At 50.0% G+C, this 138,543-nt stretch overlaps 7 protein-coding genes across 12 annotated transcripts in view; 4 read left to right on the top strand and 3 right to left on the bottom strand.

The window, feature by feature from the left end:
• The window catches only part of NGDN (neuroguidin), an 8,345-nt gene extending 2,291 nt beyond the window's left edge, over positions 1-6,054 (bottom strand). Inside the window, exons 1-6 of the mRNA XM_003808084.6 lie at positions 5,965-6,054; positions 5,591-5,650; positions 4,710-4,781; positions 575-712; positions 249-333; positions 113-165 (exon numbers count right to left, since the gene is read on the bottom strand). Coding sequence (XP_003808132.1) covers positions 113-165; positions 249-333; positions 575-712; positions 4,710-4,781; positions 5,591-5,650; positions 5,965-5,976 — 420 coding nt within the window. The 5' untranslated portion in view covers positions 5,977-6,054. The remainder of the gene's footprint in view (positions 1-112; positions 166-248; positions 334-574; positions 713-4,709; positions 4,782-5,590; positions 5,651-5,964) is intronic.
• Positions 6,055-39,944: 33,890 nt separating this feature from the next.
• Positions 39,945-62,994, top strand: LOC100978529 (myosin-7). Its single transcript, XM_003808086.6, has 40 exons — positions 39,945-40,110; positions 41,488-41,543; positions 41,996-42,204; positions 42,509-42,652; positions 42,941-43,097; positions 43,230-43,257; positions 43,870-43,978; positions 44,062-44,154; positions 44,258-44,321; positions 44,740-44,838; positions 45,076-45,179; positions 45,795-45,933; positions 46,359-46,477; positions 46,602-46,751; positions 47,036-47,206; positions 47,812-48,121; positions 48,399-48,466; positions 48,842-48,929; positions 49,625-49,742; positions 49,888-50,011; positions 50,288-50,424; positions 50,682-50,937; positions 51,557-51,799; positions 51,983-52,159; positions 53,354-53,499; positions 54,631-54,721; positions 55,454-55,843; positions 56,079-56,205; positions 56,393-56,511; positions 57,284-57,480; positions 58,004-58,187; positions 58,419-58,584; positions 58,745-58,869; positions 59,425-59,733; positions 59,905-60,108; positions 60,231-60,356; positions 60,467-60,742; positions 61,629-61,724; positions 61,838-61,972; positions 62,863-62,994. The coding sequence occupies exons 3-40, from the start codon at positions 42,004-42,006 to the stop codon at positions 62,878-62,880; spliced, it is 5,808 nt and encodes a 1,935-aa protein (XP_003808134.1). The 5' UTR covers positions 39,945-40,110; positions 41,488-41,543; positions 41,996-42,003; the 3' UTR covers positions 62,881-62,994.
• A 5,532-nt stretch (positions 62,995-68,526) lies between these two features.
• MYH6 (myosin heavy chain 6) lies at positions 68,527-94,229 on the top strand. Its single transcript, XM_034937302.4, has 37 exons — positions 68,527-68,727; positions 69,978-70,121; positions 70,369-70,525; positions 70,621-70,648; positions 70,926-71,037; positions 71,359-71,451; positions 71,969-72,032; positions 72,301-72,399; positions 72,947-73,050; positions 73,145-73,283; positions 74,777-75,045; positions 75,329-75,499; positions 76,714-77,023; positions 78,079-78,149; positions 78,435-78,522; positions 78,610-78,727; positions 78,873-78,996; positions 79,284-79,420; positions 81,373-81,628; positions 81,788-82,030; positions 82,178-82,354; positions 82,638-82,783; positions 83,043-83,133; positions 85,247-85,636; positions 85,970-86,096; positions 86,182-86,300; positions 86,636-86,832; positions 87,353-87,536; positions 87,768-87,933; positions 88,038-88,162; positions 89,068-89,376; positions 89,555-89,758; positions 90,645-90,770; positions 90,969-91,244; positions 92,370-92,465; positions 93,128-93,262; positions 93,627-94,229. The coding sequence occupies exons 1-37, from the start codon at positions 68,527-68,529 to the stop codon at positions 93,648-93,650; spliced, it is 5,820 nt and encodes a 1,939-aa protein (XP_034793193.1). The 3' UTR covers positions 93,651-94,229.
• Positions 94,230-95,916: 1,687 nt separating this feature from the next.
• Positions 95,917-98,827, bottom strand: CMTM5 (CKLF like MARVEL transmembrane domain containing 5). 2 transcript variants are annotated; one of them, XM_034937303.4, is made up of 5 exons: positions 98,316-98,799; positions 97,188-97,340; positions 96,567-96,659; positions 96,307-96,391; positions 95,917-96,216 (listed from the first exon to the last, which is right to left on the bottom strand). In XM_034937303.4, exons 1-5 carry the CDS (start codon positions 98,439-98,441, stop codon positions 96,203-96,205), a joined length of 471 nt encoding a protein of 156 aa, XP_034793194.2. In that variant the 5' UTR covers positions 98,442-98,799; the 3' UTR covers positions 95,917-96,202. The 2 variants fall into 2 exon arrangements, with proteins under 2 accessions (XP_034793194.2, XP_034793195.2); XM_034937304.4 differs by lacking the exon at positions 96,567-96,659 and having other exon boundaries at positions 98,316-98,827.
• Positions 98,828-99,296: 469 nt separating this feature from the next.
• IL25 (interleukin 25) lies at positions 99,297-102,452 on the bottom strand. Of its 2 annotated transcripts, XM_057299774.1 has the most exons (3): positions 102,286-102,452; positions 101,865-102,085; positions 99,297-100,067 (listed from the first exon to the last, which is right to left on the bottom strand). In XM_057299774.1, the coding sequence occupies exons 1-3, from the start codon at positions 102,292-102,294 to the stop codon at positions 99,812-99,814; spliced, it is 486 nt and encodes a 161-aa protein (XP_057155757.1). In that variant the 5' UTR covers positions 102,295-102,452; the 3' UTR covers positions 99,297-99,811. The 2 variants fall into 2 exon arrangements, with proteins under 2 accessions (XP_057155757.1, XP_008958427.1); XM_008960179.3 differs by having other exon boundaries at positions 101,865-102,452.
• A 6,371-nt stretch (positions 102,453-108,823) lies between these two features.
• EFS (embryonal Fyn-associated substrate) lies at positions 108,824-118,855 on the top strand. 3 transcript variants are annotated; one of them, XM_034937299.3, is made up of 7 exons: positions 108,824-110,267; positions 114,437-114,712; positions 114,986-115,126; positions 115,228-115,950; positions 116,301-116,390; positions 117,601-117,871; positions 118,324-118,855. In XM_034937299.3, the coding sequence occupies exons 1-7, from the start codon at positions 110,250-110,252 to the stop codon at positions 118,326-118,328; spliced, it is 1,524 nt and encodes a 507-aa protein (XP_034793190.1). In that variant the 5' UTR covers positions 108,824-110,249; the 3' UTR covers positions 118,329-118,855. The 3 variants fall into 3 exon arrangements, with proteins under 3 accessions (XP_034793190.1, XP_034793191.1, XP_003808138.2); XM_003808090.5 differs by having other exon boundaries at positions 108,825-110,267; positions 117,601-118,855; XM_034937300.3 differs by lacking the exon at positions 114,437-114,712 and having other exon boundaries at positions 117,601-118,855.
• A 3,477-nt stretch (positions 118,856-122,332) lies between these two features.
• Positions 122,333-128,914, top strand: SLC22A17 (solute carrier family 22 member 17). Of its 2 annotated transcripts, none has more exons than XM_034937301.3 (10): positions 122,333-122,603; positions 122,801-123,301; positions 123,394-123,497; positions 125,819-125,973; positions 126,574-126,739; positions 126,939-127,084; positions 127,249-127,354; positions 127,501-127,772; positions 128,020-128,131; positions 128,296-128,914. In XM_034937301.3, exons 2-10 carry the CDS (start codon positions 123,035-123,037, stop codon positions 128,582-128,584), a joined length of 1,617 nt encoding a protein of 538 aa, XP_034793192.1. In that variant the 5' UTR covers positions 122,333-122,603; positions 122,801-123,034; the 3' UTR covers positions 128,585-128,914. The 2 variants fall into 2 exon arrangements, with proteins under 2 accessions (XP_034793192.1, XP_054953322.1); XM_055097347.2 differs by having other exon boundaries at positions 122,335-122,603; positions 127,501-127,718.
• The last annotated feature ends 9,629 nt before the right edge of the window (positions 128,915-138,543 follow it).

Genomic DNA, 138,543 nt, shown 5'->3' with positions numbered 1-138,543 from the left:
CAAGTTGGAAAATCAAGTCCTAAGAGAATCCCAGGGGATCCAGGATCACCAAGAGGCTCATCTAGGTATAGATGCCTCAGAAAAAAATCAGGAGAATAATACAACCCCTTACCTTGCTCATCATATTGCTGGGATGAGGCTTAAAACGAAGTGGGTCATTCTCACCTGAAATAAATAACCCAATGAATTTTACAAAATTTGGAACTTTCTGATGGTCCCCACAACTTCATGATGGTCTCCTCACTTACTAAGGCTGCCTGTCACTGCAGTCTTGATCAGCTTGTCAATTTGATACTTCAGCTTTTGGTCCAAGGGACGAAGCTTTTCCAAAACCTACAACATGGTAGTTAATCAGGATTATATTTCCTTCCCAAAATGAAGCACACACCAGAGTCCCAATATTAAGGTGCCACATAAGGCACCTAAAATATGTACAAAGTAGAGCAAATGAATGGAAAAATACCTTTTCTCATTTGGTTTCCTTAAACATGAGAAGACTCACTTAAATGAGAGCTACTGTGTGATACCCTTGGAGCTCAAAATTTAGAAACCTAAAACTCCAAATGCTTCATACCGTGCGAATCTCCACCAGTCTCAAAACTGCATCATGTCCCTGAAGAGATCCTCCTGAGGCTTTGTCCAGAATGAGGTGAGTCAAATCCATAAGGTACATGAGCAGCAGCTGGTCTTTCACTTCCAAGAAGCTGAGACCCTGAGTTGAACAAAACAGAAAGAAAAACAGATTTGGTTTTAGCCAAAGAACCAGATGAAAGCCTAGGGTAAACAGGATGTTTTTACAAGTTCGAGATTTTCCCAATCAGTTCATATTAGGTATCTGGAATAGTCTCAAGAAGTAGCTATGCCTAAGATGGCCAATGAGAAAGTTATGCTAATACAAGAGAAACAACGCTCAGAGAATTAATAGAAGACAATGAGAAGAGGAAAATCAATAAACTACCCTCCCAAAAAAGACTATAACAGGGTTTCTCAATCTCAGAGCTATTGACATTTGAAGCCAGAACATTTTTTGTTGAGGGCTGTCCTGGGCATTGTAGGTTTCCAGCAACATCCTTGGCCTCTTCCCATGGATGGCCCCTCCAAGCTCTAACAATCAAAAATGTCTCCACAGACTGCCAAGTTTTAAATTAATTTTATCAAAGTAATTACCAATTTCCCCCCATACAATGGAATTATATGATACAGGTAAAAACAATGATTTATATATAATGACATCGAATTAAATCCATGTCACCACAAGTTGTAGAAAGTGTAATATGACTTCAATTGTGAAAGTGTGTGTGGGGGGGGCGGATATGATGAATACATTTTATACACATAGAAAAATGTCTACAAGACAACACACAAGTAACTGCTACCCCTAGGGTGAGATGAGGAAAAGGAAGAAATGGTGTACTTTAGACTGTGAAAAAGTGTTGCATATATTATTCTTATAATTTTAAAAATCTCAAAAATATTACCACAGTGGTTATCTCAGAGTGGTGATTATACTGATTTTTCATTTTTTTCTTTGGGCTTTTATGTATCTTCCAAACTTCACAGCCCTGAGAAAACCTAGTTCAGAGAGGTTAAATACTTTGGCCAAGATAACACAGTAATACAAGTAGAGCTAAGATTCAAACTCAATCTGACTCCAACACCTCATCCCTGGATGTCTTTAAGCCAACATGCTAAGCTCTTGAGATCAACACTACTGTGGTATAGAAGGAGAGCAAAGGATTTAGAGTCCACGAACTGAGTTTAAGTTCTGAATTAGGTGTTTGGTAGTCAAATATTGAGTAAGTCACTTAACCTTGTGACCTCAGTCTTTTTTTTTTTTTTTTTTTTGAGATGGAGTCTCACTCTGTCGCCCAGGCTGGAGTGCAGTGGCACTGTCTCGGCTCATTGCAACCTCCACCTCCTGGGTTCAAGTGATTCTTCTGCCTCAGCATCCCAAGTAGCTGGGACTACAGGTGCCTCCCACCACGCCCGGCTAATTTTTTGTATTTTCAATAGAGACGGGGTTTCGCCATGTTGGCCAGGCTGGTCTCGAACTCCTGACCTCGTGATCCACCTGCCTCAGCCTCCCAAAGCGCTGGGATTACAGCCGTGACCCACTGCGCCAGGCCAACCTCAGTCTTATCAGTAAAATACGTACAATATTTCCTCCCTGCCACAAAGAATAATTATGAGGCTCAAATAAGATAATGTGAAAGAACTTTGTAACCTATAAAGCACCTAGTAAAAGTCTTTGGTCAAAAAGATAAGTTAATATGTATTTGTTCAATAAATAAACAAATATACAGTGATCTAAGAAGGCTGCTGGCAACTCATCCATCTCCAAAAGGCACTGAAATGGTTCAAGGCATGGTACCCAAGGCCTGGTGTGGTGGCTCACACCTGTAATCCCAGCACTTTGGGATGCCGAGGTGGGTGGATCACCTGAGGTCAGGAGTTTGAGACCAGCCTGGCTAATATGGTAAAACCACGTCTTTACTAAAAATACAAAATTAGCCAGGAGTGGTGGCGGGCGCCTGTAATCCCAGCTACTCGGAAGGCTGAGGCAGGAGAATCACTTGAACCCAGTAGGCAGAGGCCGCAGTGAGCCAGGATCATGCCACTGCACTCCAGCCGGGGCGACAGAGGGAGACTCCATCTCAACGAAACAAAACAAAACAAAAAAGCATGGTACCCAGGACAAAAACAGGTAAGAATTTGAGAAGCAGGCTCTTCCGATGTGCTTGGGCATTGTCAAATTCAAACTGAGCTACAAGCATATGAGAGAAAAACAAAGATTTAAATTTTTTTTAAATAAAAATGGACAATAAGAACATAAGTGAATGATAAAGACAAGAAGGGAATATATTTTGAATGCTGTTTTTAGTTATCTTTCTGTAAGCACAAATCTGCTGTAACTCCTGTGCTTAAAACTCCTTCAGTGACTCTTATTACAATGATTTTCATACTTGTATTTACCCATAGAATATTTGGCTTAAATATCTTAGGACAAAAGCTCAATATATAAAAACAGATAATACCAGAGTTTTCCAGTTAAGTAGGGATGAGAGGTCCAGAGTTGTTCTTCCACATTGCCCCCAACCAATAATCCCTGAGAAGGTTCTACCAGACCTTAATTTGAAAACTACAATATTTTAATTGTTGTTGTTTTGTTTTTTTCAGATGGAGTCTTGCTCTGCTGCCCAGGCTGCAGCACAGTGGCATGATCACGGCTCACTGCAACCTCTGCCTCCTGAGTTCAAACAATTCTCCTGCCTCAGCCTCCCGAGTAACTGGGATTACAGACAGGCACACGCCACCATGCCCGGCTAATTTTTGTATTTTTAGTAAAGATGGGGTTTTGCCATGTTGGCCAGGCTGGTCTCAAACTCCTGAGCTCAGGTGATCCATCCGCCACAATCTCCCAAAGTGCTGGAATTATAGGTGTGAGCCACCTTTTCTTCTTAGCCTGGCCTTTTTTTTTTTTTTTTTTTTTTTTTTTAGACAGTCTCACTCTGTTGCCCAGGCTGCAGTGCGATGGTGCAACCGTGGCTCATGGCAGCCTCGACCTCCTGGGCTCGACTGATCCATTCACCTCAGCCTCCTGAGTAGCTGGGACTACAGACACACACCACTGCACCCAGCTAATTTTTTTTTATAGAGACAGGTCTCACCACATTGCCCAGGCTGGTCTCAAACCCATGGGCTCAAGCAATCCTCCCACTCTGGCCTCCCAAAGTGTTGGGATTACAGGCACATATTTCAATTTTAAGATGCACATCGTTTTCATATTTTAACATCTCTGAAATCAGGATGCATGTTTCAGTCACTGGCATCTTGGTATTATGTCATAAGCAATTTTTTTTTTTTTTTTTGAGACAGGGTCTTGCTCTGTCACCCAGGCTGAATGCAGTGGCACAATCACAGCTTACTGCAGCCTCAACCTCCCAGGCTTAAGCAATCCTCTGGCCTCAGCCTCCCGAGTGGCTGGGACTACAGGCACATGCCATCATGCCCGGCTAATTTTTAACTTTTGTAGAGACAGGGTCTCACTATGTTACCCAGGTTGGTCCCGAACTCCTGAGCTCAAGCGATCCTCCAGCCTCAGCCTCCTGAAGTGCTGGAATTACAGGCATGAGCCACCATGCCCGGCCTGTCATTTTTTCTTAATATATACAATAAGTGATATGTCCCAATTAATAAGTGTCTTAGATTAGATGAAATCTGAAAGTAACTCCTCAGTTGGCCTACAGTAATCTTCAGAGTGACTACTTTTCCAGTCTTATTTCCTACCCCCACCACACATAACACAGAAAGTACATCCTATCACAAAAATGACTTACTCCTTTCCCTTATCACCATTACTTTCAGGCCTTTGTGCCTTTGCACATGTTCCTTCTTTCTGTCCCTCCCATTTATTCCTCAAAATCCTATCACCTCCTCTGGGAAGCCTGTCCTGAATCCCTCTGCTATTCTGGCAGTTAATTAATCACTCTCTTTGGCTGGAGACTCATAACTCTGTAATGTGACTGCTACTATTAATACTTACATCTATTGCTTTGCTTCTTCTTCCCTCTAGACTTCTGCACAGAAACTGGATCATATTTATGTTTGAAGCTCGAGCACTTAGGATATATAAGACACAATAAACATACAATGAAAGAACTACTGAGAACATTAAGTCAGGGGATGCTTACTGTTTGAGTACATCTTACCTTTTCTGTAGGATAGGCACCAGCTTGAACTTTTTGTGTCAGTGATTTCACTTGTGCAGTTACAGCCATCACCTGAAATTAGCCCAAATAAAACAAGTGACTAGACTATATCAAATCATGTCTGCAAACTGTGAAGAGCAAAAGCTAAACAATGCCACCTAAAAATTATCTGAAACACTGTCTAAAGTATAGTACTATCTTCTCACTTCTGGGAAAGCATCGGAGAGATGGTTCTTCAAAAAGTTAAAAAAAAAAAAAAAAAACTTTCCACTTCTTAAAGAAGAGACCATCTTTTACTGAACCACAAGGAGGAGAAAAGGACTGAGAGAGTAGTGACTGAAGGACTGTAATTTTGTTTGTACTAGTTGAACTTACAATGCATAGAACTACACAACTCCCCGACTTATGACTTAATTTCCACTTTACGAGGGTGTAAAAGGAATATGCATTCGGTAGAAACCGTCCTTTTCTCGTGATGCTGGGCAGCGGCATCAAGCCTAAATTTCGACTTATGAGGTTTTCGAATTACAATGGGTTTATCAAGCCATAACCTCCATCGTTAAGTCGAGAAGCATCCGTATATAAGTGTATATTACCTGGGCACCCAAAGGGCAAGTCATGTTACCATTCCAAGCACTGGTTTCCTTAGCTATATGAGTAAAGGAAAACTATTCAGATAATTTCTTTTTGGAGTTTCTTGTATTCCCTTGGGTGCAGAATCAATTACTTAGAATTCTGGCGTGAAAAGGTTTTGATTACATCATTTTACTCTTAAGATTTTTGGAAGCATTCACGTATCTCAATCACCAAAGTTTTGAGGTGAAGCACACAAACTCAAAGCCAATCCGTGACTAATTTATTCCAGAGGCGACACTACTCACTTGCTCCTGGAGATTTTTCAGAAGTGTCACGGCACTTGGCAGGTCTGACTCCAGCACCCCCTACAGAAGGGAGAGGAGGCGTAAAGAAAAGTCATTCTTTCCTCAGGATTATAAGAAAGCGGAAAGTCTAGGGTGGGAAACTGCCCTCTCTCTGTCAGACACCCAGACTCGGGGCCTTCACACTCGGGTTCACAGACTCGCCTTAAAGCCAGCCCCTTGGGTTACTGGACAGGAACGGTAACTCTAGGGAGGCTGCCTTCCTGAAGCAACTTTCATCACCACCCTTCCCTGGTACCAACAGTTTGCCTCCAGCCGCTGAAGGCAAAGGAAAACTCCACAATAGCTACGCGAGGGAGAAACCACACCAAACTCACCAGCGCCGCCATCTTCGCAAAGCCCACCCCTTCCGGTTTCGTACTTCCTGAGCGCTAAGGGCTTCTTGATAGATTTGATAGACAACTGCCGCTTGCAAATCTAAGCCAATACGAATAAGGGCTCTCTCACTTCCGCCCCCAACAGGATAAACGAGAGGAGGAGTCTGATCTGGCCAATGGAATAAAGGAACTGGCTAAATTCGTCAGACTCAGAAAGAGACGTCAGGACGAAAAAAAAAAGCACTTGGCAAGGAGCGTGTGATTGGTAGACTGAGTAAAATGATTGACGGCAAGCCAATAAGAGACAGGCAAATAATTGATTGACAGTTGGAAGGACCAATAGAAAAAAGGAATTAGCAGAGCGAACTTAGCGCGTATTGGCTCCCGTCTGCCGCAGCACCCAGAGTCTTTTTTCACGGCACTTTTCTTGTAGTGCCTGAACCGGCCGCTAGGTGATGGGCCTCGGCTTTGCTTTGCGGTGTCGACATTGCAGAGCCGCCATTGCTGGCTGCTCATCCAACAGCCACCGCGCCAAATGCCTCACAGACCCGGTGGCCCTGGAATCGATTCTGTAACAGTACTCCTTGTGTGACCGTGGACAAGTCACTCGGTCTCTGAGCCTTCTTCATCTGTAAATAAGAGAGCGAGGCTAGAGAAGCCCAGAGCCAGAGTTTAGAAACCGAGTGCGAGGACACCTGCCCTCTTGGTGTGCACTGTGGAGCGCTGAGAAACGGCTCCAATAACGCCCCGACACTCTTCGCTCCTACCAGTTTGGGGACATGAAAAGAATACGTTTTACAAGTTGGGGAACCGTTCATATTTACATGACTGACCGCGGTCACACAGGTCTTCAGCAGAACTTGGTTCAAACTCTGGCAGTGCATGTTTCAGTATAACCTGCCTCATCATTACCCAGTGCTTTCAGATGTGTTCTCTCACTCTGGTTTTTCACAAGCTGGTGAAGTAGGTTGGACGGATACTCATTGTTCCCATCCCATGCCTTAGGAAATAAAGCACCGAAAGGGTGAATGATAGTGTATAATTTTTTGTTCACAACTCGTCCAACAGAGCTGGGTCTAGAGATCAGATCTTACCGACTTGAAGCTGTCTTTTGGAATTAAGAATAACACCTGTATCTGGGCAGGTGGGGTAAGGAAATCCTGGTATCTAGATCTTGCTGGATTCAAGAAGGCAGGAGGGTGTTCAGTCCCCACTCCTCTAACATTTATTTGCTGCTTCAGGCCCACCGTGGAAGCTCAGGACGCTGTTGCAGCATACTTAGTCAATTATCCAGTAGCTTTTGTAATGTTTTGTTAAGATTTGTATTATGAAAAGTTTCTATTTCTACATAAATTTTCGGACCTGTCTAATTAGATCAGCAATAAACTTTTCCTTTTCGGGGAATTTGAAATTTAGTTTGTTCATATGCTTTATGATAGCAATGAGAAAACAAATTGCACTGCCATATTTTGGGTTTTTTTGAGACCGAGTCTCGCTCTGTCGCCCAAGCTGGAGTGCAGTGGCGTGATCTCGGCTCACTGCAACCTCCGCCTCCCGGGTTCAAGCGATTCTCCTGTCTCGCCCTCCCGAGTAGCTGGGACTACAGGCACTTGCCACCACACCCGGCTGATTTTTTTTTTTTTTTTTTTTTTTTTAGTAGAGACAGGGTTTCACCATGTTAGCTAGGATGGTCTCGATCTCCTGACCTCGTGATCTGCCCGCCTCAGCCTCCCAAAGTGCTGGGATTACAGGCGTAAGCCACCGCGCCCCGCCTTTTTTTTTTTTTTTTTTTTTTTTTTTTTGAGCGGAGTCTCATACTGTTGCCCAAGCTGGAGTGCAATGCCGCGATCTTGGCTCACTGCAACTTCCGCCTCCCTGTTCAAGCGATTCTCCTGCCTCAGCCTCCTGAGTAGCTGGGATTACAGGCACCCGCCACCATGTCCAGCTCATTTTTTGTATTTTTAGTAGAGACGGGGTTTCTACTAAACCATGGTTGGCCAGGCTGGTCTCAAATTCCTGACCTCACTATCCACCTGCCTCAGCCTCCCAAAGTGCTGGGATTACAGGCATGAGCCACTGCTCCTGGCCTTGATTATTAAAATAATTGTCCACCAGGAACGGTGACTTGAGCCTGTAGTCCCAGCTACTCTGGAGGCTGAGGCAGGAGAATCACTTGAGCCCATGTCAAGGCAGCAGTGAGCCATGATCGTGCCACTGCACTCCAGCCTGGGTGACGGAGCAAGACCCTATCTCTAAAAAAAAGGTGAAAGAGGGAGACCCCATCTCTAAAAAAATAAAATACTTGTCAACTATAGGGGCAGAAAAGTGTGATACCTTTCCTCACCCATCATAGGGGTCATAGAAGACACTCCTATAACAAAAGACAAGTTAACAAGAAAAAAGTTTGATGAATTTATTTAAAGTTTTACATGACACAGGAGCCTTCAGAAATGAAGATTCCATTTTTATGGTTAGGTTTGATGAAGAATGGACAGCGTGTAGAAATGTGATAGGACAAAAAGAGTATGATCTGACAGAACTAGACTGAGGGGGGAATCCCAGCAAGGCCTGTCTGTTCAGATTTTTCTTAGCCTCTCTAGATAGCAATCCTTTAGGGTATAGGGAATGCGAAAGGAAAATAACTTGGGACCCCAGTTCACTATGCCAAAAGAAAAAAATTAAGCTCAACGGAGTCATGCAAGCAACTGCCTTTGCTTTTGTTCCTAAGTGGATAGCTACAGATAAAATGTTAAATATCTCTGCAAGTATTTACTGTGTGTTCACCTTATCTTGTGTGCCGATTTACTGAGCCTGAGACAAATACCAACTGACTATTCCCCTACCTGCTCCTTTTGTCTTGCAACATGTGAATTAGTGTACCCTCAATCTTTCTCCTCCAGCCTACTTTTCCCCTTTTAATAGTGAAGCCCTGAAAGTCATCTTTGGAGAAAGGCACAAGCCTCACTCCCAGACACGTCCTTAATCTTGGCAAAATAAACTGCTAAATTGATTGAGACCTGTTTCAGATACTTTCTGGTTTACAGGGAGGACCCCTCCAAAATGAGGATTTATGACTGACAATCAAATGAGGAAGTCAGAGAATATTTTTTATGGCTAGCTCCTAGCAGAAAAGTGAGAGAAATTTAGAGTAAAATTTTTAGGTTTTATGGCTGGTTTGGGGGACAGAGCTTCCAGTTTTTTTGTTGTTTTGTTTTTGTTTTTGTTTTTGTTTTGAGACGGAGTCTCACTCTGTCACCCAGGGTGGAGTGCAGTGGCGCGATCTCAGCTCGCTATAACTTCTGCCTCCTGGGTTCAAGCGATTCTTCTGCCTCAGCCTCCTGAGTAGCTGGGATTACAGGCATATGCCACCATGCCCAGCTAATTTTTGTATTTTTAGTAGAGATAGGGTTTCACCGTATTGGCCAGGTTGGTCTCGAACTCCTGACCTCATGATCCACCCACCTCGGCCTCCCAAAGTGCTGGGATTACAGGCATAAGCCACCACACCCAGCCCTGGGGTTCCAGTTTTTACAACCTGCATTAGGGAAGACGGATTCTAATTCTTTTTTTTCTTTTCTTTTTTTTTTTTTTTTTTTTTTTGAGACGGTGTCTTGCTCTGTTGCCAGGCTGGAGTCAGTGGCGTGATTTCAGCTCACTGCAACCTCCACCTCCTGGATTCAAGCAATTCTCCTGCCTCGGCCTCCTGAGTAGCTGGGATTACAGGCATGCGCCACCACGCCTGGCTAATTTTTTTTTGTATTTTTGGTAGAGTCGGGGTTTCACCACATTGGCCAGGCTGGTCTCGAACTCCTGACCTTGTGATCCACCAGCCTTGGCCTCCCAAAGTACTGGGATTACAGGCATGAGCCACCGCGCCCGGCCTTTGTTTTTTGTTTTTTAGACAGATTCTCGCTCTGTTGCTGAGGCTGGAGTGACTGGAGTGCAATGGCACGATCTCTGCCCACTGCAGCCTCTGCCACGATGCCCAGCTAATTCTTGTATTTTTAGTAGAGATGGTGTTTCATCACATTGGCCAGGCTGGTCTCAAACTCCTGGCCTCAAGTGATCTGCCCACCTCAGCCTTCCAAAGTGCTGGGGTTACAGGTGTGAGCCACCACTCCCAGCCAGAATTCTAGTTTCTATGGCTTGCCTTGCAGCAGAAGGAAGGGCAGCAGACAAGAGGGCAGGAGAAGGTCAGAGAAATACTTTGCTTCTGAGGCTGCTTCTAAGGCCTTCCAGTCTCCTTTAGTTCAAAGTGCTTAGCATGCCAAAGTGCCATACTGTGGAGTATCGTTTTCTGAGCCCTGACACAGTCATTCCTTTTGTTACAAGAGAATCTTGGAGCTAACAGTACAATAAATCTTTGTAAAGCTCTTCTACCACTCAACCAACAAGCATTGGCAAAGAATACAAGATCATTAAATTTATTGTCTTCTATTTCTTTCAACAGTTTCATAAACTGGCAATCGTCCATAATATTTCAAGTATATACTGAGAAAAATTTTTAACAGCTATACTGAGATTTAATATACATATCATACAATTCACTATTTAAAGGATACAGTTCAGTGGGGTTGGGCATGGTGGCTTGCACCTGTAATCCCAGCACTTTGGGAGGCTGAGGCAGGAGGATCACTTGAAGCCTGGAGTTTGAGACCAGCCTGGGGAGCATAGTGAAACCCATCTCTACAAAAAAAAAAAAAAAAAAATTGTTTTGATTTAAAAAATCATAGAATTCAGTGGCTTTTAGTATATTCACAGAGTTGTGCAAATATAACCATAATAATTTTAGAACATTTTTACAATGTTCCAAAAAAAACCCAGTATCCATTAGTAGTCACTTCCCCTTTTTTTCCCAACCCTCTAACCCTCAGCTCTAGACAACCACTAATCAACTTTGTATCCCTGTAGCTTTGTCTATTCTGAACATATCCTTAATGTGGAATTATGCAATGTGTAGTCTTTTGTGACTGGCTGCTTTCACTTAGCATAATGTTGTCAAGGTTTATCCATATTGTAGTGTATACCACTACTTTATTCCTTTTTACTGCTGACTAATATTTCATGGTATAGATATACTTCATTTTATTTATCCATTCATCAGTTGATGGGCATTTGGGTTGTTTCCACGTTCTGGCTAAGTAGTGCTGCTATAAACATTTGTAGCCAAATTCCTATGGGAACATATGTTTTCGATTCTTTTGGGTTTACATCTAGGAGTAGAGTTGCTGGGTCATACAGTAACTCTATGTTTAACCATTTGAGGAACTGCCAGACTGTTTTCCAAAGGGCTGCTCTATTTTACATTTCCACCAGCAATAAAACAGTTCCAATTTTTCCACATCCTTGCCAACATCTGCTATAATCTATAGTCTTAATTATAGTTACTCTAGTGAGTTACTCCAGTGTCTTATTGAGGTTTTGATTTGCATGTCCCTAATGTCTTACGATGTTGGACATCTTTTCATGTGCTCATGGGCCACGTGAGTATCTTTGAAGAACTGTCGGCTGGGCATGGTGGCTCACGCCTGTAATCCCGGCACTTTGGGAGGCCGAGGAGAGCGGATCACGAGGTCAGGAGTTCAAGACCAGCCCTCGTTTCTGCTAAAAATACAAAAATTAGCTGGGTGTGGTGGTACATGCCTGTAGTCCCAGCTCTCGGGAGGCTGAGGCAGAAGAATTGCTTGAACCCAACCCAGGAGGCGGAGATGGCAGTGAGCCGAGATTGCGCCACTGCACTCCAGCCTGGGTGACAGAGCAAGACTCCGTCTCAAAAAAAAAAAAAAAAAAAAAAGAACTGTCTGTTCAGATCATTTTTAAATTGAGTTGTCTTTTTATTATTGGTCGTAAGAGTTCTTTCCATATTCTAGACACAAGCCCCTTATTAGATACATGATTTGCAAATATTTTCTCCCACTTTGTTTTGTCTTTTCACTTGCTTAATGGTATTATTTGGAGGACAAAATTGTTTAAGTTTGGTTTGTTTTGTTTTGCTTTTTGAAATGGAGTCTCGCTCTGTCACTCAGGCTGGAGTACAGTGGCACGATCTTGGCTCACTGCAACCTCCACCTCCCGGATTCAAGCGATTCTCCTGCCTCAGCTTCCCGAGTAACTGGGATTGCAGGCATGCACCACCATGCCTGGCTAATTTTTTGTACTTTTAGTAGAGACGGGGTTTCACCATGTTGGCCAGGCTGGTCTTGAACTCCTGACCTCAAGCAATCCACCTGCCTCAGCCTCCCAAAGTGCTGTGATTACAGGTGTGAGCCACGATGCTTGGCCTTTTTTTATTTTTTTCTCCTCTTTTTTTTTTTTTTTTTTTTTTGAGACAGTGTCTCGTGCTGTCACCTGGGCTGGAGTGCACCAGCATGATTTCAGCTCACCACATCCTTGACCTCCCTGCCTCAAGTGATCCTGCAGCCTCAGCCCCCCATAGCTGGGACTACAGGTATGTACCACCATGCCCGACTAATTTTTGTGGGGTTCTTTTTTTTCACAGAGACAGATTTTTGCCATGTTGCCCAGGCTAGTCTCAAACTCTTGGTTCAAGGAATCCTGCCTCGGCCTCCCAAAGTGCTGGGATTACAGGTGTTAGCCACCATGCCTGGCCAAGATTTTAATTTTTATGAAGTCCAATTTACCTTTTTCTGGGGGGTGGGGGCAGAGTGTTGCTTGTGCTTTAGGTATCATATCTAAGAAATTGTTGCTTAGGCAACAAGTTCATGAAGATTGACACTTACGTTTCCTCCTAAGAGTTCAAAAATTGACTCAAAATGGATCAAAGACCTAATGTAAGATCCACTTTACTTTTACACTGTTGGTGGGACTGTAAACTAGTTCAACCATTGTGGAAGTCAGTGTGGTGATTCCTCAGGGATCTAGAACTAGAAATACCATTTGACCCAGCCATCCCATTACTGGGTATATACCCAAAGGACTATAAATCATGCTGCTATAAAGACACATGCACACGTATGTTTATTGCGGCACTATTCACAATAGCAAAGACTTGGAACCAACCCAAATGTCCAACAATGATAGACTGGATTAAGAAAATGTGGCACATATACACCATGGAATACTATGCAGCCATAAAAAATGATGAGTTCATGTCCTTTGTAGGGACATGGATGAAACTGGAAATCATCATTCTCAGTAAACTATCGCAAGGACAAAAAACCAAACACCGCGTGTTCTCACTCATAGATGGGAATTGAACAATGAGAACACATGGACACAGGAAGGGGAACATCACATTCTGGGGACTGTTGTGGGGTGGGGGGAGGGAGGAGGGATAGCATTAGGAGATATACCTAATGCTAAATGATGAGTTAATGGGTGCAGCACACCAGCATGGCGCATGTATACATATGTAACTAACCTGCACATTGTGCACATGTACCCTAAAACTTAAGGTATAATAATAAAAAAAAAAGTCAATTTTTGTGTGTGGTGTGAAGTAGGGGTCTGCCCTCATTCCTTTGCATGTGAATATTCAGTTGTTCCAGCAACATTTTTTGAGAAGACTATTCTTTCCTTGTTGATCATTTCCTCAAGGGTCTTGGGACCCTTGTTAAAAATCTACTGGGCATAAATGGCTGGGTGCAGTGGCTCACACCTATAATCCCAGCATTCTGAGAGGCCAAAGCGGGCAGATCACTTGAGGTCAGGATTTCAAGACCAGCCTGAGCAACATGATGAAACCCTGTCTCTACCAAAAAAATAAAATACAAAAATTAGCCATGTGTGGTGGCACACACCTGTAGTCTAAGCTATTCAGGAGGCTGAGGCAGGAGAATAGCTTGAATCCAGGAAGTGGAGATTGCAATGAGCCAAGATTGTGCCACTGAACTTCAGAGTAGGCAACAGAGTGAGACCCTGTCTCAAAAAAAAAAAAATCAATTGGCTATAAATGTACATGTGTATTTCTGGACTCTCAATTCTATTCCATTAATCTGTATGTCTGTCTTGATGCCAGTACCACACTATCTTGATTACTGTATATTTGTAATAAGTTTTGAAATTAGGAAATGTAAGTCCTCCAATTTTGTTATTAGTTTTTTTAATAGAGAGAGAGCTTTGCCATTTTGACCAGGCTGGTCTTGAACTCCTGGCCTCAAGCGATCCACCCACCTCAGCCTCCCAAAGTGCTGGGATTACAGGCGTGAACCACAATACCCAGTCTAACAATTTTGTTATTTTTCAATATTATTTGGCTATTCTTGGTCCCTTGCATTTCCATATGAATTTTACGATCAGCTTGTCAATTTTTGTCCAAAAAGGACAACTGGCATTTTGATAGGGATTGCAGTGAATCTGTAGATCCACTTGGAGAATACTTCCATGTTAATTACATTAAGCCTTCAGATCTATGAACATGAGACATCTTTCCACTTGTTTAGGTCTTCTTTAATTTCTTTCAACAATATTTTGTAGGTTTTAGGGTATAAGTTTTGCATTTCTTCTGCTAAATTTATTGCTATGTTTTCAAAATTATTTTTCATGTCATATTATGTTCCTATGACTGCTTTTACAAATCACCATAAACTTGGTAGCTTAAAACAACAGGAATTTATTATGTCATCATCCAGGAGGCTAAAGGTTCAAAATCAGTTGAATTTGTCTGAAATCAAGGTGTCAACGGGGCCACACTCCCTCTGGAGGCTCTAGAGGAGAACTTGTTCTTTGACCCTTTCAAGCTGATGGCTGACAGCATTCCTTGACTTGTGGCCATGTCACTCCAGTCTCTGCCTCCTTGGTCACATTGCCTACTCTTCTGTGTTGTCAAATCTCCTCTGCCTCTGTTTTATAAGGACACTTGTGATTGGATTTAGGGCCCACTTGGATAATCCAGAATAATCTCTCTAAGGTAAACTCCTTGATTTTATCACATTTGTAAAGACCCTTTGTTCTTATAAGGTAACATTTCCAGGTTCTAGAGATTAGGACTTGGTATTTTGGGATGGCCATTATTCAGCTATTGCAGATCCTATTGTAAATGGAACTGTGTTTTAATTTTATTTTTTGATTGTTCATCGCCAGTATGTAGAAATCCAATTGATTTTTGTATATTAATCTTGGGCCCTGCAACTCTGCTGAAATCATTTATGGGTTTTTGTTTTGTTCTGTTTTGTTTTGTTTTGAGACAAAGTCTCACTCTGTCACCGAGGCTGGAGTGCAGTGGCACTGTGTCGGCTCACTGCAACCTCCGTCTCCTGGGTTCAAGCAATTCTCCTGCCTCAGCCTCCCGAGTAGCTGGAATTACAGGCGTCCACCACCACGCCCGGCTAGTTTTTATATTTTTAGTAGAGACAGGGTTTCACCATGTTGGTCAGGCTGATCTTGAACTCCTGACCTCAGGTGATCCGCCCGCCTTGGCCTCCCAAAGTGCTGGGATTCTAGGCATGAGCCACCGCGCCTGGCCTAGCTGAACTCATTTATTATTCTAATTGTGTTTTAGTGGATTCCTTAGAATTTTCTATATATAAAATCATGTCATCTGCAAATAGAATTTTACTTCCTCCTTTCCATTCTGGATGCCTTTGATCTCATTGCCTTGCCTAATTGCCCTGACTCCAATACAATATTGAATAGAAGTGGCAACAGTGGACATCCTAGGCTTCCTACTTCTGATCTTATGGGGAAAACATTAAGTCTTTCGCTATTAAGTATTATGTTAACTGTGGAGTTTCAATAAATGCCCTTTATCAGGCTGAGGAAGTTTCCTTCTATTCCTAGTTTGTTAAGTGTTTTTATCCTGAAAAGGTGTTGTATTTTGCCAAATGCTTTTTCTATGTCTATTGAGATGATCATGTGATTTTTGTTCTTGATTCTCTTGCTACTGTGTGTTACATTAATTGACTTTCAAATGTTAAGCTAGCCTTACATTCCTGGTGTAAATCCTAGTTGGTCATGGTACATAATCCTTTTTATGTGCTGATGGATGCAATTTGCTTATATTTTGTTAAGAACCTTTACATCTATATTCATAAGAAATATTGCTCTGTATTTTTCTTTTCTTGTGATATCTTCGTCTAGTTTTGATGTCAGGGTAATATTGGCCTCATAAACATGAGTTGGGAAGTGCTGAGAAATTTTTAACAACCATATCCATGAATTTTTCATACAGTCTGTTTCAGAAAGTTGAACACAAATATTTTAAATATGTATCATGTGGTATGATAAAACAATAATGGAAACACCAGTCTCTTGTTTTAAAATTCCAATACATTTGAACTTTTAACCTAACATGGCTGGAGCGCCATCCATTTTGATATAAACCAAACTTTTTATATCTAGCAAAATTATTCTATGCCATGAGTTTAATTTGGGGGGGAGCCACATATTTCTTTGTAAATTTAGAAGTCTTTTGAGACCAATAAAACAGAACAAAACAAAAAGCCAAAAGTATTAATTGGGCAGTATCTCATACTGCATAATTCATCTAAAGCTAAAGAAAAGTACTTGCAATTTTTGAAATTTTGAATCATTTGAATTTTTTTTTTTTTGAAACAGAGTCTTACTCTGTCACCCAGGCTGGAGTGCAGTGGTATGATCTTGGCTCACTGCAACCTCTGCCTCCGGGTTTAATCAATTCTCATGCCTCAGCCTCCCGAGTAGCTGGGATTACAGGCATACACCACAACTCCTGGCTAATTTTTTTTATTTTTAGTAGAGACAGGGTTTCGTCATGTTGGCCAGGCTGGTCTTGAACTCCTGACCTCATCTGATCAGCCCGCCTTGGCCTCCCAAAGTGCTGGGATTACAGGCGTGAGCCACCACTTCCGGCCTGAATCATTTGAATTTTGACTTTGTTAGAGGTGTCTTGAATTCTATAGCAACTGTTTTGTCTTCAATTGGAGAGCCTTCATTTAAAAAAATTTTTCTAGACTTTTCCCTATAATTTTCTGACAAAATTTTCATAACTGAAACAGCAGATTCTTTTACATCTCCATCTAAAAATGGTTTTCTTTTTTGTGTAAGAATCTAAGCCATTTTATTGCTCAATAAAGTTACAAGCTCATATTCTGTTAATTTTTTTTAAATTTTTGGACATTTAATTTTGATTTCAGGGGACTAATTTTACCAATTCATTTTGATTATTGAACAGAAATTAAAAAATCAAGTTCACTACATATTTATTGAAAGTTTCTCTTAATATTTTGTCCATTTTATTATCTTAAAATTTTTTTACGCAAGGAACAACTATTTTTTCCCCATTTTGCTTTGCTGCTGCAAATTGCTATTGCCATCCATGGTGACATTTATAATCACTCACATTTAAAGTGATTATTGATATATTTGAATTATATATTTACCATGTGTATAATTGTTTTGTATTCACTACACTTTTTTGTTTTTTAAAAATTATTCCCTCTTTTTCTGCCTTCTCTGGTTTTAATTGAGCATTTTATGGGATTCCATTTTCTCTCCACTCAGCATATCTAAAGGAAAACTGTTTCTCTACTCACAAGACTTCTGATACCAAATATGTAGGGTTTTCACACACAGCAATTTAGCTAAGCGTGCTAAAATTTAATCCATTCTGATACTAACTACCTGGAGTTAGCACAAATCCCACAGGTTAAAGACTTAGTCCCACAAGACTGCCTCACCTCCACATCAGATGCCAGTTACAAGTAATGGATCCCCAGGTTACCCACACTTCTCTCTCACTGGACTACAAATTAAGGATTCCCATGACCCCCTCCTCAGACTCAGTAATTTGTTTTAATGGCTCACAGAACGCAGGGAATCTCTTTACTTATCTTTACCAGTTTATTATGAAGGCTATCATAAAGGATACAGATGAATCACTGAAAAGGCACATAGAGCAAAGTCCAGATAGGTCCTGCACACAGGAGCTTCTGTCCCCATGGAGTTGAGGTGCACCCTCCTCCCAGCATATGGATGTGTTCTCCAACCTGGAAACCTTCTCAACCTCATCATTTGAGGTTTTTATGGAGGTTCCATTACATAGGCATGATTGATTAAGTCATTAGCCATTGTGATTAACTCAATCTCTAGCCTCTCTCCCTTCTCTGGAAGTTGGGCAGAGGGGGTGGGTGCTGAAAGTTCCAACCTGTTTTAATCCATTCTGCCACTGCAACAAAACCATCACAGACTGGGTAATTTATAAATAATAGAAATTTATTGGCCTGGCGCAGTGGCTCATGCCTGTAATCCCAGTACTGTGGGAGGCTGAGGCGGGCAGATCACCTGAGGCCAGGAGTTTGAGACCAGCCTGACCAACATGGAGAAACCCCGTCTCTACTAAAAATACAAAATTAGCTGGGCGTGGTGGTGCGTGCTGGTAATCCCAGCTACTCAGGAGGCTGAGGCAGGAGAATCGCTTGAACCCGGGAGGCAGAGGTTGCAGGAAGCCGAGATCGCACCATTGCACTCCAGCCTGGGCAACAAGAGCGAAACTCCGTCCCAAAAAATAAAAGAAAAAATTTATTTCTCACTGTTTTGGTAGCTAGGAAGTCCAGGATGAAGGCACTGGCTGACTTGGTGTTTGGCAAGGGCTTGCTTTCTGCTTCCAAGAAGGTGCTTTGTGGCTGTGGCTCCATCCTCTGGAGGGGACATATGTTGTGTCCTCACTTGGCAAAAGAGCAGAAGGGCGAAAGGGATGAATGTTCTCCCTCAGGCTGTTTTATAAGGGTACTAATCTCATCCACAAGGAGGAGCTCTCATGGCCTGGTCACTCCCAAGGTCCCCAACTCTTAATAATGTCATCTTGTGGGAGCTATAGTCCAACACATGAATTTTGCAGGGACACATACATTCAAACCATAGCCCTCTAATCACATAGTTTGTCCCTCTGCCAGTCAGCCCCCATCCTCCAAGGGTCACTTCATCAACATAAGACCAGGTATGGTTGTAACGTGCTTACTATTAATAACAATAACTACCACCTCTATCACCCTGGATATTCCAAGGATCCGAGCTATTCTGTGTGAGGAACTGGGGACAAAAATAAAATATTAATTTATTGTATTACACTAGGAGCTCTGTATCAGAAACCAGGGATAAAGACCAAATACATATTTCTTATCATATCACTATATCACGTACACTTCTGGGTTTGTTTGTTGAGATGGAGTTTCACTCTTGTCTCCCAGGCTGAAGTGCAATGGCACGATCTCAACTCACTGCAACATCTGCCTCCCAGGTTCAAGCGATTCTCCTGCCTCAGCCTCCCAAGTAGCTGGGATTACTGGCGTGCGCCACTATGCCCAGCTAATTTTTGTATTTTTAGTAGAGACGGGGTTTTCCCACATTGCCCAGGCTGGTGTCGAACTCCTGACCTCTGGTGATCCACCCACCTTGGCCTCCCAAGTGCTGGGATTACAGGCGTAAGCCAACATGCACAGCCCCAGTTACACTTCTTACAAAAATTTTTTAGTGGTTGCCTTAGGATTTGCAATATACATTTACAACTAATCGAAATCCACTTTCAAATAATATTCTGTCTCACGGTTAATGCAGGTACCTTATAATATAACAGAGTATTCCTAATTCCTCCCTCCCTTCTCTACTAACATCGCTATAATTCATCGAACCACTTGTTCATGTGCTCTAATCATCCAATCCATTGCTGCTATTATTACTTTGAACAAACAGTTATCTATTAGATCTGATAGGATTAAGAAAAAGATTTATTTTATCTTCATCTTTTGCCTTCTCTGATGTTCTTCTTTCTTTATGTAGATGCAAGTTTCTGATTTATGTAATTGTCTTTTAGCATTTCTTGAGAGGCAGGTCTGCTGGTGACAGATTCACTCACTTTTGTTTGTTTGAGAACTTTTTTTTTTTTTTAAATTGGAGTAGCCTCCATTCTCCAAAATAGAAAGGGTCCCCTGAGGAAGTCTTTATTTTCTCTTCACTTTTGAGAGATAATTTCATTGTATACACAATTTTAGTTTGGTGGATTTTTTTTTCAACACTTTAAATATTTCACTTTACTCTCTTTTTGCATGCAGATTTCTGACAAGAAATTACATTTTCATTCTTATCCGTTCCTCTATAGGTAATTTTTTTCTCTTCTTTGAGATTTTCTCTTTGTCTTTGGTTTTTGCAATTTGAATATGATATGCCCAGGTGTAGGGTTTTTTTGGTATTTATCCTGCTTTGATATTTTTTTCTAATCTTCCTGCATTTATGGTTTGGTTTCTGTCATTAATTTAAAAAAATTCTCAGCTTTTTTTTTTTTTTTTTTTTTTTAGATGAAGTCTCGCTCTGTCACCAGACTGGAGTGCAGTGGCGTGATCTCGCTCACTGCAACCTCTGCCTCCCAGGTTCAAGCGATTCTCCTGCCTCAGCCTCCTGAGTAGCTGGGACTATAAGCACCCACCACCACACCCGGCTAATTTTTGTATTTTTAGTAGAGACAAGGTTTCACCATGTTGGTCAGGCTGGTCTTGAACTCCTGACCTTGTGATCCGCTCGCCTCGGACTCCCAAAGTGCTGGGATTACAGGAGTGAGCCACTGCACCCAGCCTGCCATTATTACTTCAAATATTTATTCTGCCCATTTCCTTCTCCTTCTGGTATTTCCATTACACATAATTACATATTTTGTAATTGTCCCACAGTTCTCGAATATTGTTACTTTTCTTTTTGCATTTCAGTTTGGGAAGTTTCTATTGACATATCTTCAAGCTCTTTGAATATTTCCTCAGCCATGTCCAGTCTACTAATCCATCAAGGCATTCTTCTTTTTGGTCAGTGTTTTTGACTCTAACATTTCCTTTTGATTCTTTCCTAGAGTTCTCATCTCTCTGCTTTACATTACCCATCTGTTCTTGAATATTATCCACTTTTTTTCATTAGAGTCCTTAGCATATTAATCATAGTTAATTTAAATTTCCACTCCAATAATGTCTTAATCATGTTTCTTAATTTTCTGTATTTTATGAGGTTTTGACATCTTAGGGGCCTGCTAATCCTGGAAAGACTGCCTCTTCCAGAGCTAACTAATTTCTAGAGGCAGTAAACAACTTGCCCATGAGCATCCAGAAAACCAACCAATCCAAAGCTTATATCCCTAACCACCTCCTTTATCTAACTCTTGCACACCAAGCCAGTATTTCCCCTGCCCTAATTAATCCCAGGGCCAGAGACCAGACAACTAGAGATCACTGCTGTAACACAGAGCCTGCTAAAATTGTCCAGACTGGTCAAAGTTAAGCTATTTACCTTGCCCTGCCTTCCTTTTCTGTGGAAAACACAATAAAGGCTTGTGTCCATGCTTTTCTCCCTCTGTCTACCTCCTGACTGAACCGGATGCTTCTCCATCTGGCCCTGTGTGGCATGAGTTGTCCCCTCCTCTTAAGAACTGTAATAAACTCTTCTTTCAAGGCAGTTGTCTCCATGTTTGTCATTTTACCATACTTGATTAAAACAAAATCTTCAGTACATTTTAAAACAGATAATACCAAAATCTCTGCCACATCTGAGTCTAGTTCTGATGCTGGCTATGTCTCTTTGGATTGTGTTTTTTCTTGTCTTTTAGCATGCCTTGTAATTTTTTGCTGAAAGCAGACATGGTAATAGGAATTGAGGTAGACTTTGTGTGAAGTTTTATTTTTATTTTTATCTGACCAGGAGTTAGACTGTGTTTAGTTTGCTGCAGCAGTAGGTGTCAAAGATTTTAATTTCTTCTAAAGTCCTTGTGTTTGCCTCCTCTGTTGTCTTTGAGTTTCCCTAGAAATTCCTTCGTAAACAGAATCTAAGCCTTGCAGCCCTGTCAGCTATAATCCACTTTTACTATTCAGGAGTCCTGTTGATGTGGTAGCAAGATACGGGGTAGGAGAGCATTCTATAGTCCTATGATTGGAGCTCAGTATTTTAGTGGGCCTGTGACTCTAGACTGTAACCTTCATAATTGCTTCTTAGGGTATTTTTTTGTTTTGTTTTGTTTTGTACCTCATATGTGAGATAAGAAGTCCAGAATGAATTGTTTCTTAGGGTATTTTTCTGTTTTGTTTTGTTTTTTACCTCATATGTGAGACAGGAAGTCCAGAATGAGATGGAGCTAGAAAATTTCCCTTTCCCCAAGTAAAAGAAGACATCGGCGAAGGCTTTCCCCCTGCTGGATAGGCCTTAGTTGTGGAGAAAGCTCTGGTTTTATTTCTAAATGGTCACTTTACCCTCGCCCTGCCAAACATAAGGATATTTCTCTCCATTCTTCATCATGAGAACCTGGTGGGAGGTAAAACTCATGAAACTCATGTGGGTTCTCCCCTTAGACTGGGCTCCCAGGAGTTTTTAACTCTCAAGCGAATTCACGCTCAGCCTCTGGCAATTCATCGAAGTTACCATTTAGGTGTTCCTGTCAGTTACTGGTTCCAGCACCTCCTGCTTCAGGTAAGCTGGCTTGTATTCTCTGTATTCACCCGTCTCTCCAGTTTTCAGGGTGATAGTTTGTCCTGTAGCCAAAATTCTCTGATAGAACTAAGAAAAGTTGTAGGTTTTCAGTTCAGCTTTCTTCTTGCTTTGAGAATGAGAGTGACCGACTTATAATCTCTTTACATGTTGGAGTGTTCACAATCAGAAGTGTTCCCACTAGATTCTATGTTAGTAACATGCCTTCGTTTTAAACTAAAACATTTTGTACATACTTATTTTTCAACTATAAAAATGTTATATTTATTAAATTAAAATAATAAGTATTTCAATTTAATTACCAATTATGACTCTACATAGGTATCACTATAACCATGCTATCTATATCAAATATTCAAATAAACACATTATAATGTTAAATTAGGGTGAGAAAAACGCACTGGAGCAAATCAATCTATTGACAACAACTAGTTTGGTGATGTTTGTGTATACACTAGAAACAACACATATTCTTGATATGTTACTATAATACGACAATATCTTATGTTGATCGTTAAAGTAAAACAATCCTACCAAAACAACAAAGCTGTGTTTTACGGAAAGTATTTTACACTGCTTTAGTTTTTTAAGAGCTTTATTGTGGTATAATTTACATAGCATAAAATTCACCCCTTTATACAATTCAATTATTTTTAAGGAAAATTTACATTTGTGCAAGCATCACCACAATCCAATTTAGAGCATTCCCAATGCTCCAAAGGGATCCCTTACACCCATTTGCAGTCCATTGCCATTTCCACCACCAGCTTCAGGCAGCCACTGCCTTCTGTCTTCATAGATTTTCCTTTTCTGGACGTTTCATATAAATGGAATCATAAAATATGTGGCCTTTTCATCTGGATTCTTTCATTTAGCATGTTTTTGAGGTTAATCCATGTTACATTAATAACATGTATCAGTACTCATTCCTTTTTATTGCTGAATAATATTCCATTGTATGGATATACCACATTTTGTTTATCTATTCACCTAATGATAAACATTGGGATTATTTCCACTTTTTAGATATTATGAATAATATCCAAGCGTTTATGAATAAACGCTTGTTTGAACTTGTTTATATAAGTCTTTGTGTGGATATATACTTTCTTCTCATTGAGTAAATACCCAAAAGTGGATGGCTGAGTTATTCGGTACATGTATGTCAGTTAAGCTTTTAAGAAAAGTTCAAACTGTTTTCCAAAGTAGCTGTTGCATTTTACATTCTCACCAGCAATGTTGGAGAGTTTTGGTTTCTCCACATCCTAGCCACAATTTATTATTGCCTTTCTTTTTTATTATAGTCACACTAATGGGTATGAAGTGGTATCTCATTGAGGTTTTAATTAGAATTTCTATAATGATTGATGATGTTGAGCATATTTCGTGTGCTTATTATACATTTGCATATCTTTGTTGAGATATCTATAAATCTTTTCTTTCTTTAACCTTGCTAATTAGCTGACTTTAAGTCTATAAACCTTTTGACTATTTTAAAGTTTTCTTGTGTTATTATTGAGTTGTAATTGTTCTTTATCTATTCTTAACACAAGTCCTTTATTAGAAATATGATTTGCAAGTATTTTCTTCCAGTCTGTGGCTTAGATTTTAATTTTCTTTTTAAAATTTTAATCTTCTTAGTGACATCTTTTGAAGCACAAAATCTTTCAACTTTGATGAAGTCCTACTTACAATTTTGTCTTTTGTGGATTATGCTTTTGGTATTGTATGTAAAAACTTGTTTCCTAACCAAAGACTTTTCCTATGTTTTCTTCCAAAAATTGTAAGTTTTAGATCTTACATGTAAATCTCTGAACTGTTTTACGTTATTTTTGTGTATAGTGTGGGGTGTGGTCTAAATGTATCTTTTTGCATGTGTGTATCCAGCACCATTTCCTCAAATAATTGTTTTGGAATCTTTGTTGAAAATAAATTGATCTCCCTTCATTTTAAATTTTAACTAAATGAAAAATTCAGTGTCTCAGTTGCACTAGACACATTTCAAGTACCCAACAGCCATGTTTGGCTAGTGACTACCACACTCAGTAGTGTAGCCCTAGGGGACACAAAGATGAAAATATTACAGTTCTCAACCCCAAGGACCTCATATTCTGGTGACATCAACTTAAGGAAACTGAAGCGATGTAAGAATAAGCAATATGCTAACAATGAAAAGCAACAGCAGGAAAAAAAGCCACAATGATTGTAAATTAATGCTTTCAAAGAGTGGTTATATGTAAACATATTCATAATTTTTGACTAAGGAATTCGTCTCCTAGAATTTGTTCTATTGAAATCATTCAAAATAAAAAGAAGCCATGTGTACTTATGTTTAGAGATACTTTATTTACAAGTTCAAAAAAACTACAAACAGGGAGTCAGTGGGAAAGAGGAGTAACTACTAATAGGTATGGTATTTCTTTTGGGGGTGATGAAAATGTTCTAAAATTTGATAGTGGTGATGCTTGCACAACTCTGAATATACTAAAAACTACTGAATCGTATATTGTAAAATGGTAAATTTTATGGCACATGAATTATATCTCAATAACAATGTTATTTAAAACTATAAACAATCTAAATATCAAACAAGTAAATGTTAATATTTTTACTCAGAAATAGCAAATGAATAGCTCCGTAGCTCCATTTATTGGGCATTTACTACATGCCAGGCACTATTCTGAGCACTTTACATGCATTAATTCAGTGGTTCTCAAGGTGTGGTCCTCAATCCAGTAGCATCTGGTATGCAAATTCAGGCATCCCAGGCTGGAGTGCAGTGATGCAATCTCGGCTTACTGCAGTCTCCACCTCCCAGGCCCAAGTGATTCTCCTGCTTCAGGCTCCCAAGTAGCTGGGATTATAGGCATGCACCACCACACCAGCCAATTTTTTTTGTATTTTTCATACAGATGGGGTTTCACCATGTTGGTCAGGCTGGTCTCAAACTCCTGACCTCAAATGATCTGCCTGCCTCAGCCTCCCAAAGTCCTGGGATTACAAGCGTGAGCCACTGCACCCAGCCAAGCAAATGTGTCCTAACAAAGCTTCTGTGTGATTCTGCAGCATGAACAAGTTTGAGAATCTCTGTATGTATTATGCCATTCTTGCATTGCTATGAAGAAGTACCTGAGACTGGGTAATTTACGAAGAAAAGAGATTTAATTGCCTCACAGTTCTGCAAGCTTTACAGTATCTGCTCAGCTTCAGGGAAGGCCTCAAGGAACTTTTACTCATGGCAGAAGGCAAAGCAGGAGAAGGCATGTCATATGGCAAGAGCGGGAGCAAGACAGGGAGAGAGTGCCACACGCTTTTAAACAACCAGATCTTGAGAGAACACACACACTATGGTGAGGACAGCACCAAGGGGATGGAGCTAAACCATTCATGAGAAATCTACTCCCAGGACCTAAACACCTCCCACCAGTCCCCACCTCCAACACTGAGGATTACATTTCAACATGAGATTTGGGGGGACACATATTTAAACTATATCACTGTATTAAGTTATCTGACAGCAAACCCATAGGTTAGCAATATTATTATCCCCATTTATGAAATATAAGATTGTAAGAATATGAAGTGCTAATTGGTGTTTTATGAGATTATGTACATATATATCTACACACAGCAGCCATACAAAAAATATATATTATACACATATACACACCCCTTGGAAAGAACTGAACAAAGGAGAATAACGTGATTGGGTAGGAGATCTTGGGTGTCATTTTTATAGTTGTAAAGTTTCAACAAAGTTTGTTTTGTGTGTTTCAGGGGTAGCTGTGTTGGACTGGCAAGTGCTTTCAAAGCAGAGCCACTGAGCTGTGCCTAGAAAAGCAGCCAGAAAAAGTCCCGACAAGGTCAGGGACTGAGAAAGCCCAACCTGGGGTGAGGGTGCTGTCCATAGACCAGGCAGACCTGGGGGAGACTGTGAAGGGATAAGGTGGGGCAGTTGGGCCAGCTTATGGAGGGCCTTTAAATGCCAGCCAGAGGAGTCCAGGCTTCATCTTAAAGACAACAGGGAGCCCTGGAAGTTTCTATGAATGACAGATATGTAAGAGGTAGTGCTTTAGAAAATCAAGTCTGCTCACCATCTGGTGAAATGAACCTCTGGAAGACTAGTTAAGGTGCTGTTGCAATTATCCAGACGTGAAAAAGGGGCTTGCCTAGTGTTTTTCGAGAGAATGGAAAAGAAAGGAGGAGGCGGGACATTTCAAAGGTGGAATCTACCGAATAATATAAATGTAACTGAGTACCTTTCTCCTGGATCCCTTCCCCTTTCTCTTCTCTAGTTCCCAGTTTCTCTAGGTAGATTTCTTCATTCTTTACCTGTGACCACAAGTCTAGAATCTCTCACGCAAATGAATCAGAAACTAAACGTTGCTTTCCCCAAGAATGACTGGTTATGCCACCTATTCTATAAAATCAGATAGTATCATGATCTCTCTTAAAACACATTAATAGCTGCTCAATGCCTATAGATTAAAGTCCAAACTTCCTTAACTTGGTTCAGAAGGTCCTTCATGACCAGCTGAACCTGCCTTCTAGGCTCTTCTCTTGTCATATTCCCCTGATTACTCCCATACTTTAGCCATTCTGAATCAATTTCAGTTCCTCTTAGGGCTTTGGACACGCTGGCTTCTCTGCTCAGCTCCTTCTTGACATATTCTGATATAATTTGTATCTGTGTCCCCACCCAAATCTCATATTGAAATGTAATCCCCAATGTTGGAGGTGGGGCCTGGTGAGAGGTGACTGGATCATGGGAGCAGATTTCTTATGAATGGTTTAGCTGCATCCCCCTTGGTACTGTCCTCACGGTAGTGAGTGAGTTCTGGTGCCATCTGGTCATTTGAAAGTGTGCAGCGCCTCCCCTTCTCTCTCTTGCTCCTGCTTTCACCATGTGACGTGCCTGCTCCCTCTTCACCTTCCACCATGATTGGAAGCTTCCTGAGGCCTCCCCAGAAGCAGATGCCACTATGCTTCCTGTACAGCCTACAGAACGGTGAGCCAATTGAACCTCTTTTCTTTATAAATTACCCAGTCTCTGGGATTTCTTTATAGCAATGTGAGAACGGACTAATACATATTCCAATTTATCCTTTAAGTCTCACCTAAAGTGGTGTTTCTTCCAGACAGCCTTCCCTGATCGCCAGTCCAAATCACGTGGCCTTGCTTCATGCTCCCATGGCATCCGGACTTTGCCCTTCATAGCACCTGGTACTTCCTGCATTATAGTACCTGTTCTGTTATATTGTAACCACCTCTGTGCTTGTCTGTCCTGCTACAGTGTTAAAGTAATTGAAATGGACACTGGGCCTGAGGAATCCCGGAGCAGGAAAAGCCAGTTAGGCCTCTTAAGTGATCTTAACCTTGCTTGATTTGTGAACATAAGTGAAACTTAACTTGGGCTATTTCTTGTAAATGCCTATGTTAAAGAAAAACAGAACTTAAGCTCAATGAATCAGAAGCAACCAACAAACTTATAATTGTGTGACTAGGGACTTTCTAACAGGACAGACCAAATAAGACAGCTGTATACCTGTAACCAATCAAATGTTTTATTTGCCTTACTTCCATGTTCCTCCTGGAAAAGCCTCCCACTTGTGTACCCTTAGTGGAGCCCCCCAGCCACTTCTGGTTTGGAGCTGCCTGATTCACGAATTGCTGTTTGCTCAAGTAAACTCTTTTAAATCTTATGTGCCTCAGTTAATCTTTTTAACAACATTATTCTGTGAGCTCCCAAAGTCAAGACTATGCCTGCCACAAAGCTGGTGCTAATCAATGTTGGTGGAATGAATTCCTGGGGTGTGGTAAGCTGTGTTCCTGTTAACTGCAGCAGAACAGTAGGCCTGGAAGGACCTGGGATCTGGAGTTAGACAGGACCCAGTGAGATGGGGCAGATCCTGGAGAACATTCTCATTGCAGAGGCTGGGAGGATGTGGACTAGCCTGGCAGCAGATAAAAGGAGGTAGTCTATTGAAGCAATCAGAATCCGGAAGATGTTCTAATAAGAGGGCACTGGAACAGGTTTGGAAAGCCAAGCAGGCCATAGATAGTAATAGATACATTCACTGTTAGTGAATTCACTGTTTCTTAGAACCTGTGCCTGTAACTTCATATACATAATCCTCAAGATAAGTATATGGAGTAGGTATTGCCATCCACATTTTACAGATAAGACTGAGGTTTAGAGCTGGGATTCAGAGCAAGATCTTCTTGGTTCCAGAGCCTGTGCTCTTTCCTCTGCATTAGTGCTTCTTAAACTTTAATGTGCACAAAATCACCTTGGGTTCTTGTTAACATGCTAATGTCTCAATAGATCTAGGCTGGGGCCTGAGGTTCTGCAATTCTAACAAACTCCCACTGATGCTGATGCTACCAGTCTATGGATTATATTTTGGGTCATAAGACTGCACATGATACTGCATGTTTTTTCTCAGAGAGGGTAAATAACTCACCCAGGTCACATAGCTGGTTCGTGGTAGAGCCAGGATTTTTTAACCTAAGTCTGATTCCAAAATCCATGTTCTTAGTTATCAAAATATGCTGTCTCCTTCTATGAGCAGGAAACAGTGCCCCTGGCTTCTTGGCTGGGGCTTAAGGGAAAAATCTAATCCCTGAGAAGTAGACGGGGCCAGGAAAACTAAGAGGGTTACCAAGACAAGGCCTCTGGCAGAGGGAACCAGGGCTCAGTTACCGGCCTGCAGCACAGGGTGGGGCCCAAGTCTTAGGAACAAGATAGAAGCTGAATTTCTAGAACTAGGGGACAGCAGCAAGAGTGACGATGCTGAGACTCCAAGTGTAGGCCAGAGCCCATGCAGGTCCTCCTCCTGGGTTCTCACATGCATCCAGGGACAGGGGCGGGACTGACCCTTCAGGTATAATGAGGCATGGGAGAGGGGAAGTAGGACACAAGGGCTGGGAGCCAGGCCACTCCTCATATTCTCTTCCCCAGGATTCTTGGCACTGCCCAGAGAGGTGAGGCCTTCTTGAGGCTCACCTTTGGGGCTGTAGACCCCACTCCCTGCACTTCCCTTTCTCACCCTCCATTCTCTTGATTTCAAGCCTTCCTCCCACCTTTGGTCCTCCATATGCATGCTCCCTGTTTGCAAGAGAGGATGGTTCCATATCTCAGGCCCTTATCCTACTGACAGAGCTGTCAGGAGCCATAATAATTACCTTCTATTTTTCTTTCCTTTTTTCCATCCCAGCTTTTCCCTTTGATTGGGCAGGGCACACAGTGGGTCTCTGAAAAGGCAGAAACTGGGGAATTAGTATTGGCTTCGTGTGGGGCCTGCAGTGGGGAGGAGGGGGAGCAGCACAGAGCCGAATGAGAGTAGAGAGTTGGGCGTTTCAGATGCTTCTGGTCTCATACTTTCACATCAGGAATCCAGCCATCCATGCTACACCAGCTGTCAGCTCAAGGGCTGCATCAGTCATCAACTATATTAGGATCTTGCTCAAAACTTTTGATTGACTTTTGGCTAAAGGCCACTTTAGAGCTTCCACACAAAGGACAGGTACAAATGTGACATTCAGGATGAGTTCCAGAGTTCAAAACAGAAAAACGACCAGATAAAATGACCACCTTTTTCTGAGCATGAAAAATGTGGCATTTCAGAACCAGCCTTGCAAAAGTAATTACTAGGCATCATTATGCCAATGCTGCCATTGTGAAAAAAAAAAGTCTTTTTCACAAGCAGAGACAGGTGACTCTGCCATGAGGATAATCTCCCATGACCCGAGAGTCTACCATGCACCTACTGTCACTTCTGACCCCAGACATATGTTGTCCAAGTGACCTCTCCTGAGAGGAGAATGTCCAGGGACAAAGAAGGGCTGAAGTTAAAAGGGGTTGGCATCCTCTTTCTTATCCTTCCTTGGCCTCTTTCATTCATTTCTCAAAATTCACTTTGATTCACTTTTGAGTGCTGATTACCATATAGCCTCTGAAGACTCTGGTAACTGTCCACATGTATCACTTGAAGAGGGATCCTGGAATCATTAATGACTTGAGAAACTTCCAAAAACTACATACATTTTTTTTAAGTCAGCGTTCCCTGGTTGAATATACATGTTTCGTTTTTTTATATCCCAGTTGAAAAAAATTCCCATGTGGCCGGGCATAATGGCTCATCCCAATAATTCCAGCACTTTGGGAGGCCGAGGCAGGAGGATTGTTTGAGTCCAGGAGTTCAAAATCGGCCTGGGCAACATAGAAAGACTCTGTCTCTATTTTTTTTTTAAATCCACGGGTGTGGTGGCTCATGCCTGTAATGCCAGCACTTTGGGAGGCCGAGGCAGGTGGACCACCTGAGCTCAGGAATTCGAGACCAGCCTGGGCAACATGGTGAAACCCCATCTCTACTAAAAAAGTAGTTGGGTGTGGTGGTGCGCACCTGTAATCCCAGCTACTGGGGAGGCTGAGACACAAGAATTGCTTGAACCTTGGAGGCAGAAGTTGCAGTGAGCAGAGATCACACCACTGCATTCCAGGCTGAGTGACAGAGTGAGACTCTGTCAAAAAAAAAAAAATCCCAACTTGTATTTTATGCATATACATAAAAGGTTCCAAATGGACAAGCACAGGATACACTCTGACTACTAACCTTTGGGGATGAGATTGTGAACAGCGGAAGGGACTTCACTTGTTTTGCCTTATAGAAGATTTATTGTTTGAATTTTTAAAGTAATGAGCATTACTTTTATAATTTGGGAGAAAGGAAAGAAAGGAAGGAAAGAAGGAGAGAGGAAGAAAAAAGCAAGTTGAGAGAGAGAAGGAACAGAAAGAAAAAGACAGAGAGAAAGCAAGCTACCTCCACCCTCCTCCACCCTCTCCCTGAATATGATCCAGAGAATCTCATCTATGTCCCTCATCCTGCAAGAGCAATTGGAGCCCTCATAGGAACACAGAACAGCAGCTGCTCACTTTCTTTGGTACATTATTCATCATGTATTTATTTTATTTCGATTTGTCAGAGTCAAAAGAGCTCAAAATAAAAATATGTATGATAACTTTTGGCCATTTTAAGTATCAAAATAATAGACAGTATTTAGGGATACTAGAGGCAAGAGGGAGGCTAAGGGGAAAATGTAAAAGGAACACGCTGGACAAGAAACAGCAGTTTTAAGTAAATAGCGACAAATACCAGTGTGCTTAAAAACCCAGGAGTCTGCTATTAAGCTTTTAACAACCTTGCCCCTAGAGGCTGGGCCAGAAAAGTAGACATAAAAGCCACTGTCTCCTTGATTCCCTTCTTTCCTCCGGAATGCCCACAGCATTGGCCAGCAGCTGTGGACGTGGTTCCTCGAGATCCATCCTCTCGAGACCCACCTCCAAGCTCACCTTCCCCAGAAACCCTCCCGTCTCTGCTCTGCCCTTTCATGACAGCTCTTTTGCATCCCCATGGCTATGTGTTTGACTTTCCAGTTATTTTGCACGTGTTAACCATGTTATTTTGTACTTGTGATCATGTTGCTTGTGTATTTATTCTATTGATCTGAAAACTCTTTGAGCACAAAGACCTCTGGTGCACCCCTTCACCCCTCTCTATGTCTAGCTGCTGCCTCGTCCACGGAGGGTGTCCGGTGACCTTCCATCCCCTTCCCACTACCTCTCTATCCTCTTGTCCAATGACATTTGCCTAGAAGCCCGGACACCGTGGTTAGCAGATGACCATGCAGGCACGTCTGTCTAATTCCAGCCAAGGGCATGGGGGAAAGGACAGAGCCCAGGGACCTGTGGCCTATTCTCTGAGAGGACGCTGGGCTAATAATAGGAGGGGAGATTAGGGAGGGATTTGACTGCATTGTTATCTCACAGGAATGGCGTTTGAGAGCCTTGCTTCCAAGCTCTTCCAAGAGTCATGCCACCCCCCTCCACCCCTGAATCTCTGTGGAAGCGCCCACTGCCTTTCCCGCTTCGTTCTCTTCTCTCCTTCCATCTGCTCTTCTCTGTCAACCCGTCCATCCTGCTCCCCCTCCCCTGGACCATTCCTCATCCCTTTGCTTTCCACATTCTGGCCTCCGTGTGCACCTATTCTCTCTGCTTCTCCTCCATGTCCCACAAGTCCTTCCCATGTGTCCATCCCTGCTGTGGCCTCTTCTGGCTGCTGTCCCTCAACCCCTACCTTCCCAGAACCCTCCCTGTCTTCACTTTCAGGCATCAAATTTGTTTTCCAGGCTTGTGGCCTTTGTCTTCTCTCCCTTAACCCCTTGGGGCCACTCCGTGTCTGCCCCTCCACTGTCCCTGGGCCTTGAGCCTTCTCCCAAAGCTGAGCTGGACAAGCACAGGTAACAGAGGCTGAGGTGGGCTGACAGCCTCCACTTCCCCAGCAACTAGCAATGAGCCCTGCCAACACCAGGCATTCGAACACCTCTGAGAACAAGACCCAGGACAGGCAGGCTACAGACACCTCCCAACACACAGCCAAGCTATTCTTAGGAACCCAGAATCACAAAAGGGCCGTTCGCCTTGTTTCACACCACCCCCATGGAGCTGCTCTTGGCAGCCAAGGCTGTAATCTCAGAGACAAGGGGCCCAGGCACGGGGAGACCAGGCTGGAGCCTGTGCCCCCTGCCCTGGCTTCTCAGAGCCACAAGGCTCTGCCCTTGGGCAAGGTCATCTCCTCCACCATGCACAGATACACAGCTCTGCACCTTTTCTGCAGTCTTAGCCTAGTCACTCCACTGTCTTTGTTCCCACAGCCGGACCTCAGCTCCCCCAGCCCCGCTACTATGCAATATCTCTGTATATCTCCTCCTCTGCCCCTCTCCCAGCCTCTCCATGGACCCCTTTCCTGACTTTTCCTCACTCCCAGCAAACCAACTACTGTCCCATCTTGCTTCCTTCCCACTCTTCCTGCTTAGAATGGTTCAGCTGTTTTAATCTAGTAAACTCCCAGATCTTTGATAAAGGCCCTTCTTTCCTTGCTACGGGTAGGGAAGCTAAACCTCTGCACTGGTCCCTTCAGATATCCAGGAGCCTGACCAGCTCTCAGCCTCCAATCTGATTCACGGACCCAAGAGGCAGTCTGGCACTGGGACTGCTAGCTGCCCTGGAAAAGTTTCCCTTGAGAAAAGCACCAGCCAGCTCCCCAGGCCCCTCTGTTCCAAATCTGACTTTGTGACTCTCAGACCCAGGGAGGTCACTTACCACCTTCTCCCATGGCCAGAAGAACCTGCATAATGTGTGTATCTGTTGCCTACTTACTCAGTTTCTAACTCTTGTGGAGAACTTTGGGGCATGTATAGCAAAGGACTGGAATTAAGGTTCTGCACTAAAGTGGAATTAAGGTTCTGCTGGGCTTGCACACCCAGCAAGTGCTGCTGCAGTCTCAAATGCCTGCTACAGCACAGAACATCCCAGAAGGGTCAGCATTCCACCATTCTCCTGGAGCACCAGCAAAAGCCCTGCCCTAAGAGACTAGGAAGCTCTCTTGGGGCTGAGTTGTAGGTTGGGCCCAGTAAAGGCACCTGTACCTTCACACCAGGGACATTGTCTTTCTAGGTAAAGTAAAAATACTGAAGCAAAAACAAGCAGAAGACATTGAATTACTGAGCACTACGTATGTTTCCAGATCATTCGCTAGGGCTACTCCCTGCCCTCCAGCCCTACTTTAATCTTTATATGATGGAACTCAGGAGGCTGAGACCCTTCTCCAACCAGTGAGTGGGCCCAATGATGACAGCCAGGGCTGCATCGAGCTCTGCCTTGAGCTCCCTACGTGCATATCTGAAGATGAGGAGGGAGCCAGCTGAGCCTCATGTTTGCAAGCCCACTTTCTGGTGATGGGCACCCAAACTCTCTAGGCATTCTCAAAGCACCCCCCAGCCTTCGAAAAAGGGAGATGAGAATAAGAAAACAACCAGAAAGTGCAAAAGAAAATGGTGAACAAAACAAGGGCATCTTTTATTACCCCCTCTTCACATATTCTGGAATGCCCTACCTTAAAAACAAAACAAACCGTGCTACTTGGCCCTCTTCCCTTGAGTTGTTGTCTAATCTCATTCATTTCACTGCCAAACTCCTCAAATGCATGGTGTACACCCACTGCCTCCACTTCCTGTCCACTCATCTTTTTCCTCATTAACTCCCTGTGGCCTGGCTTTGCCTGTGACACTACACTAGCTGCTTGCTCCAAGATAATCCAAGTTCTTTTCTCTGTCTTCCTGATACACAGGCTTTCTTTGGCATCTGACACTGCTGGCCACCTGCTCTTCTTGAAATGCTTCTTTTGGCTTCTAGGAAACTGCCCATTTCTCACTCTCCTTGGCTGTCTTTGAATCTCCTTCTCTTCTCTGCGGGCTTCTCTTCCTTCTCCCATCGCTGTACTGTGGGTATCTCCCAGGCCTTTCCTCTTCTCTCCAACCTCATGGCTTCTTTCACATCCCCTGAGGTAGTCAGCCCTCTTTTTCCAGTTCTGCCCACTGGTCTCATAGCTCCAGCTTCCTTCAGGAAAGCAAAACATCTTCCATTGGTTGCCCCACTCTTACCTCCATTTCCCCCAAACGGAACACTGTCCTTCCTCCTACGTGTCCCTTTTGCCATTATTCCCATCCTTGCCAACATCGTGCAGTCATGCCTCTCCCTTCCTCATTTCTTGCATCCAGGCTGTCAGCAAGGCATTTTATTCCTTCTTTAGAAAGGCCTTCCAGCCTTGCCTTTCCACTTCATGCTGCTGGTCTCGCTTTCCTGCCAACGTCGATGGCTACTGTATCCTCCTCTCGGGTCTCCCTGCCTCCAGCCTCTCTTCCGCAAAGCACCCAATAATACCCCTGCTAGGCCCATCAAACTCTGGTTTCAAGACATCACAATGACTGCCATGGTTTAGACCTTTAGTCATTCCTCATTGCTTCCAGGTATTATCCATTTTGCTGTCCTGGGAAACAGGGCAGAATCCATAGAAAGCCCTTTGAGCAAGACAGACCTGGGTCTGAATCCCAGTGCCACGTTTGCTACTTACCTTGAGCAAACATCTTAGCCTCTCTGAACCCCATTGCTCCTCCATAAAACACAATTTAAGTGACACACAATTATGAACATGTGTGAGATCATGGTGTATAAAACACTGTGCACCTGGCACAGGTGGTCACTCAATATGTATATAGCCCTTTCCCCTCTCCGACAATGGGGCCCTACCTTTCTTTCCTTCCACCTATGTCTCCAGATCCCCCATACGCATAGCCTCATCAGGCATGTGTCCTCCGAGTCCTTATGAACTCACCACACCATTCCCCTTCCATGCCTTTTGTCACTCTGTGATTCTCATTGCCCGGAACATATCCTGATACTCAGTGCTTCTTAAAGCCCTCCCCTCACCAACCTCCAATGTCATGTCCCCATCTTGAAAGCTTATTTTATTTTATTTTATTTTGGCACAGAGTCTCACTCTGTCCAGACTGGAGTGCAGTGGTGCGATCTCAGCTCACTTCAACCTCCAATTCCCAGATTCAAGTGATTCTCATGCTTCAGCGATTCTCATGCCTCCTGAGTAGCTGGGACTACAGGAGTGCACCACTGTGCCCGGCTAATTTTTGTATTTTTTGTAGAGACGGGGTTTCACTATGTTGGTCAGGCTAGTCTCGAACTCCTGACCTCAAGTGATCTGCCTGCCTCAGCCTCTCAAAGTGCTGTGATTACAGGTGTGAGCCACCAACGCCCAGCCTGCTCCTATCTGGTGGCCTGACTAATGTCACCACTTGGCCTGGGTCAACTCCTGGTGGACCTCAGGACACACTGGATTGTCATGAGGGAAGCTCAGTGGGCAGCAATCAAGCAGCGATGCCTATCCCAGCTCAGGGCTGGATTGTGGGCCTAGACTGAGTCTAGGACAGTCTGAGAACCTTGGCCTCCTGGCATGACATTCCCAAGGGCAGTCACAGTCTGGGTAGAGCCGACCATAAGATTGCAGGATTGTGATCTACTCTGGTCCAGACCATCCTTTGAACCAAGTGGACTTAGTGGGGCTGAAGGAGGTGTGGAGACAAAGAACCTATGGCAGGGCAACCGGCCCTCCTGTCTGCAGCCTGGCTTCCTCAATTTTGTGTTCCTAACCTAAGAGCTGCCATTCAGTGAGGGCCCACAGTGTGTCTGCTGTGTATAGACTCTGCTTGTGCAATCTCTAATGGCCTGAGTAGCCCTGGAAACAAAATGTGGCTATCCCCATGTTATAGATGACAAAACTGGCTCAAAGCAATTATATGACTGACGTAGACCACACAGCTAGAAAATGGAATCACTGGGTTTCAAAGTGGATTTTTGTGACTGACTCCAAAGCTGACCAGGCTGCTCATCCTGTATGCTTCTGAGGCCTCTGGCCCTCCAGACCGGCCACTCCCCACAAAGTCTCCCTTTTGGTGAGTTGTGTCCCTCCAAACACTCCCTGAAGGCAAGATCAACCTGCCCTAACTACCCAAACTGAACTAGGCCAGCCCCAAGCCTGTCCCCGGCCCTCCATCTCTCTCGTTGTTCACATCCATCAGAAAGCAGAGACCTAGAGTAGGGAATGAGAGGGGGTGCACAAGTACAAAAGATTTTGAAGCCAGCAGGAAGACAAAAGAATGACAAGAAGGAGCAGCTGTTTGTAAAGGGAAATCTGAGACAGGCAGAAAGCTCAGCTCCCTAATCCTAGGCTCGTGTGGAGCCAGGGCAGGGTCCCCCCAAGGTCAGGGATTCTGGGGGCAGGCGGATGGGAGAGTCAGCCTCCACTCCTGGGTGGCTCCCCTCTGCCCTGTGCACAAACAAAGAGTGCCTCATTTCTCCCCTGCACCAAGTGCCCTGCCTCTCCCTGCCCTGTTTCTTCCTTCCCTTTGGGTACCGGAGCTTTTTTCTGATTCCCCTCTCTCCATGCTGACATCGCTTCTAATTCGCGCTGGTGTCTCCCTCCCTCACAATTACTGGGAGTAATTTTAGCAACTTTTCCTCTGAACTACCGCTGGCATGTTCACAGCAAATGGCCCCTGTTTTGGCTTGACACTTGATCAGGGTGGTGACAGAGTGCAGACAAAGCCGGCACAATGCGGGGAGGGGAGGACGGGGGACAGATCACCTTCCTTTCACTTCAGGCCTTATTTGGTCTACCTTGCCGAAGCGGCCCTCCCTCCAGCCTCTCTTTATTTATAGCATTTTGCTTTGCTCTCCTTTATCTTGCTATCACTTTGTAGCGCACTCTGCACAATCCCCACCCACCCCAGCATGGTGGGGCCCCTGGCCCCTCACTCTCCCCACAAGGAATGTGCATGTGTGCAAAGGGTAGGCCTGGATGCCATTTCTACAAACAGTTGACTAAAGCAGTCCAGAGCAGGGATCTTTCTTTGGGTCATTGTTATGTCCTTATTGACCAGAATAATGCCTGGCACATAGTAGGCACTCAATAAATACTTGTTGAATGGAGGAATCTGCAAAGCTGCTCAGTCTTCAGACAGCAGCAAGCAGCAGGAAGAGAATCATGATGTAACCAAGAGCAGGTGCTGGAGGAGCTAGGGAGTGAGTGGGGATCTTTAAGGACAGCAGGCCCTCTGATCTGTCTGAGCTGTGAGGCAAAGCCTAGTTAGGGAGGTGAGTTCTATCTGCAATGAGAGGGGGCATGGGTGGAGAACAGTAACACCCAAACACCAACAGACCAGAGCCTCCCAAACCCGAAAGGAGAGAAACAAAGTGTGATTGATTTCCCAAATGCAGAAAAGACTTCCCAAGTCCCCAGCCAAGGAAGGAGGCTGGCCTGTGGTGAAGACACTGGCTTTGAAACGGCTCAACTACGTCCCAAGCACCCTTTGTGCATCTTAATTGCCCTGGGAAATCAGGGAGGGGTGGCAGTTTGGAGCTTGGAAAGCTGGAAGGTGGGGACAAAAGGAGTTTTTGCCCCTCATCGCCAATCCTTGAGGTTCCTACAGGGAACCTCAGACAACAGCTGTCTTAGGGGTTTCCTTCCAGCTCCAAGCAGCTGTATTATCTATAGCTTTGAGAGGGTCTGTCTCTGTCAATGGGGCTGATTCCTCAGCGCCTGGCAGGGTCTGGGGGGGACTGCCAGAGTCTGTTCTGCCGGGCATGTTAGTAGCACAGACTACTGGGATAACCTCAGCAACTGTATACCTTAGCACTGCAGAGCTGCGGTGTTGTCAGACACAGCCCTTGCAGTTCGTGGTCTACCCCCACTTGCCTGCACCCCCCTTATAGCTGCTCAATGTCCTCAGACTGTACCTTAGTGCCTTGGTTACCAAGCAACCCCCACAGAGGCCTCCTCCTGGATTTTCCCTTCCCTGCTATGCCCACCCCACCTTCAAAATGTACCTGCTGCACCCATCCCCCAGGCCTGCCTCTCTCCTTCCAAGCTGACAGCTAATCAGAGGGACTAATCCGCATGCGCGGAAGAGCTGTGCTTGGGAAGAAGGGGGAGATTTCACACCAAATCGTGCAGTGGTTGCCTAGACACGGAGCCAGTCAAGCTTGCATGCCCCGTTGCTAGAAGAGCATGGCATCGGTTGTGTTCTGTGCTCATAGGCTGGGCCCCAGCTCCCTTTCCTCCCCTCCTTTGTGGCTGTTCCTCAGGCCTGCAGAGGGGAAGATTTTTCCTGTCCTGTTACTCTGCCTCACTTGCCAGAACACTAGTCGCCTCCAGCTCTGGATAAAGCTGAGGCTGGGTGGGCCAGACAACAGCTGTCTTAGGGGTCTCCTTCCAGCTCCAAGCAGCTGTATTATCTATAGCTCTGAGAGGGTCTGTCTCTGGGCTCAGGCCTTTAGTACCTGTGGGGCAGAGCCAGGAACGTGAGTCAGGCAAACGGCTCCAAACTAGGACCAATGCAGCTGGGTCCTGCTCTCTGCGCATAGGGGGTCCCCACATCTTTGGAATCCCAGCCCACCTTTCCAGGCTACCCTCCGCAGGCCGGGCTCCACTCCCATCTGCTGAGGTTTCCCACCTTGAATCCTGCTGCCCCGATTAGCTGTATAACCTTAAAGAATGCACTGTCCCTCTCCATTAAATGAAGTGCTTGGATGGATTGCTAAAGGCCTGTCTGGCTCGGAGGCTTGGTGACCTCAACACATTGCCTGCTGGTCCAAGGAAATCAGTGCCTGAGCCAGAGTCCCCATCTCTAAGCTCCATGGTTATTGTTCTTGCCACCTGGCTGGGAAACGTCCTTCCAGCTGCCCCAGTCTAGCCGCCTCACCCTGGGGCCATGCCCCCAACTCTGTCCTACCCTTCTCTGCTGCTGACACTCAGCCCCTTCCCAGCTTCCAGTTGGATACAGGACCTGGGCCAGGAGAGCAGGGAGGACACTGTGGAAATGGGGCCAGGCCATCAGGGGCCTCGCAGCAGGGGACTGGAGGGGGAGCAGTGTCCAGGGCCAGAAGTGCCCTGCGGGAGAGCCAGGACATTGGCTGCCTGTGGTCTTGGTGGTCGTGGTCAGTTCCCTCTCCTGCCAGCTGTGGAATGTGAGGCCTGGCCTGGGAGATATTTTTGCTGCACTTTGAGCCACCCCGCCCCCTGGAACTCAGACCCTGCACACTCCATGCCATAACAATGACGACCACTTCCAATTGTTTCCTAGCTGGAGGGGGGGAGGGGAGCACTGTTTGGGAAGGGGGGGAGCCTGGGGGAAATGCTTCTAGTGACAACAGCCCTTTCTAAATCCGGCTAGGGACTGGGTGCAGTTGGGGGTGGGGGTGCCCTGCTGCCCCATATATACAGCCCCTGAGACCAGGTCTGTCTCCACAGCTCTGTCCTGCTCTGTGTCTTTCCCTGCTGCTCTCAGGTAGGAGCGGGAGCTGGAGGCTTTACTCTGGGATAACGGGGCTCCAGGCTTAGGAAGGGATTCCTCTTGGAATAGCAAGCTTCATGCAGGACTTCATGCAGAGTACCAGGTCCAGTCACTGGGCACACATGTGCAGGTCTAAACATGGGCGTATGTGCCACAGGAGTTCCTAGGGGAAGATATCTGCATCTGAGCATATGGGACCAATATGCATTACAGGGTGTGTGTGTGTGTGTGTGTGTGTGTGTGTGTGTGTGTGTGGACAAGCCTGCATAGTCTGAATGTAAGAAAGGGTATGTACCTCACTGACTGATACAGAAATATCAAGTGGGAGATGTGGGTGTATGATCATGTCTGTGAACGAGGAGGTTCCTTTGCAGGGAGGGAGAAAGGATGGTGGAGAAGGATTCTAGGAAGTGTGTATGCCTTCATGTGATTCTGTGAGGCCTGGAATGTGTAGCTACCCCTGTCCACGCATGCAGAGGTTCTTGTCTATGCCTCCACGAGTCATGACTGTTATAGTATCTGTACCCTCTGCAGAAGGAACTCACAGGCACGGGGGTGTAGGATGTTCCAGGTCTTTGTGTACTGAAGAACACGCAGTGATGTGAGTCTGCTTACGCGGCACACATCCTGAAATGTGCACATTTGCTGTTGAGGCATATATGGCACCCTGGGGTTGGGGTGCGGACTGAGGTATGGGAAGGAAGCCTGTCTTCGTGTGAGAGGCATGCCCAAGCAGCAGGCATGAGTGTTCATCAGAGGGCTTGTGGAGGGTGTTTGGCTATGTGATGGGTGTGTCTGTGAGAGGAAGCCCACAGTGTCTTCTCTCTGAGAATGTTCACAAAGTCTGACAACAAAATGGGGACAGGATGGAAAAGAACTCTCTTTAGAGTCATCAGACTTGCATTCAAGTCTTGGCTCTCCCACTTGTTGTCATGGGCTCTTGGACAAGCAAGTCACTTAACCTCGATTTCCTCATCTGTCAAATGGGGTGAAGACTGAGTAGGAGAATGTGCATTGAAGTGCTTTTAGACTGGAAGGTGCCGAACAAATGTGACCATTAGTTGTCTCTCAGATGGCTCAAAGAAAGGTACCACTAGATGGGTACAGGCAGGGGTGGGACCATCTCGCAGGAGTGAAGAGGATTAGGGTTCATGTTGAGTTGACACCAGGAAGCTGTTAGAACTAGTTCTTGAGGAAAAAGGGAATAGGGTTTGAAAAACAAGAAGGATGGGACCAGAGAAGCTGACTGCCCTTTCCACCTTGTTTTGGAAGAGGGTGGATGCTGAAGGACAGAGCCAGGGAGAAGCAGGAAGGTGGGACTGGCCAGGTTGGGCATAGCCTGCCCTGACACAGCCTCTTCCCTCTCTCCAGGTCCCCTGCAGGCCTTGGCCCCTTTCCTCATCTGTAGACACACTTGAGTAGCCCAGGTAAGAAAAGCTGAAGCTAGAGCATTGAAAATGTAGTAAGACTGGGCATTAGAGCCCCAAAGCCAGCCTATGGAACTCTAGTTTCTGCCGTGTGCTGGAGAGAATATCTTGGCTATCAAGAGCTACTTACCTGTGACCAGGAGGTCCAGGGATAGATGAGGGTCACAGATGGAAATAGTTAGATTTCTGCTCCTACAAGGAGCTCAGAATGCTCTTCCTTCCCCTAGGAGAGCCCCAGCTGAACAATAGTTAGTTGCTCCTTTTACCCTGGCAGGTTTGCTAGGCTGCTCTTCTGGTTAAGGGATAACCTCAAAGAGGAAGGGACTCACTGGTAACTCCTCTTGACTCTTGAGCATGGTGCTAGGTTTTGGGGCTCCCACTGAAGGGGAGAGCCCAGGGAGGGAAGGGGAGAATGGGTAGATGGGAGGGCAGCCAGCTTCTGCTCACTCCAGGCACAGCCATGGGAGATTCGGAGATGGCAGTCTTTGGGGCTGCCGCCCCCTACCTGCGCAAGTCAGAGAAGGAGCGGCTAGAAGCGCAGACCAGGCCTTTTGACCTCAAGAAGGATGTCTTCGTGCCTGATGACAAACAGGAGTTTGTCAAGGCCAAGATCGTGTCTCGAGAGGGTGGCAAAGTCACTGCCGAGACCGAGCATGGCAAGGTGGGTGTCAGGCTGATGTGAGAGTCCACCCTGGCCACCTGTACACCTGGGTGGACAGAGAGGGGTACACCCATGCCCCACGCCCATGCAGACCTGAGGATGGTCCCATTCTCCTTCCCTTTGGGGAAGAATCCAGACCCTCCAAAGAGCCCTCTCCTTCCCAATATCCCTTCTGTCTTCCCTGTGAGATCCTGGTTCCTTCTCTCTTGAGCACTATTGCCCTGTCACTCACCAACTCCTAACCCTCTTGAGGAAGGAGGGAAAGCCAAGGCTGACAGGAGGGCTTGGGTGGGGGCTCTTGCAGACAGTGACCGTGAAGGAGGACCAGGTGATGCAGCAGAACCCACCCAAGTTCGACAAAATCGAGGACATGGCCATGCTGACCTTCCTGCATGAGCCCGCGGTGCTCTACAACCTCAAGGAGCGCTACGGCTCCTGGATGATCTACGTGAGTGCTGCACCTGGCCCCACGTTGGGATCTCTGTTCCTGCTCCATCCATGTCCACCCCAGGAGCCAAGAGTGTCTTCTGTTTGTGTCTAGGCAGGGTTACACTCTAACCTTGTCCCAACATCCTTGGTTCAATTCCAACACTCTGGGGACTGGCATTACTCAGATTGAGTGCATGCAGAGGTTTTCCTTTCTCTTCTTTCTCTCCTGGGATCTTTCTCTAACTCCCAAAATCACCAGCCCTCCCCCTTCGCAACTGGCGAGTCACTGCTCCTTTTCTATCCCCAGACCTACTCGGGCCTCTTCTGTGTCACCGTCAACCCTTACAAGTGGCTGCCGGTGTACACTCCTGAGGTGGTGGCTGCCTACCGAGGCAAGAAGAGGAGCGAGGCCCCGCCCCACATCTTCTCCATCTCCGACAATGCCTATCAGTACATGCTGACAGGTGAGAGGCCCCGGAAGGGTCTTCCTGAAGGGAACTGGGATAGGCCGGGAGGGAGAGGGAGAAGGAAGGGCGAAGCCCCACGAGAGCATCCTGTGCAGCTCCTGACCTTTCCTCCCCACCCTCTCCCCACAGACAGAGAAAACCAGTCCATCCTGATCACGTGAGTGTAGCTGCTACCGTATTCCCTTTCAGAATCTCCCTGATCCCAGCCTCCAGCCCCATCAGGGGTCCCAGGCCCCTAGGCATAGACTCAGCCTCTTTCCCCCCAACCTCGTGCCCATCTCCTTCTTCTCTGACCATTACCCTGACCCCTCTCTTTGCTCTCCCTCTTCCTTTCTGCTTTCCATCCCCTTCATGTTTTTCCTCTCCCACCTCCTTCACCCACTCTCCTCCAACTCATCACGCGTTTATCCAGAAGCTCATTATCGCCATGTCTTCACCTCTCCATTTTCTTTCCCTTCAGAAACATTTCCCATTCTTCCAGCCCTACCCACTTTTCCCAAAACAGCCCAGGCTCATCTCCCCTGTTTACTTTGCCCAGCCAAGCATAGGCTCAGCCTGCCCAAACCAGTGCCTTCTGGTGGCATCCTTCCTGGTGCCAGTCCTGACCTCTGTGCATCAGAAGACAGCTGTGGATTTTGGGTGCAGATAACCTGGCAGCTTCTTGCCCAGGGCTCCTACCCTCGGGTAGGCCCAGGCATTCTCTCCTGATTTGAGGCTTGTTGGTCTCCAGTAGTATTGTTCACTGCCCAATAAGCCCCTGTCTTCACAGCGGAGAATCCGGAGCAGGGAAGACGGTCAACACCAAGAGGGTCATCCAGTACTTTGCTGTTATTGCAGCCATTGGGGACCGCAGCAAGAAGGACCAGGGCCCGGGCAAGGTAGGCCTGCTGCCCTCCAAGGTCCTGTACCATAGAAAGGGAGGGGGAAGAGCTCTCACCTGCCTCCTTCTTGGCCTCTGCAGGGCACCCTGGAGGACCAGATCATCCAGGCCAACCCTGCTCTGGAGGCCTTTGGCAATGCCAAGACCGTCCGGAACGACAACTCCTCCCGCTTCGTGAGTGGTCCCTGACCTTGGCCTTGGGACTTGGACTGGTGGAGGGATGGTCTCAGATATGAGCCTTCCCCCGACTCATCACCACTCTCTTCCATCTCTCCAGGGGAAATTCATTCGAATTCATTTTGGGGCAACAGGAAAGTTGGCATCTGCAGACATAGAGACCTGTGAGTGCCATGAATCTGCTAGGCTCAGCCTAAGCTCACCCTTGCTCTAGACCATCTGGTCTTGACCTCTCTCTCTCTCCCCTCCCTCCCTCTGTTTTTCTCCTCTTTAAGTCTCTGTCTGTAGGTGTCTCTGTCTTCAGGTCTACATATCTGTCTCTCTCTGAGACTTCCTCTGCATCTTTCTCCATTTCTGTCTCTGCATGGCTAGGTGTCTTTCTCTGGGATTTCTCTCTGAGACTATTTCTCTCCTTCTGGGTCTCTGTTTCCATCTCTCTGTGTGATCTCTTTGTGTCTGTCCGACTAGTCTCTCTGGCTCTTCCCTTCCCTCTGCCTTTTGCTTGCTACATTTATCATTAATTTTCCTTGTGCCCAAACCTTAACTTTTCTTTCTCTCCTTCTTCTCCCCACCTGTTCACAGATCTTCTGGAAAAATCCAGAGTTATTTTCCAGCTGAAAGCAGAGAGGGATTATCACATTTTCTACCAAATCCTGTCTAACAAAAAGCCTGAGCTACTGGGTGAGTCAGAGCCACTGACTGAGACCAACTATCTCCATGGCAACCTGGTCCCCTCTGCTTGTGGCTGGATTCAGCTGGCATGCCCTGGGTTTCATGGCACTGCTGGATTCAATTCAGTGGGATGTGGGGCCAAGCCAAGCCCTGTCCTGTGCTCTTCCTCAGGCCATGTGCTGTGGTGAGCAGCCTCCATGAGAGCCGGGGGCTTGTGCCCCACCCTAACCATGTTTTTTCCCCTAGACATGCTGCTGATCACCAACAACCCCTACGATTATGCATTCATCTCCCAAGGAGAGACCACCGTGGCCTCCATTGATGACGCTGAGGAGCTCATGGCCACTGATGTGAGTGTGTGAGGACCCAGCCAGGGGGTGGGAGGATTGGCAGTGAGGGGCAAATAGGGGTCCAAAAGCAGAGCTAAGACACTGGCCATTGGTTGTTTAAAGTGGTATGGACCTCCTGAGAGCCAGAATGTGCCCTGTGATCAGGGTGTACTGGGGAATGGATGAGGTGAGACAGGACTGGCCAGTATCTGGTGTTCTATCAAACCAGGAAGAGCTGAAAGCCATGAGACAGAGAGACACACAAGCCAAGAAACAAGCATCACCAAGGGAGCAGGACGAGGAGGGAAGGCCATGCAGACGGCATGGGGCTGGAGGGGCTGTTAGGTGAACAGATGCAGACATGTATGGAAGGCCAGGCAGGAAGCAAGTGTAGGGCCAGGAAGCATAAGTGGGTAACTCAGAAAAGCTGTGGCCACTGACACTGGGGCTGCAGCCAACTGACGTCTGCTCTGCTCTTGCATCTTACATCCTTTGTTTTGGAGCTCCCCACTGGGTATGGGAGTCTCAGAACCCACAGGGATTAAGGAGACAAGTTTTCTCTACAACTTACAAGGGATCTCACTTACCCATCATACTTCTTTTTCTGGGGTCCGCCAATACGGGGCCTCCCTACAGAACGCTTTTGATGTGCTGGGCTTCACTTCAGAGGAGAAAAACTCCATGTATAAGCTGACAGGCGCCATCATGCACTTTGGAAACATGAAGTTCAAGCTGAAGCAGCGGGAGGAGCAGGCGGAGCCAGATGGCACTGAAGGTGGGAGGCAGGGATTCTTGGGGGCAGCTGTCAAGTCATGGAGGGCCATGTCTGCTCAGCAGTCATCTCTCTCTTTTTTTTTTTTTTTTTTTTTTTTGAGATGGAGTCTTGCTCTGTTGCCCAGGCTGGAGCGCAGTGGCACGATCTTGGCTCACTGCAACCTCCACATTCTGGGTTCAAGTGATTCTCCTGCCTCAGCCTCCCGAGTAGCTGGAATTACAGGCATGCACCACCATGCCTGGCTAATTTTTGTATTTTTAGTAGAGATGGGGTTTCATCATGTTGGCCAGGTTGGTCTCAAACTCCTGACCTCAAGTGATCCGCCTGCCTTGGCCTCCCAAAGTGCTGGGATTACAGGCATGAGCCACCACGCCTGGCCAGCAGTCATCTCTTTACCAACTTTGCTACTTGCCTTTTCCTTCCAGAGGCTGACAAGTCTGCCTACCTCATGGGGCTGAACTCAGCCGACCTGCTCAAGGGGCTGTGCCACCCTCGGGTGAAAGTGGGCAATGAGTACGTCACCAAGGGGCAGAATGTCCAGCAGGTGGGTCCATCTTCAGATGATAATGGGTGGGCAGGGTAGGGAGACTGGCATGGTGGGATGAGAGTTTTCAAGTTCACTCTTCCCAAGAACCCTGCTCAATATAGGTCTCTCCTCCACCTTGCAGGTGATATATGCCACTGGGGCACTGGCCAAGGCAGTGTATGAGAGGATGTTCAACTGGATGGTGACGCGCATCAATGCCACCCTGGAGACCAAGCAGCCACGCCAGTACTTCATAGGAGTCCTGGACATCGCTGGCTTCGAGATCTTTGATGTGAGTTGGGACCCCTGGGAGTGGGAGAACAATCACTCGCTCGCTCCCACATTCAACAGCTATTTGCTTAGAGCCAGCTGTGGACCAGACATGGGAAGGCAGTGGGGACTGTGTGGTGACAGAGGCAGTCATTTTCTCTGTCTTCAGGGGAAGCCCTCCTTCACTGCCTTGACATGGAGGGGACCAGCCACGCCCTGCTGGGCTCAGGCACAGTGCACGGGCACAGCCCCAATGGCCACTCACACCCACTTTCTGACTGCTCCCACCCCTCATGCCCCCTGCAGTTCAACAGCTTTGAGCAGCTCTGCATCAACTTCACCAACGAGAAGCTGCAGCAGTTCTTCAACCACCACATGTTCGTGCTGGAGCAGGAGGAGTACAAGAAGGAGGGCATCGAGTGGACATTCATTGACTTTGGCATGGACCTGCAGGCCTGCATTGACCTCATCGAGAAGGTGCCTCTTTGGCCTTACCACCTGAATTCTCCCTGCACACCCAACACGAACACCATAGACAAAATAGCAGCCCCTCTCCCTTCTGGGGAATATAAAAATAGAAGGGGCTGAAGGATCCGAGCCCTTGGTTCCAGAGCCTATGTTGTGCTGAGCACCCAGGACAGGGTGGCACCAGGGACAGCTGATTTCCCAGGGGCTTGAGAGTGGACACATGGAGGATGGGCACCTGCATGATGACCTCCCACACCTGCATGTTTATTGGGCCTGGTTTATGCATCCAAGGATCAGGAAGTGTGAGGGTGGTGTAGGGGATCATAAGAGTGCACCTATTTTCAACCCTAGCATCTCAGGCATCTGGGTCGTGGAGTGGTGTGTACAGCATCGATAGAATCCATATTCCCAGACTTTCACAAAGGTCCTTCTGTCATCAGACAAAATCCTCCACCTTGAACCGGTTCCAGTCAGTAGATAACTGTACTCAGAGCTGAGCCTACTACCTTAACACCCAACATGGCACCTCCACGAGCAAGTATATTGACCATAGAGCAGAATCCATGTCCACCTGTGTGAAGGACACTCAGTGATGCTCTCTCCTGCTTCCTCAGCCCATGGGCATCATGTCCATCCTGGAAGAGGAGTGCATGTTCCCCAAGGCCACCGACATGACCTTCAAGGCCAAGCTGTTTGACAACCACCTGGGCAAATCTGCCAACTTCCAGAAGCCACGCAATATCAAGGGGAAGCCTGAAGCCCACTTCTCCCTGATCCACTATGCCGGCATCGTGGACTACAACATCATTGGCTGGCTGCAGAAGAACAAGGATCCTCTCAATGAGACTGTCGTGGGCTTGTATCAGAAGTCTTCCCTCAAGCTGCTCAGCACCCTGTTTGCCAACTATGCTGGGGCTGATGCACGTAAGTAGGGACTGAGGCTCCCGGTACAGAGGAGCAGGGATTCTGCCAAGGTTCTGAGCCAGGTCAATTGCTACACCCCACCACTTCAATGTCAGGTTGTACCCCAAGGTTTACAGACTCAGTGGGATGGAACTGGGTGAAGAAACTGAGGCAGCCACATTGAAGGCCCTCACCCAGGGGCCAAATGCCAGCAAGGATGTAAAGAGGGGCTGTGATTCTTTACTCACACCCTACCTCCCCACACTGATGCTTCTTTTGTTGACTCTCCTTCCTGCAGCTATTGAGAAGGGCAAAGGCAAGGCCAAGAAAGGCTCGTCCTTTCAGACTGTGTCAGCTCTGCACAGGGTGAGTGGGACACAGCTCCAGCCAACTTGGCTCCCCATCTGCCCAACCCCACCCAGCCCCGCCCTTCCCTGCCTTGTTCATCCCCTACTCCTCCCATTCCCTGTCTCCTTGGTGCATTCGTGACCATTTTCACTCTGTCTTCTCTTCCCGTCATCTCCTGGCCTCTTCACTTATTTACTTCCCATCTCCCTTCTCTCCTCTTTCCCTTCTGTCTCCCACCCTCTCTCCTTATCCCTGTCTACCCCCAGGGCCCCTTCATCTCTGTGACTTCTCGAATTCTCTCCATCTCTCTTTTCCTTCCTTCTTCTCCTCTCTTCTTCCTGCATCTCTTTCTTGCATTTTCTTTACTTTTCTCTATTGCATTTTTGGCCACAGGAAAATCTGAACAAGCTGATGACCAACTTGCGCTCCACCCATCCCCACTTTGTACGTTGCATCATCCCTAATGAGACAAAGTCTCCAGGTGAGGCCACAAACTCAGGCCAGCCCACTGCTGGGCATACACCGCCCTGGGAACAGGACCTCCTAGGACATCTCCCTACCTACCACCACAGTGGTTTCCAAACCACATTCTTCTCCTCCCATCCCCCATGAGGCCTCCCAGGGTACCTCCCTCTCAGCGCTACCTTGCACTTGCAATGTGTAATGCGGGTGATGTGTAAGGCACTCTGATGGACATTACCTCATCAGTGGCCCTACAACCCCTTGGATAGCTGGTTGTCCAAGACAGAATCTTAGTTCAACTTTAAATTTACCTGCAGAACCACTTAATCCCCCAATGAGACATATTCAAATTGTTAATCCATTTTTGGCTAATTAGGAGACAGAGGCTCAGGGACCTGGGTTCAAGACCTGGCTCTGTTCTTGATCAGCTTAGTGACCTTGGGCCAGTCCCATAACCCCTCTGGGCTTAATTTACTCATCTAGAACATGGGATATATCTGTTCTGGCTACCACCTATGATAATAGGTGTGAATCATATAAAAAAGGAATGTGAAAGCCTTTTAGTTAAAAATATGGCTAGAAGAAAATGAAACAAATGATTATTACTAACTGACTTGCTAAGATTACAAGCTAATCAGTGACAAAGCCAGGATCAGAACCCAGAACTTCAGTCCAGTGTTCTCACAGACTCCTCCTACTTCCTTCTTGCCACAGGGGTGATGGACAACCCCCTGGTCATGCACCAGCTGCGCTGCAATGGTGTGCTGGAGGGCATCCGCATCTGCAGGAAAGGCTTCCCCAACCGCATCCTCTACGGGGACTTCCGGCAGAGGTGGGTATGAGGGTGCCCCAGAGCTCATAGAACAGGGGGAGCCAGGCTGCCCTGATGGGAATGGGATCTGCAGGTGACCCTGGAATTCTGTGGGCAGAGCAGATCACTGCAGAGCATGGGTGACTCTGGACACTTCCCTCCTCAGGTATCGCATCCTGAACCCAGCGGCCATCCCTGAGGGACAGTTCATTGATAGCAGGAAGGGGGCAGAGAAGCTGCTCGGCTCCCTGGACATTGATCACAACCAGTACAAGTTTGGCCACACCAAGGTGAGGAAAGGAGACTAATTAATTAAAGGAAGACATCTCTTTTCCATTGACTCCTCTGATGCTTTTCCTGTTGTAATCATCTTAGCAAAATCTCTTACCTGTATGCTACCCCTCCCAGTGGAACATCTAGCACCACTCCCCTCATCCCAGCTCCAGCTGCCATTGACCTCCTCCCTGCAATCCTTTTCTAGGCTGTTACCCTTCCTAAGGTAATCCCCACCATCTCTTTCCCTCGTACCCCTCCCTAGTCATGCTCAACACACACCTTGCCTGCAGGTGTTCTTCAAGGCCGGGCTGCTGGGGCTGCTGGAGGAAATGAGGGACGAGAGGCTGAGCCGCATCATCACGCGTATCCAGGCCCAGTCCCGAGGTGTGCTCGCCAGAATGGAGTACAAAAAGCTGCTGGAACGTAGGTGAGAGATCTCAAGAGGAGGTTTCCCGCTTCTCTCAGGCCCAGGCTGGTTCAGGGGCAGTGTCAGGAAAAAGAGCTCAGCAGATCTTCAAACACAGAGACCTGCAGGAGGGGCTCATATGAACACACTGCAGTCACAGGGTCAGAGGCCTCAGGAAGGGTGGGAGGGATGAAGGAAATGGGATATTCCCAAGGTTTCAGGACCTCAGGTAGGAAGGAGGCAGGAGGCTCAGCACTCCTTTCAATGGGCCCCTGCAGAGACTCCCTGCTGGTAATCCAGTGGAACATTCGGGCCTTCATGGGGGTCAAGAATTGGCCCTGGATGAAGCTCTACTTCAAGATCAAGCCGCTGCTGAAGAGTGCAGAAAGAGAGAAGGAGATGGCCTCCATGAAGGAGGAGTTCGCACGCCTCAAAGAGGCGCTAGAGAAGTCCGAGGCTCGCCGCAAGGAGCTGGAAGAGAAGATGGTGTCCTTGCTGCAGGAGAAGAATGACCTGCAGCTCCAAGTGCAGGCGGTGAGGCTCCTGGGCTACTGTTGGCTCTTCCACCCTGCTCTGCCTTCACTTCCCACAACCCTGCACCTCCCTGCACAGGGGCTCACTGTCTTGTTCCTTCAGTCAGAGGACTCTGGGATCAACACTTCTAAAGACCTCCAAAGAGGTCCCTCAGGAGGAGGAAAGGGCAGAGGGAAAAGAGCTGACTTTTAAAAGCACAGGCTTTCTACTTGGGTTCAACCTAGATACACAGCTTAATTATTTTGTGACCTTGGGCAGACCATGCATCATCTTTGAGCCTCAATTTCCTCTAGACAGGGAATAAAGCTGTCCATTTCATTAAGCCATCATACATAAGTGCTTGGCATCAGCAAATGCAATTCCCGCCCTTCAATGGAGGAGACCAGAGGAAGAGGTCCAGATGAAGATTTCTGGTTCCTTTCCTCTCTGCTCCCCTCCCCAGTGTTCCCGAGTTACACTATCCTGAAACTCTTCCCCTCCCCATACTTCTGAAGCTCTTGCCAAGTGGGGATATCCTAGAGTTCCCCTCCTATTTGAATGATGTGCCTCTCCTTCCCTCTACCTGCAAGAATGAGGACCTTACCCCCTGAATAGCCTCCCCTCTGTTCCTCACCTTCAGGAACAAGACAACCTGGCAGATGCTGAGGAGCGCTGTGATCAGCTGATCAAAAACAAGATTCAGCTGGAGGCCAAGGTGAAGGAGATGAATGAGAGGCTGGAGGATGAGGAGGAGATGAATGCTGAGCTCACTGCCAAGAAGCGCAAGCTGGAAGATGAGTGCTCAGAGCTCAAAAGGGACATCGATGATCTGGAGCTGACACTGGCCAAAGTGGAGAAGGAGAAACACGCAACAGAGAACAAGGTAAGGGCAGCTCCCTTTGGCTCCAGCCCGGGTCTCGTCAGGACTCTCAGACCATACTGACCTTGACCCAGGCTAGCCACTCGGCCTCCAGAGAGCAGCATGGACCTTGACATGGAGCTCCCCACAGATGGCACCAAGCTGGTGACCTTTGACCCTAAAGGAGATGGGATTCTTGGTCGGCAGGTGAAAAACCTGACAGAGGAGATGGCTGGGCTGGATGAGATCATCGCCAAGCTGACCAAGGAGAAGAAAGCTCTGCAAGAGGCCCACCAGCAGGCTCTGGATGACCTTCAGGCCGAGGAGGACAAGGTCAACACCCTGACTAAGGCCAAAGTCAAGCTGGAGCAGCAAGTGGATGATGTGAGTAGATTGAGAGTTGTGGGGCCTAGATATGCCATGTCTATCTGTGCCCAGAGCTGTGTGTGTGTGTGTGTGTGTGTGTGTGTGTGTGTGTGTGTGTGTGTGTTTATGTTTAGAGGGGGGTAGGGTTAGAGGATGTTAACTTTCCTGATATCTTTCTAGAAGGGAGCTGGGGAATGAAAAGTCAGAGGTGGTGATCAATTCTGAATTATGTATCTAATCTCACTGGTATGATCAATAATAGAGATGAGTTTTCTTATTTAATTTAAGTTCAATCCCATATATCTCTGCCTTTGACACAAGATTTAGAGGGTCATCTCATAAGAACATGATAAATTTCTTTGGAAATTTTGTGAGGCTCCCCAAGTAGAATTTTTGAAATTCCAATATTTAAGACAGAATCTGATCATTGTTCCCTCTGATGCACATATGTCTGTTGACTCACTTATCACTCTGTATTTTAATTATTTAAGCTTCTATCTCAGCCATAAGACTACAAGCTTCCTTTAGATAGGAACTTAGATCTATTCAATTTGGGGACTGCAGTGCTTAGCACAGAGCCTGATGCCCAGTAGGTGTTTATAGGATGCTGAAAGAATGAATACGGTGGCCAGCCGTGGTGGCTCACGCCTGTAATCCCAGCACTTTGGGAGGCCAAGGCGGGTGGATCACGAGGTCAAGAGATCGAGACCATCCTGGCCAATATGGTGAAACCCCATCTCTACTAAAAATACAAAAATTAGCTGGATGTGGTGGCGTGCGCCTGTAGTCCCAGCTACTCAGGAGGCTGAGGCAGAATAATCCCTTGAACCAGGGAGGTGGAGGTTGCAGTGAGCCGAGATCGCGCCACTGCACTCCAGCCTGGCGACAGAGTGAGACTCCATAAAAAAAAAAAAAAAAAAAAAAAAGGAGGAAGGAAGGAAGGAAGGAGAGAAAGAAAGAAAGAGAAAGAAAGAAAGAATACGGCTTTGGGGTTTCATCCCACAATCATTTATTCCTTTATCTATAAAATATTGATTCAGCATCCCCTATATCTAGGCAATCTCACAGTCCCCTAATAACATTTGGCCCACTCTGGGGAAGGTTTCCCAAGTCCTGAACACAAAGATTTACCAAGTCCTGAGGTAACTGAACAACAAAATCACCAAGTCAGGATGCTTTGCCTCACTGGGCCTGGCTCCTTCTCTCCACCAGCTGGAAGGATCCCTGGAGCAAGAGAAGAAGGTGCGCATGGACCTGGAGCGAGCGAAGCGGAAGCTGGAGGGCGACCTGAAGCTGACCCAGGAGAGCATCATGGACCTGGAGAATGACAAGCAGCAGCTGGATGAGCGGCTGAAAAAGTACTGTGTCCCCTCCCTGCTGCCCTTCCTCCTCCCCAGCCCATAACAGTACAAGCAGACCCAAGACAGCCATCCTCTGAGGCAACAACCTCACGCAGCCTCCACAAGTGGAGGCGCAAACCATGGGAAAAGGCCTCCCAGGCAAGGGCTTTCCTCCCCTAGTCCCAGATATCAGGGTTAGTTAGATGGTCCTCCCTGGCAAAAAGTCCATTGTATCCCATGAGTCCTTTCTTCTTGTTAGGCACTCAGTGGGAATGAAAATAACAGCCTTCCCCCTTCATACACATCTCTCTTTGGAGACCAGTTCCTTGACATGGAGGAAGGCTCCACATGAGAGCCTCTTAGGAAAGTCCCTTTGTGGCTTTTCACAGAGAGCCCACAGGGCACCAAGAAATGCCCTCACATTCAAGAAGTCAGGGGATCAGGGCCATTTCTTTGTTTTGCTTAACTTGTGGTTCCAATTCTTAGTGTAAGTTCTTCCAAAATGTATAGACTTTCCAGACTTGGTAAACAGTGAGCTTGCAGAACATATTTTGATAATTGAAGGTCTTATGGTGTTTCAGGCTCAGGACTTTGAAAGGCTTTGAGAATCATCATAATCTACATCCTCATCAAGTTTGTGTTTGCACAGGAATCTTCATACCTTCCCAGGCACAGAATGTGTTGAATAAATGAATAAATACACGATCCTATTTGATTCTCAAAACACCTTTTAAGGATGGTACCTTTAATTTCACTTTACCAAAGAGGAAAATAAGTTTCAGAAAGGTTAGCTGAGTTACCCAAAGCAATAGTGACAAAATTAAAGACCATCAGAGCTAAAAAGGACCTTTGAAACAATCTAGTCCAACCCCCTCATTTTACATTATGAGAAAACAAGGACCAAAGATGGGAATGTCCTGTAGAGCCCAGGCCCCATCACCCTGTCTACAGCACTCCTCCCATTACATTCTTGTTGGATTTCAATCTCACCGCAGGTGTTACACTTCCAGGGATCCTACATCACCCCCAGAAGCTGTTTTTCTAATGAAATCCTACTCTTTACCTGTATCATTACCATTTTCAACCACTGGTGGACTCTCCTGAGGCCCCACGAGTCTCCCTTACCTCACCATCCCTCCTTCCCCACAGAAAAGACTTTGAGCTGAATGCTCTCAATGCAAGGATTGAGGATGAACAGGCCCTCGGCAGCCAGCTGCAGAAGAAGCTCAAGGAGCTTCAGGTGAGGTCTGGACACCCACGCGGGATGCTGAGTCCCTGGGCTGGTTCTGTTTCCCCTGCCCCCTCCTCTAGGGTGTCCTGTTCACAGCATTACAGAAACTGATTATGTGTCCATGGAGGCAGGCACGCAGCTATCACAGTGTGCCCATGGATACATCCAAAAGGGGTCAGGTGATCCACAGAGACCCTGAAAAGGTCACAGGCCTGGAGGGCAGAATTCCTGGCTTCCTGTCTCAGCTCTGCCTTAGTTGGGTGACCTCTGGGAGCCCACTCCAGATCTCTGGGTCTCCATGCCCTCCCCTGTTACATGGAGGTTTTTAAGAGTCCTTCGACTCTGATGGCATGACTTTCCTCCTTACTCTAGAGCAGAAGCTGTGTTAGGTCTTTAGTTGTCTGGTCAGACAAATACGGCTCTCTCATTTTCAACTTTTGTTATTTTTTTATGACTAAACTGCTTAAAATATCCCCAGAACACAGGTCTCTTTGTCCATCTTTAAGAGCAAGTTTCAACCACTTTCCTTCCAATAAAGGGCATGTAGACTGTCAGGCCCTCGCCTAAAGGAAGGCTAACTCGGCTCTTCAAACCATCTTCCCCAAATCCTTTAATTCCCACCTCTCCACTGGAAGAGCTAAACTGACTTGCTGTTCCAGAGAAGCCGAGAGCCTTTTAGAGCCGGGGGGATTCCAGTGGAGGGGTCCAGCCGGTGGGTCTGAGCCCTTTGTGTCTGACCAGGCACGCATCGAGGAGCTGGAGGAGGAGCTGGAGGCCGAGCGCACCGCCAGGGCTAAGGTGGAGAAGCTGCGCTCAGACCTGTCCCGGGAGCTGGAGGAGATCAGCGAGCGGCTGGAAGAGGCCGGCGGGGCCACGTCCGTGCAGATCGAGATGAACAAGAAGCGCGAGGCCGAGTTCCAGAAGATGCGGCGGGACCTGGAGGAGGCCACGCTGCAGCACGAGGCCACTGCCGCGGCCCTGCGCAAGAAGCACGCCGACAGCGTGGCCGAGCTGGGCGAGCAGATCGACAACCTGCAGCGGGTGAAGCAGAAGCTGGAGAAGGAGAAGAGCGAGTTCAAGCTGGAGCTGGACGACGTCACCTCCAACATGGAGCAGATCATCAAGGCCAAGGCAGGCTCTGCTCGGCCTCCCCTCCTCCAACTTCCTCCTCCCACCTCCCCTTTCTGTCCATGTAGTGTCTCTTCCTTCATGGTTCATTTTCCCACTTCCCTTCCTCTGCCTGGTTCTCAGATCCCCTCCTTCTTTTCACACCTTCCCTCTTCCTTTCTCCTTCAGTTGCACCTCTTACACCCCTTCATTCCCCCCGCCCCCAACATCCATCATATAACACTCCTTCCCTTCTCAGGCTAACCTGGAGAAGATGTGCCGGACCTTGGAAGACCAGATGAATGAGCACCGGAGCAAGGCGGAGGAGACCCAGCGTTCTGTCAACGACCTCACCAGCCAGCGGGCCAAGTTGCAAACCGAGAATGGTGAGCCTAGAGCAGGGGCTCCATGGATCCCACCACAGTCTCCCCAACCTCCTGAGCCACTCCAGCCTCGGGCACAAGCCAATACACGCACACACAGACACAGAGTCTCTCCAGAAAATGGGGCCTGAGGGCTAGAGGAGGAGGTGGGGATAGAGAGGAGTGCTGATCTAGAATGGTGCTTCCCCAGGTGAGCTGTCCCGGCAGCTGGATGAGAAGGAGGCACTGATCTCCCAGCTGACCCGAGGCAAGCTCACCTACACCCAGCAGCTGGAGGACCTCAAGAGGCAGCTGGAGGAGGAGGTTAAGGTAAGGGCTAGACTCGGGCCACCTGGCCCAAGCAAGGAGCACACTGACTAGCCTTGCATCAACATCACTTCCCTTCCCAGCAATAAGGCTGGCTGTGGACCAACAGTTCTCCAAGAATTCTAAAAAGAAATCACAGCCCAAACCCTGCCTCATGCCATCTACTCCTCAGGCTGAGGCCCTCTGCTTCTGCTGCATCCCTGGACGGGAGGCAGGGTGTGAGAAGGAGGAGAGAAAATGAACTAGGGAGGCACGAGATGGCCTTGCCTGGGCACGGCTAGGGGATGTAGGGACTGCACAAATGGGTCCTGGGATTTGCAGGGCCACCTGAAAACTGGAGAAAGAAATTAAACTGGAGCCTATTCCTAGCACTTTGCTGGACTCATGAAAAAGGAGAAAGAACATGATTTTTAAAAAACTCCAGGGTTCAATACTAACCTGCCTCTTATAGCTCAGTGATCTTAGGTTAGGGGAGTCCCCTAACCTTTCTGAGCCTGTTTCCCTCTCCCCAACCAGGTAAAATGGCGGTGATGATGACCATGTCTGGTGTGGGGAGGAGCTCAGGGCCAATGGCCACGAAGCTTTTCTTAAATAGTTCACTGCCGTATTGGCATTCTTTGTTATCAGCAAACAGTAAACCATGACAGGTCCACTGGGGGTTTGGACATAGATGAGGCCAAGGGATGATGTTGAGATTGAGGTGAGGAGAAGGGCAAGGGTGGGGTTGCTTTATGGAGAAAGCTGAGCCCACCTCCTGGTGCCCACCCCTCCCCAGGCGAAGAACGCCCTGGCCCACGCACTGCAGTCAGCCCGGCATGACTGCGACCTGCTGCGGGAGCAGTACGAGGAGGAGACGGAGGCCAAGGCCGAGCTGCAGCGCGTCCTGTCCAAGGCCAACTCGGAGGTGGCCCAGTGGAGGACCAAGTATGAGACGGACGCCATTCAGCGGACTGAGGAGCTCGAGGAGGCCAAGTGAGTTCTGAGCAGCCTGACTTCTGGCTGAGGCCCCTTTGCAGGCAGGACTCAGCCCAGCCCCAGCCTCAGCAGATCCCACCCAGGCGACGCTTAGCTAGTGTTTGACAACACAGGAGGACTCTGCCCCGGCCCCACCTCCTTCTCCTCTCAGGGAAGCTTTTTGCTCGAATTATGTTTCTGATCCGAATATAAGACGAACAAAAGGTTTGTCTGAGGGCAGAGCGCTTCCGTCTGGGGCAGGGCACTGTGGCAGGGAAAGGCAGTGGGGAGGGCTGCAGAAGCCCATACCTCCACAATGTCCATAGCCCAGAGGCTGGGCCAGGGTCAGAGGGTGCCTGGGTCTCCACGCCCTGCTGGGATCCTCTGCCTGCTGTTCTCAGCCCCTGGGACCTGTCCTCAGGCTTCTCCAGCTACACTTCTGAGGTTTCAAGGATTGTCTTCGAGAAGGTTCATGTTGTTTCCTCTTGTCCCCATCCACACCCTCCATCCTCCCCACCCTCTGCCACCCTCCCCTGGGCAGGAAGAAGCTGGCCCAGCGGCTGCAGGAAGCCGAGGAGGCCGTGGAGGCTGTTAATGCCAAGTGCTCCTCGCTGGAGAAGACCAAGCACCGGCTACAGAATGAGATCGAGGACCTGATGGTGGACGTAGAGCGTTCCAATGCTGCTGCTGCAGCCCTGGACAAGAAGCAGAGGAACTTCGACAAGGTGGGCCCTGGGTGGGGGCCGCAGCCAGCATGCAGGGCAAGGGGGCATGAGGGGTTCAGTGAGAGGCCAGAGCCATCCTCCTTGGAGGTGGGGGAGGAGGGCTAAGCCCAGGCTCGGGACCAGGGACAGATCTTGGACATGCGGCTGAGGCTGGGGGCTGGGGCACTGGGAAGCAGGAGGGCTGGGGAGCTAAGGCTGGGGGGCTGAAGAGTGAGCCTTGTCCCCGGGCAGATCCTGGCCGAGTGGAAGCAGAAGTATGAGGAGTCGCAGTCGGAGCTGGAGTCCTCGCAGAAGGAGGCTCGCTCCCTCAGCACAGAGCTCTTCAAGCTCAAGAACGCCTACGAGGAGTCCCTGGAGCACCTAGAGACCTTCAAGCGGGAGAACAAAAACCTGCAGGGTGTGCTGGGGGCCCAAGAGGCTGGGGAGGGGCTGCACTGGCAGTGTTCCCATATGGTGCCACCCAGGGGCTCCAAGAGGGGTCTGGGCAAAGAGGCGTGTCCCTGCAACTCCACTGGACCTCAGCAGCCCTCAACCGAGTTACCGTGTTCCCCACACAGAGGAGATCTCCGACTTGACTGAGCAGTTGGGTTCTACCGGAAAGACTATCCATGAGCTGGAGAAGGTCCGAAAGCAGCTGGAGGCCGAGAAGATGGAGCTGCAGTCAGCCCTGGAGGAGGCCGAGGTGTGTGTGTGTGCAGGGCACGGGGTGCAGGGAGCTGAGCTCCAGGCTTTTGGTCCCTGTTCTCATCCCCCGCTTTGTCCATTTTGTTCACTGTCCCATCCCCAGAGCCTAGGACAGAGCCTGGCACATAGTAGGCATTCAATGAAGATTTGTGGAGTGAATGAATGACCAGTCACTGAACTCTCTTCATATAAACATTTTACCCATTGCATCTTAGCTGAGTTTCCCATTTCCACATACCTCCCGGTTCCCACCTCTGCCTCCCTCTGTTTTCTTTTATACTCTATACCTGATTGCCTCTGTTTCCTTGGCAACACTTTTCTCTTCATTTTCCTCCTTGTCTTCATAGCTGGCTCTCCCCTGTGAGGGCCTGAATCACTTTTTCTTAGGCTTATTTTTATTTTCTCTTAGATTCTCTTTTCCTCCACCTTCTGCTTCTTTGAACCACTTACACCACTCTTGAAGTCACCTCGTATCCATGATTAGTGAACCGACCCCCACCCTGCCCTGTGCCCTGACTGTCTGCCTGCATCCCCTCCCCCAACCCCTTCCCAGGCCTCCCTGGAGCACGAGGAGGGCAAGATCCTCCGGGCCCAGCTGGAGTTCAACCAGATCAAGGCAGAGATCGAGCGGAAGCTGGCAGAGAAGGACGAGGAGATGGAACAGGCCAAGCGCAACCACCTGCGGGTGGTGGACTCGCTGCAGACCTCCCTGGACGCAGAGACACGCAGCCGCAACGAGGCCCTGAGGGTGAAGAAGAAGATGGAAGGAGACCTCAATGAGATGGAGATCCAGCTCAGCCACGCCAACCGCATGGCCGCCGAGGCCCAGAAGCAAGTCAAGAGCCTCCAGAGCTTGTTGAAGGTACTCACCCAGAGGGGACTGGCCTCCACGTGGCCTGGCGAAGCAGTAGTGTCTTGATACAGGCACCAGATTCCTCCTGCCCCTAGGTTACTGCAGGGACCTCTGACAGGTGCCTTTAGTGAAGGGAACCGAGGCTGGCTCCCCGCTCATGCCCACTCTCCTGATCCTCAGGACACCCAGATTCAGCTGGACGATGCGGTCCGTGCCAACGACGACCTGAAGGAGAACATCGCCATCGTGGAGCGGCGCAACAACCTGCTGCAGGCTGAGCTGGAGGAGCTGCGTGCCGTGGTGGAGCAGACAGAGCGGTCCCGGAAGCTGGCGGAGCAGGAGCTGATTGAGACTAGTGAGCGGGTGCAGCTGCTGCATTCCCAGGTGAGCAGCTCCCCTGCTCATTCCTGAAGGGAGCACAGGCTGGGGCTCAGCAAGCAAGGCTTGAGAGCTATGCATAGATGCTCAATGCTTTTCCTGCTCTGCCCAACCCTCCCCCAACCCAGAACACCAGCCTCATCAACCAGAAGAAGAAGATGGATGCTGACCTGTCCCAGCTCCAGACTGAAGTGGAGGAGGCAGTGCAGGAGTGCAGGAATGCTGAGGAGAAGGCCAAGAAGGCCATCACGGATGTAAGTCCCCCACTCCACCCACCCGATCCAGACCAGTGTCTCTCCGTGGGCTGGGCAGCAAGTGTGTGAGGACTTGACCAGACCATGTGCCACCTCTCTCCTGCACACAGGCCGCCATGATGGCAGAGGAGCTGAAGAAGGAGCAGGACACCAGCGCCCACCTGGAGCGCATGAAGAAGAACATGGAACAGACCATTAAGGACCTGCAGCACCGGCTGGACGAGGCCGAGCAGATCGCCCTCAAGGGCGGCAAGAAGCAGCTGCAGAAGCTGGAAGCGCGGGTGCGGGAGCTGGAGAATGAGCTGGAGGCCGAGCAGAAGCGCAACGCAGAGTCGGTGAAGGGCATGAGGAAGAGCGAGCGGCGCATCAAGGAGCTCACCTACCAGGTGCGACGGGCGGTGACTCCAGGCAGAGCCCTGGCACCATAGCCACAGTGACAACCAGCTGAGGAGAATGAAGAGTTTGCTCTTAGCTTCTTCCAGGGCGAGGATGGGAATGCAGCCCCCGTTTCACTTTGCCTAGCCCTGCCCCACTCTGAATGTCCCCTAGCTCAGAGGTCAGTCTCTGAGCCTCCTGGCCTGGGAGCTCCATCTCAACACCCACTCTTAGCCCATTGCCAGGGGACAAATACAGAATTCCAGACAAAGCTCACCCAGTACAGGTCACCAGAAAGCAAATATGTAGCCAGGGTCACCCCCAAAAGACACCAAAAACACACCCATCCCATTCAAACAAGCATAAAAACTTTTTCATTGCCCAGGGCAGTGTGGACTCTAGCTTTCTGAGGTGTTTTCTAGAATCAGACTCTGAATTAGAATTTGTTTCTTTTCCAATCCAGGATGTCACTATCCCTCTAAGCACACTTTGTCCTTAACTTAGATTAAGTCAGTGTCACCTGCATTGCAGCCCAGGAAATTCCATCACACTCATAGCCCCAAAGTCACTCCCAGCATGTGCCGAGGTCCAGAGCAGGGGACTTCATCCTGCATGGGGTCCCCGGACCCTGAAAAACCTGCTCCCTGGAGCACTGCACACACACAATTTTGTGCATAATTTCAGGAGTCCCGCTAGTTCTTTGGACTCTTTCCTGGTACAGATCATTTAAAATATTTACACATATTTGGTAAGAAATTATAAGGAGAATTCAAGTGTTTAGTGAGGATCAGAAAGTAGAATTGGGTCAGGATATCAGATGAAGCAGGGCAGGGCGGAGGGGATGCTACCTTCTATGACTGTGCCATCTTCACCCCCTGCCTACCCTCTGGCCCCCAGACGGAGGAGGACAGGAAAAACCTGCTGCGGCTGCAGGACCTGGTGGACAAGCTGCAGCTAAAGGTCAAGGCCTACAAGCGCCAGGCCGAGGAGGCGGTGAGTGACCCTGCTGGGGACTAGGCCCAGGGGAGGCATAGGAGAGCTCGTCCCCCAAGCCAGGAGTCTGAGAACCCAGGCCCCCTCTCACCTCATGCTCCCACCTCCCGCAGGAGGAGCAAGCCAACACCAACCTGTCCAAGTTCCGCAAGGTGCAGCACGAGCTGGATGAGGCAGAGGAGCGGGCGGACATCGCCGAGTCCCAGGTCAACAAGCTGCGGGCCAAGAGCCGTGACATTGGCGCGAAGGTGGGTCCCTCTTTTGGGCTTTGCTAGTCACCCCCACAGCAGGCATACCCAGACAGAGCACCCTCAAACCCGGGATGCTTCCTTTTCATTTATTCCACACACTTGAACCACACAGCCCCAGAGGCCAAGGTAATTCAGTTCTCTGTGATTTCAAGGATTCTTCCAGCTCTAACTTTTTTTTTTTTTTTTTTTTTTGAGACGGTGTCTCACTCTGCCGCCCAGGCTGGAGTGCAGTGGCACAATCTCGGCTCACTGCAACCTCTGCCTCCTGGGTTCTCCTGCCTCAGCCTCCCAAGTAGCTGGGATTATAGGCATGTGCTACCATGCCTAGCTAATTTTTATATTTTAGTAGAGATGCGGTTTCACCATGTTGGCCAGGCTGGTCTTGAACTCCTGACCTTGTGATCCACCCGCCTCAGCCTCCCAAAGTACGGGATTATAGGCGTGAGCCACCACTCCCAGCTCAGCTCTAAGTTTCAGTGGTTCTGGGAATTTCAGCCTTAGGGAGGGGTGCCACCCTAGAAGACCCTAATTTGTATACAACCAGTATATCCCAGTTTCCCCCCAACTGCTAGTTTCCAGTTCCCTTCCACCTAATTTTGTCCTGCAATCTTGTAACTCAAACCTAAAATGGACATCCCAGAGAACCTGGGCCTGGCTTTGTTCTCACCCAGGCAACTTCCCTCTGACCAACCCCAGAACCCTACCCTCCAGAACTTGCCCCCTGAACATCGATCCCTGGAAACACATGTGCTGCTGCCACAGGGGCTTCCACCTGCCCACACAGCAGGCCCCCCACCATCAGACCCCTCTCACCTTTGTTCCCGTGCCCTGTCCCTGCCCAATACCATCTCTCCAAGGACTGATTGGACTTTGTTTCCTTTCAAAAGGGCTTGAATGAGGAGTAGCTTTGCCACATCTTGATCTGCTCAGCCCTGGAGGTGCCAGCAAAGCCCCATGCTGGAGCCTGTGTAACAGCTCCTTGGGAGGAAGCAGAATAAAGCAATTTTCCTTGAAGCCGAGATCCTGACTCCAGACTCTTCTTCACTGCCCTGAGGACCCGGGGATGGGGTCTGGACTAGGGGAGGTGGAAATGCAGGGGAGTGGGGTCAAATTCAAAGGCCTGGCCTAGGAGGCCTTCGTGGAGCAGCACTGAAACCCCCTTTCACTTCCCCCAAACCAGCCAAATGCAGCAGAGGCGACACCTCTCCTCCCAGCCTTCTCCCTGGTCCAGCCAGGATTTAAAGGAGATTTAGGGAGACCCCTAAAGTTCACCTAGAGCACCCTGAGCCCATCTACTGTGGACCTGCACCCCAGCTTCCGTCAACCCTGCCCCACCCACCACCATGGATACTGCCCAGGGCTGGGCAAAGGGCAACGGTTCGGGGTGTGGGTGCTGGCCAGTGCCCTTTCTGAGCCCGCAGAAGTGTGAACCACTGGGCCAGGTGAGGCAATGGCTGCCTAAGTGCCAGTCCCAGGCGAGTCTCTGAGAGTACACAAGGATTCACAGCTGTAGCCTGCATCCCCTTTTAAATAGAGCCACCACCCTCTCCAGCCACCGCCAGAAGCCAGCATACCCCCTGCCCACCACAGGTGGGAGAAACACACCCTCAGCCCACCTGCCGTCCTCCTCAGCTCCTCCTGGTGCCGAGCCCCCTTGGCCCAGGGTGCTCCCTTCTTCCCACTCATTTCTTCCCATTGTAATTCCCATTACCAAGCCCTTTGTCCTCTGGGCTTGTGGGAAGATGGGGTTCTCCTGGCCCATTTATGGCAAGCCATCTTGAGGGGAGGCAGACAGATGAGGGGCTGGGGAAGGTTATGTGTGAACAGGACTCTGGGGAGAGGGAGGGAAGGGATGGCTCCCGAGAGGGCTGGGAGGTGGAGGAAGGAGTAAGTCCCCTCCAACTAAACAAGTTCAGCCCCTTTGGAGTTCCTGCCACAGCTGGGTTGCTTAGGCAGGCCTGGGACTGTGGGCCACAGAGGTCAGGGGCTTGAGAGGCACTGGGGCTGTCGGCCCCACTGGGAACCTGGGAAGCAGTGGTTGAGCCCTGGACTGGATCTCCCCCAACCCACCAACACACCCACTCGGAGCCCACTCCTGCTCTGTACCCAGCTCTGAGCTCAGAGTTCTGAGGACTGCGGCAGCCAGAGCCAAGGGCCCTAAGCCGGAGAAGGAGAAACCAGTACTGGACAATAGCAGGTGACAGCAGAGGAGAAAAAGAGGGTAGGGAGGGGACAAGGAAAGACCTGAGGGGGCGGCAGTGGACAAAGAGATTGAGCAACCACAGGACAAGGTAACCAGAGGAAACAGAGACAAGGAAAAAAGATGCAGGAAATGAGGAGGCCCCAGAAAGATCTGCAGGCACCGCCACCTTTCTCCTCGTAGCCACCTCCATTCTCCTTCCCTAGGCCAACCCACACAGAGCTCCCTCAAACCAGGGATGCTTCCTTTTCATTTTTCCGGCTCAATTGAACCACACAGCCCCAGAAGCCAAGGTAATTCAGTTCTCTGTGATTTCTAGGATTCTTTCAGCCTTTTTTTTTTTTTTTTTTTTTTTTTTTTGTGACGGAGTCTCACTCTGCTGCCCAGGCCGGAGTGCAGTGGCACAACCTCGGCTTGGGCCGAGATCCCTAGGGCCATTCCTCTGGCTAGGAACAGACTTGGACAGCAATGAAGAGATAACTAGAAACAAAGGAGAGGACCCTTGAAAAGGGAGCTATGCAGAGAGACCCAGGGCACCTAAGCAACCAGAGCAAGAGAGACCGCAAGAGATACAGATCCTACGAGAATGGCCGGGGGCTGGATGCAGACAGCAGGGTTGAGAGAGGTCTGAGAGCCAAGCCAGGGAGAAGGAGGGGTGCTGAGGGGGATGGGGAGAGAGGAAAAGAGAGGGAGCCTTGGAGGGAGAAGCTTGAAGAGCTGCAGGTGGTGATCCCGAGTGAAGGAAAGAATCCTGGGTCACTTGCAAATGCAAGGAGAGTCAGGAAGGCGCAAGGAGATTGGAGAGAAGGAGGAGGAAGAGCCTGGAGCAAGATGTGGAGGCCCAGGGTGAGAGAAGAGGCCAGCTCGGAGAGGGCAGAGCCTCATGTTAGACCCTGAGCCGGGTGGAGACGTGGGCCAGGGAGAATCGGAGGCAGGCCCCACTCTGAGATGGAGAAGCAGGCAGAGGGAATGAAGGTGAGACATAGAGACAGATGCAACGGGGAGCCAGGCAGAAGACAGGCAACCTGTGCCAGGGAGGCCAGCCTTGCCTCCTTGGCACCCTCACCTGTGGCCGAAGCCTCCATCCCTGTCCTTATATTCCAGGACTCCCAGCAGAATGAGGAGCTGTGTGCAAGGCAGCTTAGGGAGGACGGAGAGCAGTATGTGAGAGCCAGGGAGAGAAGGAGCCTGGGGAAGGGAGAGGACGGTACAGCGGAGCAGACAGGGGCAGGGCCTGGGGCTGAGCGAACACCTTCCTTCCTCCTCCTTCCATAGGAGCGGGGGACTACCCCCCACCACCTCCACTCCCCGCTGCCCTGCCACCACCACCTATACCAAGTGAGGCCTGCTCAGAGCACAGGGTTCCCTGAGGACAAAGCCTGGTCTTTGTCACCTGACCCCGACCCAGACTGACCTGGCGTTCTCAGCTCCTTATCATGTCCCCAGAGCTATGGGAACCAAGCAGTGACGCACTGGCCATGGGCTAACCCCCCGGCTCGAATTCTGGGGCCTCGAGTAACCTAGAGCTGGGGACAGGTGGCCTGCATCCCCTGGGGGTAATGATTTGGCATAAGCACCTGCAGGAGATGAGGATGTGGGGTCAACTAAGGTCCCTCCAAGGACATTGAGAAAAGGTCCAAATGCTCTGGAAAGAGAGGTGTGTTCCTGAGCCCAGGAATGGGGTGGCAGCGTCCTAGGGAGCTAGGGGAGAGGCCACATCTTAATGGAAAGTGCTCCTACCCAGAGAAGCTGACCCCTGTCGTCCTACCCACCTCCACACCCTGGAGCTATATTGAGAGGTGACAGTAAACTGGTGGGAGGGGGGCTGGGAGGGTGTTCCTGGGTGTGAGGGTGGGGGGAAAGCCAGAGCAGGGGAGTCTGGCTTTGTTTCCTGAACACAATGTCCACTTAGTCATAACAGGAACAGCCTGCTGAAGACCTGACACCTACAGCCTCTGAGAGATGGCAGCATTGGAGGATGGGGAGCGGGGCCTTGAGGGCCTAGGGTGCTTGAGGACACCCACAAAGAAGGGAATGTGAGTATAAGCCCTGGAGGGCTTGGAAAGGGGCAACAAAATTCTGCCTGGGGAGGGGGCAGGCGGCAGAGCCCCACCCCGATGGAATGCAGTGCCTGGGGACCAGATGGTGTAAATCCCCAGGCCTGCCAGGCACCTGCACCCTCTGGCAGCCCGGAGAGGCAGAAGGGGACAGCCCCTCACCCACTCCCCTCCTCTCTCAGGCCCTGGGATTAGCACCATCTTCTTCTGCCCACCCCACCCCAGGAGCAGAGGGTAGCAGGGGAGGGCAAAAGCCTATGTGTGCAAATGTGGATGTGCAAGTGTGTGCATCCATGTACACAAAAGAAAGTAGAAAAGAAATCTGCAAGCTGGAGTGGGTAAGTGAGAAAAATCTGCATGTGTGGCTGAAGATGGGCACAGACACGGTCAAGTCTGTATGTGAGAGTGCTGAACTGGGGTTCTGTGTGAAAATCTGCCTGAGGCGGCGGGGAAAATCACTGCCATTGCGTGAGCAGGTTGGATGATGGCCACTCTATCAGGAGCATTAGGGAAGGGGTGGGGACTCCAGATGTGTCCCCAAACCAGGGTGGCCTCAAGACCTTGGGAGAACACTTGTCTGAAGACTTGGGGAACAGAAGGAGACCAGGCATGGCACTTATGCAGACTGAGGCCAGGACAGAAGTTCCTGACGAAAGAAAACTGAGCCATGGAGATGGACAGCAGATCCCTTCCCTGGGCACCATACTGCAGCTTTTAGTCCCTAGCACTGGGGGCTCCAGTACTAAGAGCAGGAAGATGCTCCCAGCCTGGGGCTGTGTGAGGGAGGTCAGAATGGGAAGGAGAGGCTGGGGAACAGGGGAGGAAAGCCCATGGTTGGGAGGCGGAGGACAGGCATTTGGCCTGCAGGAGAAGGTGACCCTCACCCATGTTTTCAGTTCACCCTTCGGGTTAAAAATAACTGAGGTAAGGGCCATGGCAGGGTGGGAGAGGCGGTGTGAGAAGGTCCTGTCTTCCCACTATCTGCTCATCAGCCCTTTGAAGGGGAGGAATGTGCCCAAGGACTAAAAAAAGGCCGTGGAGCCAGAGAGGCTGGGGCAGCAGACCTTTCTTGGGCAAATCAGGGGGCCCTGCTGTCCTCCTGTCACCTCCAGAGCCAAAGGATCAAAGGAGGAGGAGCCAGGAGGGGAGAGAGGTGGGAGGGAGGGTCCCTCCGGAAGGACTCCAAATTTAGACAGAGGGTGGGGGAAACGGGATATAAAGGAACTGGAGCTTTGAGGACAGATAGAGAGACTCCTGCGGCCCAGGTAAGAGGAGGTTTGGGGTGGGATGCCCTGCAGCCCGTCCACAGAGCCCCCACCGTGAGGGACCTCCTTCACCAGGAGTGGGGTGCAGGTCAGTTGGAGGCCTAAGGGCTCTATTAAAACTGCCTATCTCCAGGCCCAGGGAAGCTCCCCCTGACACAAGGAGGTTCCACAGGAAACCCGGAAACCTCTTTTCTTCTTCCCTGACTCTCCATTTCTTTCTCTGCATCATTCTGAGTCTCCTACATGTTGTCTCCATCTTTCCATCTTCCCTCCTCCTTTGGATGGCTTCCTTCCCTTGATCCTGGTTTTATCTTGCCTCTTGGTCTTCATCGACACTTGTCACAATCATGCTTCTTTGTCTCTCTCCCTTGCCCTTCCTTCTTGGCACGTGTTCTCACCTCCCTGCCTCTCTGCTTCTAACCCTGTTTCCACACCCCGTCCCTCGCACTCATACTGACTCGGCGCCCTTTCTTTTCTGCCTCTGCGTCTTTCCCTTTCTGACTCCCTGGTCTGTCCTGCCTGTCTGCGCTCTGGGGCTGCCTCCATCCCCGGGTGGCCTGCCTCTGTTGTTCTTCACTCTCCTCATCTGTTCTTCTCTCTGCCCGGCTCTACCTCTATGGTTCCTTGCTCCACCCACGGTCCAGATTCTTCAGGATTCTCCGTGAAGGGATAACCAGGTGAGAACTGCCCCCATTTTCTCTGCAGAGAGCGGGGCATGCTTCTCCTGGGAGCCGGATTGCTGGACCAGGGGTCTGCTGTCCCAAGCACTCAGTGCCAACTCTTAGCATACTCCAGCCAATGCCACCCCAGGGAAACCCCTTACAGAGATTGTCCTTCAGCATCACCTCAGAGGGCAAGAGAAGCAGAGCCCTGAGTAGGGGTGGGTGCAACAGCAGGTGCCTCTCCCAGGGTGGAGGAGAGGCGCGGGGGTAGGGAGGGGGGCTGCAGAGGACAAAGCCACTTGCTGGAGCCTGGGCTCCCTCAGGAGTAACATAGCCCTCCTGTCTCTGACCCAGGGGAAGCACCAAGATGACCGATGCCCAGATGGCTGACTTTGGGGCAGCGGCCCAGTACCTCCGCAAGTCAGAGAAGGAGCGTCTAGAGGCCCAGACCCGGCCCTTTGACATTCGCACTGAGTGCTTCGTGCCCGATGACAAGGAAGAGTTTGTCAAAGCCAAGATTTTGTCCCGGGAGGGAGGCAAGGTCATTGCTGAAACCGAGAATGGGAAGGTGAGTAGGGCATGGCGCCAGGGCAGAAGGGAAGGAGGTTTGGGAAAGAAGATGCAGAGGTGGAGCCACTTGCAGGGGGAGCTGAGAGGGCTGGAGAAAAGCCAAGGCCAGTGGGGATGCCAGGACATGCTCCTTTGAGGAGCCCAGAATCTGATCCCTCTCAAATTGACCTGAGCTGGTGCAACAGGTGCCACCCAGGGCCATGTGCCCCTTGCCAGAGAGGATGCTGAGGAAGAAGGACCTCAGTGTTCGCCTAAGAGGGGTCTTGTAGATAAAGAGGGCACAGACACAGCATTAAATGATGCCCCCTTGCACTAGTATCCCTCTTCCCTGTGCCTCAGTTTCCTCCATGAGTCCACTTTCTCAAATTCCGTTCACCCAAATCAAGAGTAATTCTTAGACCCAGATGAACACAAAGATCAGAAACTTTTGAGCTGAGCACTCTCCTTGACTGGCACTCAGAAGCTCTGGTCCCTGGTTTGCTCACGCTAGCCAAGAGAATCACCCCTGGTTACCAGCTGCGGCTCAGGGCTGTGTGCCTCATGAACTCGTTGACTGAATGTTACAACCCATTGAAGTGTAGAATAACAGGCCACAATCCCCTGGGGCTTTTGACTCTGATCCCAGCTCTGCCTCCCGCTAGTCACTGTGCAGGCAAATCATTTAGTCATTTAGATCCACGGATTTCTCCACTATAAAAAACACTGGAATACCTACTGGCAGGATCTAGTGACATCAGGGCATGGCAAACTGACTGCTGCCAATCAAACCACACCAACAGTGATGGATGGGGAGTGTGGAGTAGATGGGTGAGCTACTTTTCCAGCAGGGGTGAAGTTTTGCCCTGAGCAACAGATACCCTAAAGCGCCGCCCGCGGGAGACAGCCTCGGGGTCAGCATAAGGTGTGCACAGATCTGAGAGCTCCCAATCTCCAGGTCTGCCCCAAGACCCTTGGAACATAGGGACTGAAGAGTGATGGTCATGGGCACAGGGTGTCCCCAGGATGGTCTGGGGATCTGGCAAGAGAAAGGTACCCTAAGACAGTCTCTAGGATGGGAGATACAATGGGAAGGGAAATTATCTGGGGAAAGTGTCCCAGGGGACATACGGGGTAGGGGCCGGGGCACTGGTCAGAGCAAGGGGAGCAAGGCCAAGTCCCTGTGTCCTGGGAGGAGGTCAGTGGGCAGTGCTGGCAAGGGTCCCGGAGGGATTGTGGTCATTCATCCTCCTGCCTATGCGCCCCCTCCAGACGGTGACTGTGAAGGAGGACCAGGTGTTGCAGCAGAACCCACCCAAGTTCGACAAGATTGAGGACATGGCCATGCTGACCTTCCTGCACGAGCCCGCGGTGCTTTTCAACCTCAAGGAGCGCTACGCAGCCTGGATGATATATGTGAGTGGCTCCTGCACACTGCAGAGGCTTCCTGTGCTGCGTGGAGGCCAAAATAAGCCAGGGGGGCTCTCCCAAGAAGAGGGGGAGAGACTCCCAGGGGACCCAAGTCCCCTTCCCCCCTCCACCCCTAGTCAGCTGCAGGAGGAGCAGAGCCAGCTGGAGTGAACAGGGACATGCCTGGCTGCCACCACTGCCTGTCCCAGGCTCTCCCCACCAACCTCATGCCCAGCCTTGTCTCCTGCTCCAGACCTACTCGGGCCTCTTCTGTGTCACCGTCAACCCCTACAAGTGGCTGCCGGTGTACAATGCCGAGGTGGTGGCTGCCTACCGGGGCAAGAAGAGGAGTGAGGCCCCGCCCCACATCTTCTCCATTTCCGACAACGCCTATCAGTACATGCTGACAGGTGAGCCTGGTGGCCCCTGGTCTCTGCTCCTCCTCCCGGACACCCACCCAGATCCTCAGCCCTGACCCCATTGCTTCTCCTCTTTTTTCTTCCAGATCGGGAGAATCAGTCCATCCTCATCACGTGAGCGAGTGCCATCCTCCCACAGAAGGGACTGGTCTAGGGGCATACAGGCTGATGCCTAGGGTGTAGCTGGGAGGAGAGGTTTAAGGCTGGGATTGCAGGGAGCATGGGGCACTGAGCTCTCATTAGAGGGGTGCCAGAGCAATGAACAATGTCAGGCAAATCCTGCTGGGTGCTGGGCTCTGATGGCCGGGCTGGGAATGGGAGCATGTGATGCTGAGCCCTGTATGGAGAACAGTAGGAATCCTGAGTTTTGATTAGTCTCTGTGACCCCCAGGGGAGAATCCGGGGCGGGGAAGACTGTGAACACCAAGCGTGTCATCCAGTACTTTGCCAGCATTGCAGCCATAGGTGACCGTGGCAAGAAGGACAATGCCAATGCGAACAAGGTGCCATGGGGGACACAGGCTCGGCAGAACAGGGGTAGGGGGCAGGCCGACCCGAGTTACCCCTAACCCTCCCCTCCCTGTGACGTGTTGGGGACAGCCACACTGAGCTGGGCTCCTGATAGTCAGCCCAGTATGGAAGACCTTCCTGACAGGAGACACTCACCCTGAGGTCTGGGTAGGATCCTGCGGAGTCGCAGACCCACCAGCGGTTCACCCAGCCCCGCACCCCCATTCCTCAGGGCCAGGGCAGCCTCCCTGCCCTCTCACCACTGCCTGGAGGTGGATGGAGGATGAACCCATGCAGTTCTGCTCCTTTCATAGGGCACCCTGGAGGACCAGATCATCCAGGCCAACCCCGCTCTGGAGGCCTTCGGCAACGCCAAGACTGTCCGGAACGACAACTCCTCCCGCTTTGTGAGTGCCTTTGACCACTCCCAATGGCCTCATCCAGCCTTGACAAGAAAAAGGGGGTGCTGTTTTGCCACACCCAGTTGATTGTACTGTATCTGGCTTTGGGATATCAACATGCACACGTTGGTGGGAAGAGAGCATAGGCTTTGGAGCCAAAGGTCTGACTTTCCACTTGCTCAGCAAGTCCTTACACCTCTCTGAGCCCTAGTTCCTTCACCTGTGAAACAGGGGGACTAATATCCACCCTGCAGATTACTGGGAGGATTAGGTGAGATCATATGAGAGGTATGAGCAGGAGGCATTCTGTGTGCGTTCCCCTGTGGGCCGAGGTTCCACTAGGAGGTCCCTGCACAGTGTGTGAGGGTGGCATCCTCTGCCCGGCTTCACTTATACTCAACTGAGACACCAGAGAAGTCGTTTACATTTCCAGAACCATCCAGGGCTTCTGGGCTGAATAGAGGACCAGGATTTCACTCTGTCCTTCCCGCCAGTTCCCTCACTCTGTCCCATTCGTCCCCAGGGGAAATTCATTAGGATCCACTTTGGGGCCACTGGAAAGCTGGCTTCTGCAGACATAGAGACCTGTGAGTACCAGCAGGGAGGCTGCCACCCTCCAGGTCCCCCTCTGCCTTCTCTCCCTGCCTGGCGGCCAGTCTCATCATTCCTGCCATCTCCTGCTTTGTCTGCATTTGCCTCTGGGCTTTAGGATCCTTTTTGTTTAAGCCACATCTTCTCGCCTGGCCCTCTTCATCAAGCTGTGGGTGCCCCCTGCCCTCTGCCCCCATGGCCACCTTTTTCTGGCTCTACTCTCTTTCCTTCCTCACCTGCCTTCCTCCCCTCCGCCCACCTCAGACCTGCTGGAGAAGTCCCGAGTGATCTTCCAGCTGAAAGCTGAGAGAAACTACCACATCTTCTACCAGATTCTGTCCAACAAGAAGCCGGAGTTGCTGGGTGAACCTGCCTGCCACCCCCCACCCACTGCTGTCCCTGCTGCACACCCCAAAGACTCCTGCATGCAGGGCAGGGCCCTCCTGCTCCCCATTGTGCCCCACCTTGCTGCTCACTTCCCTTCTCTCTCTGCTCACTCCGCCGGCTCCCTCTCCCTTCCCTCCCAAGACCACCTGCATCTCCTCTCGCCTCCCTGTGCAGTCACACACCTCACTCCTTCGCCACCCTTCTCTCCACTCCTCCCTCGGCTTGTCTTTGCCTTCTCCTCTTTATTTGCCTCCCCATCTCCCATGTGTCACTCCCCTGCCACCCTCCCTCCTCCTTGTTATTGGAGCCCCTGCCAGGGCCCCTCTTCTACCCTTTCACTTCCTCTGGGTTCACTCCTTGGTCCTTGCTGACTTCTCTTCTCTCCCTGCTCCCTGTCCTCCCCTCCTCCATTCACCCCATCCCTTACCCCTCCCTGCCCCTCCCTCCCTTTCCCAACTCTCCCTGCCCCTTCCCTGCCCTCCGCCTGCCCCCTTGCCCCTGCCTCACCCCTTGCCTGGTGCAGACATGCTGCTGGTCACCAACAATCCCTACGACTACGCCTTCGTGTCTCAGGGAGAGGTGTCCGTGGCCTCCATTGATGACTCCGAGGAGCTCATGGCCACCGATGTGAGTGAGGGGGCTGCTGCGGCCGTTCGAGGGACCCCAGGAGCTCCTGGGGCCACCGCTCCAACCCCCCTCTTTGTCTCTCGCTCTGTCTCAGAGTGCCTTTGACGTGCTGGGCTTCACTTCAGAGGAGAAAGCTGGCGTCTACAAGCTGACGGGAGCCATCATGCACTACGGGAACATGAAGTTCAAGCAGAAGCAGCGGGAGGAGCAGGCGGAGCCAGACGGCACTGAAGGTGGAAGGGGCAGGCAGGCAGCCCTGGGAAGGCCTGAGGTGCTGACCAGGCTCTCTGGGGGACTCAGATCCCAGAGACTCTGAGGCTTGTGGGGCAGTGGGGTGTGTTGTGGGATGGTGAGGGACAGGGACGTGGGAGAGGTGGGCAGACAGAGTCCACCACAATCCCAACTCCTCAACCCCAGCTGCACTCACCAGAACTGAGGTGGGGAATTTTCCTCCTGTGCCCAAGACTCGCCCAGCCCCAGGAAGCACAGCCCCTGAGCTCTGCACGTCACCATCACTAATGCAGGGCCTTTGCCTGCCCAGCCCTTGGGTAAGCCCCTCGTGGGCTCATACCATGTTCTGTTTGGGAGGCAGTGGGCCAGGGGTCAGGACACAGCCCAGGGCATTGGTGTGTCAGTTTCCTCCTCAGTGAAATGGATCAACAATCTTTCCTCACTCCTCTGGTGGCTACTGTGAGGTCCTTTGAGAAAATGTGAAGGTGCAAACAGTGCTAGACAGGTGCCCAAGAACATTCCTCCCTACCTTCAAGGACCCTTCTCCAAGTCTGCCCAGATCAAAGTGTCAAGCTGGGGTTCATGATAACACACCAACAGTTATTACAGCATTCTTGAAATCACACCAAATAACTCCTACTCTAAACAGAGAAATCCTCATGTTGGGTGGCACATTTGGATGGCTGAGGGTAGGAGCGTGGTGCTGTCTGATATACTCTCAGCCAGTCAGATTGGGTAGCATGTGGATGGAGAAGACAGCATGGCCAGTCCAGGGCTAGACACTGGGGTAGAGAATGAAGGAGACAGGGAGCAGAGGACATCTAGCCCCTCAGCCACACCCTTGCCCTGGAGAGGCGAGGGATGTGGTGAAGGTGGGGATATGCCCACAGCAGTGCCTGTGAAAGACCTGACCCAGAGACGCCACAGATGTAGAGACAGAACTGAGAAGAGCCAGTTGTGGCAAGAGGCCATGGGCCGGATAAGGGGGCTGCGCTCCAGCCTGACTCAGGCACACGTTGGTTGAGTAACCAAGGCAAGCCCTGTGCTCTTCCAGGCCTTGATTTCTTCCTCTTTAAGGATAAGAAATTGGACCTGATGCTTCCTAAAGTCTTGGCCCCAGGACAGGGAAGGAGGCTCACTCCCTGAAAGTGTTCACTCAGGCCAGGTGCAGTGGCTCATGCCTGTAATCCCAGCACTTTGGGAGGCCAAGGCGGGTGGATCACTTGAGGTAAGGAGTTTGAGACCAGCCTGGGCAACATGGTGAAACCCTGTCTCTACTACAGATACAAAAATCAGCCTGGCATGGTGGCTCATGTCTGTAGTCCCAGCTACTTGGGAGGCTGAGGCAGGAAAATCACTTGAACCCAGGAGGTGGAGGCTGTAGTGAGCCAAGATCGTGCCACTGCACTCTAGCCTGGGTGACAGAGCAAGTCTCTATCTTAAAAAAAAAAAAAAAAAAAAGGAAGTGCTCACTTATCCTTTCCCTCTCAACCAGATGCCGACAAGTCGGCCTACCTCATGGGGCTGAACTCAGCTGACCTGCTCAAGGGGCTGTGCCACCCTCGGGTGAAAGTGGGCAACGAGTATGTCACCAAGGGGCAGAGCGTGCAGCAGGTGTACTACTCCATCGGGGCTCTGGCCAAGGCAGTGTATGAGAAGATGTTCAACTGGATGGTGACGCGCATCAACGCCACCCTGGAGACCAAGCAGCCACGCCAGTACTTCATAGGAGTCCTGGACATCGCTGGCTTCGAGATCTTCGACGTGAGTTGGGACCCCTGGGAGTGGGAGAACAATCACTCGCTTGCTCCTACATTCAACAGCCATTTGCTGAGAGCCAGCTGTGGACCAGACATGGGAAGGCAGTGGGGACTGTGTGGTGACAGAGGCAGTCATTGTCCCTGTCTTCAGGGGAAGCCCTCCTCTACTGCCCTGACATGGAGGGGACCAGCCACACCCTGCTGGGCTCGGCACAGTGCACGGGCACAGCCCCAATGGCCACTCACACCCACTTTCTGACTGCTCCCACCCCTCATGCCTCCTGCAGTTCAACAGCTTTGAGCAGCTCTGCATCAACTTCACCAACGAGAAGCTGCAGCAGTTCTTCAACCACCACATGTTCGTGCTGGAGCAGGAGGAGTACAAGAAGGAGGGCATCGAGTGGACATTCATTGACTTTGGCATGGACCTGCAGGCCTGCATTGACCTCATCGAGAAGGTGCCTCCTTGGCCTCACCACCTATGCCCCCTCCTCTGCCATCCAGACAAAGTGGTGGCTGAGTCCCTTCTACACCCAAGAAACTAGAGTCCCAAGAATCCCAGGCCTTTCTCCAGGCCCAGCTTCTCCCCACTGTGAAGTCATGGGCATGAACAGGATGATCCCCCCAACTCTTCCTTTCCCAGGACCTTGCACTTTATGCCCCTTTGTGGTGGTCCCCTCAGTGTCTTAAGAGTGAGATGTAGTGAAGGAGAGGCCCCTGGCCCCTCTGACCGCCCATGAGAAGCGTCATTCATGGAAAGATCCTAGGCTGAAATTAGAGATGTTTGGCCTCCCACCACCTTCCTGTTGGTTGAGAAATAAGCCAGTCTCCAGCCCTCTTGCTTATGGGCATTCCTCAGAAGAGACAAGGCTGCAGGCAGGAGGCCCCATAGGCCGGGGCTGACTTGCTCTCAGTGAACCTCTGCTCTTTGTCAGCATAGGCCAGAGCCCAGATTGTCTGACCCACACCCAGCCCAGCCACGGCCTTCATAAAATGGGAGCTTCCCCACATGCTTTGGGTCATTATCCAGATTCTTAACCAGAGTTCTCATGTTTCAGAGCCCTCAGAATCCCATAAAACTGTGTGTGGAAAAAAGCATGTGTACATTCATACATACATGTGTGTGCTTGTGCATGTGTGTGTGTGTACGTGTGTGTGTGTACATGCGTTTTTCTGGAGAGACAGTCTTTAGCTTCAACAAATTCTTAAAAGGATTCCTGCCCCAAGAAAAATCAAGAACCACCAGGTTTTTGGAAGTGTTATGGTGAAGAACCTGGATCCTTCTATCTAACCCTTGAAGAATTGCTACTGGTGTCATACAGACAGAGCCTGGCCCGGTGCCTCTGACACACATCTGTCCCTGCCCTCCTGCCTCTGGGGCAGTGAGCCATCAGAGAGAAGGGGCTGTGCTGTGAGGCACTGTGGGCCTTGTGGGGGTGATTAGGAATGCATGACTCTTTGCTGGACCCACTGGGCAGAAAGGAGGAGGAAGGGGCTTTTTAAATTCCAGGAATATTGGCTTCCTGTTTTAGGGTAAGAGGTACCAGCACAGCGCCCCTTCAGCAGGCCAGCGCTACTGGCTCCAGAGTCCTTTTCCTGTCAGGGTATGGGACTGTGGAAGCCTGGGAGTGTGCTCAGTGATTCTCTCTTTGCCTCTTCACCCTGCCCTCAGCCCATGGGCATCATGTCCATCCTGGAGGAGGAGTGCATGTTCCCCAAGGCCACTGACATGACCTTCAAGGCCAAGCTGTACGACAACCACCTGGGCAAGTCCAACAATTTCCAGAAGCCACGCAACATCAAGGGGAAGCAGGAAGCCCACTTCTCCCTGATCCACTACGCCGGCACTGTGGACTACAACATCCTGGGCTGGCTGGAAAAAAACAAGGATCCTCTCAATGAGACTGTTGTGGCCCTGTACCAGAAGTCCTCCCTCAAGCTCATGGCCACTCTCTTCTCCTCCTACGCATCTGCCGATACTGGTAAGCAGGCAGCCCCTGCACTGGGCCAGGGGACTTCTGAAGACACAAAGGGCCAGGGTCCTGCTGCTTCAAAGCACATGACTCCAGAGGCAGGCACAGGGGAGCCCGTGAGTCAAGCCACCTCCTGGCTCACCTCACCACAGTCCAGCTGGGCTTCTGTAGCACCTGCCGTTCTCCACTTTGTGTTATGAGTGTTGATATAGCTGTCTCATGTTTCCTCAAGATGGGGAGTAACTGGAGGTCAGTGAGGGTGGCACATGCATCCCTGTACCATGCCCAGCAGGGAACGATGCATGTGGGAGTTCTCAACAAATGTTGAGAGGACACTGAACAAAAGAGCCTCCACTTCAGAAAAGGAAGAGAAAGGATGTGGCTTGAAATGAAGAGGATAAAGTGTAAGAAGAAAAGTAGAGGTTGGGCGTGGTGGCTCACGCCTGTAATCCCAGCACTTTGGGAGGCCGAGGCGGGTGGATCACAAGGTCAGGAGTTCGAGACCAGTCTGGTCAACATGGTGAAACCCCGTCTCTACTAAAAATACAAAAATTAGCCTGGGGTGGTGGCACCTGCCTGTAGTCCCAGCCACTTGGGAGGCTGAGGCAGGAGAGTTGCTTGAATCCGGGCGATGGAGGTTGCAGTGAGCCAAGATTGCACCACTGCACTCCAGCATGGGTGACAGAGTGAGATTCCATCTCAAAAATAGAAGAAGAAGAAGAAGAAGAAGAGGAAGAAGAGGAAGAGGAGGAGGAGGAGGAGAACTAGAATGTGGAAAGATATAAGAAGAAAGGGCAAGTCTAGAAGAGGGAGAGCTAAGGGCACTGATGTATGTCAGTGCCTACTATGGGCAAGCACTGGTGAGCTGCCCTACAGGCGTGGTCTTATCTAATCCTCTTTACAACTTTGGGAAGTTGTTACTGTCATCCTCATGGTAAACTGAATCTTGGAGAATTCCTTGCCCAAAGTCTCAGAGCTACCAAGCGAGCAGCAGAGCTCTGCCTCTGCCCAAGGGCTCCTCTATTTTCCAGCTCCTGTTGATTATTTCTCCTCTCGCTATTTAGGGGACAGTGGTAAAAGCAAAGGAGGCAAGAAAAAGGGCTCATCCTTCCAGACGGTGTCGGCTCTCCACCGGGTAAGAAGGGCCCAGGGGTGCCAGGACACCTGGTGGAACGGCCCAGCCCAGAGACTTCTCGCTGCACCACCTATTCTGATGCTTGAGTTTGATGAGGAAAGAAGCTAGGGCTACATAGTCATTTTTTAGTGTGTAGATTCCACAAAAGCCTGAACTCACGTCATAAATTATGTGGCAGCCCCTGTCCCTTTGATGATTCTGGTGGAGAGTGTCTGGGGACCAGGGTTTAAGGGCCTAAGGGATGGTCCTTGTGGCTCCTAACTCCCCACCTTCATCTGCCTCCAGGAAAATCTCAACAAGCTAATGACCAACCTGAGGACCACCCATCCTCACTTTGTGCGTTGCATCATCCCCAATGAGCGGAAGGCTCCAGGTGAGCCAGGAGAAGACCTTAGTCTGGGGAGGACAGCTGGCATCCACTTTACCCTAAGGCTGACCCTTTCCCCTTCCCTCCTGACAGGGGTGATGGACAACCCCCTGGTCATGCACCAGCTGCGCTGCAATGGCGTGCTGGAGGGCATCCGCATCTGCAGGAAAGGCTTCCCCAACCGCATCCTCTACGGGGACTTCCGGCAGAGGTGGGTATGAGGGTGCCCCAGAGCTCATAGAACAGGGGGAGCCAGGCTGCCCTGGTGGGAATGGGATCTGCAGGTGACCCTGGAATTCTGTGGGCAGAGCAGATCACTGCAAAGCATGGGTGACTCTGGACACTTCCCTCCTCAGGTATCGCATCCTGAACCCAGCGGCCATCCCTGAAGGACAGTTCATTGATAGCAGGAAGGGGACAGAGAAACTGCTCAGCTCTCTGGACATTGACCACAACCAGTACAAGTTTGGCCACACCAAGGTGAGTCTAGAGCCCCATTGGGTGGTTGCAGGGCAGGTGGCCATGTTGAGTGGAGCAGAGAGGAGTTTAGGAGGCAGAAGCCTAATTCTGGCTTCCTTATCAACCTTATCAAGGGCTGAAACCCAAGCTTCATTTCCGGTCTTGTTTGTCAAATTTTTACTCTTACTTCTAGAAGGCATGGGGTGATGGGTCACCTGGGAGCTCATCCAGGGTCTTCCACTCTCTTCTTCCAACCTGGATACTCCCCTCTGAGGCTGCGGCCTGTTGCATCTACCCCTTGCCTGCAGGTGTTCTTCAAGGCAGGGCTGCTTGGGCTGCTGGAGGAGATGCGGGATGAGAGGCTGAGCCGCATCATCACGCGCATGCAGGCCCAAGCCCGGGGCCAGCTCATGCGCATTGAGTTCAAGAAGATAGTGGAACGCAGGTGAGACAGGAGGAAAAGGGAGGCATGCACTAGAGATGTAGAGGCAGATCCGCAATGTCAACTAGTGTGGGTCAGAAGACCTGGGTTCAGACCTACCAGCTGGCCTGGGCAAGTTACTTTACCACTTTGAATCTCATTGCGAATTCTTCTTCTTCTTCTTTTTTTTTTTTTAAAGAAACGTCTCTATAGGAAAATGCAAATTAAGACACCAATGAAATACCATTTTAAAACACTAGACTTTGCTTGCTCAGATGGTCTACAAATTTTAAAAAATGAAAGAAACAAGTAGATAAAAATAAAATGAAAGGAAAAATAATTTTTAAAAGTTTTAAAAATCACTAGACTGACAAAAATTAAGAAGCCTGACCCATTGCTTACAGATGTGTAAATTAGTGCAACTTCCTAGGAAAACAGTTTATCACTATCTTTTAAAGTTGAACAGCTGCAGGCCAGGCGCGGTGGCTCATGCCTGAAATCACAGCACTTTGGGAGGCCAAGGCGGGCGGATCACGAGGTCAGGAGATCGAAACCATCCTGGCTAACATGGTGAAACCCCATCTCTACTAAAAAAAATACAAAAAATTAGCCGGGCATGGTGGCAGGTGCCTGTAGTCCCAGCTACTCTGGAGGCTGAGGCAGGAGAATGGCATGAACCTGGGAGGCAGAGCTTGCAGTGAGCCGAGATCGAGCCACTGCACTCTAGCCTGGGTGACAGAGCGAGACTCCATCTCAAAAAAAAAAAAGTTGAACAGCTGCATACTTCTCCATTCCACTCCTGAGTACATTCCTACAGAGAAACTCTTATACATGTACACCATGACATGAAAAATAATCTTTTAGCAGCATTGGTCATAATAGCAAAGATCTTAAAACAACTTGAATTTCCATCCACAGGGGAATGGGTAAATAGTATTACAGTCATTCAGTGGAATATTATAAAACAGTGAAAAGATGTGAACTCCAACTACATGATACAATATGTTTGAACATTAAAGCATATTGTTAGTAAACAAAGGCAAATCTTGGAAGGATACATACAGTATGATGCAATTTTTATAAAGCTCATAAATAATCAAAACCAGCCATTCATTGTTTAAAGATACATACATATGGCTGGGCACAGTGGCTTATGCCTGTAACCCCAGCACTTTGGGAGGCTAAGGCAGGCAGATCACCTGAGGTCAGGAGATGGAGACCAGCCTGGCCAACATGGTGAAACCCCGTCTCTACTAAAATTACAAAAATTAGCTGGGCATGGTGGCAGGCACCTGTAATTCCAGCTACTCAGGAGCTGAGGCAGGAGAATCGCTTGAATCCGGGTGGCAGAGGTTGCAGTGAGCCGAGATTGTGCCATTGCACTCCAGCCTGGGCAACAAGAGTGAAACTCCATCTCAAAATAAATAAAGTAAAATAAAAATAAAGATACATTCATATGTGGTTAAAGTAATTTTTGAAAAAGCAAGGAAAGGAAAAATAAGATTCAGAGTGGCGGCTGCTCCTGGTGGGGTGACAGGGGTGTAGGAAGGAACGCACAGGTAGATCAATGGCTGGTAACATTTCAGCTCCTGTTTCGGTGGTAGGTTCGTGGATAGTCATTTTGCTTTCATGCTGCATAACTTACATACTTATTATAGACATTCTTATATGTAAACCCCTACATAATTTTTAACATATTTGAAGTTCTTATGAGAATAGAAAAACCAAACAGAGTAGACATTCTATAAGTGGTAGTTTCCATTACCACTAATATCCCAGCTGGGAGGACATAAACTGCCCTTTCATCAAATTGATTAATAAATATTTATCAAGCAACTCCATGTTCAGTGTAGTGATGTTGGAGGTGGGTGTGCACAAGAAGGAAGTCTACGTGCCTACGAACTTGCTTAGTAGGGCCCATGATTGGGAAGCTCTCTTTTATAGTGCCCCACCCTGCCTCCACGTTTCCTTGCCAGGGATGCCCTGCTGGTAATCCAGTGGAACATTCGGGCCTTCATGGGGGTCAAGAATTGGCCCTGGATGAAGCTCTACTTCAAGATCAAGCCACTGCTGAAGAGCGCAGAGACGGAGAAGGAGATGGCCACCATGAAGGAAGAGTTCGGGCGCATCAAAGAGACGCTGGAGAAGTCCGAGGCTCGCCGCAAGGAGCTGGAGGAGAAGATGGTGTCCCTGCTGCAGGAGAAGAATGACCTGCAGCTCCAAGTGCAGGCGGTGAGGCCACGTAATTATCTCTTCAGCCCTCTCCTCCCCTCCCCTAGATTATAGCCCATCTCACGACCAGGGACTGGGAGTCTAGGAGTGCCAGCTCTTTTTAAGACCCTAGGTCTCCTCTCTTTAACCATCAGCTTCCTCCCTGTTCTCTTCTCCCAGGAACAAGACAACCTCAATGATGCTGAGGAGCGCTGCGACCAGCTGATCAAAAACAAGATTCAGCTGGAGGCCAAAGTAAAGGAGATGAATGAGAGGCTGGAGGATGAGGAGGAGATGAACGCGGAGCTCACTGCCAAGAAGCGCAAGCTGGAAGACGAGTGCTCAGAGCTCAAGAAGGACATTGATGACCTGGAGCTGACACTGGCCAAGGTGGAGAAGGAGAAGCATGCAACAGAGAACAAGGTGAGGGCAGCTCCCTCTGGCTTCAGCCCAGGTCTCCTCAAGACTCCCAGACTAGAGTGTGGTCCTGGTCCTCGGCATGGAGGTCCCTACAGATGTCTCCAGGCTGGTGATCTTTGACCCTAAAGGGGATGGGTTTTTGGCCGGCAGGTGAAGAACCTAACAGAGGAGATGGCTGGGCTGGATGAAATCATCGCTAAGCTGACCAAGGAGAAGAAAGCTCTACAAGAGGCCCATCAGCAGGCCCTGGATGACCTTCAGGTTGAGGAAGACAAGGTCAACAGCCTGTCCAAGTCTAAGGTCAAGCTGGAGCAGCAGGTGGATGATGTGAGTAGTAAGAACCATGCTCCTGCTCTCAGAGCAAGATTTTGCAGGCAACACCAATGGCCCAGAAAGTCCTGATCCCTAGAATTAACTTCTATGGCCCTTGAAGTTTTTTGCTTTCTGTAGTTCCTCACTACAGTAGGTCTCTGAATCCTTTGTGCTTGCAGGATTTCTCTATTGGTTTGACTTCCAATCCCACTGGACTTCAAGTTTAGAAGGAGGCAAAAGAGCATACACTATGGATTTCATGTTTTCCACACTTTGCTTATTTTCTTCCCTCCAACAGCTGGAGGGATCCCTAGAGCAAGAGAAGAAGGTGCGCATGGACCTGGAGCGAGCAAAGCGGAAACTGGAGGGCGACCTGAAGCTGACCCAGGAGAGCATCATGGACCTGGAAAATGATAAACTGCAGCTGGAAGAAAAGCTTAAGAAGTAGGAGACTGTGGTGGCCAGGAGGGGCTAATGGAGGTGTCTGGCCTGGTAGATAGAGTGCAGGGTTCTGCGCCTCCACTGGCCACAGTTGCCTTGGGTACGCTGGGAATGAGGTCAATCACAGCCCTCTTCCGCCACTCTCTGGGCTGGTGAGGGGAGGGGGAGGTGCCGATTCTGGCATACTAAGGCCAAGAAAAGAATGAGCCCCAGAGGAAGGAAGGCTACCTGTCACTCCCCCACCCCCACCCTTCTCCTGCAGGAAGGAGTTTGACATTAATCAGCAGAACAGTAAGATTGAGGATGAGCAGGCGCTGGCCCTTCAACTACAGAAGAAACTGAAGGAAAACCAGGTGACTTTTTTTCCCAGTGCATGAAAGTGGGAGCTCAATAGCCCTGAGGTAACTGAGGCTGCAGCAGCTGCGTAGGGTTCTACACAATATCTGGAACTCCAGGCAGCCTCATAGACCCAACCATCCCTGACTTACAGGCACTCAGGAACACTAGCCTTCCCCCGTGGAGCAAGAATACATTACGTTAGCAAAACTGTTTGAGAAGGGGGACTCATACCTACTAAAGGGCTTCTCCTTCTGAGATCTGCTCTGCCTCAGGGACTTTCTACTCTAAGACAAATGATAGAGCTCTATTCTCCTCTAACCCTTCCTCTGGTAGTTCTGCCCTCTGAACGCAGGGTGAAAAAAAAAAGGCTTCAAGGAGCACCTTCCTGTGAGCTGCTCTGTTCATATTCTTCCCGGTACTAACCCCAGCCACTAACCCAGGCTGAGTCCCCATAGGGCATTCATGATAAGAGCCAATTCCAACAACCGTGAGCAAGTCACTTACCCTCCCTGATCCTCAGATTCTCTTCTCACCTGTAAAATGAGACTGACAATACCTACCACACAGGACCAGAGGGGATAATGTATTTGAAACCATTTTGTCAACTAGGAAATTCTATACAAGTATCATATTAATATAGCCCAATTTAGAGAAGTCAGCCAGCCACTAGCCTAAGAAGGTATTGTTTTGTCTTCTCAATGGCCTTCTCATTCCTCTGCAGCTCAAGATTTAGTGAACAGCCATAGTCTCCCTTAGCTTTAATGAACCTCAAACCCTAATGTGCTTTTAGTATCGGGTTTGTCAGAAGAGCCCTGGAAGTCCACTGCCATCCCCATTATAGAGCTACAGAAGCTACATGGCCAGGTCTGGACATAGTGACCCCAAGGGCAACAGGAACTCGGCTACTGGGGCAGGACCTTGTCCTCTCACTTTGGGGCAGACTGTGGCTGGTAGAAAGAGATAGTCTCCCCTCTGCACTTGAGGCCCATGGCCCAGGCTGCAAGTAATGTATGAACACAATTCCACTCCTCTGGGGCTGCACAGGGACTGGCCTGCCTTCATTAGTAATTTGCCCTCCCATCTTCTTGGATGCCCCTTCTGGGTTTTAGCTAGAATATCGGGCCATCCTCAGGTTCTTCTACCCTAGGTCTGGGCAACTTCTTTGGCCTCTTGGACACAGAATAACAGTCCTGTTAATCTCATCAGGTCTCGGCAATAGGCTATGGCTCCTCCTTCATCCCCAAGATCTTGCTCAGAAGTCCCACCTTCTCCATCCTGGGAGCAGAGGCATGGTGGTCCTCTCTGCTGCTTGTAGGACCCATCCATGAACAGTCCATTAAAGCTGTCCATAACCCGAGGTGAAGGGATTTCCACTGAACCCCCGTTTTGCTCCTGGCTAGCCAGACAACAGATCAAAATGGTAGATACGATATTCTCCCAATTTAGTCAAGACCAAGGCTAAGGCCCGAAAAGTGAGGTAAGGGCACTTAAAGAGGATGAGGAGATGAGGTGAAGAGGAGAGTAGCCTGCTAGCACTTTCCTGGCCTGGAAGGGAGCAATCATGTTGAAACCCAGCCCTGGGCATAAACACAGCAAGCCTGGGAGAGCAAGGAATATGGTTGATTGGACTTTGTGGTTAACTTGGAGAATTGCAAAGGTATCTCATTGTTTCGAGGCATATTGTCACAGATATTTGTAAAATACAAGCACTCACTTTCCTGTCTTATGGATAGCGCAACAGAGCCTAGTGAATCTGGGGACTCAGAACTTCTTGATCTCACAGAATACCCGGATCCCCCTTCAACCACAGGTTCTCAGGATTTGGGGCTGCAGATACTCACACTGGGTCTGAGATGCCCTTGGGAGCTTCAACCAAATTCCTACTGATGGCCTATGCATTATAGGAAGTTTAGCAGCATCCCTGGCCTCTACCCTCTAGATGCCAGTAGCAAGCCCCACCAAGACATGACAATCAGACATTGCCAACTGTTTCCTGGGGCACAAAATTGCCCCTAGTTGAGAACCACTGCTTGAGAGGAACCTAAGTTTCTGGTAGCTTTTCAGAGCCGGGGGGATTCCAGTGGAGGGGTCCAGCCGGTGGGTCTGAGCCCTTTGTGTCTGACCCAGGCACGCATCGAGGAGCTGGAAGAGGAGCTGGAGGCCGAGCGCACCGCCAGGGCTAAGGTGGAGAAGCTGCGCTCAGACCTGTCTCGGGAGCTGGAGGAGATCAGCGAGCGGCTGGAAGAGGCCGGCGGGGCCACGTCCGTGCAGATCGAGATGAACAAGAAGCGCGAGGCCGAGTTCCAGAAGATGCGGCGGGACCTGGAGGAGGCCACGCTGCAGCACGAGGCCACTGCCGCGGCCCTGCGCAAGAAGCACGCCGACAGCGTGGCCGAGCTGGGTGAGCAGATCGACAACCTGCAGCGGGTGAAGCAGAAACTGGAGAAGGAGAAGAGCGAGTTCAAGCTGGAGCTGGATGACGTCACCTCCAACATGGAGCAGATCATCAAGGCCAAGGCAGGCTCTGCTCGGCCTCCCCTCGCCCTCTCCTCTGCACAGCGGAGCCTCCCCCATGCCTTCTCTCTCTGCCATCTCCCTTGTCATTCTCATTCTCTTTATCATCCTTTGGTCTCTCTTCCTGTCTCCCCTGCCCCTCTCTGGCTCTCCTCTCCCTCTCTATCTCTTCATGTTCCTCCTTTCTTTAATTCAAGTCCCTCTTCAGACTGCGCCCTCCCACACCTTCTGTGTCCCCCTCCTGCCCTCTGGCGTTCCCCATCTCTGACCCTCTCTTCCTTCCTCTGGTCGACTCAGCCCCTCCCACACTCACCCTTCCTGTTTTGCTTCCTGAAGGCAAACCTGGAGAAAGTGTCTCGGACGCTGGAGGACCAGGCCAATGAGTACCGTGTGAAGCTAGAAGAGGCCCAACGCTCCCTCAATGACTTCACCACCCAGCGAGCCAAGCTGCAGACCGAGAATGGTGGGTGCCCCTAACCAGCCCTGCACCTGCCTAGGGCAGGACATGACTTGTGAAATGGCCCACAAGCCCCTCATTTCACCTCCAGGAGAGTTGGCCCGGCAGCTAGAGGAAAAGGAGGCGCTAATCTCGCAGCTGACCCGGGGGAAGCTCTCTTATACCCAGCAAATGGAGGACCTCAAAAGGCAGCTGGAGGAGGAGGGCAAGGTGAGGCCCAGTGGGGAGGGTGGGCAGGCTTCATGGCAGCCCTGAGGCAATTCACCTCAATGCCAGAAATGGAGCCTGGAGCTGGAAAGAGTCCTCTGCAAGGGAAAGACCCTCCAGTCTAGGTTCTGCCCTGCAGCTAAGCGTCATTTAATGCCTCTTTTCTTATTCGTAAGGGGATGGGGTTAGCAGACTGGGAAATTCCTCAAACAGTGAGGTGCCACATCAGCCCACATGGTGAATAAGGCTGGGCTTGGTTGAAGTACTAGATAAGAAGAGAATCTAGAGAATGGGGCACAGGGAGTCCCTCCCACCTCCTGGTGCCCACCCCTCCCCAGGCGAAGAACGCCCTGGCCCACGCACTGCAGTCGGCCCGGCATGACTGCGACCTGCTGCGGGAGCAGTACGAGGAGGAGACGGAGGCCAAGGCCGAGCTGCAGCGCGTCCTGTCCAAGGCCAACTCGGAGGTGGCCCAGTGGAGGACCAAGTATGAGACGGACGCGATTCAGCGGACTGAGGAGCTCGAAGAGGCCAAGTGAGCTCCAGATACCCCCTTAACCTGACTCTCAGAGAGGAAGGGGCGAGAGGACCTGGGGTGGGGACAGGCAGAGTGGTCATGAGAAGGAAGTGGAAGAGACAGGAGGAACTCGGAGGGCAACAGAAGTGCTTGGAAGAAAGCCTGAACTCTTTGCTCTGTGAACTCTGGCTGGCCCTGACCCACTTCCTGTGACGGGCGAGCTTTTGGCCCGGGTTATACCTGATGCTCACGTATAAGACGAGCAAAAAGCTTGTTGGTCAGAGGAGCTACCGTCGATCAGCCTGTGTGGGGGGTGAGGGCAGGGGGCACTGACACCCAGATGCCACTGCAGGTAGGGGGGACGCCTGGGCAGCCCGTGCTGGCGGACTCTGTTCCAGGCACGAGCAGGCTCAGCTCCTGCTAGGCTGGACTTACGGTGTCTCAAGGAGATATAGGGAGGGGGTGGAAGAAGGTCCACCCAAGGCTGCAGTGTTGCCCAGTAGAGTCACACACACACCCTCCACCCTCACCTGGGCAGGAAGAAGCTGGCCCAGCGGCTGCAGGAAGCCGAGGAGGCCGTGGAGGCTGTTAATGCCAAGTGCTCCTCACTGGAGAAGACCAAGCACCGGCTACAGAATGAGATCGAGGACTTGATGGTGGACGTAGAGCGCTCCAATGCTGCTGCTGCAGCCCTGGACAAGAAGCAGAGGAACTTCGACAAGGTGGGCCTTGGGTGGGGGCCGCAGCCAGCATGCAGGGCAAGGGGGCATGAGGGGTTCAGTGAGAGGCCAGAGCCATCCTCCTTGGAGGTGGGGGAGGAGGGCTAAGCCCAGGCTCAGGACCAGGGACAGATCTTGGACATGCGGCTGAGGCTGGGGGCTGGGGCACTGGGAAGCAGGAGGGCTGGGGAGCTAAGGCTGGGGGGCTGAAGAGTGAGCCTTGTCCCCGGGCAGATCCTGGCCGAGTGGAAGCAGAAGTATGAGGAGTCGCAGTCGGAGCTGGAGTCCTCGCAGAAGGAGGCTCGCTCCCTCAGCACAGAGCTCTTCAAGCTCAAGAACGCCTACGAGGAGTCCCTGGAGCACCTAGAGACCTTCAAGCGGGAGAACAAGAACCTTCAGGGTGTGCTGGGGGTCCAAGAGGCCAGAGATGAGTTGGTGGGAGGGAGGGCCATGCAGGGGCAGGGGGAACACAGGCTTTGAGCTTTCTGGCCCTCTGGTCCCCAGAGGAAATCTCGGACCTTACTGAGCAGCTAGGAGAAGGAGGAAAGAATGTGCATGAGCTGGAGAAGGTCCGCAAACAGCTGGAGGTGGAGAAGCTGGAGCTGCAGTCAGCCCTGGAGGAGGCAGAGGTGAGGGCCGAGAACTCCCTGCACCCCATCCCTGTTCTGCCACTGTCTCCCACTTCTCCCTCACCTGGGGGTGACCCTGACCCCAGGACAAAATCTATTCATTCCATATTCTTTGTTCAACATTATCTACCCACTATTCACTACCCATGACTACCTCCAAAGCCAAGGTCTGCACAAAGGAAAATGTCAGTCTGATTAGAGGCCAAAGGTTTTGTTTCCCACCAGGTTTTAAAAATTGGAATCTGGCCATAATAATAACCACTTAGACAGTGGGTAGGAGTGTGGGGTTCCAGAGTCAAACAGGCCTGAGTTGGAACACAGCTTGAGGACTTTCACTGCAGCGTTGGGCAAAATCTTTAATCTCTCTCTGCCTCAGTTTTCTCATCTGTAAAATGGAATTAACTGTACATACTTCATATGATTTTACACATGATTATTATAAAGATTAAATGAGGTAACACATTTAAGCACTTAATATATATTAGCTATTGTTACTCTTCATTTTTAAGCACCTGGGAATAGCCCTGAGTTTTCTGGGCTTCTAACTTTTCTCAGGAAAGGGTGAGGGACCTGGAAAACAAGATAAAATTTTGAATTTGTGGTTATAAAAATTCCTCCCTTTTCTATAATACTTTAGACAGGTCAGGAATTTATGCAGTGTTAGTGCTGGAGGGTCTGGCAATTGTGAGGTCCAAACCCTTTTCTTGACAGAGGAAGCCCAGAGAGTCCAGCACTTTCTCCCCAATAGCACCGTGGTGGGCATGGGGTGCAGATCCCACCTCCCCATCTCTTCTCAGCTCTTCTTCTCTGGGCGATAGTCCTGGCTGACACCGTGTATCTTCTCATCCTCCCTCTCAACCCTGCCCTGTGCCCTGTCTGCCCGCCCTCGCCCCACCCCTTCCCAGGCCTCCCTGGAGCACGAGGAGGGCAAGATCCTCCGGGCCCAGCTAGAGTTCAACCAGATCAAGGCAGAGATCGAGCGGAAGCTGGCAGAGAAGGACGAGGAGATGGAACAGGCCAAGCGCAACCACCAGCGGGTGGTGGACTCGCTGCAGACCTCCCTGGACGCAGAGACACGCAGCCGCAACGAGGCCCTGAGGGTGAAGAAGAAGATGGAAGGAGATCTCAATGAGATGGAGATCCAGCTCAGCCACGCCAACCGCATGGCCGCTGAGGCCCAGAAGCAAGTCAAGAGCCTCCAGAGCTTGTTGAAGGTACATGGGGGCGGGAGGTCCCCTCACCCAGGGGGGACTGGCCTGGAGAAGCAGTGGTGTCTGGATACAGGCACCAGATTCCTCCTGCCCCTAGGTTACTGCAGGGACCTCTGACAGGTGCCCTCAGTGAAGGGCATCGAGGCTGGCTTCTGCTCACACCCACTCTCCTGATCCTCAGGACACCCAGATCCAGCTGGACGATGCGGTCCGTGCCAACGACGACCTGAAGGAGAACATCGCCATCGTGGAGCGGCGCAACAACCTGCTGCAGGCTGAGCTGGAGGAGCTGCGTGCCGTGGTGGAGCAGACAGAGCGGTCCCGGAAGCTGGCGGAGCAGGAGCTGATTGAGACCAGCGAGCGGGTGCAGCTGCTGCATTCCCAGGTGAGGGGGTCAGGAGCCACCTTGTGGAAACCTACTGAGTGCAGAGCCCAGGACATCTAGAAAAGCCAGATGTTCTAAGTGAGCACATCTAGCCAGGGTCACAAATCATTTCCTCTCTTAGGCCAACTCTCATCTGTGGTGGCTGCAGAACCATTATATTGAGAAAGCGGTCTCTACTTAGAAGCTAAGAGGGTCATGATTGATTGCTGATACCTGCCAAAGCCACAAATCTGGGAGTAGTGGAATGTATCCTGTTATTTGATATTCTTGATCTGAAAGACAGCCTCCGGCTTGCTCTGTAAAGATGAGAGTTTGGGAGTTTAAAGAAGCATAACTGCATCTCTTGCAAACCAAGCTGGCTAGAACACCATTTTCTGCAATCCCACCCACACTGTTTTCAGTTATACTCTGCAATGAGACTTTGTGCTCACCTTTTGCAGCGCCCTGTGGAGTTTTGTTCTTTAATCTAGTATGTGTGAGAATGACATCATGCACTTACCTCATCCCCTCTTCCTTACCCCACTACATTCTTGGTATAGCTATAAACATCTCTGGAACATTGTCCTGGTAAAAAGTTGTTTCCATTTTCCTTGGAATATTGTCATGCTCCTATGTAAACATGTTGCTAAAGAGCTCCAGGGTAATACTGCAGACCTTTTGCTATTTGAAGTCTTTTTTCAGAGTTTAGTAATCTTAGATATAATGTCTAGAATGTATGCACTTTCATAGGAAAAGGGAAAGCAGGTACAAAACGATCAATAGTCTAAAAGTGGGCTTGTTGTTTAAAAAAAAAAATGACCACCTTTAATTCTCTCTGGAGAAAGGGTATGAAATCAGGTAACAAAGTGTAGTATATATTTGATCATTTTTCTCTCTCCATGTCTAGAACACCAGCCTCATCAACCAGAAGAAGAAGATGGAGTCGGATCTGACCCAGCTCCAGTCGGAAGTGGAGGAGGCAGTGCAGGAGTGCAGAAACGCCGAGGAGAAGGCCAAGAAGGCCATCACGGATGTAAGTGACTGCCCACCTTCTGCCTCCTCTAAAGACACAAACAAGGCCTTGGGTCCAGGCCAGGCCACTGTGCTGTAACACCAAGCCAACTCTGCAGTTCTGTGGATTTGAGGGCCTGATGGGAGAAAGGAGATCCTTGGGGGACAAAAGGCCCCGGCCCCTGGCCCATGTTCCTTGCCACCTCTCTCCTGCACACAGGCCGCCATGATGGCAGAGGAGCTGAAGAAGGAGCAGGACACCAGCGCCCACCTGGAGCGCATGAAGAAGAACATGGAGCAGACCATTAAGGACCTGCAGCACCGGCTGGATGAGGCTGAGCAGATCGCCCTCAAGGGCGGCAAGAAGCAGCTGCAGAAGCTGGAAGCACGGGTGCGGGAGCTGGAGGGTGAGCTGGAGGCCGAGCAGAAGCGCAACGCAGAGTCGGTGAAGGGCATGAGGAAGAGCGAGCGGCGCATCAAGGAGCTCACCTACCAGGTGCGGCGGGCGCCAGAGGCCAGGAGTAGATGTGGAAGTTTCTTCTCTGGCCCCACTGCCCCGCCCGCACAGGGCTCCTCTCACCTCCTCCTTGAGATGCTGTTGGTAGATTTAACCTTCTTCTCACGCTCTGCAGTCAGTTTGACTTGAGTCTATGAGTTTTTCCAGCAAATGAAGAATCTACTTCTACTTCCTGAAAACCCTTCTAACTAGTCTTTCCCCAGGTTTCTCTCTCTCTTTTTTTTTTTTTTTTTTAAATAACTCAAAGTGCTACCATGAAGACATCAGAACAGTTCAAAGAATCCTTCCACCTTCGACTGTGGGGATAAGAGTCAGGGCAGGGGAAAAGACCCGGAAATCTTCCATGGAACTTCTGGCACACAAAGAGAAGGCCACAGAGAAAGAGGACCCTAGAATGCTCTAAAACCTCCACTTGCATAGCTGAGAGCTGTGCCCTTGGCCCGTTATTTTCAGTGTACCTGGGAAGAAAAGGCCAAGGAGACGAGGGTGTCAGTCCATTTGATAGATGGATACCAGAGGCACAAGAAAGAGGTTACAGATACAGAACCACAGAGTGATTTGTGGACAGAAGTAGAAATGGCATCCTGGCACATACAATGATAAAGAGATAGGAATGATCGAGTGACGTTGGAGCCAGTGATCCCAATGCCTGAATTCTGGCCCAGTACAATATATTAGAATGTAGAATAATCTGGATTATGATAATACCGCCTTCTTTCTGCATTCCTTTTCTGGTCAAGAACTACTGGCCAAGAGAACCTATGTAAGTCCAGGTTGGAGCTTTATCCACCAGATTGGAGCTAGAACAGACCTGGTGCTTTTATATTACCACATTAGGGAATTCCATTAGGTTCTGAGCCCCTCCCCCTACTTCTAGCTTTACGAATTCAGCCTTCATCGCTTTGTGGATCCCTGACTGACAACCTTGCATTGCCCCTTTGACCTACGATAGAGTCAGAGAATCTTCCCCACCACCTCTTTGACCTGGATCGTTGCAGGGAGGGGCAGCAAAGGCAAGGGGAGAAGAGTTAAATGATGGAGGAGGGAAAGGTGATTGCATTTGCTCCCCCTCCAAACCGGCTTCTCCCACCCTCCCACCCCCAGACAGAGGAAGACAAAAAGAACCTGCTGCGGCTGCAGGACCTGGTGGACAAGCTGCAACTGAAGGTCAAGGCCTACAAGCGCCAGGCCGAGGAGGCGGTGAGTTCAGAGCTTTCTTCCCTTTCTCATCAACACACCTACTATTTGTGAGAACCAATGAATATCTCCTACAGAGGGGCCTGGACAAAGAGTTTGCTATAAACTTTAACTCTCAAACATTTATTTGACACATCTGGTATGCTCAGAGCTGTCAGGTGTTCTGAATTAACAAAGGCACCACCTACAAGCTGCTTACAATTCAGATACCATAACCCAACAGAAGGCAGTGTAGATGCTAGTGCAGGACATGGGGCAGCCAAAGCTGAAGGCAGGAAGGTGGCAGTGGAATTGGGCCTAGAAGGGGACCCAGCTAGCTGTGGGGCAGTGGGGAAGACATCTGGGTGGATGTGAGTTGCTGATTAGCATGCCTGCACAGGAAGCTGGGGTCCGGGACAGGTGCAGCAAAACAGGATTCTGAAGGGGCCCAGATCAGGCAGCATGGGATTTGTCTGGGGCAGTGGATGGCCGTGAAGGACTCTGAGTGCTGGACATGTTTGAGAAGAGTGCAAAGCAGTTGCAGGATACCCTTGGGAAGGCTGTTGCAGGAATATGCATGAGGCATGGGTGCCTCAGGGACAGGGAGCTGGAACCTCAGGTTGAGAGGCTGAGAATCCCATAGCCCATCTCCAGCTCATTCACCCATCCCCACTGTCCCACCACAGGAGGAGCAAGCCAACACCAACCTGTCCAAGTTCCGCAAGGTGCAGCATGAGCTGGATGAGGCAGAGGAGCGGGCGGACATCGCTGAGTCCCAGGTCAACAAGCTTCGAGCCAAGAGCCGTGACATTGGTGCCAAGGTGGGTCCCTCCCCTGGGCTTCACTAGTCACTTCCACATTAGCATGCCCCCTGATATGGGTGCCCTTCAGAGTGGGCACTGCTTGCCCTATATGTAGGCAGTTCTGAGGGTCCCATAGCTTACATAACCTGAGAATCCACTCTCCTGCTCAAAACAGCCCCCCACTGACTGGAACTTCTGCAGAGATCCCCAGTTCCATCCCCCTAAACCAAAAGTGCCTCTAACGTGGGACCACAAGATCCCTGGGGCCCTGCCTCTCCCTCCAAGGGCATCTCCCTTAGGTCTCTGAAAGCCCCAGGGATTTGTCCCCACACACTTCTCCCTCTTGCCAGCTGCCCCCTCACACCTCTTATTCTTTTTGCAGCAAAAAATGCACGATGAGGAGTGACACTGCCTCGGGAACCTCACTCTTGCCAACCTGTAATAAATATGAATGCCAAACTCTGCCTGAGCCCATCTGTCCTTCCTGCCAGCTGTCCATCCTGGATCAGAGCAGTAGGGGGCCTGAGAGGAGGGAGGCCCGCAGCCCCTGTATCAGAGCTGCCAGAGCCAAGGCATCCCATATCCACAAGGAAGGAGACCGAGGTGCAGAGGAGTGAGGTGTTCTGCCTGACGTGGACAGCTGTGAGTCCCAGTTCTGCTCAGTCAACCACACAAGGGTGGAGAGGGAGAAATTTCAAAAGTGAAGAAAACAATGGCATCAAAATGGTGAGCCAGTCCAAGATGCTAGGAGATAGAATTTTGGTGCCGAAGTTGAAGCCACTCTCCACCTACCCCACCCCTGAGGCTGCAATGATTAAAGGTGTCCTAGGACACCCATTCTTTCTGAAATGAATTTTCCACCAATGCCAGAAAAGGCTCAGAGCTGGCTGAGAATTAAGGTATGGGAAAGGAGATGGGAGAGATTCCATTCTAGTCAGCCCCTAGGAAGTAACTCCCAGGGAGCCCCCTCCCTGTCTTCCCCAGGGGTCTCCCCCTGCCTCCTATGATTCAGCACCTCACCGTGAGGGCATCTTGAGACTCTGGGGCCAATCATCACTGAGCCCAAACCAATATGCCATGAGGACCAAGCCTGGGCATTGCTCATTTCCTGTTGGTTCTCACACAGACACAGATGGCACAGGTGCCTGTACAGGGAAACACTGTGGTCACATTTCTGCTCTCTCTAAGCTCCTACTGGGGACAGTCTGGCCTGGATCACACAGCTGCTTGTGGGACAGGCCTGGTCCTGACCCCGTTCTGCACAAAGCAAATCCCCACTCCCCACTGGGCTTTGCAGCCAGGCTCTGCTGACCGCCTCCTTAACCGTTCACCTGGCACCCCATCTCCCTGACTCCCCAAGTGGAGCCTCTTCTATCCCTCCTCTGAGACCATGAGAATGGACTGTGCATAAAGCCCTGAGAAATGTGAGCAGTGACCAGAGAAACACAAAATCCTGTTGGTTCTAGCCCAGGAGAGGCTGCCAGCTCTGATGGTGAGCCAGGACACAAGGATAGGAGAACAGGAAGCAGGAGGCAGGAAAAAGACCAAGAGAGAGGAGTGACTGCCACCAAGGAAGCAGAGCACTGTGACCAGAGTTCAAGATCCAGGGTTCGGGCAGGACTTGGGAGCTGGGGCCTGCAGCTGGAAGGAGCGCTCCAGAAGAAGGATTGTATCTCAGGGCGGGAACACACACACATCAGCGACAGGAGATAGCACGTCAGCTGGGATGGAGCTGCTGAGCCAGGCCATGCTGGGCTCCTCGGGCTGGGCAGGAATGTCTGGCTGCACATCTGTCTGTCTCGGCCCAGCAGGGCTGACTCCCGGGCTGTGACAGTGTCTGCTCCAAACTCCCCTGAGCCTTCCCATAGCATTCACTGTGGGGAGCTCTTGACCAGCTTGTCTCTTTCCCAGCCTGTGAGTGCTCAAGGGCAGGCCCCCCGTCACCTCTGAGGCCCTGGCGCCCAGCACAGTGCGCATGGGAGATGCTCAGGAAATGTGTGCTGAGGAGCTGGCAAGCTGGGAAGGTGGACCCGCAGTGGAGGGAAGAGTTGGCCATTCTTTTCTGAGCTACAAGGAGGCTCAGTACAGTATCCAGAACACTCGCTTAGGTGTCAGAAGAGCTGCGTTCTGGCCCCAGCTCTGTCACAAATGAGTTCACCTCCCCTGGCTGGGCCTGTTTTCTCTTATGTGAAATGAGGGCATTGGACCAGCTGATAATCAACGGCTCTCCCAGCATTCGCATTTTAGGAAATCTCTCCCTCCTCTGATACCTCAGGCTGCCCTCTCCCTGCGTCCTGTGGGCCAAGTCTTCCCCACACCACAAGGGGGAGCTCTGCACACGCCCCAGGCGAGTGCCTGGCCTCCAGCCCACTAACCTGCGGGAACACGTGTGGTGGTGCATGCATGCTCCCATGAGGAAGGCTGTGCCTTCTCAGACACAGAACTCCAGATGCCCAGCCACCAGGCACACCACAAAGTGGCCGTGCACACAGAGGTGTAGCGTAGAAGTTTTGTGTTGGAGGATGTCTTCAGCTTCCTCTGGCTAGCCCCCACATCCTCACTGCTCAGACCCAGTCCCAGAGACAGACCACGACCTGCTCTGGCAACATTCCCATGAATACTCCTTGACATTCCTGACCTGCCTAATTTCTGGGGAAGAAAGAGACTCACCAGTAGAATTTGAATATTTTAATTTGGGAATGACTTAGAGCCCCAGATTCCTCCCCTCCACCCCCCCTCCCCCAATAAGTTCCCCTCCTCTGGCCAGAGCTTCATGAGGAGCCACATCCTGGAGCACCAGGCTCCACAGATAAGTCCCCAGTGACGTCTCAGGCCAGACTGCTCTGTAGGGCTGGGGTGGGGTTTGGCGGGCTGGGGGCTAGTGAATCCCAAGGAGACGTGTCTGGGCTCCACTGTCCTCTCTGGCTGGCTGGGCCTAGGAGCCAGGTAGCCCCAGAGTCACTGCTGGTCCCCTGTGAGGATGGAGCCAGGTAGGGACCCACATCAGGATGGGTAGCTAGGGTGGGGAGGGCATCTCCTCTCCACAGAGCACAGGCACTCACCCTGGCTGGCCCCGGGTGCCATCTCAGTCCGGTAGATCTTGAAGGCATCATAGGCAAAGATGGAAACCAGGATGATGCCAAAAACCTGTGGGAGTGGGAGTGGGGATGGCAAAACAGAGGCTATAGGGCCATTGGGTTAAGGTATAGGGCAAGGTGCAAGCCAGAACCCCAAGCCCTGGCTGTGGCTTCTGATACAGAAAGTGTGCAAGCACCAGCCTGAGCTCCTGAGGGGCTAAGGAGTCCTGCAGGGCTGAACTCACAAAAGCAGCAATGGCAGCTCCATCCCGGGAGGTCACAGCTGCAAAGGAGACCACCAGGAAGATGATGATGGCACTGACACAGCGCAGGAAGTCCTGGGGGCCAGGGGTGCAGGGTTAACAGGACCTCAGAAGGCAGGGGGCGTTGCCCTGAAGTTTTCCAGGCTAGCCAGCAGCCCGACCCTGAGGGATTCTGAACCCCTCCATGGGATACCCCTCACACAATATGAAGCACATTCAAGAGACAGAGCGCTCACACTGCTACCCAGGGAGTGGAAGCAGATGAACCAGAGCAACCAGGACCAGAAGCCAGGCACTGGGGCTGGAGCCCAGGGGACAGAGGCTGGAGTATGCCAGCCCGGGGGGTCAAGCCAGGCCAGGGCTGGGGCTGGACCTTTGCTGAGTGGGAGAGTAGATCTAGTGGATGTGGTCCTCCTGATTGCCTGTGGCCCTGCAGCTGTGAAATCAGTGTGAGTCAAAGCACACTTTTGAGTGCAGGGCATAGCATGGGACAAAGCCCAGCTGCGGTGTGGAAATGGAAAGAAGCTCGGGGAGGAAAGGAAAATGCATCATTTAGAGGAGAAGGAAGGGCCCCAAACTGGGCTAGGGGTCAGGGTTCCTCACCAGACAGGGCCAGTTAAGCCGGTCGAAGCGCTGGTAGTACTGGGTGGCATAGAGGAAGAGGAAGGCAAGTGTGATGAAGAACTCCAGTAGCGCCGCGGCCATGTAGGCAGAGATGGAGGCCGTGAAGCAGATGAAGATGATGAGGGTCAGGGCCTGCAGGACCGAGCATGTGGAACATGCCAGGAAGGGGACACAGGCAGGGGCCAGGGCTTTGCCTTCCCCTCCTTGGAAGCTCCCCTAGGCTGGCACCTACTACCTGTCCTTGGAGGGGAGGAAGGACTCAGGCACATCTCCCTATCCCCTGGTGTCAGGAGCCACCGTTGCAGGGCATTTGCCGGTCAAGGGCAGTCTCCGGCCTCCCACTCTGCTCACCCATCAACCCCAGCAGTCTGGCCAAGCCATACGGCTCCCAGGAGCACTATCCCACAGTAATTCATAGGTACAGTGTGAACACCAGCCCCTGGAGTTGTGCCCACAGGGACCCGACTCCACAGGGACCAAGAGGAGCCCCCTGCCCCATAATGCTTTCCCCACCCCCAGATGCCTGAAAGCCATCTGACAAGGACCAGAGCCTTTGATTCCATGCCAAGAGAGAAGGCAGATGCTGCCCAGTGGTTGCTGGGAGCCCCTTTAGCTCTGATGACCTAGGGTGGCATACGTGCAGAGGCCTTAACTCTACACTGTGGTCTTGCTAAGTAACCAGGGGAAGATCCTTTCCTGAGAAGAGATGTGTCTGGGCAGCAGACCACAGATAAAGTGCAGTTACAGGAAGTCTGCCCTTTTTGATAGTTAGACTTCTTGGACGTGCTGAGAAGTGGCCATGTTAGAGGCTGTCATTGCCCCTGTCCCACCCATCCCTATGTCTCAAGCTCCCTCAATGTCCCAAAAAGTCATCCTGTCTAACTGCAGTCCTTCCTGCTGCAACTGAAACCTGCTGTAAATGTCTCCGGGTGGAGAGGCAGCAAGAAGGCAGAGTAGGAGATGAAGAAGGGGCAGCTGGGGGCAGGAGAGGTGTCCAGAGGACCTGGGGAAGGAGGCTACTGAAGGGCGAGCTGGGGGCTGGCATAAGGCTGGCCAGGAGCTGGGGGTCAGGGAGATGGAGGCACCAGGTTGGGAGGCAGCTGTTACCAGCTCGGTTTCCAGCAGGATGCCCTTGTGGGAGGTGAGGAAGGCCTTGTCCACCGCGAAGCCCTGGAGCTCTGCAACTACCCCCTCCTCAGGGTGCCGGTCCCGGCGATCTCGAGCACTGAGCATCTTCGTAGGGCCCACCAACACAGCCCCCTACTGCCAAAAGCCCAGCAAGAGAAACAGAAATCTGGCAGGATGGGGAAACAGACAGGAGCAAGAAGGCACTTCGAGAAACCTGAAAGTGAAGCAGGAGGCTTGCCCACAGGGCCCCGGGAGAGAAGGCAGGCGCTGGGGGCCTTGCCCAGATGGGCCCTCACCCAGCTGCCCAGAGTGCCTCTGCTGCTGCCTGCACCAACCCCCTAGAGACCCATGGGGAGGGGCAGAGAGGAAGGAGGCTCTAATCCCTCCCCTTGCTTAGAGCCCAACCCAGCCTGGAATAGAGAAGGAAGGGGAGAGGAGGAGGTCCGAATAGAAACTGGGAGGAGCTGGGATGTGAGTAGAGGAACAGGGGCAGGACTGGGAGCCCCCAGGGACCTAAGCCTGAAGACATTTGTGTCCCCCTTCTCTAACCTTAACCCTCTTGTTTGGCCGGTCCTTTCTCCCATTTCCTTTTAGGGAGGGTGTGAGCTGGAGCCCAGCCCAGGCAGCACCCCCAGGACCAAGCTGCAGCAGCCAAGACTGGAGGACAAAGGCGGATTGTTGGGGGACAAGGGGGCGCTCTGTGCCTGCTGCAATGCCTCAATGGGCCTCTGTCTCTCCAGCATGCCGGGAGCGCGGCTTACCCCCACCCTGGTGTTCGGGATGGGCCAGGGAGACAGAGACGGGAGAGGACGGGAGGGTGCAGCAGAAACTCTGGAGGGCAGAGAGAGCTGGCAGGGTGGACAGAGGTGAGGGCCAATGGTGGAAAGGAGAAGGGACAGGCTGGGAGACCGCGAGATGTTCAGGCACCACGGATGCCAAATAGAGATTAGGCCATTTTTTAATAAAGATATTTATTTGGATAAATCTCTATACATTCAATAACAGCTTCCTCCTCAGAATCATTCATGTCAAAAGACTAGTAACTACACTAGAATGCACCCAAAGTAGATGCTCACTGAGTGATGAGTAAACAAACAAATAAAACGAGGGGCTCTTTCTTCTCCAGCAAGGGGGAAATATCTAGAAAGTGCCTGTGCTGGGCCAGGGTAGCAGGGGATGGGAAAAGAGGAAGAGACAGGAGTGGTGGCCTCCAGAAATGGGCAGAACTTTGAAAACCTTTCCTGGGAGAAAATGACAGGACACCAGCTTCCAGCGGCCCTAAGCAGCAGCTGCTCTTTTCAAAATGTGCAGAAGTGCAGGTTTTCCCCAAAGCCCCCCATCCTGTCCCGGGATCCTGCTGCTCCAGACAGCACTTCACAGGGGCCAAGCATCTGGGCATCCTGGCCCTTCATGGCAAGTGGTTGTACACCTGGCTCCAGGTTTCCCAAAAAGGGACCAGCCTCCAGCAGGTCCGGCTAGCCCATCACACGGGGCCGCACACACACACAAGCTAAGGAAACACGGTACAGCCTGCGCTCCAGGCAGTAGCCCTTGTGGGTGCCCTTCTTGCCATGGCATGGCCGCCGGTAGAAGACAGTCTGGTTGTGGTAGAGCAGCTCCGAGTTGCCCCGGGGGTCCATGTGGGAGCCTGTCTGTAGGCTGACGCAGTGCGGGCACAGGCAACGGGCGTGGTACAGGTCCTGGGGGAGCCGGTTCAAGTCTCTGTCCAACCTGTGGGGGCGGCACTTGTCAGGCCCTGGAAAGATGGGCCGGAAACAGAGAGGGTGGGGTGGCATGGGAGTGCCAGAAGAAGGAAATGGTCCGTCTGGGGCCTTGGCCTCTTGTCTCAGTTCTGAACCCACTTGCTGTGTAACTTTGAACAAGTCACCTCCCTCCTTTATTAAATTTTCCCCACTGTAAATGAGGGTAGCAGGTGACAGAGTGCTTTCCAACTGGTCCTGGGACCCTGAGGGAGGCAGGGGAGGGTGAGCAGGCTCCTGCCTTAGCCTCCATTGACCAGCACTGCTTCTATCTGACTCAGCATGAGGTTTCTTATTGTAAGGATTACACTTTAGGTGTTTTTGTTTGTTTGTTTTTTGATTTTTTGTTTTTGTTTTTTTGAGACGGAGTACCCAAGCTGGAGTGCAGTGGCACGATCTTGGCTCAACTGCAACCTCCACCTCCTGGGTTCAAGCGATTCTCCTGTTGCCCGCCACCATACCCAGCTAATATTCATATTTTTAGTAGAGATGGGGTTTCACGATGTTGGCCATGGTTGGCCAGGCTGGTCTTGAACTCCTGACCTTAGGTAATCCACCCACCTCGACCTCCCAAAGTGCTGGGATTACAGGCATGAGCCACCGGGCCGGACTTTAGGTGGTGTTTCTATTATTATTATAGCATTATTGCAAAAGTAAAAACCACTCTGACATCCAAGTATTAAAGAGTATAAAGAGTGAAAGCTAATAGTCTCTCCCTACCAGCCCCACTCCCCAGAAGAAGCTATCCTCAACTATTTCCTGCACATTCTTCCAGACGCTGTGCAAGCTTATATTATAAGCATACTTGAGAGTGCATGGGAAGACTTATTTACTTATTCTGAAAGGATTTCATGGCAAAAAAAAAAAAGAAAGAAAGATGAAAAACACTGAAAAGTAGATGTCCCACAGGTCTGCGACTCCATTAGTCTGGCAGGCGACAGTCTCCAGCTTGTGGGACCATTCCCCACACAGACAAGCCCTGGCAAATGGAATTAGCTAGCACATCACTTCCCAAAGTGGGTTCCCTAATAAATCACCTGCACCTGTTGGGTGCTTAAATGAATTTGGGAAACACTAGTTTAACGGTTTACTTTCTACAGACTTCTTGCAGACTTTAATGTACAATGACAGTATGAATCTCCAAGGGGTAGGAGATAGAGCAGTCTTTCCCAAGTTTACCCGGCATCACTTTTTTCTGAGAAGCAGCTCATGTGGCACACTGAGTGAAAGAATACAGTATCCATGATCATGATCAAAGATATCCAGTCCACAGCTCCAGCCAGCCAGCTGCCCCCAAAAGTTAAGGGTTTCACTCCTTCAGTATGCTTATAACTAACCCATTCATGGCCAGGGCAGTATCAATTGGTATTGCGATGCTTCATGCCTGTATCATGCCATTATTCCCTAATATTTTACCCAGAAAAAACATGGGCCATTACAGGGATGTTTTAAAAGAAAAGGAGAGAACCAACATAAATACAGACTTTTACATACATTATATTTCATTTGATCTGCACTTTAGCCTATGGGGCATTATATCATTTTGCAGGTGAAAAAAAAAAACCCTGAGTTTTGAAAACTTGAATTGACTCAAGATCATCCAATGAGAGTCAGAGCTAGGACTCAAATACAGACCTTGTCTAACTCCCAAACCTTTACAGCCCCTCTGAGATCAAAATGGGAAAGTAAGCTGGAATTGCCCTGGTCCCTCACGCATACCCTGGCCAGCACACACAGGGCAGGCATTCAGGAGGGGCAGCAGACTCACTCATATCTCCAGGGGGAGATGGCCCTGCTGTTGAGGGGTCCATCTTCACTGGCCCTACAGGACTCTGGGTGGCGGTCGAGCCTAGCAGGCTCTAGGGGAGGCACAGGCACAGTGCTCCACCTCAGCAGCTCCTCAGAGGTGTCCTGCCCTTTGCTGGGGCAGCAGCTGGGCCAGTGGCTGTAGGTGTGGGTTCCCATGACCATTGCCAAGAATGCAACCACCTGTAGGAAAAGGCTAATGAGAGAACTGTCCTCACCTAATCTGGGTCGCTCCCTCATCTGCACCCTCCCCCTGGGATCCCAGTTTCTCACTCCACTTGGCCCCCAGCCCCAAACCTGGCAGCTTGGCCTCCCTCCACCCTCAGCAGCATCTCTGCTCCTCTCCCTCTCAGCACAGCCCTCAGGCAGCCCTCTGCACTGACCTGGTACATGCTGGGCACTGCACACTCAGTCACAAGTGGGGCACTGACTGACAGGCCTCGTGGAAGCAGGCTGACTGGAGCAGGTTAGGAGTCCTGATTTTATTTTCAGCAAGCCTGTTTTGTTTATTCAAATTTATTTCCACTATCTTTTTAGGGAGTGACTTGAGATTAAAAAACAAAACCAAAAAAACTCTGAAAGTATTTCCAAAGGCTGCTTAAAATGCAATACTCATGGAAGTTGTGATGACCATCATTATATGCCTGGTAGCTGATTGGGTAAACTTTGCTCTTTGAATTTTTCTGGCCATGGGGTCAAAGCAATAACAGTCTGCTGTTCTGCATTCTTGTGAACTGGCATTAGCGGGATTTCCCTGGTTGGTTTGGTAGCCAAAATTAGGAAATGTCTTGTGGCCTCCCTTCAAGAGGCCTCGTTTCCATGATCCCTGCTCCCCCCATCCAGGGTCTGGTTTCACCATTCCCCTCTTCCCTGGTGTCCCTCTGATCATCCACCTTCATGATTATTTCCTTTCCCTTAGACATCCTTTGACTCCCATTCCCTTTGTTCTCTGACCTCTTCCACATTTTCAATGACCCCAAAATTCTATGACCCCCATCATCTATGACTTCTCCCCCATTGTCCATGACCCACTCCCTAACTCCCCCTTGCCCTCGCCAGTCACTGCCCCCCACCGGGGATACAAGCCTACCCTCACAGGGCTGCTGGAAGACCCTGACTTCCTAAGTTTGTTGGCTGGATGGGCAAGGTCTGATGGAAGAAGCTGTGGGTGAGTGTCCCCATTGCACAAATGAGAAGGTGAAGCAAGGAAGAGGAGGGAAACTGAAACAGCCTCACCTAAGACCCAACAGGAAGGAGGTCTCAGTTCCAGGAACCAACCTGCTCTCATTCACAGAGCCTTGGGGACCAAGCCCATGACAGGGTCAGCTACTGCTTTCAGGCCATGAAGTGAGCCCACTCAGCCTCAGCAGGTCCAGAAACATGGGCCACTGTTAGCCAGGAGGGTGTATGTGTGCCCCAGAAAGGCTTAGAGTTGGGCTTGACCCCAAAGACACAGGTCAGCCGGGTCCAGCCTGCTTGGGAGACACTGTGCTGAGAGTGGGCCAGTGTGTCCTTCCCCCCAGGTCCTTCTCTTCATGCTTGCCTATTGGCCTGCCTCATCCCCCACACCCACCCAACATACCCATACACAGACATTGCCCCTAGAATGATGTGGCTTGATTTGCATGTGCTTTCCCTTAGAAAATACTCCTCTAGTAACCAAGGACTAGGAAATAAACAAAGGGAACCAGGAATAACTTAAACTGCAAAGTGAGAGGAATCTTTCCAATGCATTAGGGCAAAGCAGCCCCAAAAGAGAGAAGTGATGAAGTCAAAGGGCAATCTGGAAAACTGGGAGAAACTGCTCTGCTCTGGTGAGTCTTGGGGCACCTGGAACTGTGGGATGGGGGGGCACTTAGAAGAAGCAGGTGGTGGCTGGGAGAGCAGGGGCACTCAGGAACAGTGATGAGGCCAGTATCATGGCCCCACTCTCACTGCCTCACCCTCTGCCCCCAGTACTCGCAGACGTCCTCTCCCTTCCATATCCTGCTGGCCTCAGCTCCTGTGCACTTACATGTGCCAGGCATGGTGCTAAGCCCTGGGCATGCATCATCTCATTTTATCCTGACAATGAAACCATGACATGGAAACTATTATCCCCATGTTACAGATGAGGAAACTGAGGCCCAAGGAAATTTAGTAACTTACCCAAGATCACAAAGAAAGAGGCTGAGCTGGTTTCCCATTCCAGCTCTGACCAATTCCACATCTAACCTCCTGGCATGGAAGTGCCACACCGTGCCTACCCTTAGTTGGCTGTGAATGGAAGGGGAGCCCCACAGTGAATGCTTTCCTGCTCACCTGGGCTTGGGTTGGGACAAGTTTCAACTGCACCTGCTGAGGGCCACAGGGTGTGTCTGCCCACTTAGGTATCCAGCCCTGCTGTTCGGATTCACTGCACTAGCTCCCTTTCCTAGCCTTTTGTCTGGCAGACATGGCCTCAAGGTGGCTTCCGGTGCTCCTGGGAAAACCTCAATCCCAGAACAGGCTCTTAGGAGGCAGTGCCGTTTCAGAAGAGCTGGATACCTATGGGTCTCACTCTCACCAATCAGAACCTCAGGGCTAAGAAGGTAGTAGAAATGGAGTTGGCTCAGATCTCCTATCTTGACCCTTGCCCAGGAGGGGGTGTTCAAAGGAGCCAGAAGTGATCCCAACTACCTGTTTCACTTGCTGACGCTGCAGGGAGGACCCAGCCTAGGTCACCAGGAACGTTGCCCTTCAGAAGAGTCCTTTGGGGTGTCCCTCTAGGACAGAGGGGGAACCCCTCCAGGAAGGGTTGGCTTTTCCCACCCCCATGATGACCAGGACTGACCTGAGAACCTGTGATCTGAGCCACATGCCCCCACCCCACCCCACTTGCTCACCCTCTGTCCTTATCTCAGTAGCAACTTTGTGGGACTCCTTAGGGTGACTCCCTGTCATGAGAAACATTTTCCAGTGGGGTTTCCTCCTGAGGTGACTAGTTTTGGAATCCCTGAGTCACTTCAGCTTCCAGGGAACCCTTGGGGGTGTGAGGATAGGGGGGTGGCAATGGGGAGAAGGCCGGAGGCGGGAACAAAGGAAAGTCTGCATGGCACATGACATCAAGGTCCCCTCCCAGCACGTCTTCACCTGCCTAGGCCTGACCTGGCAGTTGAAGAGAGTTTCCTGGGATTCCTGTCCCTGTGGCCCTGAGGAAAGAGAGAAGCACTTGCCAGGAAAGGGCAGGGAAGATGTGGTGGAATACACTTCCCAATCTTGGCTTGGAAAGGCTCTTGGGGCTTACAGAAAGTGAGAATATGTCTTCCCCGCCCCTTCTCAGGAAGATATGCAAGTCTCCACCTGCTGCCTTGAAGTCTTGGCCCTGCCAATGACCAGCTCTGGATCTTGAGCCCTCTCTCTGCTCCTCCCTCTTCAATTGTAGAAGTGGGTGGGTTTGGGTGGGCGGGGATTGGGGGGAACATTAACCCGGATGGTCACAAATGTGCCAACCAGCTTAGCTGCTCCAGACCTCAGCTCCTGAAATGGTGCTGAATCCACAGGACTCAGCAGGGTCTACTGAAGCTCATCGGCACTCACTGTACGTGAAGCTAAGGCACCAAACGCCAAATGTTGAAATACTTCTGCTCCTGCTGGTAAGTAGATGCTTCCCTCAGCCTTGGGACACCACCTTACCATACTTCCCTATGATCCAGCAACTAAAGGTTGAACACCTGGCACAGATGGAGGCCCCCAGAACAGTGCTCCCACTTTCTGATTGGTAGATAATAATGGTTTAGCTAGAAAAATGCCTAGGCTCAGTAGCAGCCTTCAAGGAGAACCCAGTCTAGACCCTGGGAGACACATGGAGAATCAGAGTTAGCAGAACAAAGAACCCAACAAACCCATGTCTTTAGCTCAGGGCTGTAGCCTTCCCCAGGAGGCCCCTCAGCTTACTCGGCTTTGTCCTATAGTCATGGCTGCCTTCGTTCACTTATCCACTCACCAAATATTTATTGTGCACCTACTGTGTTCCAAGCACTATTCTAACTGCTAGAAATGCAGGGGAGGACAAGCCAGACAAGGTCCCTGCCTCATGAAGCTTACGTTTTAGGATGAGACAGATGATAAACAAGGAAACAAGATAATTTCTGATAATAATAAGTGCTATGAAGAAAATGAAACAGCATTATGAGATAGGGAGTTACTGGGGGTGGGGGAGAGGAAGGCAGGGCAACTTTAAGTTGGAAAGCCAGGAAAGGCCTTTCTGAGGATGCAGGATTTGACCTGATGACAGAAAGGGTCTGGGGGAAGTAGTTTAGGCAGAGGGGGCAGGACATGCAGAGTCCTAGAGGTGGAAAAGAGCACGGCATATTTGAGAAACAGAAAGGACAGTGTAGATGTTGAACAAGAGATAAGGAGGAGAGGGAGACAAGATGAGGTGAAAGAGGTGGGCAGGGAGCAGATCACATAGGGTCCTCCAGGCTACCATGGAGCATTTGGATTTTATTCCAGAGTCAGCGGGAAGGTATTGACTGGATTCAAGCATGAGCTACATGATATGTTTCTTGAGGGCAGGCACCATGTCCTTGACATTCTAGTGCCACAACAAGGCCATCACCAAATAACAATAATAGTAGTTGCCTTTGTCCAAAATTTGCACCTCATGGGCCTGATACTGTTCTTGGGATTCCCTTAATCCTCATAACAAGTAAATGCTAAAAGTTCAATTAACATCCCCACTCTACAGACAAGGAACCAGAGGCTCCAGGACGTCACAGAACTTGGCCAAGGTAACTAGCCAGTGTTAGAACCAGGATTAGAACCCAGGCAATCTAGGTGCTATGGGTCCAAAGAGAGGAGAACTGAAGAATTGGTGAGCACCCAAGAAGTTTTGGGTAGCAGGAGAAACAAGGAGAGGTCCAGGAAGTCTTGGGGTCAGGTGAGGAAAAAACCAGCTCATTGGACCTGCAGGGAAGGGGAAAGAATGGGAGAAAAGACTGGGACCCGGGAAGCCAAATGGAGGGGTTCCTTCCCTTCTTCTCCCTGAATATGGCAAGGGCAAACCTTGAAGACCCACTGCTTGAGGCTGCCACCCACCCAGGGTCTCAGCTACCTGCCAAGCCTGGGTTTTCTCCAACCTCACCTGCCCTCAACAACGAACACATTCAGCTTTCTGGAAAGCACAAGTCAGAGGGGAAGCCAAGGTAAAGAGGAAAAGCCATGGAAGAAGAGCACTGTGCCTGGCAATCTACATAAGCTTACTCCTCACCAAGTCACTGCCACAGAGGAGGACCTGAGACTCGGATGCCCTATAACTGGACAAAGGTCACACAGCTAGTTAAGCAGGATTCACTTGTGACTCTGACTGGCTCCATTCCACACCTGGATATTCCAGAAGCAGCCTTATTTCCCACTGGTCTGTCCTCTGCTGTCCCTCTTCTACCCTTCCCCGGGGCAGGGAAACTGCCTGCCCATCTCCCAAGCCAACCCTTGCCTGGTCCTAGCAGCTTCCTTCCTCCTTAGCCTTTTCTGGCCTCCATCTATTTCCCCTCATGCCAGTCAAAGCATTCATCTTTGAAGACAGGGTTTCCTGCCCACCTCCACCTTGGACCCCAATTTGCCTTGGCAGTCTCCTGGGCAGAGATCACACCAAGTCACTCGCCAGCAGCTGGATATCCGTGTGCCTGGCAGCCAGGTCCCCCAGGGCTGGGGTCTGGAAGAGGTTGGAAAATCTTCCCTAGTGGCCACCTCCAACCTAACTGGAGCTGGGAAGCAGGAGCTCTCCCTGGAAATTTAAAAGTTCCTCTACCATCCCAGTGGAGTTGGAATCTATTCAGGAGTCTTCCATCATGGAGAGCCAGCCTAGAGCCAACACAGTTTATCCCCATCCCCATGTTTATCCCAGAATCTCTCCCTATTCCACCCCATAGGCTCCACCACACCCTTCCAGCAGAGGTTTCTTCACAGGTGCCCAGGTAATACAGTGGGGAAGGAGCTGGGGCAGGTGTCCTGACCACACTGTCCTAGGAAATGCCTAGATGTGTGGGCCTGTGGAATATTGAGGTGGGGTTATCTGTCCAGGGCCTCAAGTTCACCAAGGGCCTTATATTACATTTCTGATCTTGTCTCTAAATAAGGTTATGCACAGAGTCATTCTCTATTGTATGTGTTTGAAGCGTTAATTTGTTCAATGTAAACATCCAAAATATACCACAGCTTTCAATCCTGTTTGTCATCTTGCTTTTTAAATACCAGGAACCTCAAAAATGGAAGAAGGCAGGCTTTACTCAAGCCTGAGAGGCCCTGATGTGTGTGTCCCAGAGGGAAGGTCCAGGGAAGCAGCACACACTAAGGAGTTATCCCAGGGCAGAGGAGCTGTAGGGGGCTAGGAGCACCGTCCTTTCAGTGGAAACTCCTGGCGGGGCTAGATCCCAGCTCCTCTGGAAGAGTTCTAGTAACTTTTGTGCCAGCGGTCCTGCCCAATCCTCTCCTCATAGCAGCAAGAGTGAGCCAGGCTGAGGAGGCCGACAGGCCCAGACTGGCAGAGGAGTGTAAGAGGCCGCACAACCTGCCCGCCTGCAGCTCTGGGGCCAGACGCCCTGCTTCATGTTGTCACTAGGGCCAGAATCCATGTCCAGCGCCAGACTCCCCTCCTGTGCCCCGCAAGAACGGCCCAGCGAACCCTGTGTAGGGGAGGCGCCAAGGATTGGAGAGGCTCTGCGAAGGGCTCTGCGAAGGGCCCCGCTGGGCGGAAGGCGCGCGCTCCCTCCCATGGGAAAGACAGATGTGGGGCTAATGAAAGGGAGGCCGAGAGGCGCGGGGACGGCCGGGGAGACGGGGGCGTGGCGGGGAGAGGAAAGCTCCCGGAGAAAGCCGATCGGACCGCCGCAAGCGAGGCCTGCAGCGGAGTCCGGAGGAGGAAGGCGCCGGGGACTGGGGCAGGGCCAGGGCGGGACGGGGGTGGGGGGTGTGGGGGGTACCACAGGCAGTTGGACCCGAGGGTCCTGAGCTGAAACTCAACACCCGCCTTTGGAAGGATCGTCCCTCTTTCTCCTCCGCCCCTTCCCTTCCCCTCCCCTTTCCCCTCCCTCCTTTCTCTTAATCCCCAGGACGGAGCCCCGCGCCGGAGAGGAGAGGGCCTGAGGGGAGGAGAAAGGAACAGCACTGAGAGGGGCCAGGAGCCCAGGAAGGGGAGGGAAGGGCAGCCGCGGGCCAGGGGTGAGCCTGCGGGCCACGCGCGACCCCCGGAGCCTTCGCAGCCCTCTCAGTGTCCCCACTCCCAGCCCAGGCGAGTCCACAGGACCCGGGCCCCTGCTCCTCCTTCGCCTTCTCTTTGCTCCTTCTTTTGCTTTGTGGCCTTTCTTTCCCTTCCCAGAGACACCTGGGAGCTGCCCCCAAGCTCTGGGGCGCCCCGCGGGGCCCTGCCAAGGGTGCGTGTGAGAGGGGGCGGCGGAGCCGGCGCCGGGTGCCAGGGGCCGAGGGTGGGAGCGGGAGCTCGTGGCCCTGCGCCCTGGAGCCGAGGACTGGAAGGGGGCTGGGCCCCTCCGCCGCCTGGGCGCAGGCCGCGCGTCGGGAAGGCCGTCCCGCCTGTTCCAGGGGTGCCTGCGTGCTGGTTGCTGCTACCCGGGGCGAGGCGCCGTGGCGGCGACCTCAGACCCCCGGGCGCGCTGAGTGAGTGCGCGCGTGAAAACCGCCGCGCCGCCGGGGGTGCGAGTGTCTGGGCAGAAGCGGCCACTCCAGCGACCCAGCCCCACGGCCACGCTCTCGGGGGCCTTTGGCTCCAGGCAACTTGGGGCAAGCGTCTCAGTTCTCGCTCTCCCTTCCTCCCAGCGGGGTCGCCGCAGACCCCAGCCCTGGGAGCACCGCTCTGCAGCGCGGCCGGCGGGTGGAGACGGTTGGCCCCTAAACTCGCTCGTCCAGCCCAACCGCCCCGGCGGCTTCTCCCAGCCCTCGAGGCTCTCCTGAGCGGCCTGGAGAGGCGTCGAGCGCAGCCCAGCGCCCGCCTGCTCACCCGCCCCGGCCCCGGAAGGGAATTTTCGGACCCTGCGAGCCCGGGGCGCCCCCGCGGCCTAGGGCGGGCAGCTCCCGGGACCTGGCCGAGCCGGTGGCGCCCGGGAGGCCGCGGGGACAGCACGCAGCGCGCGCCCTTGGATGCCGTCCCGCAGCGACGCCCCGGCCCGCCCCGCTCCTCCTCCTGCCTGGCTAGCCTGCCTCTCATTTGGGAAGTTTTGTGGGTTTTCTTTCTCCTCCTCCAACCTTGGCGGAGGCCACGACTCAGGCGCCACAGCTGGGGGCTAGAGGCCGCGGACCATGGTGCGGGGCAGCCACCGCTGAAGTCAGCAAAACCGAGCCTGGCCTGAGGCAGGCTGCGCGGGAGGCCAAAGCCATGGCCATTGCCACGTCGGTGAGTCCACCAGGGAGTGGAGGCTACCGGGGAGAGACCTCCACGGCCTGCCCTGCGCTCCTGTCACGTTATTTCTGCCCTCTCTTTGTCTCTCTCCTTGCTCCCTTTCTTCTCCAGGAGGCTGTGTCCCCCTCCTCTCACTTTTGTTTCCCTTCTCCCTCTCACTCCTCATCCCCTGCTCCTCCTGGCTCAGGGCTCGCCCCTCTTCCCCGCCCCCTCCCCCATTCTCCTTTTTCTTCCTAGAGGCTGCGCCTGAATGGAGGGGAGGGGGCAAGCGTAGCCCGAGTCCTATCTGCTCCTTTTGGGCGGGAACAGATGGCCACTGGTGGTTGGCAGAGGCTTATGATTGGGAGGCAAGTAAAAGGTTTGGAGGGGGCTGAAAGGACCTAGTGGCTCACGGAAAACGGAAAATGAGAGGCTGAAGGACCCAAGGAGGCCCATCTCGAGACGAGGGATAGGGAAAAAAGGGAGATAGAGCAAAGGAGGGAGATCAGGCAAGGAGAAAGGGAGGAGGGGAGGTGATGTCAGCCAGCCTCAGGCCACTTTCCAGGGATCGGGACAAAGGGAGGAGACAGCTGGCATGATGGGACAGTGGGAGGAGGCCTCCCAGAGAGCACAGAGGCTCTCTGCCACCCACATTAGGCTGGCCATTCCCTCACCAGTCAGCTGGGCTGCTGGGGGATAGAGCAGGAGTGGTCACACCCATCATCAATCAGTCCATCAACAACTGTCCTGCAATGGCAGGGCCCAGAGGCTTGGCTCCATTGGACAGAACTCAGTCCTAACACCGGGAGGAGCGCTCTACAGCCCCACCTCTGCTTTCTGTTCTACAGTCTATGCAGTCTGAATCCAGGCAGCTTTGTTCCCTTTCCACCCTCTTCTAGGTCCTGCCTAAGATTCCCAGGGAAGCGAGGCCGTCACCTGCTTTCTGTTCCCTTCTCAGTGGGGACTCTCGGAGAGAGACTGGAAAGAGAAGCACAGAGCCACCCAATGTCCTCCCATACCCTTTGAGGACAGGTTCAAGTTTGGTTCTTTCTCAGACCAAACTCCATTTTTTATTTTTTTATTTTTATTTTTTTTGAGACAAGGTCTCACCCTGTCACCCAGGCTGGAGTGCAGTGGCACAATCACGGCTCACTGCAGCCTTGACCTCCTGGGCTCAGGTGATCCACCTACCTCAGCCTCTTGAGTAGCTGGGACTACAAGCACGCACCACCACATCAGCTTTTTGTATTTTTTGTAGAGGCGGGGTTTTGCCATGTTGCCCAGGCTGGTCTCAAACTCCTGGGCTCAAACAATCCATCCGCCTCAGCCTTCCAAAGTGCTGAGATTACAGGCATGAGCCACCGCACCTGGCCCCACATTCCTTTTAGTCCCTCAATCTGTAACGATGGCCAGGAAACCCTAGCTCAGAGTGGGGAAGGAGGCCCTCTGGAGATAGAGTACCTCTGGGCGTACTCTGGCATAGAGATACTGGTTCAGAAGCCAGCTGGTCAGCTTTGTAGTCCCAAGAACGTAGATTTTTCTTTTTGGGGTCAGGGGCATTTATGCTAATCAAACTCACAGGATTCTAATAACAGCTATTATTTATTGAGCATTTACTGCACCTGGCCCTGTGCTACGCTTTGTCATAGTTTCTTTATGCGTTATCTCATGCAACTCTCACAACTACCCTATGAAGGTAGTATCGTTATTATCTGAAAATGGATATGCGCATATGGAATTCTACAAAGAAGGAAATTGAGACTCAGAAAGGTTAAACAATCTGCCCAAAGGAACCTGGCTAGAAAGGGACAGACCTCGCCGGGCACGGTGGCTCATGCCTGTAATCCCAGCACTTTGGGAGGCAGAGGCGGGCGGATCATGAGGTCAGGAGATCGAGACCATCCTGGCTAACACAGTGAAACCCCGCCTCTACTAAAAATACAAAAAATTAGCTGGGCGTGGTGGCGGGCGCCTGTAGTCCCAGCTACTCGGGGAGGCTGAGGCAGGAGAATGGCGTGAACCCGGGAGGCGGAGCTTGCAGTGAGCCGAGATCGCACCACTGCACTCCAGCCTGGGCGACAGAGCGAGATTCCATCTCAAAAAAAAAAAGAAAAAGAAAGGGACAGACCTCCAAGCAGTGGGTCGCAACGGTAATCCCAGGTATTTAGGAGGCTGAACCCAGGCATTCGAGGTTACAGTGAGTTATGATTGTGCCACTGCACTCCAGTCTGGACCACAGATCAAGAGCTGATCTCTAAAGAAATATTTTAAATAAAATTTTAAAAGAAAGAGACACAGCCAAGACTCAAGCCCAGGTCTGCCTCTAGAACTGTGCTTTTAATCCCCTGGCTAGATCCAAAAGACTGATTTATAATTTACAACTAAAAAGAAAAGTGCAGCACTAACCGGGAATTTGTGTCATCTGGTTAGCACGTTTCTTTGTGTTTCTTTTCTTTCCTTTAGAAACCAAAATATAATCAGAAAATGGTTTGATGAGTTGGGAATCAGGCAAGAAGAGGGGTCAATTTGTTGTTAAAATCACCCAGCCATGAGAGGCTGGACAACCTCACCACCAGAGGGAAACATCAGCTAAGAGGAATATGCACTCCTGCTGACTCTAGCAGGGCATCCTTCTCCCTAGGGTCTGGTGGCAGCCTGCCTGAGATCTTTAACTTGAGATTTTTTTGCTGAATTAGTCAGTCCGTTTGGCTACCTGGCTAGTAATGCCTAACTAGCTGCTCTCCAACACTACATGTAAGTCACCACTGCCTGGGATCCTACCAGCAAGCATCATCATTTAGCAATCAAAACTGAAGCTGAATGTAATTATATGTTTTGAGTGGTTTTAGCTTGATTCTACCAAAAGACATCATGGAGCAAGAGCACTGCGAAGGGTTATAGCAAAGGGAAATAGGGTATAAGAAGACTTTCCTATGCGCTTGACTTGCTTTTGAGTTAGGGACCCTCTCAGCCACTGTTACTACTCTTTCTTTTAAGTAGATTCCTGTATTTGTAATTGTGGAGAAGCAGTAGCACAAGTGATTGAGAGCGCAGGCTCTGGGATCAAGCAGCTTAGGGTTCAGATTATGCTCCACAAGCTGTGCCAGCGATATGGCATCAGACAAAGTACTAACCTCCCTCTTCCAGTTTTCTTTCCAAAATGGGGTAATGACAGTTCCTCCCTCGTAAGGTTGTTGTGAGAATTAAATGAGATGAGTTGATTAATGCAAAGATTTGCACAGTGTCTGGAAACGTTGTTTGCACTTGGTACCTGTGAGTTATTACCTGAGCCTGTGGCCCTTGATGGAAAAAGCTTATAAGCCCCACCAGACAGGACTGGAAACAGGATGATACATGTTTCCTTTTGGTTGGCCTGCCAACCCCCTTCACACACACACACAAAGACACACTCTGTCCTGCAATGGAAGGGCCCATTGCTAAATGATGATGCCTGCTGGAAGGATCCCAGGCAGTGGTGACACACACACAAGAATACACACTTTTCTCCATGGTAACCTCAGCCTCTTCTGGTAGAACCTTATTTGCTCAGACTGAGAGCAAAACAATTGCTTTGTTTCTGTTTTCTTTCTTATTATGCCTAGGCACACTGTCTGGACTAGGCCTCTCCCAGTCTCTCAGAATGAGAGGTCTCTGCGGCTGCTTAATCTAATCTTTTGCTAGTGAGGGATAATGACTTGGGAACAGAGAGAAGGTCTATGAGAGACTGTAGCAGGGCTTCATATGTTTTGGAAGAAATTCATTCAACATGTGTAATGACCAATTCCAGGTCAGGCCTTATTGCAAGGACTAGAAATATAGCCGTTCCTATGTTCATAGGGTTTACAGTATAAGGGAAGAAATCGATACAAAAGAAGCAAATAGACAAATAGTATAAAATACGAGGATGGAAACAATAGGTGGAGACAAACAGAGAATGGGGCGGGGAGAAGAGTAAAGAATCAGCCTCTCTGAGGAGAGCTGGTCTAGTTGAAGGAACTGAAAGGAAGAGGGAGAATGCAAGCGGTGAAGCTGGAGAGAAGCTAGGGCCCAGGCAGAAAGCTGCATCCAGAGTTCAGGTTTTTTAGCTTGAGGGAAATGCGGAGCTCCGAAGGGTTCTAAGCAGGGGTGACGTGACCTGAAAGGGGTCTGAAGACCCTTCTCCCTACTCCCACCTCCCCCACCAGGCCCAGCTGGCCCGGGCACTGTATGACAACACCGCTGAGTCCCCCCAGGAGCTGTCCTTCCGCCGAGGGGATGTCCTACGGGTCCTGCAGAGAGAGGGCGCTGGACTGGACGGCTGGTGCCTCTGCTCCCTACACGGCCAGCAGGGCATTGTGCCCGCCAACAGGGTGAAGCTCTTGCCTGCTGGCCCAGCACCCAAGCCCAGCCTCTCTCCTGCGTCCCCAGCCCAGCCTGGCTCACCATATCCAGCCCCAGATCACAGCAATGAGGACCAGGAGGTGAGAGTGGGAGCCTCCCCAACCCCAAGCCAGAAGAGCCCCATTCCTCCCCAACTAGCCCCACCCAGGGCCTGCAGCAGGTGGGCAGGAAGAGCCCTGAGGCCACAGCTCTTCACTGCTCTGCGCTGGACGAAACCTGTCTACCAACCTTTCTGAGCTGTGGCCCTCTCGGTACAGGGAGAGTTAGAAGGTCTCTAAGCTCCTCGCACTCAGACATTATCTGATCACCGCCCCCTCCGTTCCTCCTGACCCCCCATCTATTTGATCCCTCAGGTGTATGTGGTGCCGCCCCCAGCTCGGCCCTGTCCAACCTCAGGACCTCCAGCTGGACCTTGCCCACCCTCTCCTGACCTCATCTACAAGATCCCCAGAGCTAGTGGGACCCAGCTGGCTGCCCCCAGAGATGCCTTGGAGGTGAGGGCTAGAGGTCCCTGTGTATGTTGGGTGGGAGACAAATGGCCCCAAGGGAGGGTTCATCGCTGAGCTGACAGATGACTGACCACTCCTCTCCGCAGGTCTACGATGTGCCCCCCACCGCCCTCCGGGTGCCCTCCAGTGGCCCCTATGACTGCCCTGCCTCCTTTTCCCACCCTCTGACCCGGGTTGCCCCGCAGCCCCCTGGAGAGGATGATGCTCCCTATGATGTGCCTCTGACCCCAAAGCCACCTGCAGAGCTGGAACCAGATCTGCAGTGGGAAGGAGGCCGGGAGCCGGGGCCCCCCATCTATGCTGCCCCCTCCAACCTGAAACGAGCGTCAGCCTTACTCAATTTGTATGAAGCACCCGAGGAACTGCTGGCAGACGGAGAGGGCGGGGGCACTGATGAGGGGATCTACGATGTGCCTCTGCTGGGGCCAGAGGCTCCCCCTTCTCCAGAGCCCCCTGGAGCCTTGGCCTCCCATGACCAGGACACCCTGGCCCAGCTTCTGGCCAGAAGCCCCCCACCCCCACACAGGCCCCGGCTCCCCTCAGCTGAGAGCCTGTCCCGCCGCCCTCTGCCTGCCCTGCCTGTCCCTGAGGCCCCCAGCCCCTCCCCAGTGCCCTCTCCTGCCCCAGGCCGGAAGGGCAGCATCCAGGACCGGCCTCTGCCCCCACCCCCACCCCGCCTGCCTGGTTATGGAGGCCCCAAGGTCGAGGGGGATCCAGAGGGCAGGGAGATGGAGGATGACCCAGCAGGACACCACAATGAGTACGAGGGCATTCCGATGGCCGAGGAGTATGACTATGTCCACCTGAAGGTGAGCGCCCCTTGGCAGCCCCACCAGGAGGGACCCCAGAGGGACCAAGGGGAGGGGTGTGGAGACCTAGGGCACAGAGGCAGAGCCTCCCTGCCTCCCTTCTGTCCCCCTTCCCTCTACCCTGCAGCCTGGGACCCCAGTACTTGGCCACAACACTTGTACCAGTGCCACACTGTTCCTCCTAGACCCAGCCTGGGGCCACCAGAGCTCTCTGGAGTCAAGGGACTACAACCTCTGATAACAGGAGTGTCCTTCGGAAGGAAGGGGGTCCTGGAAGGGGCAGAAAGGCCACAGAGGCCACCCCGTCCTGCTCCCCCACCCCGACACTAAGACCTGATCCCCTCCTGCAGGGCATGGACAAAGCTCAGGGATCTAGGCCCCCGGATCAGGCCTGCACAGGGGATCCTGAACTGCCCGAGAGGGGGATGCCGGCGCCACAGGTGACCCTGGCGGGAATGGTGTTAGAGAAGGGGGCCGGGGAGGGAGGAATGGGGACTTGGGAGAAGAACTGAGCCATCAACCGTGGAAGGAAATAGGTTAGGATGGAGTGAGAGTTCACAGGAACCAGGGACAGAGCAGAGGCAAGTTAGAAATCTACAGGAAGGAACTGGACCTTGGAAGAGGATGTTAGGAATTCAGAAAGAGGGGAAAGAATGTGTTGGAGAGGAGTCAGAAAATCAAGCAGCCAGGAGAGCAGAAAGTTTCTGAGTTGTGGGGTCAGAGCTGGGCCTGGGGACTTCTGAGCCTCCTTCCAACTGTGAATTCCTGGGCTCCTAAGAGACCTGGCTTCTAATCCCAGCTTCACTACTGAGAAGCCAGGGGCTTTGAAGCCGTCAGTTAATCTCTCCAGGCCTCAGAAAGTGAGGTGGTTTCCTCAACCCTGCGTAGAATGGTCGCAACACAATAGCTACCATTTATCAGGTATTTACCAAGTGCCAGACCCTGTGCTAGGCACACTGCACGTGTTAGTATTAATCACAGCCACAGTTAACACGCATCTGGTGCTCACAGTGTGAAATGCACTGTGCTAAGCCCTTTCTGTATATTATCTCAATTGACCTTCACTGCAGCCTCATGAGGTACATACTAGAACTGCACTATCTAGTACAGTAGCCACTAGCTACATATGGCTATTGAGCACTCAAGATATGCCTAGTTCAAATTGAAATATGCTGCAAATATAAAATGCACCCTGGATTTTACAGACTCAGTATGGGAAAAATCTCAATAATTTTCATGTTGATTATATGTTGAAATTATAACATTTTTATATTTGGAGTTAGATAAAATATATTAGGGTTTTTTTTTTTACCACTTTTAATGTGGCTACTAACACATCTAAAATTTCACATGTGGTTCACATTATGTTTATATTGGACAGTGCAGTCCTAGACTCCCTGTTTTAGAGTTAAGGAAACCAAGTTCAAAGCCTTGTCTGAAATCAAGTTTGAGGTTGTTTGAATCCAGACCTATCTGATATCAAGTGTGGGTGCTTCACTGCTGCTCTCTCTAGAATCTAAACTTTCCGATGGGCAGAGGTAAGAGCTAAAAGGATCGCCCTTGGGAAGAAAGAGAGGAAGGAGAAAAGAAGTGAGGGAGGAAATGGCACTCATGAGAATGTTCTCTCTGACCACTCCTCTTGCCCTTCAGGAGGCCCTGTCCCCAGGGGAGCCACTGGTTCTGTCCACCGGAGATCTACAGCTCCTGTACTTCTATGCTGGGCAATGCCAGAGCCACTACTCGGCCCTGCAGGCAGCCGTGGCAGCCCTGATGTCCAGTACCCAGGCTAATCAGCCCCCGCGTCTTTTCGTGCCCCACAGCAAGAGGGTGGTGGTGGCTGCTCATCGCCTGGTGTTTGTTGGGGACACCCTGGGCCGGCTGGCAGCCTCTGCCCCTCTGAGAGCACAGGTCAGGGCTGCAGGTACAGCACTGGGCCAGGCATTGCGGGCCACTGTGCTGGCTGTCAAGGGAGCTGCCCTGGGCTACCCATCCAGTCCTGCCATCCAAGAGATGGTGCAGTGTGTAACAGAACTGGCAGGGCAGGCCCTGCAATTCACTACCCTGCTCACTAGCCTGGCTCCATGAAGGTCCTTTGGCACAGCTCTGCTCCTCCCCTGCCTGCCAAAGCCCCCCTTTAGGCCTTGGGTGGCTGGAGGGCTTTGTTAAGGGACTAGGAGAAATGGGGGTATCTTTCCCCTTTCCTGCCCTTTCTGCTCATCTCAACCTCTCACAGAGGTGTGTTCTCCCCCTAACCTACAGCTTTTTGTACAAGCCATTTTGTATAAATTATTTATATTTAATATTATTCCCTGCTTTGTCAGGAGCAGGTGCTAGGCTCTGGGGCAGTGAGGAACTGGATCCTTCTCTCCTCAGCCTAGGGTGGAGGTCACTGCACTGCCACCCACCTCTGGAAGACTGGCCGTGAAAAGTCAGGTGGCAGAAACCTGGGGCCACATAGAGCCTCTCTCTTTTCCTGTTTCTTGGCTCTAGAAGATCAGCACTGCACTGTTAGCTGAGAGTGCGGGCAAGACATAAACTGTCCAGAGTTTGAAGGTTCTCGGAAAGACCAGAGGGCTTCTCCCCACAGAAGGCGGAGAGAGCTGGGGCTCAGACATGGGTGTGCACCTCAATAAACCCTGCTGTCTGCCTCCCTGACTCTGCTTCTTGGGAGCATGGTGAGCAGCCCTGGTGCTCAGCAGCCATACCTATGGGACACACACTACGAAAAGGATGCCTTTAGGGTTTGGGGGAGATTTTACTCCTTTCTTCAACAACTATTCACTGGACAAGTTCTCTGCTCCCATGATGCGCCAGGCACAGTTCTGCAAGTATATTGTGAATGTATTGTTCTAGTGGGATACACAAATAAGTCAGTTAAAATACATAAATAAAAACATAAACCTGCCATAGATTCAACATTTGCTGGTGATGAAAGTCGGCAGGATGATGTGAAGAAACTAAGTAGATGAGGGGAGAGGGCAGTGAAGGAGACTTTAGACAGGATGGTTGGGAGGTGAGATCTGAACTGAAACCCAGAGGAGGAGAGTCTGAGGACTAGTGTTCCCAGAAGGCAGATGCCGATGACTGACCTGAGGGCCTTCCTCCAAGACTTCATTGTCATATGATGTCATTAGAGAGGTGTCAATGTGGAGAGAAGCTGACCACATAAGGGCCTTGAAATGTGCCATCCTGGAGAGGCCACCCCAACTAAAGGCCCAGCCTCAGCTTTGCACCACAGGATAGCTCTGGCCAACTGGAGACTGCTGCTGGCCAGTCTAGGCACCCTCTTCCTTAGGTGACACCAAGAGGGTATAGGCCTTTTCACTTGGCTTCCCAGGTAGATCATCTCAGGATGACCTGCTCATCATCCTTCTGGACAAACCATTTTCTGGAGGATCCGCGGTTGCAGATGAATGCAATGTGTTGAAAGGTCAGTCTTCAGGACTTTGGTGAAATTGATAAGACCATGGCTTAGATAGATCACGCTAGCCATTTACCACAAGGGAAAACATCCAAGCTACAAATCAATTGCTTCAGTTCTGTTTTCCCAAGATATTACCATGGCATGATGACTGGATTGGGAGCATAATCATAGTCTGTTGGCACCCCTGCACATTTGCCTCCTCCCCTTTAGGTTCCTTTCTCATCTCACTCTCAAAGAAAAATGCACTGTCAGATTCTGGGGCCAATAAAATTCACCCCTATGTGTTGAAATCTATTGTCCATCATCTTCCAAACAGAATTTCAAGAGATTAGCCTGGAATTAGAGGTTTCAATTCAAGTCTCTGATCTGCCATGTACTTGTGCATCCATGGGTAAATCATGCCAGTCCCTCTGAAGTCCTGGTTTCATCTTCAATATTAGCATGATCATAATGGTCTTACAGGGTTATTGTGAGGACCTAACAAGAAAATGCATGTGAACAGCCCCACAATGTATAAATTAAGTGATTATTATTCCAGGACAGACACAAGGATGCAGACAATAAATCCCCAAGGAATATTGGCTATACAGCACCATAGTAAAACCTGAAAAGATGCTGAAATGAGTTGGGAGAGGGGAAGTGGTAGGAGGCTGCTTGATGCATTAGCAAAGAAATGTTTCGGAGGGACACAGTGACTCGCACCTGTAATCCCAGCACTTCGGGAGGCTGAGGCCGGAGTATGGCTTGAACTCAGGAGTATGAGGCCTGGGCCACACAGTGAGACCCTGTCTCAACAAAACATCAAAAAGTTAGCCAAGTGTGGTGGCACATGCATGTAGTCCCAGCTATTCAGGAGGCTGAGGTAGGAGGATTGCTTGAGCTGGGGAGGTGGAGACTGCAGTGAGCTGTGATCAAGCCACTGCACTCCAGCCTGGGTAAGACAGTGAGACCCTGTCTGAAGAAAAGAGTTTCCCATATGTGGAAAATTTCTGAACAGAGACAAGTTAAAAGTGTGGTTCAGTGGAGAGAAGGGGGAAAGATTTCCCAGCTGAAAATGATAGAACACTGCTTTCTAGCCCTTACCTAGGATTAGAGAATAAAGTACCTATCAGGTAACAAATCTCTTAGAGATGTGTGTCTCTACCTTTAATGTATAATACCTATGCCTGGAGATCTGGTTAAAATACAGATTATGATTCAAGGGTCTGGGTGAGGCTTGGATTCTGCATTTCTCACAAGCCCCCAGGTATGCTGCTGGTCCATGAACCACACTTTGAGTAGCAATTCTAGAGGTTAGGGAAGACTCCTGTGTAGCAAAGATGTTGGAGCTGAGAGCTGAAGGGTGAGAAAAATGTGACTAAGAAGCTTTTTAGGTGCAGGAACCAGCTTGTTCAAAGGCTTCATGGCACTGGGAAAACTAGAAGAAGGTCTGTGGCTGGAGTGCAGAGAGTTTGGGGAAAGAAGTGAGACGGAACTACAGACAGCATGTGACCAGGCATGTAGAACCATGTATGAGGTATCTAGATTTTTAATATTCACTGTGACAAGTGAGGAGACACCACTGAAGGCTGGTTAGCAGGAAAGATACATGATCAGATCTGTATTTTGAAAAGATCATTCTATCTGACTATAAATGACATATGGGTGGTAAGGAGGTATAAACAAAGCAGATGCTGAACACCAGTTAGGAATTAGGGGGCTAAAGTGGTCTTTGCAACAGGTAGCTTGACTAATAGTGGTAGAGATGGAGAGATGTGGGATGTCTGAGGAAGTAAAATGGGCAGAATTTTGTAAAGGATTCAACATGGATAAGGAAGATAAAGCTCTAAAGGCTGTTGCCTGAGCATTTGGCCACAATGCGATGTTGAGGGTGCCATTCACTGCAGAAAAAAGCAGTGGAAGCCAACCAAGTTATGGGGGAAAAGCAAAAATTTGGTCTTGAACATATTGAGTTTGAGGTCCCTGTGAGTCATCCAAGGTGAAGGTCAAATAAGAGGTGGCTTCATAGGTCTGGAGCTCAGAACAGAGGTGGAAGCTGGAGATGTCAGTCTGGGCGTCAGGTTTGTATTGTTTGTGTGGGTGGTGATTGAAGCTGTGGGCATAGGTAAGATCCCAAGGTGGAGACAGTGTGAGATGAGAGGAGGGCGTAGGACTAAGTCTGTGAGGATTCCAGACACTGAACGATGGTGTCTAAATGATACAGACGGGAATGGCCCTAGAAGCCAGCACCACAGCCTCATCACTACCAATACAGACCCCTCCTGCAGTTGCATCACCCCGCTGGACTTCATTCATTGCCTCAAGAACCGGGAGGATAATGGCCTGCCCATGCTCAGCACCAATGCCATGAGCTGGAAGACGATTTCTGCAATGGAGAAAAGGGGAGCAGGAGAGACTCAGCAGCAAAGGAAGAGAGTGTTTAGAGGAAGAGGGGTCAACAGTGCCAAATGCTGTTGAGAAATGGAGATTCAAACAGGATGGGAGTGATGAAACCCAAGAAAGTGGTCTCCTTGTAGAGGACTGAAGCTAGGGCTGATACAGGGCCAAGACAGTCTTCCATATGCATAAGTTGTACTGTAATAGCCAGTTTACATGTCTGTCTCCCTGGAGTAAAGGTCTCCAAAGTGGAACTTGTCCACCCTGTTATCCTTAAAGTCTAGTGCAAGTCCTGGAACGTAGTGGACACTTAAATTTTACTGATTAGTGAATGGGTGAATGAATGAATGAATGAATGATGGCAAATGATTGGAAGCAGAGGAAGAATCTCTGGCATCTGCCTGGACTAGCTACTATCCTTCAGCTTTTTTTCTTTTTTACCGCAATGGCCCGCAGACCCAGGAAAGAGACGACAGAGCCCCCCTTCCCTCCCTCCCCTGGGCCCTGGCCCCCCTTCCTCTCTCTGACGAAGAGTCTGGACCGAAGGTTCTGCTGACGTGGGAAGGGGAGGAGAGTCTAGAGGAAGGGGAGGGGAAAGCAGCGCAGAGATCGCAGAGACCAAGGAGGCGCCCGCGGCTGCAGAGCTGCAGAGCGGGATCTCTTCGAGCTGTCTGCGTCCGGGCAGCCGGCGCGCAACTGAGCCAGAGGACAGCGCATCCTTTCGGCGCGGGCCGGCAGGGGCCCTGCGGTCGGCAAGCTGGCTCCCCGGGTGGCCACCGGGACCCCCGAGCCCAATGGCGGGGGCGGCGGCAAAATCGACAACACTGTAGAGATCACCCCCACCTCCAACGGAGTAAGTGCCCGAGCCCCAGGTGGCGACGCCATCCTCTCCCAGCACCCCCGCCCCCGCGGAGCGCCTGGCATTTTCCTCCTGCGCATCCCCCGCCCCTGACTGCCTTCCTAGCCCTCCCTCCCACCCGCCCCCTGCCCTTGCTCTGCGGTTTCCTCCGCTTCACCCTTCTCCTGCCACCCCCTGCCCCCCAACAGCAGGTCGGGACCCTCGGAGATGCGGTGCCCACGGAGCAGCTGCAGGGTGAGCGGGAGCGCGAGCGGGAGGGGGAGGGAGACGCGGGCGGCGACGGACTGGGCAGCAGCCTGTCGCTGGCCGTGCCCCCAGGCCCCCTCAGCTTTGAGGCGCTGCTCGCCCAGGTGGGGGCGCTGGGCGGCGGCCAGCAGCTGCAGCTCGGCCTCTGCTGCCTGCCGGTGCTCTTCGTGGCTCTGGGCATGGCCTCGGACCCCATCTTCACGCTGGCGCCCCCGCTGCATTGCCACTACGGGGCCTTCCCCCCTAATGCCTCTGGCTGGGAGCAGCCTCCCAATGCCAGCGGCATCAGCGTCGCCAGCGCTGCCCTAGCAGCCAGCGCCGCCAGCCGTGTCGCCACCAGTACCGACCCCTCGTGCAGCGGCTTCGCCCCGCCGGACTTCAACCATTGCCTCAAGGATTGGGACTATAATGGCCTTCCTGTGCTCACCACCAACGCCATCGGCCAGGTGAGGCGGCCAGGCGGGTCGCGGGTCTGGGGGCGGGCAGAGAGCGGCGAGGGCGGGGCCTCACGCCCGCTGCACCCTTCTCACATCCCCAGTGGGATCTGGTGTGTGACCTGGGCTGGCAGGTGATCCTGGAGCAGATCCTCTTCATCTTGGGCTTTGCCTCCGGCTACCTGTTCCTGGGTTACCCCGCAGACAGGTGAGGGCTGTCGTGGGGGCAGGGCTGGTAGAAAGGAGGGGGTGCTAGGGAAGCTAACCCAAGCAGCGGGCGTTTACAGGAGGTCGAAGACGATTCGCTGGACTCTGCAGTCTTCTCTGGACTTCTATTCAATGGTCTATCCATGTCTCAACTTCACTCCCCATCAAGAAATACACCTTCCCTACCTCTTCCGCGCAAGGGAATGACTCGACCTCTATGGACTATTAGTCCCATTCCCACTAATTAGTGGCCCCCTATCCGTGAATCAATGGCCTCATCTCCAAAGAGAATAGTCTCATCCCCACTAACAGCCCACATGGACTGTTAGCTCCATCTCAGTGACCTCATTCCTGAAGATCAATATGTTAATTCCTAAACACCAACAGCTCCATTCCCACTGATCAATAGTTCAACTTCACAAATTACCCCATTTCTGACCAGCGACCCCTCCCCTACAAGTCAACTAACTATCTCCAAAGACAATATCCTCAGACCCAATAACCCACAGTCCCATGCCTGCCACCAAATGACCCAACCCTCTGTAGGTGAATAGCCCATAGATTAGAAGTCACACCCTCATGGATCCTCAGGGCTTTGAGATCCTCTCACCGAAATCCCCGTTTCCATGAGTCAGTAGCTTCACCTCCAGAGATCAACAACCCAATCCCAGCAACCAATAACTCTTCCCACAGATCAAAAATCTCGTCTCTGATTCTGGTCACCTTCACCACTGACCAGATGCTCTCACTGCACTAAACTTCCGATTAGACTCAGCCCCATTGATCCACAGTTCCATCCAAGTGGATTAATAACTCAACTTCTGTGGATCAAAGCCATCCCAACATTCAATAGTCCAGTTCCTTAAAATCAATACCCATCCTCACTGCCCAATAGTCACACACCTCTATGGGCCAATGATCCGAAACCCACAGGTCAATAGCCCATCCCTATGCATCAGTGGCCTCATTGCCACAGGCCAGTAGCCTCATTCCTATGGAACAATGGTTTCATCCCCAAAGATCAATAATTTGGTCTCCTAAAATCTGTAGCCTTCAGCACATTAACCAATAAGCCCATCCTCATGGAAAAATGCCCCACCCCATTAGATCAATAGCCTAACTCCCAGAGATTGGTGCCCCTTTTCCAATGACCAGAGGCTCCCTATCTTCATCTCCATAGATCAATGGTCTTATCCCCAAAGATCAATAGCCCAGCCTCCAAGAATCAGTAACCATGTCTTCACTAACTCATAGTTAGTGACCATAATCACTTACCAATAGTCTCATCTCCCCTGGTCTGTGACCTTATCCTTACTGATTATTCCCATGGATTAATAGATTCATCCCACTGATCAATAGTCCTACCCTATGGATTAATAGACCCGTGTCTATGTCCCCACTGATCTTTCTTTTTTCTTTCTTTTTTTTCTTTTTTCTTTCTTTTTGAGATGGAGTCTCGCTCTGTTGCCCAGGCTGGAGTGCAGTGGCATAATCTCAGCTCACTGCAACCTCTGCCTCCCGGGTTCAAGCGATTCTCCTGCCTCAGCCTCCCGAGTAGCTGAGACTACAGGCACGTGCCACCACACCTGGCTAATTTTTGTATTTTTAGTAAGGATGGGGTTTCACCATATTTGTCAGGCTGGTCTTGAACTCCTGACCTCGTGATCTGCCAGCCTCGGCCTCCCAAAGTGCTGGGATTACAGGTGTGAGCCACTGCGCCCAGCCTGACCATTCTTAATGTATTAATAGACCAATGTCCCACCTCCATGGACCAATGGCCTCATCTCCAAAAATCAATTACTCAGTCCCCTAATATCATTGGCTTTACCTTCACTGACCAGTAGTATCCTCATGCACAAGTGGCCAATGGCCTCCCCTCCACAGGTTAATAGTTCCAACTCCGTATATCAATGAACCCCCCTCCCACATCTCCTCTGAACAGTCTGAGCAAGATAAGCTCCAGGCCCACTGACCATTAGCTCTGTTCCTAAGGATGAATGGTCCCAAATCCCCTAAGTAATATCCCATCCCCTCTGTTGAGTGATGTCACATCCATTGACAAGTGCCCTAATCTCTGACCAATAGCCCAAGAGTCAATGTTCCCACCTCTTAAAGAACCACAACCACACCCCAGTGCCCAGTAGCCAGGCATCACCCACCCATGGTCCCCATCCCTCCCCATCTTCTCAAGCCTCTGTCCAACTCTTGCTCCCAGAACTTCATTCTCATACCTCTAGCTCTGAAGTGTGCAGCTGGGTCTTACCCAGCAACTTTCCCACCACCAGAGAGTCTGGGTGACCAGAAGCCCTTCCCACTTTCTAGATTTGGCCGGCGCGGGATTGTGCTGCTGACCTTGGGGCTGGTGGGCCCCTGTGGAGTAGGAGGGGCTGCTGCAGGCTCCTCCACAGGCGTCATGGCCCTCCGATTCCTCTTGGGCTTTCTGCTTGCCGGTGTTGACCTGGGTGTCTACCTGATGCGTAAGTGGCACCCTCCCAGAATTCTCTCCCTTGGGTCTCATGCCTACCTGCCTGCATCGCCAGGCCATCCTCACTGCCCCCTAGGCCACATTTCAGCTGCCTAGAATCTCAGCTATCTTTCTGCCCAGGCTCCCTTGAAGAATCCAGGGCTCTTGCTTCTCTCTACACCTATCTCCCCCTCCCGACAATCTTTAAAGTCTTTGTCCTGGACTTACTGCTGCCGGGGAATAAGGTGCTATTCCCCTGACAGCAGTAAGTCCAGGGACAAGGATTGTCCCTAGCTGTGTGACCTTGGACAAGGGTTGATGTGAAGGTCAAATAAGAGGCCTGATGGGAAAGGGCCTATAAATTGGAAATGTTGAACACTCACCCGGGACTCTGGCCCTAGAGCCCTCCTAGGTTTGAGCAGGAGAGGAGAGAGGGCTGAACAATCTCCCCAGTCCTTGCCACCCAGAGGTTAGCAAGGGAGGCAATGGCTGCAGCCTCCACTCTGGGTCTGACCTCTCTCTCTGTCCTCCTCCCTCCCTCTTTCCTCTTCTCTCTTATGCCTTCTTCCTCCCTGGCCTCCCTCTCCTCTCTCCACCCCTGCTGTATCTCCAGGCCTGGAGCTGTGCGACCCAACCCAGAGGCTTCGGGTGGCCCTGGCAGGGGAGTTGGTGGGGGTGGGAGGGCACTTCCTGTTCCTGGGCCTGGCCCTTGTCTCTAAGGATTGGCGATTCCTACAGCGAATGATCACCGCTCCCTGCATCCTCTTCCTGTTTTATGGGTCAGTATTACCCTTCACCTGTCATCTGGCAATTCCCATCTCTGCCTCCAAACTAGCCCTAGCCCGGAGACCCCTCCTCTTCTCCAACTACCCCTGGTCCAGGCCTACCCCAGCCCCAGTCCCTCAGAGGTGCACATTTCCCACCCCTAGATCAGGAGAAGGGAGGCCTCACAGTATACCCCTTCCCCCCTGCCCCCAGCTGGCCTGGTTTGTTCCTGGAGTCCGCACGGTGGCTGATAGTGAAGCGGCAGATTGAGGAGGCTCAGTCTGTGCTGAGGATCCTGGCTGAGCGAAACCGGCCCCATGGGCAGATGCTGGGGGAGGAGGCCCAGGAGGCCCTGCAGGGTAAGAGACAGGGATCCCTGTGAGTGTTGCCTCACTTGCACACATGATGGTGCCCTCTGCATGGTTGTAGCTGTGCCACCTTCTCCCAGGGTCCCCACCACCCATGTGGGAGGATCCTGGGATCTCAGGGTTTTCTTCTGACAGCTCCTCTCTCTCTCCCAAAGACCTGGAGAATACCTGCCCTCTCCCTGCAACATCCTCCTTTTCCTTCGCTTCCCTCCTCAACTACCGCAACATCTGGAAAAATCTGCTTATCCTGGGCTTCACCAAGTGAGCCTGGGTGTCTGGCCAGTAGCTGGAACGGGGGCTGGCTGGGTGGGAAGGCCCGAGGACCCCTGCGGAGGACCATCAGCACTGTGGAAGGCTGCGGGAGGGGATTCAGACTCTGTTCTTTGCTTCCCCACCCCTTCTCACAGCTTCATTGCCCATGCCATTCGCCACTGCTACCAGCCTGTGGGAGGAGGAGGGAGCCCATCGGACTTCTACCTGTGCTCTCTGCTGGCCAGCGGCACCGCAGCCCTGGCCTGTGTCTTCCTGGGGGTCACCGTGGACCGATTTGGCCGCCGGGGCATCCTTCTTCTCTCCATGACCCTTACCGGCATTGCTTCCCTGGTCCTGCTGGGCCTGTGGGATTGTGAGCATCCTACCTTCCCCACAGTGTGGGCTCAACAAGGGAACCCCAACAGAGGTGCTTCAGACAGGCACAGCCATTTCTTCTGGCACAGGCCTCCCAAGACAAGCCCCAGACCCTGCCCAGCTCTTCCACGAGCCTCCACCTGGCCCCACAGCCCCATCTGCTCTCCCAGTCAATTACTGAATGCCCAGAGCCTGCCCAGCTACAGCCATGGGAACAGAGAGCCAAGGGGATGACACCCGGGACTAGGCCAGCCTTGACCTCCCCACCTGCATTCATATCATCCCTCTTGCTCCTGCAGATCTGAACGAGGCTGCCATCACCACTTTCTCTGTCCTTGGGCTCTTCTCCTCCCAAGCTGCCGCCATCCTCAGCACCCTCCTTGCTGCTGAGGTCATCCCCACCACTGTCCGGTGAGAGCAGGGGTGCCCCCAGGGGCAGAGCCGGGCCCCTCCGCCTCCCGCTCCCCCACCCCACCCCTGAGGACAGGGCCTGCGGGCTGGAGGAGGGGGGCTGCGGGAGAAGGGCCCAGCAAGGCTACAGCTGTGGGCTGAGCTCCTCCTCTGTCTCCCCCAAGGGGCCGTGGCCTGGGCCTGATCATGGCTCTAGGGGCGCTTGGAGGACTGAGCGGCCCGGCCCAGCGCCTCCACATGGGCCATGGAGCCTTCCTGCAGCACGTGGTGCTGGCGGCCTGCGCCCTCCTCTGCATTCTCAGCATTATGCTGCTCCCGGAGACCAAGCGCAAGCTCCTGCCCGAGGTGCTCCGGGACGGGGAGCTGTGTCGCCGGCCTTCCCTGCTGCGGCAGCCACCCCCTACCCGCTGTGACCACGTCCCGCTGCTTGCCACCCCCAACCCTGCCCTCTGAGCGGCCTCTGAGTACCCTGGCGGGAGGCTGGCCCACACAGAAAGGTGGCAAGAAGATCGGGAAGACTGAGTAGGGAAGGCAGGGCTGCCCAGAAGGCTCAGAGGCACCTCACGCCAGCCATCGCGGAGAGCTCAGAGGGCCGTCCCCACCCTGCCTCCTCCCTGCTGCTTTGCATTCACTTCCTTGGCCAGAGTCAGGGGACAGGGAGAGCGCTCCACAATGTAACCACTGGGTCTGGGCTCCATCCTGCGCCCAAAGACATCCACCCAGACCTCATTATTTCTTGCTCTATCATTCTGTTTCAATAAAGACATTTGGAATAAACGAGCATATCATAGCCTGGACTTCCCTCCCTTCTGTTTGTCCTTCTATCTCTTGGGGGAAGGTTTTTCTCAGTGGAATGCACACCGATAACAAGCTCCCCTCTCCCTCCTTGTGCCCTGCCCCGAGTGGTGACTTACAGACAACTGTCACCACTTACTGACTGCTTGCACTGCTGCCAGAACTGGCCTAAGCACTTGACACACTTCGTATCATTTAATTTTTACAGCATTGCAAGGTAGGTGTTTGGATCAATTAGGGGTTGTTGTTGTTGTTGTTGTTGTTTGTTGTTGTAAGCAATAAAAACTAGCTCTAATGAACTTAAGCAAAAAGGAAATTATTCGATTTGGTGGGGCAGGTTGTGGTGGGAGCTCACAGAATGAAGGAGAAGCAGAACTCGTCATAAAATAACTAGTCAGGAGCGGAGAAGGCTCCTTGTCTGAGGAGCAAAAACCAGCAACATTTTTGTCAGGGCTTCTTCTAGATGAATGAGCTCCAGTGCAATTTAATCTTTGGGTTATCCCACTGAAGATTAATTTCCAGAGAGCATGTCACTGGCTAGCTAGAGTAACATGCCTCCCACACCCCTATTTCTCCCAACTGGGAATAGGGAAAGCAAAATTTGGGCACTGTTAGCAGAAGTGGAACTGGGTGTCACTCAGAAAAAAACAATGGAAGCTCAGTACAGCGTTCTTATTCTCTTAAACAAGATGAGAAAACTTATGGTCAGAGAGACTCAGTAACTGGCCCAAGGTTACAAAGCTAATGAGTGGCAAAGCTGAGACATGATTAGATCCCAGAGAGCTCTTCATGGATGCATACTGTAGTCACCTTCCCAACTCTTCTAACTTTTGGGCACATTCCTTGGAAGGCAAGAGTGGGTTCTCTTGGCTCTCTGGAAGGTGGCAGCAGAAAACTGAGACTTCTACCTCAGTGCCAGGACCTCCCTCTTAAACCACACCTGGTTTGGCTTTACCACTTTGGGCAAATCTCTTAGCTTCCAACTTCCTTTAAGAGTTGCTATGAGGATTAAACAACTTAATGTATCCTAAGTGTCTCTTAAACTACCCCCACTAGGTGTAAGCTGTGTAAACCAAAAATTATCTGAGACGAGTCTCAATCAATTTAGAAAGTTTATTTTGCCAAGGTTAAGGATGCACCCATGATACAGCCTCAGGAGGTCCTGAGGACACGTGCCCAAAGTGGTCGCAGTACAGCTTGCTTTGTACATTTTAGGGAGATGTAATACATCAATCGGTACGTGCAGGATTTACAATGGTTGGATCTGGAAGAGCGGGACAACTCAAAGGCAGGGCCAGGGGCTTCCAGGCCGTAGTTAGATTTAAACATATTCTGATTGGCAATTGGTTGAAAGAGTAATTATCAGTAGAAAGGAATGTTTGGGTTAAGATAAGGGGTTTTGGAGACCTAGGTTTTATCATGAAGGTGAAGGCTTCAGAGAAAATAGATTGTAAATGTTCCTTATCAGACTTAGGTTTGTGCTGATGTTAACACTGGAGGGATATAATGAGGCATGTCGGACCCCCACTTCCCATCATGACCTGCAGCAGCCTTTCAGGTTAAATTTTAGAGTGCTCTGGCCGAGGGGGGAGTCCATTCAGATGGTTGCAGGGTGGGTGGCGAGGCGTTTGAGTTTTATTTTTAGTTTACATTCTCCCCCTTCTGGCCAAGATTTGCCAGAGACAACATTAATGGCCACCAATTGTAATTTTGTTCCATAGCACTGCCTGGGTGACATGGCTGCCTGCCCCAGGTCCATCTTGTCCGTCAGTGGGACTCCCTATGGCCAAGGGACTTACAGTCAACAAGACTTACAGCCAATTAATTGCTCTAGGCTAGATAGGAACGGACATGGACAGGCATTCATCCCTTAAAATTGTTTTTTCTTTTAAGTAGAAAGTGAACAAACAAAAGCCAAAGGAGAGGTTACAAAATTGACTTATTTTTAAACTTCTATGCATTAAGCTACTATAATCTTGGTTTTAGTTACAGACTTATAGCAATTAACTATATAAAACATAAGCATTGTTCAAAAAAAGATTTAATATATATCTATCAGCACAACTTATAACTGGGAGTATTATACCCAGGAGGCTGGGTGAGTTGCAAGGTATCTTTATCCTATCAGTAATTATTTTATTTTAATTCTACAGGAAGTAGGAAATTTTTTTTTTTTTTTTTTTTGAGATGGAGTCTCACTCTGTTTCCCAGGCGGGAGTGTAGTGGCGCAATCTCGGCTCACTACAACCTCTGCCTCCCGGGTTCAAGCAATTCTCCTGTCTCAGCCTCCTGAGGAGCTGGGATTACAGGTGTACGCCACCATGCCCGGCTAATTTCTTGTATTTTTAGTAGAGACAGGGTTTCACCATGTTGGCCAGACTGGTCTTGAACTCCTGGCCTCTCAAAGTGCTGGGATTACAGGCGTGAGCCACCAGGCCCAGCCAGAAAATTCTTCATGGTTGGGATGGATGCAAAGGTGACACATGATAGCTTAGAAGACAAAGTCCTTTATTTTACCATCTGTTTACGTGTCTTTGTACCCATCCTTGATTTGGACGGCCTGACCTCGACCTGCTTCTATCCCTTAAAACCAACCCTTAACAATTTCACGCATCCACCTCATCCACCACAGTTCCTGGGCTTAGAGAGAAGGTGCTTATATAGTCTTAGCAGCAGGGCATTTTCAGTGAATAACAGATCCGGCCCAGTGGGATGCCAAATGAGGTAGAGGCACATCCCTGGTCTTCAGACTACCATGATTTTGGTTTCCTAGGAAATAAAACAGGGACAGATAAATAACATAAATATTTTGACAATCAAAAGAATATTTGTATGTCAGAACAGAAAAAGGGAGCTATTCTATTAGAGTACCGACTAAAAATATGAAGAAAAATTATAATCTGATACTCTTTAGAGGATTATTGTAGCCAAGAAATAATTCGTTCTTCAATCTGCACTCAAAAACAAAAGTCAGGGCTGAAATTTGTGTGCAAAATAAATTTTAGACTTATACTTTGCCTGATTATTCATATAAAGTGCAGCAAGAATTGTTTGGCCATATAGGCTCCTATTAAGTTGGCTTTGCTGGAACTTTACCTACAAATATGTTATTCTAGTCAAAGCCTTGGCAAAATAACCAGTGTCTCCAATTGCTCTGTTCTAAAAGACTCTTACTAAGCTTATGCAAATGGCTATATTGTCATGAACTCACAATCCAAATTTTGGAGAACTCAGATAGATAGAAAGGCAAATTTGCTTACAAACACATACTTCACCCAGTTGCTTTAAACTATGAATAACTCAAAAGAAAAGGATTTGTTTGACGCTTCTATAACCAGAACAGGGACTTTCAAACAGGATGTTTGTTCACCTTGGAACTGCCATTCACAAGCCAAACAGCTAATGAGAGTTGTCTATCAGGCACTGTAGAATCTAGTAGCTCCTCACATAGTTAGAATCAGTCCTAGGGAAAAAATTTTAAAAGAAGAGGCTTCCTGCTCATAAGGATCTCCTCCTTGTATCCTCAGGTAGCAAGATCTTATGTAAACCATTTTTAATTTGTCATGGTGCTCCTTTGGGCACCATTATTTCCATTGGCATAAGATAGCTTCCGTCAACATTCCACAACAAGGCAGTAAATGCCCCTCAAGTGGAAATTCTCTAGCCCAGTCATTGTCATTGGGAAGTGCCCACAGTCTTTTGCCATCAGCACGAATAAATGCTCCACAAAGGGCTATAAAGTGGCGGATTTGTTTGACTAGCACTCCAGCTTCTACCCTACACTTTGTGGGCTCAGGCAATCTTACTAGTTCCCATTTGGCATGTCCAATTAACATTTCTGAAAGAGCAGATTTACATGCCTTCGGTTTTATGGCACTAGATAGGGAAAACACCCCCCAATTAGATACAATCAATATCCATTTTCTTTCTGTTTTTGTTTTTTTTTTAGACGGAGTTCAGTTCGTTGCCCAGGCTGGAGTGCAATGGCACCATCTTGGCTCACTGCAACCTCAACCTCCCAGACAATAACAATTTTCATAAGACATTTAGGTAAAGGAGTTACAATTACCTTACATAAAGCCTATTTATGTAAACATCTCAAATTTCATAATCCCATCAACCTGTACTTTTTTTTTGAGATGGAGTCTTGCTCTGTTGCCAGGCTGGAGTGCAGTGGCACAATCTCGGCTCACGACAACCTCCAACTCTCACGTTCAAGCGATTCTCCTGCCTCAGCCTCTCTAGTAGCTGGGCCACCAAGCTCAGCTAATTTTTGTATTTTTAGGAGAGACAGAGTTTCACCCTGTTGGCCAGGATGGTCTCCATCTCTTGACCTCATAATCCACCTGCCTTGGCCTCCCAAAGTGCTGGGATTACAGGCGTGAGCCACCACATCCGGCCCAATCTGTACATTTTTATGTTCTGGTCACAGGAACTTTCCTTTTCTATCCCCAGACCATTTTACCTTTTCTGGTGAAAAAAGGCTTGGGTCCCCAGGGAGTTGAGCCAAGGGACTCAGGCTCTTTTGCCAATTGTTTTTATCTTAATTTGCCCCAGCATTGCCCTAGGCAATGTCAGCTTTCTCGTGATAACCTTTGCCTTTTGATTTTTTTTTAAATTTTCCAATCTGAGGCAAATAGTGAATAACCATCCAAAATGGGTGATATTTCCGTCACTCCTTCTGGGGAGAGTCCTTCGACTCTGGTTTTCTTTTCTCTTTTTTTTTTTTAATTAATTACTTCAATGTGTTATGCCCCACGAGGGACAGCAAATTTGATAAGGCCTCTCAAACAGTTGCATGATTCTGTGGGAGGGGTACCCATGTAAAAATGGGTCCCCTTAACCTTCAGGTTTACCATGATGTGGGTAATAGGCATATTCAGTGGGAGAATATCTTGGTCATCATAAAGCGAGTCCCACATGGCTCACATATGAAGCATATTAAGTGCTTCATCTGGGGTGCTCCACTTGGTATTTTATAGGGCAGTCAGGCAGTCCCCTTTTCAGGGAAAACAGATCTTACCATGGCCAATAGGCTGGTTGTTTTCTCAGGAATAACCTCCTGTACATTTGGATCACATGTAGTTATCAGTGATTGTTTAATAGTGAGATGTGGGTCTTACATCAATCCAAACGAGCTCTTTCCTTCTGTAGCATTTAAAATTAAGGAATTGTCCTAAGAGTAATTATATAATATTTTTACTATCCATTATAGTAAAGGTTTCTCAAGAAGCTGATGACAACAACCTACAAAATGGGACAATTCCTTTACATTATACCCTATGGTTTAATAGTTACTTGGTTTTGCCCTTCCCTCACATTGACTATCTTCTCTGTAACCACAGGTCTCAGAGGTAACTTTTGTTCCCTGGCTTAATTTTTTTGTTTTTATCCATTTAGTTTTATCTCTGTAATTTTTCCTTTATCTTAAAGTGACTCTTAAATGGTTTCTCAACTAGGAAAAAATCACATTTTTTTTAGCAAGAACCACATCCTTGTGTTTTATAAACTTCACCAAAAACACCTTTTGTGCTTCTACTATTTTAATTCTTAGTAACACAAACTCCTAGTGGGAAAAAAACCCTAAGGTTACTTGATTTAACATAACATGACTTTAAGATTTTAAACTATTGCAGAGAATTTTGAGATTACATTTACCAAATTAATCTTACCAAAGACTGCCAAAGTCATGAATTAAAGGGGATCTGAGCTAGGTTCTAACAGTCTGATAAGTTGTTAGTTTTCTTTAAGTCAAATGATTAGAACTCTTTCATACAGTTTAGTTTAATAGTGAAATATCACTTCCTCATGACACATGTAAACATATAGATACAACAGACATGCAGGCAAAAGCAGACCCAAAAGATTTTTCATTCGCCCATTTTCAAAAATTTTCTCCCTTACATTAGACTATTAATTTTTAAAGTTACAACAAAAGTTGAAGGAGAGAGTTACCATCCTAGGCCTTCTCAAAAGACAGAAGATGCTGAAATAGCAGGGTACAGCTTCTGAGTATCAATCTGAATAATTTCAAAAAGAAATAGATTCTAGAATTTAAAAATTAAAAAATTCTTGCATTGTGTATTAGTCCATTTTCACACTGCTATAAAGAATTGCCCAAGACTGGGTAATTTTAAAGAAAAGAGGTTTAATCGACTCAGAGTTCTGCATGGCTGGAGAGGCCTCAGGAAACTTACAATCATGGTGGAAGGGAAAGCAGGCACGTCTTAAATGGCAGCTAGCAAGAGAGAGAGCATGAAAAGCCCAGGGGAAGCTGCCAGTTATAAAATCATCAGATCTCGTGAGAACTCCCTCACTATCACAAGAACAGCATGGGGGAAACCACCCCCATGATCCAATCACCTACCACCAAGTCTCTCTCTCAACACCTAGGAGGGATGTTAAATTAAAATTCAAGATGAAAATGGGACACAAAGCCTAACCATATTACATTAAGTAACTCTATTTTAAATGAAATCTTGTTTTAACCAATTCTTTAGGTTTTTGTGGGTGTATTTTTAATATCAAAGTCTAATTTTTAGAAAAACTATTTACTATAATTTCCTTTAATTAGAGCCAATTAATTGCATTTTTATAAATTCCTTTTTTACTAACCTTATTACAACTTAGACCATTTACAACATGCTTGGACTTTTGGCTTGTCCTAAATATTCCTCTTTCTTGAACAACCCATTCATTTTATTTTAGAACAAAAATTCACCATACAAGACTCTTTCTCATATAAAATTATTTTAAGCTTTCTTACCAAAAATACCTGTTTATTTCTATAACTTTCTTTGCATCTCTCTTATTTCCTGGTTCCTTTTACCTTGTTTTACACATAACATTTAAATAAGCTTTGAATAGACAAAAATTATTCACCTTTTAATAAGAATATATTTTTTTAAAGAATGTTCTCCTACACTATAATTTTTTTAATTGGCAAATACCTAGACATTTAATGAAATATTTAATTTAACTTTAGATTCTAATTTATGACAAGTTTGTTTACAAGTTTCTATTATATTTATCTAATTATTTTAATAGTTTACCTAGTGATATGGTTAGGCTTGTGTCCCCACCCAAATCTCGTCTTGAATTATAATTCCTATAATCCCCATGTGTCAAGAGAGAGACCAGGTGGAGGTAATTGACTTATGGGAGTGGTTTACCCCATGCTGTTCTCATGATAGTGAGTGAGTTCTCATGAGATCTGATGGTTTTATGTATTTGGTAGTTCCTCCTGCATTCATTCTCCTTCCTGCTGCCTTATGAAGAAGGTGCCTTGCTTCCTCTTTGCCTTCTGCCATGATTGTAAGTTTTCTGAGGCCTCCCCAGCCATGCTAAACTGTGAATCAATGGACCTCTCTCCTTTATAGATTACCTAGTCTTGGATAGTTCTTTATAGCAATGTGAAAATAGACCTCCAGAGAGAGAAACTAGATTATTTATGAAAATTGTGATAGTCATTATTTAAAGTTATTTCCCTGTCAACCATTTTTACAGCTTGTGAATTTCAGGTGATTACCTAAGTAAGTACCTTAAGATTAAATATATGATTATTTTACCAATAATTCAAGATTTAGCTGTTTTCATTAAATCAACAATATTAATGTCTTTTTTATTTAAAATGACACAAACAAAAATCATTACTTTTTTGCTGGGTTTATAGTTTTATAACCCTTATGCCAAATTTTGACACCTTATAGTATTCAGCAGAGATAAGTATGAAATCACTTGATCGATAAATGCAAACAAAAATGTATGCTGACAAGTCTTAAGACATTTCAAATATTACTTTACCGACAATCTTAAAGCTAGCTTATTAAAGATTTTACTTAAGTCATGTAAACTTGAAATGCATTTGGGCTTATTATTTAATTTATGGATAATCTATAATTGGTAGCCAATTTGTTACCTTGTGACCCAAAACACAACAGAATCCATGTATGTACACATAAACACACATACACACTCATACAACCAAAGATCCTACAGCTTTTACTTCAGAATGTTAGCCATGAGATATTAATACAAACTCATTGGTTTGCAAAAACAATAACAAAAGAAATGGTTGGATACAAACAGTGGATTTTATCTCAGTAGAAAAGTAACAGCAGACTTAAAGCAGACAGAAAAGAAAGCAAAGAAATAGAGAACTTCGGAAGCTTATAGTTGCATATTGACCTTCAGGCTCTGAATTCTCTTTGAGGTGATTTGCCCATCAGTTTAAAACGTGCACAAGAGCAGACCCGATGTGTAACCAGCTGGAGTATTAGAAAACCTGGCGTGCCATTCCATTTACACAACCACTTGCAAGTAGAGGGTCATAAAACCAAACAGGGTGCCTGAGAGGGGTCATTCTCCTTGTCTGTCCTCATTCCTAGATAATTCATTTCCCACATTTTTTCTTAAAAGGAGGAACTAAGCTGTGGCCTAGAGTTTGGTGGAGTGGGGAAAAGTGTGCTCGTTGTGAGTGGGACTCCACAGTGTGTCACACACAGTGTGTCTCAGTTTCTTACTCTGGAGGTCTAGCATCTCCGGGAGGGCTGATAGCATGGGGTGACCAGCTCCTATATGTGCTTCCTGGATGAGCCTTTTTAAACATATTTTGTTTGGAGTTCCCTGTAGGGTCACTGCACATCATGGGGGCTCAACCCCCCAACAGTCCCACTCAGCCCCCTGGCACTCAGGGGCACCTTTTGACTGGGAAGAGCAAAATGCCCTTTCTCTTTGGAGCTGTAGAAACTCAGTCTCTCATTTATCTATGAAAAAGACAGTTCACTTCCTCCCACAAATGCACAGAGCAGCCAATCAAGACTAATTTCAAGAGGAAAGGCAATGAAAAAGACACTTTTTTTTTTTTTGAGACAGAGTGTCACTCTGTCACCAGGCTGGAGTGCAATGGCACAATCTCGGCTCACTGCAACCTCTGCCTCCTGGGTTCAAGCAATTCTCCTGCCTCAGGCTCCCAAGTAGCTGGGACTACAGGTGCACTCTACCATGCCCAGCTAATTTTTGTATTTTTAGTAGAGACGGGGTTTCACCATGTTGGCCAGGATGGTCTCGATCTCTTGACCTCGTGATCCACCCACCTCGGCCTCCCAAAGTGTTGGGATTAGAGGCATGAGTCACCGCACCCAGCCGGACAAGACACTTTTTAAAATGTACCTCCAAACTAGAATTAGGATCCTAAATATCTTCCCAGGAGGAAAAAAAAAAAATCTAAGACCACTCTCTGTAAACTGTTCTTAGCCACCCCTAACTTTGTAGCACTTGTCCGCCATTACACACACCAAGGTAAAATCCTCACACAGTGCAAAGTAATCTTTGGTATCCCCCAAAGCCAAAGAGGTCAGGTAATGCAATACAGGAGAGCAGAACTTTAGACCGAAGAAGAATCTGCCTATAACTCTTGAAACTTCAAAAAGAAAACAGAACACTCCAAAAGGGATGAGTGGCACCTTTGTTTTGAGTTACTTGAGGAATTCAAGTCATTAGAAGCCTTCTCTAGATTTTTTCTTGGTACTGAAGATGGCAAAGGGGAAGGAGGAATAGGATGGATGAAAATTAAGACAGCGAACACAGAAACTAAGCCCATGGTTTCTTTTTTTCTT

The sequence above is a fragment of the Pan paniscus genome, chromosome 15 (assembly GCF_029289425.2).
Source record: "Pan paniscus chromosome 15, NHGRI_mPanPan1-v2.0_pri, whole genome shotgun sequence".
Classification (NCBI taxonomy): domain Eukaryota; kingdom Metazoa; phylum Chordata; class Mammalia; order Primates; family Hominidae; genus Pan; species Pan paniscus.
Note: the sequence above shows the minus strand (reverse complement) of the source record. Positions and strands in the feature narration are given on the sequence as shown.

Excerpts from the sequence above, each read along its gene's own strand:
- LOC100978529 (XM_003808086.6), top strand. The coding sequence starts at position 42,004 with ATGGGAGATTCGGAGATGGCAGTCTTTGGGGCTGCCGCCCCCTACCTG. Across the intron at positions 42,205-42,508 it reads CCGAGACCGAGCATGGCAAG|ACAGTGACCGTGAAGGAGGA; the intron begins GTGGGTGTCAGG and ends GGGCTCTTGCAG. Across the intron at positions 50,012-50,287 it reads ACAAGTTTGGCCACACCAAG|GTGTTCTTCAAGGCCGGGCT; the intron begins GTGAGGAAAGGA and ends CCTTGCCTGCAG.
- MYH6 (XM_034937302.4), top strand. The coding sequence starts at position 68,527 with ATGACCGATGCCCAGATGGCTGACTTTGGGGCAGCGGCCCAGTACCTC. Across the intron at positions 86,301-86,635 it reads AGCTGGAGGAGGAGGGCAAG|GCGAAGAACGCCCTGGCCCA; the intron begins GTGAGGCCCAGT and ends ACCCCTCCCCAG. Across the intron at positions 87,934-88,037 it reads GGAGAACAAGAACCTTCAGG|AGGAAATCTCGGACCTTACT; the intron begins GTGTGCTGGGGG and ends TCTGGTCCCCAG.
- CMTM5 (XM_034937303.4), bottom strand. The coding sequence starts at position 98,441 with ATGCTCAGTGCTCGAGATCGCCGGGACCGGCACCCTGAGGAGGGGGTA. Across the intron at positions 97,341-98,315 it reads TCCTGCTGGAAACCGAGCTG|GCCCTGACCCTCATCATCTT; the intron begins GTAACAGCTGCC and ends TCGGTCCTGCAG. Across the intron at positions 96,660-97,187 it reads GGCTTAACTGGCCCTGTCTG|GACTTCCTGCGCTGTGTCAG; the intron begins GTGAGGAACCCT and ends CCTGGCCCCCAG.
- IL25 (XM_008960179.3), bottom strand. The coding sequence starts at position 102,142 with ATGAGGGAGCGACCCAGATTAGGTGAGGACAGTTCTCTCATTAGCCTT. Across the intron at positions 100,068-101,864 it reads ATCTCCCCCTGGAGATATGA|GTTGGACAGAGACTTGAACC; the intron begins GTGAGTCTGCTG and ends CCGCCCCCACAG.
- EFS (XM_003808090.5), top strand. Across the intron at positions 115,127-115,227 it reads CCCCCAGAGATGCCTTGGAG|GTCTACGATGTGCCCCCCAC; the intron begins GTGAGGGCTAGA and ends TCCTCTCCGCAG. Across the intron at positions 116,391-117,600 it reads GGGGGATGCCGGCGCCACAG|GAGGCCCTGTCCCCAGGGGA; the intron begins GTGACCCTGGCG and ends CTTGCCCTTCAG.
- SLC22A17 (XM_034937301.3), top strand. The coding sequence starts at position 123,035 with ATGGCCTCGGACCCCATCTTCACGCTGGCGCCCCCGCTGCATTGCCAC. Across the intron at positions 123,302-123,393 it reads CCACCAACGCCATCGGCCAG|TGGGATCTGGTGTGTGACCT; the intron begins GTGAGGCGGCCA and ends TCACATCCCCAG. Across the intron at positions 127,773-128,019 it reads ACAAGGGAACCCCAACAGAG|ATCTGAACGAGGCTGCCATC; the intron begins GTGCTTCAGACA and ends TTGCTCCTGCAG.